This window comes from Papaver somniferum, chromosome 7 (genome assembly GCF_003573695.1).
Source record: "Papaver somniferum cultivar HN1 chromosome 7, ASM357369v1, whole genome shotgun sequence".
Taxonomy (NCBI): Eukaryota; Viridiplantae; Streptophyta; class Magnoliopsida; order Ranunculales; family Papaveraceae; genus Papaver; species Papaver somniferum.
In genome coordinates, this window is record NC_039364.1 from 224,626,234 (window position 1) to 224,751,528 (window position 125,295).

The window sequence follows — 125,295 nt, forward strand, 5'->3', positions numbered from 1 at the left end:
GCCCAGTTGGGCTTGGTTCAATCTTCACTCTAACTTGTGCAGCCCAGTTGGGCTTTGGTTCACAGCAGCAAAGCAGCAACAGCAGCAGCCAAGCAGCAGCAACACAACAACAGCAGCAGCACAGCCAAGAGAAGCAGCAGCAACACCAGCTCCACAGCACCACAGCAGCAGCAAAATTTGCAAGTTCAGTGAAATGCAATGAGATGCACAGCAAGAAGGCAGAGATTATGTGAATGCAGGAGGCAGTAAGATTAATTGAAAGATGCAAGTTATGATGCAGAACAGTATGCACAGATAAATTCAAGAACAATATGCAGTGAAGATGCAAAATGCAAATGCCACTAGAGCAGAGAAGATGCAGATGTAGTGATGATGCAAATGAACAGCAAGAGAAAAAGCTAAAAGATAAATGCAAGTACAGCTAAGAAAGTGCAAGAATAGCTAAGATACAAGCCAAGAAACTTCAACACACAACGCCAAGTCCCCGGCAGCGGCGCCAAAAACTTGATAGGTCGAGAAAGATTGCCTACAATTTAACCGCAAGTGCACGGTGTCGAGATGTAGGATAGTGAAAATACGGGTCGATCCACAGGGACAAGGTGAGTGTGTAATTGAAGTTTTTTATCTTACTAAAACTAATTTCAGAACAATGAGTAACCAAAGGGGGATTTTGCGTCGATACGACAAAGATGTTGGCAGAGATTCAATAGTAAAATGAAGATGCAATAACAAAGATGCTAAAACTAAGAATGAAGGCACTAGGATTGTCAAATCCACTACTAACTCCTACTATGTATTCATTAATTATACTACTCTTGTCCTTATAACAAATAAGGGAGATGTGTGAATTCTACCACTTACCTAAGGTGTTTCACCAATGGATATATCAATCGCAACTAAATTATCAACCCGGAGCACTAATTTTCCAATTAGGCACAACTAGTCAAGGGATTAACAACAGTCTCTAAGGCATGAGCTGCAGCACAATCAACACAGTTTTATCCTAACTACAATGGATGCCTGACATACACTGTGAGAGCAGAGCATTGAAGCACTGAGATTGAATTTATCCTAGAACAATATAAACATTCAAGAGTAACATAAATATCATGAATAACATAGCTGAGAATCAGGGTTTCATCTAAACCCTAGCAAAACAGGTTAGAACATAATTGACAGTGCAAAACAATTGAAAATAACACAAAACAGTTGAACTAAAAACAGGACAGTTGAGGAACTGGCTAGTCCAGTCCTCTTGGGTGAAGCTCTGGCTAGCCCAGGCATATCTTTAACACAACACACAAGCCTTCTATTTATACCCAAAATTAGGGTTTACAATTTTCCCCCAAATTCCCAAATCAACAGTTAGGGTTAGGGTTACAACAAAATTCGAGAAATTGATGGGACAATTGCTTACCCATACTGTTGTTGTTTCTCCTCTTCCTCTCCATGCTCTAGCTTCATAGCATTCATCCTATTTCACCACTTTCACACGCCAACAATGAGAAGAGGGGTGTGAAATCGATGAAATCGATTGATAGTTAGTAGGGAAGGTTGGTGGTGATGATGGGTTTCTGTAGTTGGTGAAGTAGAGTGGGTATGGCAGAGGAGAAGGAGGCTAGGGATGGTGGCGATGGAAGAGTTTTCTCTGCAGACGGTGAGGGAGAAGATGAGATCGATGGAATTTGGGGTAGGGGCTGTTTGGTTCTGTTTTGGGTATAGGGTTAGGTACTATAGTGTTGGGCGGAGCAGCATGGTTTGATGAACAACGGGGATGACCGTTGGATTGTCACTTCTGAAATGAATCTAACGGCAAGATGGAAGCAGGCGTGGAGCGACCGTTGGATGTGTGATACATCAAAACTGACGGCTTAGATTGGAGTTAGGTACTATGATGTTTGACAGGAGCTTCAGAGTTTGATGCACGATGATGAGGCGACCGTTGGATGATGTGATGAATCAAATCTGACGGCTCTCATGGAAATGGGTATGGATATTGGAAATGGATTTGGGTAAGGGTTTTGGGCCTTGGGTATGCCAAGCCCATATCTTCTTTAAGAACAATTCTTCCTCTTCAAGCCCACTTCTAGTTGATCCGGCTCTTGCAAACATCATTCTTCGCTTCCTTTCTGCGGGAGTCTTTACCGTCCCTTTGCTCTTTTCGCTCAACAATTCTTTCAGGCTTTATTTAGTACCTAAAAATACAAAATTAATTAAGAAAAATATTTATTCTTGAAAACAACGAAAATACAGAATATGGGATAAAATGGAGCGTTAGTGCACAAATGATGAGTTAAATGCCAATAAAAAGGTGCAAATATATACAATATTTGGCACTCATCAAATACCCCCAAACCTGAATTTTACTTGTCCTTAAGTAAAACAAAACTAAGGAAATCCTACCTATACCACTGTCGATGGTCTCTCGATTGCATTTAGCGAATGCAATAAGCCTTTTGAACCACTAAGTGTCCCTAGTGGACGAGTGAAGTCTCGTGAAGGTTTGATTAGAACGTACCTACAAAGTTCTAGGACAAAATATAAGCTCAGATTCCATGAAATGTGACATGTGCAAGACAGTAGAAGCTCACAGCAAAATGGAGATGTCAATCTAGCTATCAAAGGCACAATCCTAGCACTAATAACAAATAAAGACATGTGATAAGAGTGTAAAATGTATCTACACATGTGTAAAGAAAGATCGGACGTTATGACTACTAATCACCAAGAGATATTTTCTCAGGCTAAGAACCGAGGTCGAAATCTAGCTAGCTATCCGGATTTTACGAGAATTGTGAATGAGTTGGAGGTATTTCACAATTACTCGCGTTGTACATCAATGGCATACACCCTTCCTTGCTTATAACAATAAAAACACAAAAGATGACTCTTTACATGACTCTTATTTACATTGACTACTCTCTTTTATTTTTGGAACAAGAGATGATGGAATTGATAAATACTTGATTTTTTATTTTTATTTTTATTTTTGATATTTTTCTGAATATATACATCATTTTTTTTTCTTTTTTCTTTTTTTTTTTTAACATGGTAACACTTTTGATACATATACAAAAGGAAACAAAAAATTACATGACACTTTGCAAGAGGTAGCCCTTTTTGATGCACCCAGTTAAATTCGATGGTTGTCTTTCTTAATGTAACCTCCACCTTCTATCCCAACCAACCAAAGAACAAGCTAGTCAAGTTTCGTTCAGTATTCTAAAGTGATTGGCAATCGTGACTTCCGATAGAACACCTCAAGGATGAGGCTATACATGTATTGGTAGATCATGCGCGTGCAAGTTTCTTATCACTATGTGAATTGTGCTAGAATCAGGGTGCCTAAATATCTAGACTAAGAATCCTTATGTTTACATACATGCACAAGAGTCAACATTTCAAGGTAAATGAGCTCCATTTTTATGTTTTTTTCAATTTTTCAATTTTTTATTTTGATTTTTTGATTTTTTATTTTTTCCCAAAAAGAAAGAGTTCTGTTTTCAATTATAGCATGTTATCAAAGTATCTAATTTTCACCTCCAAACCTAAACTAAACATTGTCCTCAATGTTTGAAAAGATGGATAAAATTATACGACAACATACGAATAGGACCATGCTGAGTAGAGAAAAAGGAAAGAGAATACCCGATTTGACGAAAGAAAGAACCGAACTCCATTATTCATGGCTAGAATCCAACATTTTTCAGCTGATATCACATTGGATTAGCACAATATATACAAAAGAAACAAAAGATTCAACTAACACATTATCTACTGGATTATATACAAGAAAATTCCCCATACACCAACAATCTAAAGAGTTGAGGGTCAACCCAAAAGACGAAGTGTAGAGGTTTCAACAGCTTCACACAATAATAATATGACAAAAATGCAAGTGAGGCTGTGAAACAAAATGAGCTACCCTCAAACCTGAATTTTTTAACAGATATAATTTTGGGTACAAAATCTCGCAGTTTTAGGGGTTCATCATGCACAAGGTCTAACTCGTAATGAACTTTGCTAGGGACGGGCAAACATGCTAATTCCAACTGTGGCTCCTCAAAGATATTATACTTAGATGCAAAATAGTCCAAAAGGACTTGGGAAGCACACAGTTCAAAACTTAGGTTGGGAATTCTCCGAAAAATTGGTTTTACAATATTGTTACAAACCAAATCTAGGTTGGGTGGAAGGCCATCAGACTGTGACTTATGCAGGGAGATAGGCACATCATTATTAATCAAATCAATATCTCCTAAATCATCTACACGTGGCACAACATGCTCACAATCATCAAACAATTTAGCGAGTTCACAATTAGAATCATCAACATCATCAACAGATTTGTTCTCATGCATCGGCAAATCAGGGGAAACATCATATGGAATACTAGAAGAAACATCATTCATGAAGGTCGAGGCAGAGAAGCCTAATGTATTTGAACCCAAAGGTTCCATAACATTTTCAGTATATACATGTTCTTCTAACATAACATACTCATCATCATCATCATCAAAACAAGAATGCCATTCCCTATTCGAAACTACAGTGTCTTTAGTCCACTCATTTACCTCTAGATTAGGTTCATGTTCAATATTACTAGCATGAGTAGGATTATAAATACTATTTTCAAAATTAATTTCATTAGGGATAACAGACATCTCATGGTGAAATTCCTCCTCTCCGACATTTTGTAAATGAATCAGGTTACTCCTTAATGTCATATTAAGTTGCTCAATGGAAGGAGAGGCTTCACTAGTGGGTACCCTAACTTCATATGGATAGTCAAAACATGATTGTTCATGAGGTTCACTATAGAAGGGGATTTCAGATATGTTGCTAGATGGATGATCATTCAATGCTTGCATTTCTAATCTAGCAGTATTTTGTTTAATGAGATTGATAGTTTCCGTCAGATATTGCAAACAAGGGCTCATGTTAGTTTTTAATTGTTCATCTTCCCATTGTGTTGATTGGTGCATGGTTGCATGGTCGTTAGGGTTTATAAAAGACTGATCGCAACCTTCGAAAGGTTGATTATGGTCCCAATAACTACCAGCATCATAATCTGTGGGCATTTCATACCTAGGGTTTTCTCTAGACTTCCTAAAATCATGCAAAATATAGCAATTCTCAACAGGGTGGTCTAAACTACCACATGCGGGACAAGCGTAGATTTCAGGTTGCCTATGAAAATTAGATGTGGCGGATTCCTCATGTGATTGCATTTCTAAAGCTGTGATTCTAGCTTCTAATTGATCCAAAAGTGATGATTGTGTGAGTGAGGCATTAGCAAAATGTTCATTTTCACGTCGTGGTGGATGATACATGTGTGAATAGTCATTAGGGTTCATGCATTGAGGCTCAGGACTTTGAAAATGTCCATAATAATTCCTATAACTATTGACGTCATGGTCTATGGGACGCTCGTAACGTGCAGTATGCCCATAAGCAAGTTCCCTAAGGGATTTGTTTGAATCCCCAGTTGCAGACCAAAATCCTGACATGATTAAGCCCAAAAGCTAAGTAACTATGTTACAAAGCCCAAAATTTGGTTTTTAAAAGGATTTGGATTTTTGGGAGAAATTTGGTTTTGGTGGGAGACATTTGGTTTTTAATGGGAGAAAGAAAATTTTGGTTTTTAGGGGAAAAAGGAAAATTTTGGTTTATTGGGAAAAAGAAATTTGGTTTTTGATGGGCTTGAGGAACTTTGGTTTTTAAAATTGGGAGCAAGCCCACATTGGTGGAGAATTGTGCAGCCCAAAAGGAAGGTTTGAACAGGCCCAACTATTGGGTTGAAAGTTGGTTTGAAAAAATTTTAACTTTTGAAGCTTGAGCCAAGCCCAGCAGTTTGATTTTGTTATGAAGCCCAGCTGTTGGGTTTTGAAAATTTGAAATTTTTTAAAGATTGTCAAAGTTATAAGCCCAAACAGAAATGTTTAAAAACAAACAAGCCCACAAGTAATTGAGATTACAAGCCCTCAAGAAATTAAATTACAAACCCAACAGAAAATGGAAGCCCACAAGTTGGGTTCTCTTAATGGTTTTAGGCTTACCTATTTTTTTGGAGGGAAGCCCAGTTGGGTTTGGTCCCTTTGTGTTTGTTGCAAAAGCCCAGTTGGGCTTTGGATCTTCCAAAGCTTTTGTTGAAGCCCAGTTGGGCTTGGTTCAATCTTCACTCCAACTTGTGCATCCCAGTTGGGCTTTGGTTCACAGCAGCAAAGCAGCAGCAGCAGCAGCTAAGCAGCAGCAACACAGCAACAGCAGCAGCACAGCCAAGAGCAACAGCAGCAACACCAGCTCCACAGCACCACAACAGCATCAAAATTTGCAAGTTCAGTGAAATGCAATGAGATGCACAGCAAGAAGGCAGAGATTATGTGAATGCAGGAGGCAGTAAGATTAATTGAAAGATGCAAGTTATGATGCAGAACAGTATGCACAGATAAATGCAAGAACAATATGCAGTGAAGATGCAAAATGCAAATGCTACTAGAGCAGAGAAGATGCAGATGTAGTGATGATGCAAATGAACAGCAAGAGAAAAAGCTAAAAGATAAATGCAAGTACAGCTAAGAAAGTGCAAGAATAGCTAAGATACAAGCCAAGAAACTTCAACACACAACGCCACGTCCCCGGCAGCGGCGCCAAAAACTTGGTAGGTCGAGAAAGATTGCCTACAATTTAACCGCAAGTGCACGGTGTCGAGATGTAGGATAGTGCAAATACAGGTCGATCCACAGGGACAAGGTGAGTATGTAATTGAAGTTGTTGATCTTACTAAAACTAATTTCAGAACAATGAGTAACCAAAGGGGGATTTTGCGTCGATACGACAAAGATGTTGGCAGAGATTCAATAGTAAAATGAAGATGCAATAACAAAGATGCTAACACTAAGAATGTCAAATCCACCACTAACTCCTACTATGTATTCATTAATTATACTACTCTTGTCCTTATAACAAATAAGGGAGATGTGTCAGTTCTACCACTTACCTAAGGTGTTTCACCAATGGATATATCAATCGCAACTAAACTATCAACCCGGAGCACTAATTGTCCAATTAGGCACAACTAGTCAAGGGATTAACAACAGTCTCTAAGGCATGAGCTGCAGCACAATCAACACAGTTTTATTCTAACTACAATGGATGCCTGACATACACTGTGAGAGCAAAGCATTGAAGCACTGAGATTGAATTTATCCTAGAACAATATAAACATTCAAGAGTAACATAAATATCATGAATAACATAGCTGAGAATCAGGGTTTCATCTAAACCCTAGCAAAACAGGTTAGAACATAATTGACAGTGCAAAACAATTGAAAATAACACAAAACAGTTGAACTAAAAACAGGACAGTTGAGGAACTGGCTAGTCCAGTCCTCTTGGGTGAAGCTCTGGCTAGCCCAGGCATATCTTTAACACAACACACAAGCCTTCTATTTATACCCAACATTAGGGTTTACAATTTTCCCCCAAATTCCCAAATCAACAGTTAGGGTTAGGGTTACAACAAAATTCGAGAAATTGATGGGACAATTGCTTACCCATACTGCTGTTGCTGCTCCTCTTCCTCTCCATGCTCTAGCTTCATAGCCATCATCCTATTTCACCACTTTCACACGCCAACAATGAGAAGAGGGGTGTGAAATCGATGAAATCGATTGATAGTTAGTAGGGAAGGTTGGTGGTGATGATGGGTTTCTGTAGTTGGTGAAGTAGAGTGGGTATGGCAGAGGAGAAGGCGGCTAGGGATGGTGGCGATGGTAGAGTTTTCTCTGCAGACGGTGAGGGAGAAGATGGGATCGATGGAATTTGGGGTAGGGGCTGTTTGGTTCTGTTTTGGGTATAGGGTTAGGTACTATAGTGTTGGGCGGAGCAGCAGGGTTTGATGGACAGCGAGGATGACCGTTGGATTGTCACTTCTGAAATGAATCTAACGGCAAGATGGAAGCAGGCGTGGAGAGACCGTTGGATGTGTGATACATCAAAACTGACGGCTTAGATTGGAGTTAGGTACTATGATGTTTGACAGGAGCTTCAGAGTTTGATGCACGATGATGAGGCGACCGTTGGATGATGTGATGAATCAAATCTGACGGCTCTCATTGAAATGGGTATGGATATTGGAAATGAATTTGGGTAAGGGTTTTGGGCCTTGGGTATGCCAAGCCCATATCTTCTTTAAGAACAATTCTTCCTCTTCAAGCCCACTTCTAGTTGATCCGGCTCTTGCAAACATCATTCTTCGCTTCCTTTCTGCGGGAGTCTTTACCGTCCATTTGCTCTTTTCGCTCAACAATTCTTTCAGGCTTTATTTAGTACCTAAAAATACAAAATTAATTAAGAAAAATATTTATTCTTGAAATCAACGAAAATACAGAATATGGGATAAAATGGAGCGTTAGTGCACAAATGATGAGTTAAATGCCAATAGAAAGGTGCAAATATTTACAATATTTGGCACTCATCACTGTTCAAGTTGTTTCTCATACTAATAATCAGGCTTACGGATTTTATCTGTCTGATTTGATGATTACATTGAGAAACTGAGATACACCTCTTGGATATATTCCATTGTTTGAGTCTGACTATCTAGTTGATTCTCTTGGAATTATATTGGAGTTTGTCCATAAGATTGCCTAAACGAAATATTGAGTGAGGTTGCTAGACCCCCCGCTTTTTCAGAATAGTTCGTGACCTTATACTAAACTAAAACCGAAAAAGTTTGTAAACTGGGTTTGTAAACCTCTGTAAGTTCGCGAAGTCAGTCCATAGGGGTTTGCAGACCTTAGCAGTCCGCAAAGTCAAGTAATTGGGGTTTGCAAACCTACCATTATTCCCTTACCTCAGATGTAAAGTTGCAATCACAATTTGTGGAATTCAAACTGACTAAGTAATCAAAGTTCGACTTTAAAATGCTTTCACCTGGATTTCATGACGCACATGTTCATCTATCTTTAAAGAAATATATTTTTGTAACCTGCATGTTTCTTTAATCTTCTAATATTTCTTGTCTGTTCTAAGGCCATTTTCTTCTGATGCCGAGAAATTGAGCAATTGTAAATCAGATCTAGATTTGATAGAAAATTACAAACAAAATTAAATATGACTTTTATCTATTGAAAAATATTGTTTGCGAGTTTATCACAATACTACATCTTAGATTAAGTTTTAGTTGTGATTCTTGTGGAGATAGAAAACTATGTATATCTCCATAAGTTATTAACAATATAAACCCTAATCTTTGATTTAGATTCATCTAAATTCAGGGCACTAATTCATATTATTGAGAGTCAAAAGGAAATCACTAGGCTTTTTGTTGGAGACAGGGTAACGCTGATAGACACATTTTGTGTCTAATTTGTTCTCAATACTATATATTGTTGGCACTCGATTTTGTATTAATTTTGGTGTTTTATGTGTTTGTAGCCATTTTTGGGAAATAAACATTTTTGGAAAATTCGGCTCGAAAAGGTGGTTAAGGCGCCCGCAAGACACTTGTTATTCGGACTCTCAGTGTTGGTTAAGGGGCACCTCAATTACTAAGGGGTAATCCATTTCCAGGGAAACTACTATTGGCAGACCCGTATAGGATAAGGGGAGGTCATCTTCTTAATTTGAATTTCAGATTTTGGCGGGAATAGTTGCAGCGAAGAACATATTTTAGGGTTCGATCTCTGGGCAATTTCTGAGGAGATTTAATCGGAGAAATTTGTTGGTCTGGACTTGAATGGACTAAAAAAGCCTGGTATGGTCGTCGGGATCAACGAATTTGGGCTGGATAATCACATTGAAGAAAATAGGGAAGAAGTTAGAAAACACGATATTTCTGTTAGAAATTTCCGGGAGAATTGGCGAGATTTAATCGCCCCATGGAGTTGTAATCACCCATCTACGGTTGAACAGGGGTGGTAAGGTGTTTTGTTTCAACAAACATGGGCTGGATCGTTGGGGGGAAGCAAACAGAAAACACGAGTTCTTCACGGGTTCTGCTTGAGTTACAGTGTGTTCGTAATGTGTTCTGTGTGTGTTTGGAGTATGTTGAGTCGCAACAGAGGCATTGTGGAGATATTATACGCATAATTGACAGCTGCATATGCATGGCGTAGGCAAGAAAGAAAATAAAACAACCCGAGAATATATTTTCTTAACTGCGAGTTATTTGGAAGATTTATGGAGTTAATGTGGTCCTGTCAAGTCCTGTCGAGTATATATAGAGTTCTGAGGAGTTGTATCGGGGGATGGTGAGTTAGGGGTGAGAACAGAGTATAGAAATTAAAGTTGCAGAGAGTTGTTGCTGCTGCTATTAGAGAAGAACACGAAGAACAATAGACTACAACTAGCAGTCGTTTTCTAGTGTCTTAAAACCGTTTCGTTTTCTTCCAGAAAAATACTGTTGCTTCTGCGACTGTTTTGTGCTATAATTTTGTAACAACTTCTTTGCAACGTTTGTAACACCCGTAGACCATTGCAAATCTCTGTTTTATCTTATTTCTCCAATAAAAAACCATTTGAGCTATGAGTTATCTTTTTGAGTGTGTTTTTACCATGTGGAGCTAGAACCCATCACTGGGACGACGGAGGAAGTTGTATTTCATCCTTGGGGTAATTTGATAAATTCCTTATTTACTTTTTGCACAAATTTTAAATGATTTATGATTTCTATTAATCAATTGTTATCTTGTTAGATAGTGTATGCTTAGTCTTAGATGCTTTAGATACACTATGCTTGTAGTTTACAATTGATGTTTTACGAAATCTACTTTGGAAAATAATATAGTTATTGTTTCTTTTGTTTTGAGCTATAAATGTCTAGGATTAATTTATGAACTCCATGAACATGAAAACCAGTGGAATCCCGAGTCCCGGTCTCTCTTCATCATGTGACAAAATTTGTATATATATTTTCTTATTTGTAGTATTTTTATTTTATTAAAACTTAAAATCAATCCAACAAAGTCCGGGTGAATGACAACCTATTTACCACTATTCAAAATTCGATCAATTTTTGGCGCCGCCGGCGCGGACTTGTTTATAGATTTGTTTTTAGGTTTTCTTTTTCTTTTTATTATTTTTGTTCTTTTTTACGCGTTTTGGTATTTTTGTTTGCTTTCAGATTTGGAGCTAAGTTTAAGAAAAAGAGAAAGTGCTGAAAAGAAAGGCAAAGTCCAAAAAGGAAAGAAAAGAGAAATCTAAAAGGAGTGAAGAAGAAGATTTTGTAAATAATTTTATTTTATTTTTTTAGAAACTATAATTAGGGTTATATTTTTGTAATATTTTTATTTTTGGACTTTATCTTTGGACATTAATTTTTTTAAACCCTACGGAAGGGTAGTTTCAAATATAAACTGCACAGGGAAGGACGGCGATTACGATATCGCCTCGGCCCCTCGGGTTCGTACATGACATAGGAGTCGTGGCCCGAGTCGACTTCAACGGTTCATCCCCCGTATGGAACGGGAGGTAAGAATTCTAAACACCCGCGAATCTCCTGATAGCGGGTTTACTGGATGATTTTGTATGCATATATGTTGAGGACCTGAAATCGGATTTAATTTTCTAGTAAAGGGCAAGGCCTGGCCAAATCAAGATAAGGACTCGGATTTCATCACAATTTCCTTCTTGCCTGCCTTAGGAACACGTAACCTACGCGAACCTAAGCTTAAAATACTGACTAGAACGAGACCGATAGGGTAACGAGCTTAATAGGAAAGTCATTCGAGCATACTTCGAAGTTCATGATGGTTTCTGTGAGTTGAATGCGTGACTGCGCCGCCTTGTAATGCGGTGAGGCATTGGGTATCAAAGCTCCACGCAGCTTCCCTCGCCTCTATTCAACTTACTTTGACTCGGATTGATTCCAGAGGGGTTTTCTTAAATTGTAACGAATTCCCTTTCGAAGGATTAAAATTTGGTCTAGAAACAATCTAAGTGGAGACTTCATGCTTTTTGTTTGCTAGATAAAATAAGCTTGTTGTGGTCGAGTCAACCTTCTTTGTGCTTGTTTAGAATTCCCTTGCAGTTAGGATGTCAAACTGGTATAGCCAATACAATGATTATCCGACTGAGCAGCTTGGACATTATCCTTTTTATGACCATAGTGTGAATAGTGATTGGGAACGCGAAACTTTTAAAGGTTACGGGTCATACCATGGTGATCCCAATTACTATCCACATGCGCACATGTCATACGAGCAAAATAATCCTCCTATTTCTTTAGAAGAGTCTCTCAAGAGTTTTAATGAGTCAACACAGAAGTTATTTATTAAAGGGACTTATAATATTCCGCTTCCAGAAGAGTTCGTAGAGCAAACAACTAAGATGTCTCTAGAGGATTCCCTCAAGCAATTTACTAAAAGTACAAATAGGATTATGGAAATATTTTCTCAAGATAGTCTTAAATTCCAATATAGTGTTCCCAATACCACCCTTGAAAATAATGAAAGTTTTTATTCACATAATCAAGATGACGAGGTTAGAATTGGTAACACTACTTGTTTTGATGAGGTTCGACCTTTTTCATGTTATTATAATGAGGACCGTGATGAGGATAGTATTGATGAAGAATCTGAAATATATAGGCATAGTGATGAGGAATCTGTTACTCCCAATGAGCTCTTTAATGATAATATTATTTCTAGTTCAAATCCAAATAATTTTAATAATTATTCACCTATTCAGAAGGACGAGGATTTGACTAGAGATACCCCCATTTTAGACGATGTAGTATTTTCTTTTGATTATGATGCTAATAATGGTTTAGAGGAACAAGTTTCTTTTGAGAATATTATTTTAGAGTCTGGCAATTTAGAAACATTAGTCTTAGACAAAGAAAATGAACTCGTAGAGATGAGTGAGCATGAACCAGACTTAGAAAAATCAATTGACCATTTTCAGGAATCTAATGACCTTGAAATTAGGGAAGTTGTGACTAGTCTTTCTAGAGACACTGAAAACTCTAAGTTTGGGGATAATTATCATTCTCCGTATGCTTTAACTATTAGAAAGTTCCCTCGTGTAGGACTTGACATTTGTGCCTCAACCATCTTATCTTCATACACATTTTACCGAACCTAATAATGTCCATAGAGAAGATCAGTTGTTAGAAACCAATCCACTGGTTGATGTGGTTAACCCAGGATATGATACCAAAATTGACTTTGTTTTCCCACCAAAAACTTTTCTTCCAATTGTGGGAACTTATGATTTTCAGATGTGTCGGTTATTAAGTTTTGAGACTAAACCTAATTACTTTAGGATATTAGGGTCGACACATTTTTTCTTAAGAATGACCATTATTGTGGTCAACTATGTGAGTCAAATCTAATTGACTTAGAGGATCCCCAATTATTCAGGTTGTTGTTATGTGCTTCTAAGTTCTTAGTTGAGTTTTTCCAGAATCTAATACCTGAACCGGATCTTAGCTTTGAGGAAATCCAACCGATGAAAACCTTTTATTTAGACCCTTTTATAGAGCCTGAACCTGAACCACAACTAGATGTAGTTGTCTTAAGCAAGGGTATGTTCGGTATCTTCTTGGTCTGTTGCAGTTTCCTCTTCTTGTGGGTAACACTTTTTGATCCAGATGACCTACAATTATTTCGGCTACTGCTATACGATTCTACGAGTTGACTAATTCTTCTAATGCCTGGCTGAATACTTTAAACTTAGCACTTCTTGGGAGGTAACCCATTTTCATGCGACACGACAATATTCTTCCTTATTTCTTTTCCCTCAAGTGGTAATAGTTTCTCCTTGTTCATGTTTTTAATTTTATCTTTAGAACATTGAGGAAAATGTTAGATTTAAGTTTGGGGGTAAGGGAGAAACTTCTAGCGTCACATAGTATCCGGTTAGCTAAGTTTACATACTGTTTCTCACCGAAAAGATATAAATTGGAATGCTATAGATAACAATCTTTTGAGACATTAGAGAAAAAGACATTGAGATCTTTGAAATTCAGGAGAGAACTTGTTCCTTTTAGAGGGTAACCGTGATGGACCTAACCATCCATGATGGAGAGGCAAGTAGGTCAGAAGGAAATGCCAGAAAGACAAAGCAACCTCACAATGTAGTCTTAGTTACTGGATTACAACTCTCTCTCAGTAGAAACTTATCATCATCAACAAGCAGGGCGACATCAAAATCTATGAAGAAAGTTGAAGACGTTTAAGGTTTAGAAGCAACAATAGAAGAGAATAATTCAAAAATCAAAGTTGAAGACTTAGTTACAAAAAGCTATAAGAGCAAACGATTTAAGTTGTTGAAGTTCATGATACCAAGACATCACAAGTTGCGAAGATCCAAGTTCTAAGTCCTTCTCTCATGGCCATGTAAATTTTTGTCTTGTAATTCTTTTGTTACCGAAAAAAATGAAAAAAAAAATGAAAAAAAAGAAAAAAAAAAGAAAAAAAAAAAAAAAAAAAAAAAAAAAAAAAAAAATCATCATTACGTTCTTTTTGTTATATAATTAGTTTTTTTGTTTTTTGTTCAATAAGGCCATAGGGAAGTAGAAATTTTTAAGTCAAGCAAGAAATCGAAGAGAAGAGTTAATTGTCAAGGTTCTATGAGGTTCGATAGTTTATCATCAACAGTTGAAGACCGAAGAAGACGTTGTTTCTACTGAGCACTATGAGAGAGTTGAAGAAAGATACATTTGGTTGCTTTGTTAGTCTGCTTTCAATCTGGCACAAGATCTTTCTAGCACTGGTTTAACTCATCACACGTAATTAGTCTAGCTGTGTAGCAGATGTCCCTCTCATCTTTATCTCTCTCCTAATCTTATCCAGCTGTAAAGCAGCAGACGCATCTTACAATGTTTATCTAGCTGTGTAGCGGATATCTCTTTATCTAGCAGTGTTGCGGATGTATCTCCCCTTTTCTTCAGTCAGCTTTAGAGCTGACACCTTTAATTTCTTTGGCCTTCTAGTTACTTGGAGATAGGTTGAGAATTTGTATGTCCTCATAGCTCTTTGGATACTTGTGACCAATTAGAAGTCATGGTTTTGTGGGTACACCTCTGGTAAACCCTCCCGAGATTAACTCGATTTTATTTTTTTATTAGTTTTGCTCGAGGACTAGCAAATTAATAAGTTTGGGGGTATTTGATAGAAACATTTTGTGTCTAATTTGTTCTCAATACTATATATTGTTGGCACTCGATTTTGTACTAATTTTGGTGTTTTATGTGTTTGTAGGCATTTTTGGGAAATAAACATTTTGGAAAATTCAGCTCGAAAAGGTGGTTAAGGCGCCCGCAAGACACTTGTTATTCGGACTCTCAGTGTTGGTTAAGGGGCACCTCAGTTACTAAGGGGCAACCCATTTCCAGGGAAACTACTATTTGGGGACGTCATCTTCTTAATTTGAATTTCAGATTTTGGCGGGAATAGTTGCAGCGAAGAACATATTTTAGGGTTCGATCTCTGGGCAATTTATGAGGAGATTTAATCAGAGAAATTCGTTGGTCTGGACTTGAATGGACTAAACAAGCTTGGTATGGTCGTCGGAATCAACGAATTTGGGCTGGATAATCACATTGAAGAAAACAAGGAATAAGTTAGAAAACACGATATTTCTGTTAGAAATTTCCGGGAGAATTGGCGAGATTTAATCGCCCCATGGAGTTGTAATCACCCTTCTACGGTTGAACATGGGTGGTAAGGTGTTTTGTTTCAACAAACTTGGGATGGATCGTTGGGGGGAAGCAAACAGAAAACACGAGTTCTTCAGGGTTCTGCTTGAGTTACAGTGTGTTCGTAATGTGTTCTGTGTGTGTTTGGAGTATGTTGAGTCGCAACAGAGACATTGTGGAGATATTATACGCATAATTGACAGCTGCAGATGCATGGCGTAGGCAAGAAAGGCAAGAAAACAACCCGAGAATATATTTTCTTAACTGCGAGTTATTGTGAAGATTTATGGAGTTAATGTGGTCCTGTCAAGTCCTGTCGAGTATATATAGAGTTCTGAGGAGTTGTATCGGGGGATGGAGAGTTGGGGGTGAGAACAGAGTATAGAAATTAGAGTTGCAGAGAGTTGTTGATACTTCCATTAGAGAAGAACACGAAGAACAATAGACTGCAACTAGCAGTCATTTTCTAGTGTCTTAAAACCGTTTCGTTTTCTTCCAGAAAAAGACTGTTGCTTCTGCGACTGTTTTGTGCTATAATTTTGTAACGGCTTCTTTGCAACATTTGTAACACCCGTAGACCATTGCAAATCTCTGTTTTATCTTATTTCTCCAATAAAAAAACCATTCGAGCTATGAGTTATCTTTTTGAGTGTGTTTTCACCATGTGGAGCTAGAACTCATCACTGGGACGACGGAGGAAGCTGTATTTCATCCTTGGGGTAATTTGATAAATTCCTTATTTACTTTTTGCACAAATTTTAAATGATTTATGATTTCTATTAATCAATTGTTATCTTGTTAGATAGTGTATGCTTAGTCTTAGATGCTTTAGATACACTATGCTTGTAATTTACAATTGATGTTTTACGAAATATTCTTTGGCAAAGAATAGAGTTATTGTTTCTTTTGTTTTGAGCTATAAATGTCTAGGATTAATTTATGAACCCCATGAACATGAAAACCAGTAGAATCCCGAGTCCCAGTCTCTCTTCATCCTGTGACAAAATTTGTATATATATTTTCTTATTTGTAGTATTTTTATTTTATTAAAACTTAAAATAAATCCAACAAAGTCCGAGGGAACGACAACCTATTTACCACTATTCAAAATTCGATCAAACGCTAGTCTTCACGACGGATTGTGGAACAACTCCTATGGCTGTAAATGACATAATCTTGGGAATCAAGTGCGCAGGTTCGTGCGCGAATTAATATATTTAAGGGTACAACTGTAACATAATAGCTTGGAGGGTTTATTCTGTCTCAATTATATTCCATAACAGAGTCCTATAGTATGCTAGTGTTTGTAGTGGCTTAACACAGTGCGTGTTCAACTGGACGAGATCCCGAGGTTTTACTGCTAGCTTGCCAATCTCCTCGTTAACCCAATTTATGGTATCTTGATTTACTTCTATTTTTTCGCATTATATTGATTTTATCTTTATGATTAAAAGTACAAGCAAGTTGTATGCTAATCAATCCATATGATTCAAGAATTTCTTTTAAGAGATTGTCGGAAGTATATTTTGTTGTCTGCTTTAATCTTGGATTCAAGTTCACGCAAGAAAAAGTTGGTGATGAACTTGACACTCTCCCCCTTTCAATGTTAAGAGCTATATTTAGTGATTAACTCTATATTTAGCTTTAGCACAAAGGTGGTCATAATGATAAAAAATAATGATATATAGCGTTTCAAAGCAGACTCATTCCCAGATTCAACTTGATCTTAAAATTTTGTCTGGAATTTAGTCTCGCCACTCCTATTTGAAGACAATCCTTCTTAGATTGGGTATAAAGTGAAACACAACTTGAGATTGAGTCCCCAGACCAAAACAATGTTCAAAAGTTATTCGAGTGACATGCATCCTTAAACCAGGCTCTCTTACATATATATCTCATCACATTTTAAAATGCCAAGATTAGCGTTTGAATATAGCATAATTTATTGCGTGAATTATTTTAGCGTAAATTTGGTTGGTCTTAGGCCTGTTTCCGTGCACAAGGTATTTGTGCAAGCTTTCCATATTTGTACCCACTATTGGCACGGCAAAGTGGCAAACATAACTGCTTAAGTGGTATATTTACCACTTAGCCAGGTGCAATAGATATTTTATCACTCAGTGGTTACTATATCGCTCGATGGCCAATTGGTTTCCGGCGATAGAAAGAGTATTGCTCGACACCATGTCATCGCTCAGAGGTTCATCATCCAACAGTCAAAAACTCACTCCCCTATAAATACTCAACTCCAAACTCATTTAAGCTAATATCTTTTCCATACTTCTCATAATTTCACACCTCTCAAAGTTATTTTAATTTTTCGTAATGTGAATCCTAACATGGATGAGTTCATAGAAGACCAACATGCCGCCGAAATCCAAAGATATGTTAACCGAGCCAATATGGGAATTCATCCAAAAATAAATAAAGGTGCCGAATTTGCTTTCGCCGAAGATGAATGTAGGAATCATGTTTATTTTGGCCAAGATCGTATCGTTGATGCACAATAACAAGCAAGGCCATTGCGAAAAAACATATTTCAGAAACTTTAAGAAGAAACAATAAACCTCTATAATCGTGATGCGAATGGGTTGAGTGCCCGGTTCGTTGTAACCAATAAGAAAATAACTATGTATGTTGCTCTGGTAATGCGAGCCGTTCAAACCCAAAAAATGGTGAAAGCCTGACGAACATTAACGAAAGGTGTCGGGCGGAGTGACTCCAGATAAATGGAAAAGATTTTGAATATGTAAGTTGTTATGATATGTTAAAAGTGTTGTCCAGATATAGTCCAGTCTTGTTATTTTAAGTAAAGTTTTAATTTTTTTAATTCTCAACTCTAGTTAAAATGTAAGTTTTAATTTTTCGTAATTTCTTGATCAAACGTATGTTTCAATTAAATGTGAGTCTAATTAAATTTAGGTTTTAAGTAAGTATCGACAAAATATAAGGCTAGTTTGAAACAATACTTCTTATTTTAAGTCAAATTTTCGAATTCATTAACAACTGCACTCTCTTACAAGATTTAAACTTCAAATTAATTAATAATACTGCGTCATTTTACAAGATATATACTTGGAGATAAAAACTTAGCTAAAGACTTCAATAAAAATCTATGACAATCGTTTACCTCCTAGTCTTCTTCACTTGGAAAACTTCCGTTCGACGCGGTTAGAGAAGATTTTCCTTTGTTCTTATGACTAGTATGCTTAACTTTCAAATTTTCTTTGCCTTTACTTTGATTTTCCTTGCGTTGAACTCTTCTTTTCTTTTAGCTGCACGTTTGACTTGGTTAATATTCGAAACTTGAAGAGTTCTTTGCTTTTCACCAATTTATTTATAACCATCACATATTTTGTCAACGACAACTTCAAGTACTACCAAAAAGAAAAAATCAAGTTGGGTTGTCAAATATGCCATTTAAATCTTTTTGAAATTGAGAAAGAGCAAAATTGTGTAAAGATTTTGGTGTAAAAAATCAAGTTCGAAATCACTTATTTATAGGCAACAGAGAAGATAGCATCTCTAGCACTCGATAACATTTCTACAACTGAACACTTTTCTCATAATAGCACGGCTAGTTTGCCAGGCCACCCAGAATAGCAAATGATTTTTTTTAGTAAATTGACGTTTAGTCCCAAAGTTTGTGGGCTTTGGACACTCTAGTCCAGCGTCCTTAGGCCTAGTACTCGCTAGTCCAAATTTACAAAACCGAGAACAATTTAGTCCTTTTTTAGACGAGTTAGTCCAAATGGGAACCGATTCAAATTTCTCTACTACCTAAAATACCCTCTCATTGTTTAATCTCAAACACGACTCTGTTTTTTATTTTCTTTTAGATTAGATCTGAGAACTTGGATGAAATTTACATAGAGAAAAAGAGGCGATTTATGTTGAGATTTGCAGGGAGAAAGAGAGGCAAGTTCTTCATTCCCATTTTCAGATTTAATCTAAAAATCTTTAACCATCAAGAGAAAGTGTGTTTGTACATAGAGTAGCAGAAGATTATCTCAGTTGATGCAGGAGTTTATGTATGTTTTACTAATCTTATGATTTTCTTCTGAATTTAAACTAGATGTCTAAAAGTTAACATAATTTCTACATATGATTTTCTTCTGAAACTGTGAGTAACTTACCGATCTTCATCAGTTAATTCGTGTTTTTCATATCTCATCAACTGCACGAAAGAAAAATACCATTAGAACAGATCTGGTAAGTTCTCTTATTATTTTGACTTCTTTGGATTTCTTTTGTTAAATTTTGCACTTATTTGTTCACCTTAAGATGATTAATCAAAAGATATGAATAGTTGAATTTTGTTTGTTGTAACTATTAAAGGATGGGCGCTAATTTTATATTCGAAAATCAACAGGAGAGAACATGATAAACCTAATTTAGTGAAAATCTAGTGTAATTTATATGAATCTTCTATTTTTGTTGCTCAATTTTTATAAACATTAATGTTTACTTCATTGATTTGGTTTTCCTTAATTTACCGTATGGATTTTGAATTTACAACACATGGACTTCATAGATTTTTGTTGGTAGACCAGTGTACAAGATGGTACACTGCAACATAACCAGTGCACAAGAAGGTACACTACAGCATCAAAAATGTGTTGCACCTATATACAATTCTCATTTCCTTCATTATGGGAAGAAAACTAAATTGATAGAAAACTAAATTGTTAGTTCATAATATGCTCATTTTAGATGTATTTAAAAATTTGAATCACCGGAGTGAGTTGTATTTCTTCAATTATTATTTTACCAGTTTGAGATCATATTTATATACTACAAAATTGATTTGGCGTATTACTATATGTGGGTCTGCTGGTGTGTGATTAACTTTTTGTTCGTTTTAATTTAGGTTGTCAGATGTCCACAGTTATTGCTACAACTTTGTTTTGGAGGAGAATTAGTTGTTATTATTATGACTAAATTAACAAATATTTTATTGTTATTTGTAGTGCAAACTTGAAGGAAACCGTAATTTATTGTTGTTCTCAGCATCCTGTCTTCTTATAACTTGATTTCTTAGACTTGAATAAGCACATTATCTGTTAGTATATCTCAAGTTATCAACCTTTTTCTTTATCCCAATTGCAGGTGTAGTGAAGGTCAAAGATGAAAAATATCAGTTCCCAACTTATGTTGCTATGCTTGCAGCCCAAGATGCTACAACACGATGCAAGGTATTTGTTCTAGTTGTATACTTTGGTTCCCTTGATGATTCCTACCTGAATATTGGTCCTAACTGATAACATGATTGTGTGCTTTAGGCTTTCTTAGTTGAATTTGATAAGTACAACATTCGTTTAATGAAACAACATGTTGATTCTTAATGTGTACATAATTATACACATCTAGATAGTTAATCTGTATATAGTTGTACTCTTATTGATTGTTAATATGAATGATTGGTTTTGTGCATGTTTTACAGGGTGTACATATTGGTGCACCTGTGTAAATCTTATGAAAAATCAGGTTTCTCTTGTTTTACAACGGTGTACATATTGGTGCACCTGTGGGTTTTGTGCATGTTTTACCGGGCGTACATATTGGTGCACCCGTGGGAAGTAACTCCCACGAAAAAATTGGTTTGTGTGTGGTTTTGAATGATCGTTTTTCTGCATGTTTTGCAGGGTTGTACACATTGGTGCACCTGTATAATTTCCATGAAAAAGTGTGCCCGAGTGTAAATATGAATGATCGATTTTATGCATGTTTTGCAGGGGTGTACACATTGGTTCACCAATGTATTTTCAATGAAAAAGTAGGTTTGTTTGTGGCTATGAAGGATAGGTTTTAGGAATGTTTCAAAGGGATGCATATACTGATGCACCAATATACTTCTCATGAAAAAGTAGGTCTGGGTGTGAGTATGATTGATATGTTGTGCATGTTAGTAATCTACTTTTCAGTAAAGTGCAATGAATCACTGTACTGGGATGTTTCGAAGCAATATTAAGTTTGTGTAGTAATGTCCACATGGATTGTCTCTGGCCATAACTGACTAACTTTTTATTTTGATCGTTTTTTTGGTTTATTTTCTTATGTGGATGTTGGTGAAAGGATAATCACTTTCTTTTTAAGTTGCGATTTCTTATGTTCATTGTTTTGTCCTCGATGCAGGTTATCTGCTAAAACTTACCTCTGCAAATCTGGATGTTATCCAACTGTAGCTTGGCATGGTTGATATTTTTATCAATATGTGCAGACTAGAGTGACAGTCTGGCTATCATGGATTTTGGATTTTCTGTATCTTTGCAGCGGTGTACATAATTGTACACACCAATGTAAATTAGAAAAAATTTAAAATGAAAATTATATAGTCATATGGGTACTCTTTTTGTAGCTTTCGAAAAATGCTTTCCAAATATATAAAGTTTATCGATTTTGGACGAGCGGTTCAAAAGATAAATTGTTTTTATTATTTTTTATTTTATTCAAAATTGCTGACGCCGTCATGAGTCAATGTGGACTAAATTGCAAATATTTGGACTAAATAGTAAATAATGAGGATTATTAGTGTATTTTCCATATTTTTGGACTGCTCTGTACCTAGTTGACTCGGACTGGACTAAATTATACCTTTGGATTAATTTTTGGACTAAACCGTATTTTTTCCATTATTTTACCATTGTGCCAAGGAACAACAGGCCTCATGAGACCTGACTTCAAATTGCTAGGAAAAGCCATGTCCCAATGAGCCAATATGCAATAGGGTTGGCGTATTTATCCGGTTGCAGAGCCAATCGTCCTACTTCATACACTCGCTCGAGAAACAGAGGAAAGAGAGAGAAACAAAAATAGAGAAAACTTTTATTTATTTCGCTGCTTCTTCTGTTTTTTGTGTTCTCTCCTCCTCCTTCGATTCTTTTCAAATCTCAAATTTCTCACTTATTCACTTACACACTCTCTCTCTTTCTTGATTGTTGAACTCATCTCCTTTTTCCTTAGCCGCCATGGATCTAGATCTATGGATTACAAAGGTTAAAGAAGGTCAACATTTAATGGAAAACGAACTTCAACTTCTTTGTGAATATGTAAGCTTCTCTTTCTTTAGGCCAATTTCTCAGTACAGTATTGATTATTCTATGTTTACTTTTAGGTTTTGTTTAGTTTTCAATTTCGTTTATATGAACTGAGAGATTAAATTAGGGTTAGGTCTTGGTTCTTTTCTGATTGGTGTAATTTTTATCTGCTATTTGCTCTTAATTTAGTTTCTGATTGGTGTAATTTTTAATTCTTGATGTAGATATTTATAAAAATGATAAATTGTTGATGTTGTATGGCTAAATCCCAGACCCAGAATGGATTTTTTTTCTCATTTGATTCATGGGGATTGGTAATATTTCTTCTGAATGGCTCGTTGATGGTACCCATTTCAAGAAACCCTAGCAGAGGCATTGATGCCCCACTTTATGTTTTTGGCATTTTAAAAGCTCTATTAGATAACTAGTTCTTGGGGTTGTTGGAAGTTGGGGAATCTATTGTTAGACTTGTTTTAGCTGCATATTCTACTCTGGGCGAATATAGCATAGAAATGGTAAGTATTGATCGAGTTTTTGGGTTACATGAGCCATACTATGAATGATCTTGAATTTCTAGTGTTACTACTAAGCATAAGTTCATACTGCTACTGGTAGAAAAACAAGCTTCTTGTTGCTTTTGTTGACATTTTTTTAACCTTACAGGTGAAGGATATCCTTATCGAGGAATCTAATGTTCAACCTGTAAATAGCCCAGTCACTGTTTGCGGTGACATCCATGGCCAATTTCATGATCTCATGAAACTCTTCCAGACTGGCGGTCATGTACCAGAAACTAATTATATATTTATGGTAAGCACATAAGCTTCCCTTTTCTGTTTGTAATTTCAATCTTTCCATGTCTTTCACATTGCCGCCTCATGAGACAACATATAAAACCAGGCATCTCACCCAGTGAATCTCCTTGAATTTGTTAAAACCGTTAAAGTCTTAGTTTGAACCCCATGCAATTTAAATCAGGGAATCTACTCTTTTTCATGATTACTTAGAAGAATCATGGTTTTAGCTATTTTAGGATCTTCGGAAGTGTAAACGACATAATATGGACATATACTAACATCTGAACATATAAGGTTGTGAGCTTATATTCTGTTTTTCAACCATCGTATGCAAATACAAAGACATTCCTCCGCAGCAGATTTACATAGTAGTTGGTTTTCTAGGTTGTACATTTTTTGTACTAAAAGGACAGATGTAGTGTTATGAAATAAGAACCAGCGGATATACCAGTGTGTATTTTGTTTTCTGGTTCTTTCTTTTTTCAGTATTTTGTCGGTGACATTTTTTTCATCTTCTTTTGATGCAGGGCGATTTTGTGGACCGTGGATATAACAGTCTCGAAGTCTTCACTATTCTTTTGCTTCTAAAGGCAAGGTATTGGATATGTGTCTATACAGAAATTATGCTTAGAAGTATGAGATTCTAGCTTAGTTCATCCAGATCGTTGTATATATGGTGGTTGGCTTGTTAGTTAGGTCTTTTGTTTTACTAGTGGTAAATATTAGAAATGAATATTGAAATTATGTCAAGGGCATAAGTTGACTACTACTAAACCTCATTCGAAAGTGAAATCACAATTGACCATTTTGCTCCATCCCAATCATACCTGTTGTACAAGTTGATGATTGGTGGTTGCCAGCTCCTAAACATGATAACCTACAAATATTTTGTGTTGGTTGCTATCTTTTATTGTTCTTATAAATTTTATTCAGAATGTGAGTTGCTCTATTTATATTCAGGCTGATTTCCTTTGGGCTTTCCGAGTATTTGATTGGCTAGCTACATTATATTTACACTTACATTCGGTTATATTCGAGAAAATTAACTTTTATGTTATATTGGTGGTTGATAGATATCCTGCACATATTACTCTTTTGCGTGGAAATCATGAAAGCAGGCAATTAACTCAGGTATTCTAATTTTGTTAGTGTTGGTAATATTTTTGTTTGGATAGACATGTTGACCATATTTGAGGTGAAATCTGTTGAGAGGAAGTCGAGGATCTAGCCTTGTTTCAGGAATTGGGAGTGGTCACTGGTTATTCATTTATTGGAAACTAAGAACGGCAAGCTCCTCTTGAATGTGAAATGACATAGTTCTTTAGTTTATGATGTTATATTGTGGTTCCTGGATAGAAATAATATGTCAATGAGTATTTGAGGTTGTTACTTGCTGGATCCGGCCACCAAAATATTTTGTGTAATTGCTTAGTAGGTCACTTCCTGATGCGCTATCAATTGTTGCACCAGGTTTACGGTTTTTATGACGAGTGCCAAAGGAAATATGGTAATGCTAATGCCTGGAGATATTGCACTGATGTATTTGACTATCTCACACTCTCAGCCATTATAGATGGAACTGTAAGTAGCACTTAGTTTATGTATTTTGTATCTATTTCACTATCTTCCTATTTTTCAAAGATGGCCATTATGACACTACTCAAATATTTTTGGTGTGTTAGGTTCTCTGTGTCCATGGTGGTCTTTCTCCTGATGTTCGAACAATTGACCAGGTTTGTACTTTGCCCAACTTGTACTATAGCAGTTCCAGACTTTGAGTTTCTGATGTAAGACTTTTGAGTTTCTGATATAAGCTTCATTGAGCTATTGCCAAAAATCCCATCTGATTTAGACGAAACATTAATTGGTTGGAACATCTTTGCCATGGTCGGTGTGTTGAGTGGATGTCTAAAGGAAGCAACTGACATGTTAGTTCAGGTTATTAGACTTGTGGACCATCTGTTTATGACATGTTTCATAAGAAAAAGGCGGGCATCAGGACTGATAGGGTGTCTGTTGTTGTAAAGATGTAAAAAAAGACCTTCATATTTGCTGCTGTCATTTTTGTTCATCTTCCCTTGCACTTATATCTAGCTTGTTCTTGTTACATTGTCAGATGAGGGTCATTGAACGAAATTGTGAAATTCCCCATGAAGGTCCTTTTTGTGATCTCATGTGGAGTGATCCCGAGGAAATTGAAACTTGGGCAGTCAGTCCAAGGGGAGCGGGTTGGCTTTTCGGATCTAGGGTAACAACAGAGGTATGCAAAAGTGTATTAATATCCATTCAGATTCTCAGCTAGCCCAATTCGAGATATCCCTGATGCACTATTTTCATGAATGTTTCCTTTGTACTTTTCTGCAGTTTAATCACATAAACAACCTGGATCTTGTTTGTCGGGCTCATCAGCTTGTGCAAGAAGGTCTCAAGTACATGTTTCCGGATAAAGGCCTAGTAACTGTGAGTAATAAACCTTTTAATAATAGGCGTATTGTGGTCCTAAGCTGCTTCTGAACGGTGTTTCTTTCTTTGACACTTCAGGTGTGGTCGGCACCGAATTATTGCTATAGGTGTGGAAATGTAGCTTCGATACTGAGCTTCAATGAGAACATGGTAAATTCTAGAGCCTTTTTCCCCCTTTCAACTTGGGTCACTTTTGGATGCCTTTGCGTTGGATCGTACTTGTTACCAGTCCTTTCTTAGCATATTCTGTTACCACCAATCTTCAAGGAGTATAGGAGGCAAATTGATTTTTTTTTTGTTTTTGAGGTAACTTTTGAAAATATGGATAGGCCAAATGTCCCACCACTGATTTTGATTTCAAATGCTTATGATAGGAGAGGGAGGTGAAATTCTTTACAGAAACTGAGGAGAACAATCAGATGAGAGGACCCAGATCAGGAGTCCCTTATTTCTTATGATCTGGGATCCTGTGTCATCACAGAATTATTTATGTGATTTTGAGAAGCTTGGCAATCCCACGTCTCCATCTTCGCCCGATGAAGAAAGGAAAGCAAAGTTAACACTTGTTACGAGCATGAGGCCTAAAGCACATTGAACATCATTCTTATTTCAAGATGCTGAGCTTCACTGATCATGCGATGTCACTATTTATAGTGTTGTATATTAGTGAGTTGACCTTTTTAAGTTTTTGATATTTTGGGTTATGTTAGTTTCATTAATATAATGTAATCTAAAACAAAGTTGTGGGTCTGCTTTCGGGTTTTTGGATTGTTGATTTGCAATAGCATCTGAAATCTGAATACATGCATTTTCTGTTTAGATAACAAATTGTAAAAGCACATTGGATGATGTTAATGAAAAATTCAATTTTAGTTCTTTATTAATACATGAAGCCACACTTTTCATGTACGCTTTCTCTGTAAAATTATTTTGGTACTGTATAATTACACTTCAGGTCAAGCTGGACAACCGGAGTATATAACTGAGGAGTTTCCATCTCTAATCAGCTGTTGCATGAACAGAACCATGGAAGATTTTGTAGTGCGCCCATTATCAGTTTGTAAAGCCAAACTTAATGTACCAGCCTGAGCCATGTTAATAATAATAACAATGAAGTACCAACCATGGTTGCTGCCGAGCTTAATGCGTTATGGCAGGCTTTTCTAAGACCATGGGGGCAGTTGCCCCTGCAAGGGGATTTGGAAAGCTGCACAACCCATCAACAAACCACTAAAATGCTGGCAATTGCCCTTGCATGGGGAATCTTTAGGGTCACATCCAGCAGTTAGTTACCAACACATGGCGTGTCCGTGTTGTTTGCATATGGAGTTCAGTTACTTCCGACTGGCAAAGCATGAAAGAGCCTGGCTGAATATACTCCGTGAGGTTAGTCATGATCTTCTGAAAAGATGGAAAAGTATATTACTTCTACTATTGTTATTCTGCTTCTTCACTATTCTATGTTTTTTTTTCTTCCGTCTTCTTAAAATCAAGGAATTGTAGAAGGAATTTATTCCCATTTTGACAAACCCATGTCCCATAATTTCATTTGGGGTGAAACAAAAAGAACCTGGCAAATTAATTAGGTTTGCAAACTTGTGATTTCAAGTTTGGATTGACACATTACACATTAAGTTGATCAATAATGAGCTATGAAGTTCTTAAAGTTCTGAAATGTGGAGGAGTTCGTATTTCTTGATGTTACTGTTATTTAGTTTTCATGTGATCTTGTTAAGTTCTTGATTTGTTCTTATTTGCCATATAGATTATTGAAGGTTCAAGCTTAATGGCGACTCACTTATATGAAGAGTTAAGGAGACTGCAGAACCTGGTTTGTACCCTAGCCACAGATATAGATATAAAGAATGAAACAATGGAAAACATGGAAGAAAGGGCGACCGAACTTTCGACTTCCCTTAGTATAATGGCAGAAGAGAGAATTAACCTGAATGAGGCCTATGCTGAGGTCTCTATGTCCCTTCGTCGCATGACGGAGGAAAGAGATCACCTAAATCAAGCCTATGATGAGCTCTCTACATCCCTTTGTAGAGTGAAGGAAGAAAGAGATCACCTAAATCAAGCCTATGATGAGCTCTATATGTCCCTTGCTAGAATGAGGGGGGAAAGAGATCACCTAAATCAAGCCAACATTGAGCTCTCTACGTCCCTTAGACGAATTATGGAAGAAAGAAATGACATAAATGAAGGTAACAATGTTGCAGAATATAATGTCAGATACTATTTCATGTTTTTAACGCATTTTTTTCGAATACATTTTTCAGTTAGCCTTCTTATTTAGGTATCACTTAACTCTAACACCTACAGTGAATCTTAATGTTATTTCAGAAATGAGAAGAATGCAGAGAATTATGTACGAGAATCAGATATTGAAGAGGGAGCTAGATACTCTAAGGAAAGAAATCGAGAAGCCTGAGGCCCAATCGGATCTCAATAGTAAGCAACTTATGGTTTTAAGCGAAGAGGTAAGAATGATTTTGTCAACTCCAACTGTATTTGATAAAAAAAAAAAAACCTCAATCAGTGTATCAGTTAAGACTTTTTTGTGCAATCTTGTGAACTATGAAAAGCAAGCTAGTGGCAGTGAAAAACATTGCATTTACAATTCACAAGATAGTTAGAAACTATATCTTTATTTGGATTGATATTGCAATGCAGGTTACAAGCCTAAACATAGTGCAAGGGCAGTCTGAAGGAGTACTGGAAAATATGAATACTGGAGACAATGTCCAACTCCAAATCGAGGAAAATCAATTGCGCAAAGAATTGGAAGAGAAAGATTATGAATTGGATAGTGTGTGTTCCTTGAATCGAGGTATGAGTACTGGAGACAATGCCCAACTCCAAACTGAGGCGGATCAATTGCGCAAAGAACTGGAAGAGAAAGATTATGAATTGGATAGTGTGCGTACCTTGAATCAAACCCTTATTGACAAAGAGCACAAGAGTAACCGTGATCTACAGGAGGCACGCAAAGTTTTGATCGAGGTAAGAAGTTTATGGATGACTTATTCCTCATGCCCCGTAAGTACTTTTGCTATTTGTTGGAAAGCTAAGTAATTATTCTTGCGTTAAAGGCTTTGGATGACTCTGGAAATAAGCGCCATAACCGTGCTAATATTGGGATTAAACGGATGGGGGAGCTGAATGCGAAACCGTTTCGAGATGCTTGCAGCCAGAAGTTCTCACCTTCAGAACAAGAAACAAAATTTGCTGAGTTATGTTCACTGTGGCAGAAGCATATACAAAATTCAGAGTGGTATCCTTTTGAGAATGTTGCTATCAACAACAACCTTCATGTGAGTCTCTCAATCTGTAAAACTCTCCAGATATTAATTGTTCTCATGTCAATTTCTGTCATATTTACTTTCTTCTATCCATGTGAATGCGTATGAGCATTCACAACCCTGTATGGTGCAGGAAGTTATAAATGAAAATGATGAAAAATTAAAAGAGCTGAAAGATGAATGGGGCCAGGAAGTGTATGACGCCGTGACTTCTGCTTTACTGGAGATAAATAAGTATAATGGCAGTGGAAGATATCCAGTCCCGGAGCTTTGGAATTTTAGGGAAGAAAGGCAAGCCAGCTTAAAGGAAGTAATGCAGTACGTAGTTCAAAAATGGAATGCACTTAAAAATAAGCGCCGGAGATAAAAGCTCAAGGTGAGTATTCATTTGTGCAACAATTTTATTCAGTTTTTTTTATAGTTCCCAACTAAAATTTGATCCTATTAGTTGCTCTAGATTACTTTCTTTATTTTGTGCATAACTTATTTGAACTATGCAGATTTTCTGAAATGCCAATGCTAGTTTATTGATTCAGTCCTCTAAAGTTGTTAACAAAAGTTGCAAGACTCAGGTAATCAACAGAGGAAAGGTGCAAGAACTATAGGGAGTTAGAGGATAGGAGAGACAAACTTACTTGGAATACTCAACGCTAGGTGGATTACAAGTGACTGAAATTTTGGCGCTCATGCTGAAATGGTACCTTGCCGGCCGCTGGAAAGGAAATGCCAGCCGTATTTTGATGACTTGAACTTCACGGTGCCAGTTTTGACTTCTTCAAATATGTGCAGATTAGGCAGTTCAAGGCTGGTTATCAGTGTTAAACTATGAATACTCAACAGAGTATAATTCAAAGTTTTATTCTATAAAATCCGCGTTGTTTACATATACAGTAAAAAAACTTCGATAAACTAATACACTTGGGACTGCAAAATTCTATCAATTTAGCGAAGTATTAATTTATCAATAAATTAATAAGTTATTAGTATACCGAAGCATACCAAATTTAGATTTCAAAAATAAGTTTTTAAAACATTTTCCATAATAAGATTTCGAAAATAAGTGTGTAGAACAATTTTCCTATAATAGCAAGTGTAAAATTTTTATTTTCAAATCAAATTATTTACTACTTATTGCATATTATGTGTGTAAATAAAAAAACTTTGATGTTAAAATTAAAAAAATAAGAAAAACAACACAAGAAAATCATTGTCGAACTTCTCAACATATTACAAAAAATTAGAAATGAAGTCCAATATTATACAAATGTACAAATGTGAACAAGAAACAAATAATTTTGGATTCATATTTTAATAAAACACCATATGTGGTGATACTACACTAATCATTAATTTATATATTAGTTGGGTCCTATTGGAGGCTTAAAGTTTTTATTATCTTATAAATTTAGTACACTGGCCCAAGTCGGGACTGGCAAAAAATATTATTCTAGCGAAGTTATTAATTTATTTGTAATTATTCGATAATCATGCCTTTCATTTGTCATATTTTTATATAACCCAGATAATTGTAATTCGAATTATATAGATCTTTAAATCTTTCACACCTTTGGAGTAACTGGAAAAGCTTTTGTAATAACACTTGACATATTAATTTCAGGTTTTTTTTTCGCGACGCGACGATCGACTTGGAGAAATTTCTTTCTTACACTAATTTGGAGTAACTGGAAAAGCTTTTGTAATAACACTTGACATACTGATTTTTTCTTACGTGAATTAGTTTCACAAAATCATCATCTCAGGTGAAAATTAAATTCAATTCTTACACTAATTTGTTCATGAGATTCTTGTTTTTAGTGATGATGATTCTTATCATTTGAATTTTGAAGAAAAATGTCTAATAACTCAGATCCTAAATCTGATTATGAGGTTGCTCGAAACCTAAGATCGGATGATTCTTCAGCTCTAATTACTTTTAGCACTTCGGTTTTTACTCCTGATGAAATTATTGATGCAAATTTAAATGAATGGAGATTTAACTTAATTGGTCGTTTGGATCTTGTAAATCCCAAGTTATCAGTTGCTGAATCCAATCTGAGAAAACAATGGACTCTCAAAGGTAAATGCCAATTCATAGGAAAATTGCTATTATAGGAAAATTGTTCTACACACTTATTTTCGAAATCTTATTATGGAAAATGTTTTAAAAACTTATTTTTGAAATCTAAATTTGGTATGCTTCGGTATATTAATAACTTCTTAATTTATCGATAAATTAATACTTCGCTAAATTGATAAACTTTGGCAGTCCCAAGTATATTAATTTATCGATGTTTTATTGTATATGTAACACCCCAACTAATGAAGGAACATCAAAATCTCATGAAGTGGAAGAAGGAGAATTGTAGATGATCCTCTGCAGCAATCTGCAAAAAATGATGCACAAAATGAGGAAGTTGGCTTTACAGGTATTTTAAATTCTCCTAAAGATTTTCCTGCCTTATCAGTAGAGAAACTTATTGAAGTAGGAACAAGTATTCCATCTTTAAACAATGTAGCTGAAAAAGTTATTACAGTTGAAGAATCAGTGGAAGTCTTAAAAACAAAAGTGCTATCTAATATAAATTCTGGTGATGAAGAAAATTTAAGCCGGAAGGGAGTAGGTGGTAAAGCAGTCAAAAATAGAAGACTTAATTCAGTAAGTGACAGTGCAAATTGAAGTAAAATTATCTCTCCAAGCAAATTCAATGCTCTAGATGAACTTGTGGAAAAACAAGATCAAGCATTTTCTAAAATCATCACCAAACCAGTTAAAGGGGAAAGCACTAAAGGTATTCCTAATGTCACTACAAGAAAGCATGCTAGTAATTTAGTAAAAACTGGAGTGGGAAGTAGCAACACTTCTCAACCCTCTCAATCTCAATGAGAGTATTATACCGGAATATCAGGGGTTTGAGGAGATCTCAACCTCAGGATAAATTTAGAAATTTAGTTCTTAATTTTAGTAATTCTTTGCTATGGATTTCTGAACCTAAAGTAAAGGCTTCTAGTAGTATTATAAAAAATTTGAAACTTCCTGGAATGTGTCAAAAGTTAATACATAATTCCAGTCAAACTGATAAGGGAAATATTTGGTTAATATGGCATGCATCTTTATCTAATCCTTCTGTAATTTCATCAACAAGACAAGCAATCACTGTGCAAGTGGGTGATGTATTGGTCACTGGTATTCATGCAGCTTGTTTAACAATTGATAGAAGATCACTAGGGGAAGAGTTAGTTCAGATAAATGATTGGAATGCACCATGGCTAGTAATTGGTGATTTCAATGTGGTATTAGAAAATGAGGAAAAGAAAGGTGGCAGAAACACATTAAGAATATCAATGCAAGCTCCAAGATCTGGAATCAAATTTTCTTGGTGTAATAACAGAGTGGGCAGAAGAAGAATATTATGTGATCTTGACAAAACTTTCTTCAATATTCAGTAGCTGGAAAAATATGACAGATGGTATTATAAAGTGGGAGTTAGGGGAACATCTGATCATGGTGCATTGTTGGGTGGTGTTAATTATGTCCCTAAACCACCTAATGCTCCATTTAGATATCAAGTTGTCTAGACATCTCATCAGGGTTTCGTTAAGGTGATAAAAGACTCATGGGAAGAACAATGTGATGGTAATCCTGCATTTCAATTCATTAGTAAACTCAAAAGATTGAAGATTATTTTAAAAAAATGGAATTGGAAAGTGTTTGGTGATCTCAGAAATAAGATGAAAACTACTGAAAGATGAAGTTTTAGCTGCTTCACTGGAATCAGATATTGATCCTGAAAATATTAAGCTGCTTAATAGTTTAATAACTTCAAGAGGAAAACATGAGTTGGCATCCCAATAATACAATGAAATGATGATAAATAAATATAGAATTAAATGGGTAAAAGAGGGGGGAGCTAATACTACTTTTTTCCATACAAGTATGAGAATCAGAAGAGCACAGAACAACATAAATGAAATGGAAAATGAAGAAGGAAATTTAGTAACTGATCAACAACAAATTGCAGATGCGTTAGTCAAACATTTTCAGAAGAAATTTGAAGAAACAACGGTAAAATTTGATGAAGATCTGTTTGCAGCAATACCAAAAATTTTAAATGAGGAAGACAATTTAATTCTTGATGCTATTCCCTCTTCAATTGAGACCAAAAAAGCAATCTTAGAGATGAATGATAGTGCTCCAGGGCCTGATAGTTTTCCAGGGAGTTTCTACAAATTTGCTTGGGAAACAATTGGGACAGAATTGGTGGAAGCTATCCTATACTGCTGGAGGAATAATTTCATCCCCAAAGGTTTCAACTCTAAATTTTTGTTTCTACTTCCAAAAATACAAGGAGCAAAAAAAGCAGAGCATTTCAGACCTATTGGACTTGCCAATTTCAATTTCAAAGTCATAAAAAGAATTATTACAACAAGAGTTAGTACTATGATTGATGAAATGGTCTCAGTTCAACAAAGTGCTTTCATCAAAGGGAGGAACATACAAGAGAAGATTGTTTTAGCTTCTGAACTTGTTGATGAGTTGGATATCAAAAGGAGAGGAGGCAATGTAGGTCTTAAAATTGACATCGCTCAAACTTTTGACTCCATAAGTTGGAATTTCTTGTTTGAAGTACTAAAAAGATTTGGATTTTCATTGAAGAGCATAAATTGGTTAAGAAAAGTTTTTGAATCGGCTAGAATCTCAGTACTAGTTAATGGAGGACCTTGTGGATTTTTTTAAGTTGGAAGAGGGCTCAGGTGACCCACTTTCACCTATACTGTTTGTACTTGCTGAGGAAGTTTTAAGTAGAAACATCTCAAAGTTGGTTCAAACAGGCAAGCTTCAAGCAATGGTAAATAGAGGTGGTTTCCAGCCAACCCATCTAATGTTTGCAGATGACATATTCATATTTTGTAATGGGCACAAGAAGAATTTACAAAATTTGATGGACTGGGTAAATATCAAAAAGCATCAGGGCAAGAAGTGAATAAATCCAAGAGAAAATGTTTTGTGGGTGGAGTTTCAGATTCTAGAAGAAATGAAATTGCAAGCTTTCTGCAAATGGAGTTATCTGTTTTTCCAGATAAATATTTAGGAGTCATCCTTAATCCTGGTAGAGTTAAAACATATCAAGTATGGGGTATGGTGAAAATGATGCAAAAAATGCTAGCGGGATGGATGGGGAAATTGTTAGCCTTCTCTGTCAGATTGACATTGGTTAAATTTGTGCAAAGTAGCATGCCCATATACAGTATGTCAGTTTACAAATGGCCCAAATCTGTGATACTAATTGTTGAAAGAATCATCAGAAATTTTTTGTGGTCTGGTGATCCTGATGTAGAGAAGTTAGTAACTGTTAAATGGGGTCAATTAAATGCACCTATAGAAGAGGGGGAGATTGGGTTTAAGAAGACTAGAAATGATGAACAAAGCAATGCTAATGAACCTTCTATGGAAAATTGAAACAGAGGAAGTGGAATGAGCTCTATAAATGAAAGCTAAATATCAAAACAAGAATGGAGAATGGATAAACTATCACAAACAATCATCCATATGGCCATGCCTGAAATGGGTTATGACAGAAGTACAAGAATGTAGCAGGTGGTTAGTTGGTGATGGAAAAAGCATCTCAATTTGGAAGGATAAATGGGTTAAAGATTTTGCTCTTATTGACAGACATATGGATGATGAATACATTCAACAACATTCAGAGATGAAAGTGCAGGAATTGATCCAAAATGGTAAATGACATATTCCAAATTTTATGTTGAAGTATTTTGATCTTAATAAATTACCAGTAATATGAGGAGGCAAAGACAAAAGAATATGGGTTCATGACAACACTGGCAATTTTTCAGTAGCAAATGTTGCTCATGTGATAAGACAAAAACATTCAGTGGTTTCTTGAGCACATCAGGTATGGCAACCATGCATTTATCCTAACACATCTGCCAATTCATGGAAAATCTCAAAAGGAGAATGTGCAACTGAAGAATCCGTCAGGAAAAAGGGTTTCTCTACTGTTTCCAAATTTTATATTTTTGGTAACCATCAAGATACAATGGAACACCTACTTTGGTCATGTGAATTTAGTGAATCAATATGGCACTGGATAAGCAACATCTTTCACTGCTCAAAACCTGCAAATTTTGAGATGTGCTAAATATAGCAAAAAGGAAGAGCACTGCAATCAAGGAGGTTTGGTATAATTGTGCTTTTAATATTATGTTACAATTATGGCATGCAAGAAACAGAATCATATATGAAGGGGAAAGTTCAAACTCAGAAAAATTCAAGCAACAGATCTCAAGATTCACTAAGGAATGCAGAGTAAGAATGAGAGGAAGAATGAATGGCAGTATGTATGATTTACAGATACTTCTCACTTTTGATATCTCTGGATCAAAAAATAAATAAATGTAGTAGCTAAACAATGCTACTTCAAACTGCCCCAACGGAATCAAATCCTAATATGTTCCGACGGTGCTTCTAAAGGGAATCCTGGTATGGCAGATTTGGGATTTATAGCAAGAAATAGTGTGGGAGATTGTCTTGGTGCTGGATCAGGAGGACTAGGTGTTGTAACCACCTAGCTGAAGTTATGGCTCTCATTGTAGCAAGGGAACGGGCTCTCTTAAAAGGATATCAAGAGGTATGTTTTAGCTTAGACTCAAAAGCTGTTCTAATTGCTCTCAGTAACAATAAGCTACCATGGATAGTAACTCACATGTGGATGAAGATCAAGCAAAGTAGTCCTTTTATAACTTTTAGCCACTCATGTATAGAGAAATAAATTTCTCCGCTGACAAGATGGCCAAAAAAGGAGATACATTAGCAAGAGTAGTGCAGTTCTATGAAGAAAAGCCACAATTTCTTAGCAAAATGGAAAATGAAACAGATGTATATTTCAGGTTTTGATTTCCCTGATTCTGTTGCTTGTAATGCTCGGAGGAGTTTACTTTTAGTTTTCCTTTATTATTGAGCCTAGTGTTATGGGCTCAAGCTTTCTTTTTGTTCCAAGCCTTGAAAATGTCTTGGCTTTTCTGTATTCTGTAAACTTCTTTTAGTAATAAAATTTAATGATTTAGCAAAAAAAAAAACAACAGGTTTTTCCAAATCCTACTCAACAATGACAGTTCCCATAAAAAAGACAAATTAATCAAGAAAACCTTGGGTACATAGTCCTCTCAATAACGTTGCTATGAAGTTTTTATTCAAAGAACCGCCTCTTGCGTAATTAATAGTCATCGCCTCTAGATATCACCTCTTTGCAGGTTGGCCGTAGCAGGATGGTATGCTCAAACTGAGATACGTAGCTGCCCTTAATGTCGCACAAAGGGGGGTAGGGCTAAGGGGGAAAAAAGAGAGGAAAAAACCATGTCATGTTCAATTCATTTCTTGCTAAAAACACGATAGTGAAAGGATGCACTAATAGAACCTTCCAAAAACATGAAGTTGTCAAAGTTAACAAGGAGTACCTGAACAACGCCATTGTCACAAAGGTTCTTTAATGCCATTAAGTATTTAGATTCCCCAAGTCGGTCCAAGTAACGTCTGCAGAATGCCAATGTCGAGAAATTCTTGTTGATAGTTGCCAGCAGTTGCTTCGCTCTAGGTAGCCTTAGTGGTATGTGCCCAGCATCGAAATTTTTCATGTAGTGACTGCATTCCAAATCTTCTCTAACATACCCTTTCCCTGCGGTTTTAAGAGATAGATGTGTTTGCTTTAGTCAATAACAGCGATAAATTCCTGAACTTTTTAATACCATGGCTCAGGAGAATAGAGGTTACCCGTCGATCCAAAAGTTTCTATTGCAAAGAATTCGCCCTCCTCCATTTTTGTCTGTTCTCCTCCTTTTACAATTGGGACTGATTTACCAGCATGAATCTGATAACTCCCAATACTATGTCCATTCAAGTTTCGGATACTTTTCACTATGCAAATAAATATATACAGAAGATAAACAAAAAGGCATGACATAATACTCCCACAAAAACAAAGCAACACAAAATGAAAAAGCTTAACATTGTTAAGCAGAAGACGGGTATCAAAAATCTTACCTGGGAATATCTTTCCATTTATCTCCACTTCATATGATTCCATGACCTCTTGGATTGCAGCACCAACATCACAAAGGCGTACATCTATTCCAGCTTCCTAAGCAAGCGATAATTAAAGAGTAAGAATAGAGAAACGCTTGCTAATTCATGAATCTCGAAATAATAACTCTTTTACAAGTGGTAGCTATGCACTATGTAAAAGGCACTCCCGTTCCTGCAAAGGCTAACATACCCACACGGGCCACACCCAAACACAAACTTCAATTGCAACAAGCATTCCACTGTTCCACATTGGTATCTCTAGAAATATACCAACATTTTTTGCAGCGTGATAATGATAAAATAAGAAGCATTATATGTTAAACTGCTAAATAGACAAATTTTTGATGAAATTGATGAAAACCCTATCGATTAAGGCCAACATTATGACAGCAAGTCTATACGCAGGGAATACAAACTACCTTCACTCCAGTATTTGTTGCATCTTGTGTGGCCTTCAAAAGTGGATCAAACATGGGATTAAATGCTACTGTGAATGCGCAGTCGATTATATGTCCTGGACAAAGGAAAACAATAAAGTTCAAATAAGTTATTACTTATTAAAATCGACAGGAAAACAACACTCATGCTGCTAAGCCTACTACTTGAAAGACGCATAATAAAAACTTGGACAAATATTAGGCGCAACATGACCAGTAAAGAAATTTGTGTCATACCATCCACATGAGTACCAAAATCCAACTTCATAACATCATCATACTGAAGTACAGTCGTATCACCAGAATTGGGAGTCCAATGAGCTGCAACCCTGTAATATAATCGATGCAGCTTAAAACAAAAGGCATGCATTGAAATGTATATCAAAAGGTGGAAGGAAAAGGCTTTACCAATTTAGTGAGCAACCTGTAGGGAAGGCAATGCCTGCTTGCAGACCATTCTCAGAAATTAACTTACGAACTGTATTCTCCAAAGTTTCACACATATCAATCATTGGCATTCCAGGCTTTATAATGCTCCTCATGTATTTGCGAACCTAATAAAATTAAATGGAAGATCAGAATTGTAGAAAAACATCGTCTTCAGATTCATAGAGCATAGATAAACGTGATAACATTGTTCGAGAACATCTACATAGCAGTAGATGAATGTTCTACATATCATCAAAAAGAGAAGAAAATATGATGTTTTAACTATTCTACAAATCCTTAAATGGATAAAAGTGCAACCTGTCGGTGAACTTCAGCTGCCTGGCGAACAGCATTGTAGATAGGTTTTTCAAGGCGTTCCATTTCCCTCTTTTCTTCAGAAGTAGTTCTCCACAGGTTACTAATAACAAAAAGGAAATCAAGAAAGATAAATCCCACGAAAGAGAAATGCCAATTCAGTAATAAGATCCAATTCCATAATTATTTTGACAGGGCTTCTAATTTTTGGTGGGACACCAAATTTACAGTACCATAATTAATTTGTTTTGAAAGATAGCTCACGTGTAGATACAAAATGCGTGAATAAGTGCACGTAATCTTAAGATACAATAACCACTTACTCGTCTTTATAATCTTGAATTTCGCCTTCAGGAAAATCCCCAGATGGGAAAAGTTCAGCTACAGGGACGGATGGTGGATCAGTCTGCTGAAGGGGCCCTTTCTTTTTTCTGTAAATGAAAGAAGGTTAAGGAGAAAGTTTCACATTAAGATAGAGAAACTTCAATGCATCGTTATAATTATTGATCATAATCAAATAAGTGCTTACTTGCTTTTGTTTTTCTTTTTTTTCTTCTTGGTAATTTCTGCAAAAATATTGAAGGGTGTGAGTACACCAAATAACTACAGAAACTGGTAACAGAATACAATTACTGGCGATACGTAATCTCAGATGATCCACAAGAGAGCTCTATACTGTAGAAAGCATTTTTGCGTGCACAGAACCAAAATATTTTTAGATGTCCAGGGCAATGTCTGCAAAACTGGTTCTTAAAAGAAAAAAAGCTGTGTTACAAGGACACGGACACGTGTCGGTGTGTCGTGTCCAATACGTTACCTTGACACGACAACTTAAAAAACTAGAAAACAGGGACACGCATAGCGAGCATAGAAAAATACTTACATATATGTATATGAGTAATAAAAAAGGCATTAAAAAAAATCTATAGCTGAAGTGTTTTTTAATTTTATTAAATATCTTATTCTTGTCTTCGTAATTGAGCTGTGTCCTGGGTGTCGGACATGAGTGTCGACACGGCGTATTTTTTTTTATGGAGTGTCCTTGTAACACAGAAAAAAAGACAGAGAAGAAAGAGTAATTACTTACTAACTACTACATGATTTAGAGTCGGATTGTCAAAGTAACAAATTTAGGACTATTCAAATAATATTTTATTAAGAAACAACTGAGTGAGATAAAGCAGCAGCATAATCTAGGCCCATCAGGTAGCCACATAATCCTTTAATTAGACAACATTATATAGCCATATATTTTGGTTTGATTAGCATACAAAAGTCATTACACCCTTCCCAGGTTCCGTCCAAATGATTTTTGCTGAAGGCATTAGTGACATAAATAGCTTGACAAACAAGCAGACGATCTAAAAGTACGTGCTTCATTCCATTAAACTTCCTGATATTTCAAATGCAGAGAAAGTACAGAAGCATGCAAAAAAGAGTAACTACGTTTAGAATGTGGGAAAGCAAAAATCAAAACACATAATAATGATCTGACTTATTCTTTGAAACTAACCTTGTGATTCATTTACTGCTTGCTCATCCCCTTGCTCACCGTCATCCTCTTTCCTTTCAGGAGGCGAGATTCCCTTACCATTGCTATCTTGAGACTGCAAATTTTACTTTCTTCAGAAACACAGTTCCAGAAATTTTCACTTACAGAATTAAGGTTCGCTTTATAAGACAGTGTTTTAGATGAATCATATTTATGCATAAACTTGAAGGCAACTTGGAGTTTTAATTGAGACCAAAGAATACAATAAATGCGCAATTAGCATAGAGTGCAAACTTGTGGATCTGCTCACATCCTAGTCTAAAGAAACAGGAGCAATGTTTATTTAGAGAAACAATTCTGTGACAATAAGCCAATAACAGCCTCAGCCACAAGATAACGACAAAAACAGAAGAACATAATATGCATGAAACGAATTCCTATAGAATTGTTTCTCCCTTGTTTCTCGTTAGTTACAATCTACAGTCACGTAAGTTGGTAAGTGTACGAGATACTCAACTAAGTAAGTTAATAACTTAGACAGTCTTCATCACTCTGTTGGATACCGTGTTAACTATATAACTTATATGACTGCTGCACGGTCTTGGTTGCAATATAAATTACAAGCTAGAGATACAAAGAGGGAAAGGTCATGTAAGAATCACTTCCTAGTTCTCAACCCCAGTATACACCATAGGTTCTTCTTTACAAAGAAAATAAAAGCAACCACATACATACCGAGACATGATTATCATCGCCTTGCTGATCATTGTTAATTTGAAGGCTTTTCAATTGATCAGAAACCCCAGCATTTCCCTCTACCTCAACAGCTTGAGAGTCCGTCCCAGTCCCTACCATATTGAAAATTTCTTCCTTCCTCGTTACTTTCTGCTTACTGAAAATTATTTTGGTCAGAACTACAATATAGGCAAGAAGTTACATTTAAATTGAATAAACGAAACTATTATGACCAAGTATCCCAACACAGAACCTGTTTTATATATTGTAATCCAGATATCAACCAGATACTAATACATTAACAGGACAGTCTCACAAAGGTCCGAATAATATTAAACCCTATCTAAACAATAAAACCTATAATCAATATTTTCATTTTTTTTTTTTTGGCCATTAGTGGAAAAAAAAAACCCAACAGATTATTGAATCGCAATACAATCAATAGCGTATATCAGATTAATGCTTAATCTTACATAAAGATTGTTTTAGTTCATCGAGTAAAATAGAGTTGAAAATCCAAGCGATGAAAATATTTAAAACCCTAGGAGGGATTGTACATATAAAAAGTCAAGCAAACAGCTGACTTTAATTAGGGTTTAATGGAGACGGAAGGTACACAGAGAAATAGATAAGAGGAGGTATTACCTTGTTCTGCTAGCTGAGTGGTGGTTGTTGTGATGGTGATGGTGATGGTGATGGTGGTGGGTTTTAGGGGAGTTGCAGGCGCTATGTGATGTAAGATAGAAAAGAAAAGAAGAAGAGAGAAGTAAAGAAAGAAGTGTCGATATGGAAAACACTTTATTCGGAGAGAATTACTAGAATATCCATTTCAGAAACCTGGTAAAAAAAAATGGAAAAAAGAACAGCGCCCTTGCCCTGAATCGAAGAAAACAACAGGTCATCCAGGTGACAGGCACGAACACTTGCCATACTTCTTGACACGACCACTACACCACGACGATGAACCATGATTTTGAGTATACTGAAATCTTATTAGGCATATCTAATAAAGACAAAAAAAAAGGATGTGAAATAACAAAATCAGAAGTCCCCTTAACCAATTTTTTTAATGACAAAACTACCCTTTGAGTATTAGTGTTAGTAAACTGGATTATTGATTAAAATTTTTGTTTAGTGATTAAGATAATTTTCAGAATTATAATAAAGGTTTGGTAATGAAAAAATTTGGGGGGAAAAATCTAAATTTTTATTGTGAAAGAGAGAAGGAAAGGGAGAAAGTGAGAAAACTTCTATAGGTTGCAAAGTGAGAAAAAAATTTAAGTTTTTATGCTCAATATCACTTCTATAGCTCGAAATTATGAAAAAATTAGGTTTTTTCTCCATGGTTCGGCGAACCAGGTTGAGGTTCAGCTTAAATTTATGAGCCGAACCAACCAATTGATGAACGGTTCGGCTCACTAAAACTGTTTACAACATGCGCCGAACATATATATTCCAATTCCAACCTATTTGCTAGACACTAGTTCGGCTTATATGAAATTTTAATTTCAAGCCGAACCTACTCCTGAAAGTTCTGGAATAAACAATGTTAATGGTTCAGCTTATATAATGAAAATCGTATGAGTCGAGCTTACAATTAAAAATTGTTGGGTAAATATTAAAGAGACTAATCCTAGACCAAACTGAAAAACCTAGAAACTTATAGACCTGAGAAGAGAAATAAAAACCAGAAAAAGGAAACTAATCCTACGCTACTACTAGAGATTAAAGAGAGAAAAAAGCAGATCGGCGAAAGTTTTACCTGCTCAGATCTGCCCCAAAGGAGCAAATCTGAGCAGTTGAGGCTCAAGCTGCGGTGGAGTTCAGAGCGTTGAGGAGAGAGAGAGAGAGGAAGTGAACACTGTTGAGTTTGAATCTTGAATGCGATGCTGATCTCATAAATAATGTTCGAAACTACATCGATCATCACTAAGTCGGGGAAGCTACAATCACACTTTTATTTTGGTATATGTCTTTTTAGGGAATCAATGTTTCAATTACTCCAGTTATGATTTGTTTTTTAACTTTCGTTTCACTTTTTAGATTTCTAGGGTACTTGTTTTTTCCTGGTTTGATTGGGGTAATACCCAAATTAATTGGGGTATATATACCTAATGAGACAAAACCCAAATAATTCAACAGGCCACCCCTTAACCATGTATTTTCTAAACGGCTAATATACTCTTGTTTAATTAACACTAAAAATTCTGATTGGGTTAATTAATTGTGTTTAGATGAGTTAATTAAGTAGATTAAAACTTATGAATTTAAGTTATGAAATTTTGTCTTTGATTGAACTCATGTGGGAAGATTTTTGATGAAAAAAAATTGTTTTGAGATTTTTTTTTTGCAATGGAATTGAAAACATACTACCCAAACACTTTTAAAAGGGGATTGCAAAGCTGATGTATGAATTCATACTCAAAATTAAAGAAGAAATTGACACTTTCAGTTCTGAAACTATGAAAAGTCGGCAAGGTCTACGGATGAAGAACATGCCGACTATACCTGACCGGCAAGGTCTGCGGATGAAGAACATGCCGACAACTTATGGCCGGCAAGGTCGGTGAATGAAGAAGATGCCGACTTTATTATTTTTGACACACATGAGACTGTTGTAAATGCTTCACTAGTCGACATCTTATTGATTTCTTACCTTGCCGACTACCTTATAGTCGGCAAGGTCGATAAAAAAATACCCTGCCGACTATAGGATTTTTGATATACAGAGAAAGGTGTTACAAATGCATGATTAGTCGGAAAGGTATTAATTTCAGAGATGAAAAGTCGGCACGGTATTCAACCTCATACCCTGCGACTATATTGTAGTCGGCAAGGTCGACAAAAGAAAACACTTGTCGACTTTCGATTCGTTTTGGTTCTTTGTTTTGATTCTTCGTTCTTTTTTTTTTGAAATACAAACTAGGGTTTCCTAATTTTGAAATACAAACGAGCAATCAAAGTTTTCAAGAAATTCAATAAGATAAATTGATGAATCGAACATCTTACCTAAATGATTCGAAGAATATAAGTGGTTTAGAAAATATATGCCAAGATAAAGAAGTAAACTTGAAAAAGATAATGGAGATACTTGAGTGGAGAAGAACTTCTTCTTTTTCAAGATAAAGAACTTCTAAAGAACACTAATTTAAGGTGGTGGTGATTTGTTTGAAGGAGACTGGGTAATTTGAGGAGAAAATCTAATCTATTTATCTAACTAGATGATAATTGAAACTCAATGCTCAGTTCTCTTTCACTCTGATCCCACAAAAATCTGATGTGTACAACTCCTGTGAGACTATTATAAAATAAAGCTTTCTCATTTGTAGGGAAAACTACCCTACACATGCACCTGTTCAGCTGTTCTCTTTAAATAACTTACACCACCTCCCCAGAACTTGCACAAGCCCTTCCACTTTCTACAACTGTCCAGAACTTCCCACTTTCGATTAATCCTAAATCGTGAATAAAAATCAAACAGACATCACCTTGCCAGAGATCATCATAAACTAATCAATTGGTCTTCTTCATCAACCCAACCCCTTCTTTCTCTGCATTTCTACGATTTTATTAGTATCATCGTGGATCCACATGTATCTGGTATTGATTTCGACTCTCTAATAATTCGAATTACACTTTTACTCACTTTAAGTTTTTTGGTTTTTGATCAATTACTCACTTTAGTTGGTTGCTGATTCATCTTGCATGTTTAAAAAAGGTAACTTTTTTTCTTTGTTTTTGGTGGTTTCTTATATCTCTTAATTAATCTACAGGATTAATCTGATGATACTTTGAGTTGCCACAGACAATCAATTTTTAAGTGGATTTATAGACCTAAATACCTAAATCTCCTCCATTTTTTTGGTGCTTTCTCATATTATTAGTAACCCATATTTGTTTTGCTGATTGAACTTCCATGGATGTTTTACTTTTCTCAGGAGTCACGAGCAAGATAAAAACACTGATTGTGATGCTGACAGGGGGAGCAAGATACATGTTTGTAGTGAATGATGACTATGCTCACACGAAATAATATGGACATTCATTATCATCAACAGCTAGAGAAATGAGACCTTCTTGCCTAATTCCTCAAAACAGTCAGGTAAAGGTCTAACTTACTAATGATTACGAGAAGGGTACTTAAGGATTCCCATTTTTAAGTTCATTTCACGATCTCATGCTATCAAGAATTCTAAACCTCTTTCTAAAATTTAGTCTGGAGAAAGCTCTAACCACAACCATTTCTAATTAGTTTTATATTTTTTAAATGACCCCAACCCCAAGATTGCTTTGGACTAATCTCTTTCAGTGATGTAGTTTGATTGGGAAAAATGCAACTGAATAGATGTACTTGCTGCGTTTCTGCTATGTGAAATTATAAAGAGTTGCATACAAAAAATAGGGTATGGAAGTGTAGTCTTTCTTTTGCTATTGGTTTAAGTGTGTATGGGACTGGAATTGTTATTTGTGGTTAACAACAGACTGAGGACCGACTATTTCTTGCATTATCACAGGAACCAATGTCAAACAATGATACTATGGGAATTGGTGGAAGCGCATTCCTCCAAGTTGTACACTCAACAGCCACTATCAGCCAACTTGCAGGAAATATGAAATCAATGGTGGTAACAACGGACTTCACATGTAGTATATAGTGATGGAAGGAGAAAATGAGTCAATGAGTGGTGGGTTTTCTACATTTGGTCGTACCAATTGCACCAACGAATTTTTGAAGGGGCCACAGTTGGAAGCAACTATGAAATTGATAATGCAGTATCTAACAAAGGGCAGGGAGCGTGTTAATTCAGGAGGAAGGATGTGGTATTTGAAGATGAACAATTAGCTTTGTTTTAGTAAACAGAATACCCCGCCTACTTGGGTCCAGTATTCCTTCATTAATGCTCCAGAGCTGATGGTGTTTTAAGTTAGTAATTTTATTATTGTTGACCTTGAATGAAATTCATCCTCATTTTGTAAATTGCAAAAAATATCATAGGCCAAAAATTTGTACTAGGAGATTAGCATTTCAGTGTAGAAATCTCCTTGCATCATACAAAATGGTACGCATTGTAAAGTCCAAAGCTATGTGGACTTTCAGATTAGCATTTCAGTTTATAAAGTTATGTGGAACGTTGGTGAATCAAATTTTCTTATTTGATGGATAAAAATGCACAAGCAAACTAAAGAATATGTCACCCGGGACGGAGCACGGGTTACTATCTAGTGTGTATAAGTAGTGAATAACAGTATAGAAGAAACTAGGTATAAGTAGTGAATAACAGTATAGAAGGAAATGTGAGGGACTATCAAAATACATAGAAGGAGACGTAAGAGACTATCAAAAAAAAGAAGAAAAAAAATAACAAGGGGTGTCTAAAAAAATATTCTAAAATGCTATGATCCTACGTATTGCCGATGTGGAGCCTATTGGACACGCCAACTAACCGATGTGGACACCGTGTAAGGGGTGTCTAAAAAATTATTCTAAAAAACAATAGGGATATCTATGAAAATATACTAAAATGATATGATCCTACGTAATACCGATGTGGAGCTTAGGTGGCAACCAAATTCCAAATGTCATGGGTTTGAATAACAAGTGTCAAAGGGAGTCATGAGTTTATAAAGTCTATGTCAATGACATCCACACAAAAAAAATGGTTGGTGTCATTGGATTCAACCGTCCACAAAGTGAATAGTAAAGGGTACAGAAGTAAAAAAAACTGTACGACAACCACAATTGGCAATTAGGAATGTAGGAATTACCAATAGGTACCATTATAGTGTTCTTAGTTAGTGGCAGGTCCACCCATTAAAGCCCACTAATCAGAGGTCCATAATTAAGAGAAAACATGAAAATGGACCAAATTTTTTAAGCCCAGGTCCTGTATACGTGCGGGACAAATTGTGCGAAATTTCTAAATACCTAAACTACCCTTCCAATCCTACATATATTAAAGCAGTCTATTTCAAAGTTTCAAAAAAAAAATTCAGCCGATTATTCTTGGGAAAATTCTGCTCTCTTTCTTCTTCTGGATTTGGGACTAGGGTTTCTGAAGATTTCTTCTGCGATTTTTAACAGGTATGTTGCTTAATCTTTTCGTTTTCTTCTTTCTGCTATAGTTTAATGGAGATAGGTTGTGTTATGTTTTTTTTTTTATGATTCTAGTTTGTTTTTATTCAGTTATTTGGTTAGATTGTTAAGTTTTTAGTTTATTTTAGCTTTCGATTTGATTATCTTTATGTTTTCTTTTCAAAATCAGTTTTGTTTTCACTTTCAGATCGTATTATCCAGCAGTACATATATGACATACTCATTGTTTCTGCTACAGTTTTTGAATCATTATAAGATTTGAATTTTGGATCATGGAGATCGGTTGTGTTCTGTTTGTTTTTTATGAATCTTGTTCGTATTTATTCAGTTATTTGGTTAGATTGTTAAGTTTTTAGCTTATTTTAGTTCGATTTGATTATATTTCTGTTTTCTTTTCAAAATCAGGTTTGTTTTCACTTTCAGATCGTATTATCCAGCAGTACATATATGACATACTCATTGTTTATGCTCTTGGATTCTGTTTCTTGCATAGATCTTTCACTTTTTTTAGTTTGACCCATCAGTACGTATGTGAAATACCGTATTACGTGCTTCGATTCTGCTGTTTCTCATAGATTCTTAATTATTCTTTGTCATGCAGTTGATTTTGTAGTTCATGAATCTGCAGTACATATATGACATACTCATAGAAACTGCTCTTAGAATCTGTTTCTTGCATAGATCTCTCACTTTTTTTAGTTTGACCCATCAGTACGTATGTGAAATACTGTATTTTAATACTGTTACATCTTTGTGACATTTGCAGGTTCAAAACATGTCTGATGCAGAGTGTTCCAATCCAAATACATACTGCTATGCATACATTTATTATAATCATCATCATTTTGCTCACCTGGTTACTTTTAAGTTTAGTATTGATGACCTGAAATTTCTTATTTGTGAAAACTGGAGAACCTTAAACCCTTCTGAGATTATCATCACTTATGTTGAGAATGGTGTCAAAGTGCCTGTGATTGCTGACTTTGCTGTGTTTTTGCTCCTTTTTTAGTCTTACCCTTCAGTACTTATGTGAAATACTGTAATATGTCTTTCGATTCTCTTATTTTTCATAGATCTGTCACCTGTTGTTGTCATACTGTTGATTTGTAGTTCATGAATCTTCAGTACATATATCGCATACTGATAGGAAGTGCTCCTTGTTATGTTTAAGGAGAAGTGAAGTAGGTGCAGGCATACAGTGGAGCTGCAATAATGGGTGCTGCTGTACAACAACCCAATCTTTTTACTAAAGGTTCTTCAACTTTTTTTCCCAAGTTGGGTACTACTACTGCGGATAGATTACCTTCTCAAGTTAGGCAGACCCTGAAGTACGTTCAATAATTGATAGTGAGAAGAATCGTCAGTTTAACAGCTTGGAGCTCATTGCTTTAGAGAATTTTACATCTCGCGCAGTGATGGAAGCTGTGGGTTCTTGTCTCACAAACAAGTATTCAGAAGGGCTTTCTGGTAAAAGGTAAATATGGTGCTTAATGTTGTATTTTTTCCCTGTATTTGTATTGAAATGCATTTTATCATTTCATTCTGCAATGTAGGTATTATGGTGGCAATGAGTACATTGATGATCTAAAGACACTTTGTCAACAAAGGGCTTTGTTCATGTAACTGGCACAGGGTCTGGATCTTCCTCATGGAGGTCACTTGTCACATGGATTTATGACTCCTAAAAGACGGGTATCTGGGACTTCGATTTATTTTGAATCGATGCCCTACCGTCTTGATGAATCAACAGGTGCTGCTCTGCATTCTTATATTGTGTAATGACTATGTGGTCTATTGTTGTTCATTTATAATTCGTTGATAATTTGCATTCATTACCAAATTCACTTGCAGGCCTTATTGATTATGATATGCTTGAGAAAACTGCCACCCTCTTTCGACCAAAACTCATCATTGTTGGTGCTAGTGCTTATCCTCGTGATTTCGATTATCCTCGAATGAGAAAGGTATACACATATATTTTGATTGTCAACAGTTGTTATTCTTAGTGATTAGAGAATCAGACTAGTTAACCCATTACGCACACCTAATTCCCTTTCCTGCTATGTTTCTTGAATATTGCAGATTCTGTTGGGGCTTTTCTCATGATGGATATGGCTCACATAAGTGGTCTCGTTACTGCATCTGTACTTGCCGACCCATTTGAATACTGTGATGTTGTAACAACCACCACTCACAAGGTACACCTAGTCACATTCATGAAGTCTGCAAGACTGCAAATACTGACACCAACAAAAGCAACATTTGTTTTTATTGGTTTAGGTTCAAGGGTCATGTTGTTTACTATGTCTTCTGTTTCAATTTGCAGTCATTACGAGGTCCCAGAGGTGGCATGATTTTCTTCAAGAAAGATCCTGTTCTTTGGGTTGATATGGAATCTGCGATTAACAATGCTGTTTTCCCAGGGTTACAGGTAACTAAAACTGTAGCAGTTATTTGTGATTTATCATTGGTTCAACATTATAACATTTTTTAGGTTTGTTACAGTTGTTTTTCGTGTATGAATTGACAGTACATATATGGCGTACTGATACAAAACTCTTCTAATTTTGTTTTATTTGAAGTTTTTCCAATTTTTTTGGTTCGATCCATGAGTATGTATGTATAATACTGATAGGAAGTGCTATTTGCTGTGTTTTTGCTCCTTTTTTAGTCTTACCCTTCAGTACTTATGTGAAATACTGTAATATGTCTTTCGATTCTCTTATTTTTCATAGATCTGTCACCTGTTGTTGTCATACCGTTGATTTGTAGTTCATGATCTTCAGTACATATATCGCATACTGATAGGAAGTGCTCCTTGTTATGTTTGATTCAGTACGTATATGAAATACTGAAATAGATGCTCTTTGTTACATTTGATTCAGTACTGGAATTGGATATGGAGATGATCTGGAGCTGCAATTCAGAACTTATTGCAATAAATGACAGATTTTGAATGATAGGAACAGGAGTTGTTGTTGGTTCAGATTTGCAAGCTTGTGAAATTGGTGGTGGCCTTGATGAAGTTACAAATTGGTTGTGACGTGTGTTTGAAAGAAGGTGTGCTGCAAATGGATTTGGAGGAACATAAAAGGTTGGGTTGCCAATGTATGTGATGTAATACGTTTTCTAATTTATTTATCATTGATTCTTACAGATTTGTACTCTACCTGGAAGCAGTGCAGCAAATATGTACTCGAATTTGTAAGCATTCAGATATATAATCGGATTTGTAAGTAGTACGACAGATATGTACTCAGACAGATATGTACTCAAATTTGTAAGCAGTGTAGCAAATATGTACTCGAATTTTTAAGCAGTGTACCAGATATGTACTCAAATTTGTAAGCAGTGTAGACACACACGTTTGGTAGTAATGGGCATTATGGACATTTCCATGTTTTAATTAATTTTGGACCTCCGGATAAAAAAAAATTCCGGTTGGACCCTACTATAAATAACTATATGGGCCTAGGACCAAACAAGAAATTTTCCATATAGAATCGAACATAAGAGAAAAGGGGAGGGAGGGCGGCTGCACAGCCGTTTTACAGAGAGCCGCAAAGAAAATAAGAACAGAAAAAGACGTGCGGCTACGGATTGGAGATCGAAGAAAGAAGGGTTTCATTTTCTATTCCATTTGATTAGCTAGGGATTATTCATATTGATTTATGGCTTTTGAGAAAATCATGTTTGGCTAAATTTTGTGATTAGGGTTCTTCAGTGGAAACCATTTCTACCAGTAGACCATGATTAAATTGATAATATTTGGTTTTCGGAAATTATGAATTGATTCAAATAATTGTATCTTTACGCACTATTGATTTTCTATAGAATAATTGTTGTTGCTTCACTGGCTTTGTAATACAATAGCCTAAGTGCATTAATTTATATGGTTTTGCAATTTTATTTGTTATAGTATTTGATAATCCATGCTTAGGTTAAATCATTTGATGGGTTATACTTAGACGACGCAAATAATAATCGTAAATGCATAAATATGTAGTCTCAATGATTTGCTTGCCATTATAATTTGATAAGCCTTGCTTTGGAGACTTTGATGGATTATGCTTAGGAGATGCAAGTTATATTAGAGAAAATATACCGATAATAGGTGTTGCAATAGAACAAAGATATAAACGCGTATTTAGAATTATGAATCATTTTCGTCATCGAATAGAAATAGTGGTGGATACCGTAAAACCCTGGTTACCAACTCTCTCATTGCATTTAATTAATTCTTTTTGTTTGTATTCTTTTATTTCTTTAATTCTGAAAATCTCAAAAACATTATTGTTGGTTAGTCGATTTGAGAATATTGATTATTTGTGTTTCCACCGCTCCCTGTGGGTTCGATCCATACTTGCCTCTGTCTACTAGCTAGACACCGTGCGATTGCGGTTATCACATATAGGGTTTTCTCCGAAATCCCATCGGACGACCCTTTGATGATGGTTTTGTGTTTTGTTTTTTAGTTGGTAGTACGACAAAGCTCCCAGCCATAACCCGTATCTACATTGGGTCCGGATACCTCCCAATACTATGTGACTGATTTGGTACGTTTACCTTAACCAAATTGATATATTTATACATTCAAATAATTTTATTAGTGATCTCATGGTTGTCTAATTTAATTGTTTGCTCAATGTAGACATGGGAAACCAAGAATGACATCAAGGAATGGCTTATTCCTAAGGAAAAAGAGAAGATGTGTGTGGTTTTTCAAAGTAGACACGTCGATTGTAACAATATGGAAATGGTATGCGAGAGAGCGGGAAAGAAGGGAGAAAGTCATAAAGGCAAGAATTACAAGTATGAGAAGAAGACGACTAGGGTCTATAGAACAAATTCGAAGAAGTGTGAATGCTCGTTCAGGATTGTTTTCAAAAGACGTCATGAAGACGATCTATTCCGATTGTATAGTATTCCGAACGGTCGTCACAACCATGATCCACCCACAAGTTTATATGGACACACTGCATATGCCCGGTTGAAACCACATCAGATGGATAAAGTTAGGCAGATGAAAGGATTTAGACCACTAAAGATCCTAAATGCAATAAGGGCGGAAGATAAGGATAACTTGTCCACCATTTCCACAATCAACGCCACCAAAGCAACGATTAAGAGAACCGAATGGAATGGTAGGTTGATTATGCAACAATCAGAGTGGTTAGCGGAAACACTTAACTATGCCATGCAAACTAAGGTGGGTCCGGATGAGAAAGTGACTCATATTTTTCTTGCACATCCAAGGATGGTGGATTTGGCTCAGTGTTTTTACCAGGTTATCTTCATAGATTGCACCTATAAGACAAACAAGTATAACATGCCGATGTTGAACGTGGTAAGCCATACTTCGAATAAAAATTCATTCACCGTTGCATGGTGCTTTATGGAAAAAGAAGAAATAGAGGACTATGTTTGGGAGTTGGAACAAGTGAGGTGGATTTACCGTGGAGAAGAGACGCCGCAGGATATATTTACGGATAGAGATTTTGCAATTATGAGTGTCATTCGTCAAGTCTTTCCACTTGCTCAACAATTTCTTTGTACGTGGCACATCCAAACCAATCTTTATTATAATTGCAAGAATCAAATCCAAAAGATCCATACTAAGAAGGGTAATCAACGTTTTAAGGAGGAAGATGAGCGTTTAAGTAAACTTTCCAAAAAAGAGCTAGCGGAAGAGAAAAAGAAAGAAAAGGAAAAATATGATGAAGAGGGGGATCTATGGAAAGTTTTTTGCGAAGATTTGAACTATTTGTCTCATTCTAAAACAGAGGTTAAGTATTATGCTAACTTGCAGAAGTTTATTGATGCTCGGAGCACGGATCATAAGAAGGTTTTTGAGTATTGCCTGAATACATGGTTGAATCCTTGGAAGGAGAAGTTTTTTTATGCATGGACCAATAAATACAAGCACTTCAAAAATGAGTCTTCAAGTCTTGCAGAGCAGTCTCACGGAAGTTTGAAAAAAAAATTGAATCAAAATAGGGGTGGGGTAGTTACGGTACAAGAAGCTATTCATGAGCATGCAGAGGATGACCTAAGGAAAATAGTGGAGTAGATGGAGAAAAGTAAAGACCGTTTTTTGATGCAACACATAAGAGACAAAGCTTTGTTACGGTTGGTAGCACACCAAATATCATGGTGGGAAATTAACTATATGATGGATGAGCTTATAGATTTTAGACTAAATCGGAGGCAGGAAAGGTGATGAAGACGAACTGTAATTGTACAACCGATATTTGGCTCAGACTCCCTTGTAGACATAAACTTGGTGGGTACAAAGATTACATTCCTCTTGAAGATATCGATCCATTCTGGCAGCAACTTTCATTCGTCCCAAAGCCCACGGGTTTAGCCGATGAAGAATTTGGAGACTTGTAGATTGGCAAGTACATCAACAAAAAATACGAAAAATGAATTGTGCAGGAAGACACATTTTGGTGCTAACTTGTGGCCGGCCGCCCGTAAGAGCTTGGGGTTTGAAGAAGAGCCAATCAAACAAAAACCACCCGGAAGACCAACAACTAAAATGTCATTTAGAGAAACTGTTAATAATAACAAGGGTTGCGATAGATACCTATCACGTCATGAGCATGTCCAGGCGGAATATGAGGAGTACGAAAAGTCTTTCATTCCTAAGAAACGAGGTCGGTCAAAAAAGCAAGAAAATGAGGATATGGATATTGTTCAGCATGCGGTCGATACCCAGCAAAGCCAAAGTAGTGGTATGGTGACGAGAAGAGGAATAAAGGGTAATCCTAAGACACCTAGGGATTCCCAAGGAAGACGACATCGTGTTGCTTACACTTTGTACAAAGAGTATACCGACCAACTTCCTTACGTCATCTTAGATCACCTTATATCCACCAACGACGTTGATGGGGATGGGAATTGTGGTTACCATGTTGCAACAGAACAATTAGGGAATTTCGACGAGGCCGACGAACTTAATCTCACCCAAATCGAATATGCAAGGAGAAAAATGGTAGAAAAACTAGTTGAGGACAAACAACTCTATTTGACCATGCTCATGGAAGGAGATCAAAAAGATAGGGAATTGGAGTTTAGGGAGTTGGTTTCAAACGTGAAATGGAGGAAGGTGTCGAAGAAGGCCGGTTATAAGTTTTGGATGCAAATGCCTTTTGGTGGTCAAATTTTAGCGGACACATTCACTTGTGTGGTAATTGTATTCAGCAAAGGCTTCCCCGGAGTGTCTTGTATGTACGTACCCTCAAGAACTAGGTGCGACGCGACGATAAAGAAAAGAAAATTTTTAATGGCACATGTCAATAATAACCATTACATAGGTATGAAAATTTCCGAAGAATTTCCTTTACCACGAGTGGTCTATGGTGATTGGGGAAACTATACCATGGAGTGGACAAACCAGTACGAGTATGGAATGAATATGTGGAATGCTTTGGAAGGAACACCAAGTACAATTCTTGAACACGTTGACATGTGTCTTGTTAAATCGTTTGCTAATACGTTCCGTGAACGTACGAATGAAATCTATTCAATGTTTTGGAAGAGAGTTAAAGAGTTCTTTTACGGGCGTACCGGGAATCCGAATAACCGCAAATGGAGAGACTTAACATTTCGATTCAACTACATAAAAAGTGCAACGCGAGATTATGTGAAAGTTAGAAATATGGTATACCAACATCATCCACAAGCTCCTCTTAGAGAAAAAGTGAGTAATCCGATAATATTTATACTTATGGCATCGTTAGAAGTTCGCATACTAATATTTAAGAGTTCACTGAATTTCAGCTGGAACGTTTCAATGGGCTATGGAGAATTCGTAATGGGGAAACAAAGTTCATTCACCACAAAGAATATACGACGTTGTACCGACGTGCAAGGAGGTTTATCGATGAACACTTGATGTGTCAGATTCTAGATCACTTATACTAACCCTCCGTTGTTGCTCAAATTCTTCGAAGAACACTTGATGTATCAAATTCTAACTCGTCTGCAATGCAACTTTGATGTAAAGTTATTTCCTTAATGAAATAAATGTCCATTTTCGTGCCAACTTATAAGTTTGTGAAAGGGCTCGGAAAAATAAAATTACTAAAATTGACCGACCCTTGAAAGAAAAATTGTTTCCTTGACGACCCCAAACTTTTTTAATTGTTTCCTTGATGAACCTTGAAACAAAATTGACGACTCTTAACATTTTTTTCCTTGACGAGCCTTAAAAAGTTTTAGACAGAGGAGCTACATAGTTATAGAAAGAAGTCGTTAATTTAACCAATGGGTCATCAGAAGTCGTTAACCGTTCATATAAATGTTAACGACCCTTTAATAAAATCAGACAGAGAGGTGGTTTGGTCTACGGGTGAGTCGTTGGTTTGCAAAATATTTCTTTCCGACTCTAACACTGACTTTATTTCCACAGGTTTTGAGTCGTTCCTCTGCAAAACATTTGCTGACGACTCAAACAACAAGTTGTCATATTTTCCAGATTTTCACATCATTTGAACATTCATATAAGCACAACAACTTCTAAACAACATGCTAAATTGTTAGGAATCCCAATCCACACAAGATACCGATAGTACGAACTACATAAAATAGTTGTATCTAAGAAAGACGTAAGTTAAAGTCGACAATACTAAAAGACATAAGTTCTATATGTTAAACCATACACTTTAAAGTTCTAGACATAAGTTCTTCTCACCCACTACTACCACCTCGACCTCGACCTCCGCCTCGACCTCTCTGACTTCCCCGACTTGATGATGTCCGATTTTTCTTTGAAGGACCCTGTCCAGGACTTCCTTGAGAACCACCTTCTTCTCCACTACCTTGATCATCACCATCTCCCTTTTGAGCACGTTCTTGTGTTAGTTGGCTAGTTGTTCTCCGTCTTTCTCAAGTGACCCCGCATACATCTTTCTAATGTTAATAAGTTTAAACTCTTTCTTTGGGTACTTCTTTCCCATCACAAAGAGGCCATACGTCTTCTTTTCATCCCATCCAAACAACTTCTCCGTCATTTCATAAAAAAATTTCCAATCTAGGTTTTTCTTGAACTTGTCATCCGTGGATTTTCCCTCAACCTGCAATCTTAGAATCTGTTCTGCGTCTTCGGGAATCAATGCCATCTCGCCAAAAGGGAATTGGAATTATCGACTTCGCCATAAAACCTCTCCGTAAAATATGATACTGCATCCTTGTCATATGCAATCACGGAGTTTTGAACGGCAGCATACAAACCTGAGTTTTCAACAATGGCTCTCACTCTTGGACATTCACCTTCTAAGGGCCATTTTTTCATTTTTGCATAAGAAGATTGGTGTCTAAAAAGTGGCATTCTTATGATCCTACGAAAGACAAACGAATAGAATTAAAACATAAGAAATTAAATATCAACAAATCATATGCAAAGCAAAGTTGAGATTGTTACAATTGTGTCATTGATGGTACGGTCCCACGAGCTATCATATCCGAATAAAACTTTGCCGCCATCTTTAGGTTCACCTCTGGCTTTCCCACCGGGTAGACGAGTAATCTGCAAACGCATGGGTGGAATGTGCCGCACGCTTGGTTTATTTGGGACTTTCTCCTTCGGTTTCGGTTGTGGCTGTGGCTGTGGTTGCACAGCATCCTCCTCATCCTCCTGAATCTCCTCCTCATAATCATCATCATCACCGCTACTGCCATCATTTCTTTCCTTACCATTTCCATCATTACCATCATCCTCATCCCCCTCTTCATCAATGCTACCACCACAATTCCCATCCTCATCCTCATCATCATCATTACCTTGATCCCCCTCTTCCTCAGTCTCTGCCACCTCATTACCACCATTCGATCCATCACCACCATTCCCTCCATCACCACCATTACCTTGATTACCATCCTCCTCATAATCATAAGCATCATATTCACCTACTAAAGGAATTTCTTCATGTTCCGCGACTTCTTCTTCTTCTTCATCGCTTGGGGTTGTAGATATAACATCAGATGATGAAGATGACGATGCAGAGGAATCAGCACATGGTTCTCTGGGTTGGCGGATAATTAAGGATACCTCACTCGGTGTTTTTCCTCGTAATAGACCCGCATTTAGGTATTTTTGGTTGCGGGGAGGTCTGGATGGAGGAGTTACCAAGACATTCTTATCCTTTTTATTCTTGTTACTGAAAGGCCAACAACAAAAATATGTAATAGTCGTCAGGAAAAATTCCTAAAATAAACGACTCTTACAAAAACTAACGACTCCATACAAATTATTAACGATTCAAGCAATTTTTCTTAACGATTCTTCCTATTTTCTAGACAGAAGACCAAATATGTATGGTGCAGAGTCGTTTACTTCTAAAATTGGTCGTCCACAAAAATCGTTAACTTGTTCCAATTATGTGGATGACTTTTTCATTATTTGGGACAGAGTGGTGGTTTGGAAAATCACGGAGTCGTTGATTAATAAAAATGGTCGTCAGAAAAAATCACACAGGGTCGTTTTCACCTAAAGAATTTGTTAACGATTTCTTGATGATTTCAACATGCATGTCAAAAATCATTAAGAAAAAACAAATGTCTAACGATTCTAACCTAAATAAAAATTTTACTACAACGAGAATCGTTTTCTCCGCCACCCTAATGGTTGAAGATTTCTCCAAAGTCCAACATGCATATCAAAAATCGTTAACCAAACATGGAAAATCGTTAAGCCAAGATGAAAAATCGTTAGAATTCAAGCTTAGTTATTAACGACTACCATTCTGAGAAATCAATTTCTCCGATTCAAACCCTAATTTTCAGCAGAACATCAAATTAAACTGAAACCCAAGCTATAGCTGGGGGTTTTAAAGGACATACCATCTAATTGGAGCCATTTTTTTGTCCGGAGGTTTTGATTTCTTGCTTGTTCTCGAACACTCCTTCGCGGCTTTAACGGTAGCGAAGAGATTGGGGATTTGACTGGCTAGTCTCTCAGTCCTCTTCGTACGTGCCATGTTTGTAGAAGAAGTTAATCGTCGATTAAAGTTTTCGCATCGACGATTTCGACGATGAATCAGATGAAATATTTTCTCTTAGTGGTCGTTAATGGAGAATGAGGGCTGATAGAGGGGGGGGGGGGGGGGGAGGAGAAGGGGATGATCGATTTTTGTGATGGAATGAAATGGGGGCCTAGCTTAAGTCTTAATAGGGTTTTAGGGTTAATTCTTTGGGAAGGATAAAATAATACTTTCACCATCATTTTAGAAACCCCTTAACTTTTCTGGTGCGGGTATAAATTGGTCAGGCCCCCAATTATTTTTCCAGGCCCCTAATTAACCCTTGTTTCAAAACTATCTTTGCAAGGGAGAATAGGACATTTTGTTTTTATCTCAGCAGTCATGTGAATTAAGTTCTCAGTTTTGGGTTTTTCTTCTCTTTATGACAAGTTTTGGGGTGGATGGTGCCATGGACCCACCCAAACTCTTAAAACATCTTCACTAGCGTTACTTGTTTAGAACGCGAGAGAGAGAAAATCAATTGGTAGATGAGAAATTAAGGGGTAATTTGCATTACCTCCCGTGTAAAGATTGGTAATTTACATTACCTCCCCTATAAAATTTAAATTAGCAAAACCTCCTCTCGTCAATAATTCCGTTTATTCCAAGTTAGCTGACTCAGCACTAACTTATACGTGGTTTTTTTTTTGGAGTAATTTGCGTTATCTCCCCTATAAAGATTGATAATTTTCATTACCTCCCCTGTAAAGATTAGTAATTTGCATTACCTCCCCTACAAAAAACCACGTGTAAGTTCGTGCTGAGTCAGCTAACTTGGAATAGACGGAATTATTGAGGATGAGAGGTTTTGCTAATTTTATTTTTGTAAGGGAGGTAATGCAAATTATCAATCTTTATAGGGGAGGTAACACAAATTTCCCAGAAACTAATAAATGATTAGATAGTGGAAAGTGGCCAAACAGCCTAAACTATTTGGGTTTTCTTCCAATTTTATTTCGTAACACCCAGACCTCTTCTAGTGAACCTATTTTAGTATCACAAAATTGGTTTAAAAGACAAAAATCAACAATTCCTGGGTGAAAAGGGCATCTAGGTTTTGATACTGTTTAAATGGACAAAAATGTAAAAATAGCCAGGATGTAAACAGTTTCATCCTACCCATTTTCAAATACTTTTTCTTATTTTTAATTTACATCAGGATGCATCCAGTTTCATCCTTGCCATTTTTTAAGTTTAAGTCAGGATGATTCCAGTTTCATCCTTGCTATTTTTTTGGTGTACATTTCACCCATAATAATTTTTACTCGTCCATTTGAACCATGTTTTAAAAATATTTGGACAAATAATCCATTTTCCGTTCTAGTATTGTTACTTATCTTTCTCCAAGTTATGATCACTCAATTGTTTCTAGTTAACGTTCTTTGTAATTAATCAATTTTGAATGATTAACGATTTCTTAATCACATATGTTGAGGAAGAGCTATTTTCAATTCCATATGTGATGAGGTAATTATGGAACGCTTCCAAAAATGAAACGTCGGGAAGGAAAACTATGAATTCCTCTTATACCTTTCAAATAGGTCCTACCAATAGCAAATAACAATATTATCTTTACTGCTGTATATAATTGATTTCTCATTTTCTTTCTTTATGGTGTTTGATGTAAATCGTTATAAATTATACTATCTTCGTCCCTAATTAGATGAGCTAGTTAAAATTTATTAGTAAATTTAAAAATGATTTATCTCTCAAACTATACAACGGATTTTCGTAAACTTTGAATCATCGGAAAACATTTTAAAACACCTATCTAATGAATATAAATATGACTATCAAATTTTACATATTTCTTATAATAATACTAATCTATCACTCCACTTATTTATGGTATAGGTCATCTAATTAGGGACGGAGGGAGTATATAATAAGACCAATATTAGTGAAGGTATATATATCTTTTCCACTTAGTAAAGGTATACATATTTTTTCCACAAAGCACCACCTGCCCAAAAATCAGGGCTCCGTCACTGATTGGATAGGGTTAAACTTTCAAACAAAGGAGCGAATTTGAACCTCCCAGTATATATCCATTGTGAGATTTTGAGTCGTCGTATCTCTTTTGTTTAGTCTCCAGCGGTAGATCAAACAAACTCTTCAATCCCTGAAACATTTTTTCGTATAATTCCACGGGAATCTTATCATAAATCACTTGGAAACCACCATAAACTTCACCAGCTTCTCTAACTAGTTTACATAAATTCTTCCAACCTTCACTTCCCTCTACTAAATCTTTGGGGTACTAGTGAAATCAATGCATGGCATTTGAATCTCAAAACCCATATCTACAAGTGTTTATTTTTGTTAAATGTATAACCTTTTTCTTTACTTCCAATGTTATTGCTTTGTATATGCACACAATTAATCATGCATATATATAGAGTTTTAAATAGCTACTGGCTACTTATATATATAATCAAAAATAATATGGTTGAAAGTCTTATATTGATGTGGTTAAACTGTAAGTTGTAATTAGCATGTTTTTCAAGGCATGATATTTTTCTACGTCAATCTTGTGTATGTACATGTTGGCTTGAAAGTCTTTAGTCTTTCCATGTGAAAGAAAATCAACTGCTAACAATAATTTTATATATAAAGCAGGGTAGATATGGTGTGAACTGTGAAGATAAGTAAACTGTTTGGATGTATTATAGGTTGTCACCTGCTATGATGAAAGGATCAGTTTTCTCATATACTATTTTTAGTGTTTGCTATATTTATTTGGCATTTATTTTGATATCCAATCCTTTTGCACACAATGGTGTCATTTCGAAACTTGTTTTGTGTTTGCATGCATTAGTCTTAATACACACTAGTACTAAACATAGGCACTCTTATCGATTAGTTGTTCAATGCTCAAACCTTTCCTTCATTGCCAAGTTTACGGTCTTCCAACTACAACTACCGGAACTATATTTAATATTCTTTAATCATGAGGCACTTAGAGATGATGGTCATAGATATATACACGGGTACATCTTTTACTCCCCGATGTTAGGGTTTCTAGAAAGTATTTACGTTTTAAACCACCTTTCTTTTTGTATAACTGGCAAAGGTGCACGCGCGATTCTTTTGGCTTTCTAATCTACCTTCATTAATAATATCACATTCTTTTTACTAACACTCTTAAAAAAACTCAAACACCTTTTAAAAGCAATATACTAAAACCATGCTGGATATTTCGGGAAAAAAAAACAAAAATTGCTACAGGTGTTCTGATTTATCCGCATGTATGTATGCCTTGTTGACCTTAAACGCCAAGAACATACGACTTTAATATTTTTTTCATATCGGCTTAAATAACATCTCAAGATTTTTGTGTGGGGTCATTTAAATCCTCCTCTCATTTGGAGATGCATGGTTGAGAACATGACACGAGTTCGATTCTCAATCCTTCACAACTGTAGGGCCTTACTTATCTACTCATATCTCTTAAATCTAGGACAAAAAGTTTAAAAGATAATTTTTGCTTAGAAGACGTCCATTTGTTGCTCTTAGAGATAATTGTTTTGCTATTGTCTTCTGAGTATCACAAAGTAGTTCCAATTTCAACATTTTATTGTTAATATGATGACGTCCACTCTGATAATGTTTAAAACCATTTAGAGTCTCCAACTATTTTAAAGCTTTTGAGATTTTCTTGTCAGAGGCTCCAAAAACATTTTTCGAAAAAGAAAGATTTCCCCTCTAGGAAATGAAGGTTTGAAATGATTACCTCAGTAGCATTTAGCAGAGATGTACCACATGTACTATGTATTAAATACATATATATATATATATATATATACTAGGTATCACGCCGGCCGCCTCTCGTCGATTTTTGAAAAGTTGTTCTAACCTCTTATCGATTTTCCATGTTCGGCCGAGGCTCAACCTTTTTATATTCCCATAGAGCATATTTAGTTAGTCGTATCATAATAAAACGGTCCTAATATTTAGTTGGTCGTGTAGAATTATAGTGTGTTAGTTAGTCGTGTCACAGTAGCGTGTTTAATTAGTTTGATCATAGTAGCCGGAAAGCCGGGACCTACGGTCCCGGCGATGGAGAAAATTTAAAAGCAGATATTGCCCACATATTTAGTTAGTCATATCATATTATAGTGTGTTAATTAGTCGGGCCACAATAACGTGTTTAATTAGTTTGATCATAATAGCCGGAAAGGCGGATGTAGTGTCCATATTAAAATTAGTATGTTAGTTTGTCATGTCTATAATAGTCTGGAAAATATTTAGTTAGTCGGGTCATAACAGAACATTTCCAATATTTAGTTGGTCGTATCATATTATAGTGTGTTAGTTAGTCGGGTCACAGTAGCGTGTTTAATGGACCATAGTAGCCGGATGGGGCCGGGGCTGACGGCCCCGGCGATGGAGAAAATTTAAAGGCAGACGTAGTGCCCATATTTATATTAGTTTGTTAGTTGGTCCTGTCTATAATAGTGAGAGCATATTCAGTTAATCAGTCCCAATATTTATATGGTCGTGTCATATTATAGTGTGTTAGTTAGTCGGGTCACATCAGCGTGTTTAATTAGTTGGTCCAGTCTATAATAGTCGGGAGCATATTTAGTTAGTCGGGTCATAGCAGAACGGTCTCAATATTTAGTTGGTCGTGTCATATTATAGTGTGTTAGTTAGTCGGGTAACAGTAGCGTGTTTAATTTGTTGGATCATAGTAGCCGGATAAGTTAGTTGGGGCCTTTTTCGATTTTTTTTTATTGTTTGGTCGGCCAGTCAGTATTCTCCCACAAAATTTTAGTAATTAACAAAATTGATTAAATTAGAACTGTCAAACATACCTATAAGTTAGTTGGGGCCTGCCATGCACCCTAGTGTTTTGTGGTCGTGTCTAATTAGCCTCTAATTAGTCGGGGCTTACACAGCCCCGACCGTGGCCCCTTAAATATGCCTAGTGATTTGTTGGTCGGGTCAAATTAGCCGGGGTTGCCTAGCATTTTGTTGGTCGTGTCAGATTAGTTGGGGCTTATAGTCCGGCCGTGACCCCTTAAATTCTTTTAATAAATGTAGGAAAATTAATTTACAATATGAAATCTAATTATATTAGGATACTTACTCGTGCGAATTTAAGGTTTTCCTTGGTCTTATCTCAAATCACAATCTCATGGTTCCACTGATCCTTACTCGAAGAACCGAACAATTCTTGGATTATTCGTCTGGCATATCATGTTATTATTGGATTTTTATTTTTATTGATTTGATTTCCAATTAAGACCATATTTGTTTGATGAGTAACCGTGGTGCCGCAAAAAGTCAACTTTCGAAGCATATAATAGGTGTCGCACCGACGCGATTTTATATCACGGATTAACTGCCACTGTTACGAAAGATTCTTTCACGAAAATAAGTTTGTATAGTATATACTCCTCTGCCTCCTATTCCGGTTAACCACAACATACTCATGTTTTCCCATACCATATCTAAGCCATTGTCGCTGCTAATCCACCTTTGTGTACTCATGTACCTCCCACACCCGTTTTTTAAGGCGCAATCATACACTCTTTTTCTCCCACTCTCGTTGCTAAGCAACCTACACATATTCCTACTCTACATTGAAGAAGAGGAGAAGTGCTATGTGATTGGGTTTTTGAAAAGGTTGCTCTCTGCTTGGTTTTGGTTTTATAATCTTAAAGTTGGGAAACTTCTCTTGGTTTCTTTCTTCTGCTCTTGGTTCTCTGAGAAATCAAACCCTAGAAATTTTACTTTTTTATTTTGTCATGATTCCTTTGTATCATTGTTTTTCAGTTGATGCTCGACTCTCTCGAAACTCTGGCTCTCGAGATTACTTTTTAATCAGGTGTGTATTCTAATTATGCATACTTAGATTGTTATTTTTTTAATGTATTTTACTGTAAATCGATTTCCTATTAGTTTTTTCTTAGTAAATTTTTAACGGCTCTATGAAGAACATTTTGTGCTCTCCTCTTCATTAACTTTGTGTTCATTTCATATACACTTCTCTAGCTTTACTATATATCTCATTGACAAATGTTAGGGATGGTTCCGCCGTATTCACTCTTTTTGCCGCATGAAAATATGACTGATTCTTCCCTTTGTTACAACTGAAGATCAATCAACTGCACTGCTTAAAGCTGGTAAAGTTTTTGAGTTTGTTGGATTGGGAAAACCAATGACTTTTTCTATCATCAATTCATCTGCTTTCCTGCAAGAAGTCCAACACCCATTCATTCATAACCATTTATTCAAGCTCTTAAACAATTATCTTATTTTAACAACGAATCATGGATACAACTTAAACCCTCTATGTCTTCGATTCTATCTCCAACGATATTTCGATCTCCGGCCAACATTCAAAAGCCCAAAACACATAACACTTCTCTTCTTCACGGAAGACAACTCCAAACCTCTCAATCTTTCCAAACCTACCAAATCTTCTGCTTCCCAATTCATCTCAATGTCTTCACGGAAGAATAATTTTTGTTCAACCCTAAAGCACCTCAGCAGCTCCAGTTAAAGCACAGGTGGTGGCAACAGGATCAATTTCAACAGCTAAACATCGTTGTTTTTCATGATCGGTAATAGTATCATCAGTAGTAATTGGTGTCATCGGCACCGCTCCTCCTTCCATCGTAGCTTTCTTCTTCCTACCGATCAATAAAAAAACAACAAAAATTTTTCTTCTTCTTCCTCTCCGTTTTTGTTTTTGTTTTTGTTTGCTTTGCGCCCAAGCTTTATATACCAAAACCGCCATCTGAGTGTACTTACCTAAACCGATCGTGAATACATAAGGCAATTTAATTATTTCTTTGTACATGACATGGATTTGGTATTGATTTAGGAAACCCAAGGGACGTTTGATTTTTTTTGTTCCCGATATATAACCGCGAATACCTTATGGAAACACGGTCAAATCCGGAAATCCTACGATCCGACGGACGCCTATATACGACATATAACGAACCGATCCGCGTCGTGGGATGACCATATCCATGGTCGGATTTGTAAGGCTACACACACACCACTTCTTTTTATAATATAGATGCTTGACTTATCTTTAATCTATGTATCCCAAAATATGAAAGTGTAATTCTGCTCAGAACAGAATTAGAACCTAGTTCCAGCCGAAGAAGACTATGGTTAGAACCAATATGAGTTCAGTGTCTGAGCTTTGTCTCTAGATGTTGTATTTTCCTATATGCATGAATAAAATTTTTATTTAATATTTACATTATGTTTTTGTTACCTTGTCTTCTGTTGTTTCACGTATAACTGTCACCATTAAAACCTTGATTAAACAAAGATAACCTTTCCAATAGACTTTTATTAGGTATACCTTGAAGACTATTGAAGGGAATCCCCCCTCCCTTTTTTCGTCAGATTGATCCAAGATTTGGTTAAAATCCCTATGACAATCCAAGCTGTCTCATTTTGTATAACTACTTATATCTTCTAAAAAATCATGAGTCCATATGATTAGGCTTTATGGATTAACATATACATTATGTATGAAAGAAAAAGAGGTTTGCCCATTATGTTTCATGGATAACCACAGTGTGATATAGTGCCCTTGGATGTATTCTAAGTGTTCACAAGGAGGTTATTTCAGGCATCATAATAGTCATTGAATTACAATAAACAAAGATTAGGTATTTCCAATGTCAATATCCTAACTGTCTTAAAGAACCTTGAATGCTAGATGATGTTGTGAAGGCTAAATAACATGAAAAAGGTAGATGTGCAAACACTTGAAACTGAAATCCAAATTAAAGAAGTGACAATGCTACCACTGTAAATAAGAAGCTCAGTGAAAGAAAAAAAAAATTTGTCCGCAGAGAATTATTGGATGCTCAAACCCAGTTTTCCAAGGTTATATGCACATCCAAATTTCTACGTAAGAAGACACATGCAGAAAACACTTCAGAAATGTCTTATGTGTTTTATATTGGAGTAGACTAATTAAATGTGTTAACCGATTCACAGTCATTTTTGTGGTTTAACTTGGTGTTATGTTGTGCTATGTTTAATCAATAAAAATGTCTTTGTATTTGCATCATCATTGTACTAATTATAACTAATTTAAATATTTCTTATTTTAAAAAAAAACTACAATAATTGGACTAAAATTAATATGCATTTAATAGAAACTAAATTATAAATCTCTTTCATTAACGTCCTCATGCAACTGCCGGTTGGTGGAGCATCCAAAAGGCTACTATTGAGAATCAGCTTGAGAATCATCAAGTGATCTCATGATTCCTCCTGTAGGCGATAAAGGGGGTTCGAACCCTATAATTACCTAAACAAATTCCTAAATGAAGGATATAGAAAGTAACCTAGGAACCAGTATTTTTTCTTATCAAAATTAAATTAAAAAAAATAACATAGAGAATCAACTTGAGCCTTTACGCACCTAGCTTGACCATTTCCCCTGTCATCTATGGAGTGGAAAACGAGCAAATTCGCCTATTCCTACCTCATATTGGGATAGACAAACCAAGAAAATGGATGGGCAAACGCTCAAATGTGGGAGTTTTCTCATCCCGTCTCGGATTGAGACGAGCATCTCAACAAGAGACGAATGGTTCAATATGAGACGATCGTCCTACATTAGGACGAGCCAAGACTCTTGTTAAGACGAGCCTCGTCTCATATTGACATGGACGGTCCTTTATAGTCGATAATGGCTATGTTCATCCAATGGTCTTCGAATCACTCTCTATAAATTCAATCAATTTCAACTCCAAAATCACACCCTCTTCACCCTAAAAATTTCTTATATTTTCATATTTTCAACGATCAAGTTCTTAACCTCTAAAACAATAGAAAAAAAAATATAAAAATTTTACATAAATGGGCAGTTTATCACAAAACTAAAATGCTACAACAGAAAATGCTTCACAGAAAACTCGCGGTCCGAAGTATATTATCGATGAAGATTATTTGCAGAGGTTATTAATATCTACTCTTGATTCTATCAATAGTGTTCAACAACATCATAATACTCTTTGGGAGGGAATTTTTAAACAGTTTTGTCAAGAAACTGAGAATATACAAATATACAAAAAAATGTGATACTTTAGGGTTGTCGACCGGTTTTAATGAAATCAGCCAAGACATGAACAGTTGGGTTGCTTTGATGATGCAAATGGCTCGTCAAATAGGGAGAGGAGATACCGAAGTCGATTTGGTAAGTCACATTTCAAATTTGGTTTAATCGATTTTTAAAACATGTAATGTTTGTTGTAATAACTAATTTAAAATTATTCAAATTGCAACATTGAAAAACTCGGGAGGAATGACAAAGAAAAAACTCTTCGGGTTTAAAGCACGAAGAATATTTACACATGATCAGAAAGCTGAACCGATATAGCCGATATCAAGTAGCAAAGGAATTACCTTACGAAAGTAAAAATATTTCTCAACAAACTGGGCATCTTTATTCTTCACCAGAAACAAATTCAAATGCTAATGCTAATACTGGAGGCTTCCAACAAGGTAATTCTAACTTTAATATCAATGGAAATGCAAATAGACCTGATGAGGCGGGTGTCAAAAGAGCAAAAAGAATCATAAAAGAAGCTCAAGATGCTGAACAATCCTCAAATTTAGAATACCACCTTCAAGAATTTTGAGAAAAAAAAAACTGATATTTTCAGAAATGAGTAAAGATCGTAAGGCGGTTGACCATAATTTGTTCAATGCGCACATGAAAAGAATCATGGGAATAAACACGTCAATAATGAATGTTGCACAATTACGATTTTAGCAGGATGTATTAGATGAAGTTCAAGCACAGAAGAAACACCAACATCCAACAACAGTTAACATTGTTTCTGATGACGATGACTTGGAAGTTAATGAAAGTGAAAAATGAAAGCACTTCCATCACACTTGTTTAGTTTGATTTTAAAATAATGGATGCGATAGTTAGTTTTAAATTCAACGTAAATTTTTGTTTCAAATTCAACGTTTGTTTTATCCAAATTACACAAATCAAACTACACAAACCATGAAATAAAAATAAACTAAATCCTGTGAGAATTTCTTTTTCCGAATTGTGCGCAGTCGGATCCTCCATCAGTCTTAAATGTAAACCTCTGTTTTGAATTATCTCTTCTACCATTCCATAATCTCTTGCAGTCACACCATGAAGTGGTTGAACTTCTTTCCTCAAATCTTTATCTGGATAACTCGTCCAACTGGTATCCCGTCGGGTCTCCTCGATTACCATATCATGCAAAATGATGCAACTGAGCATAACCATATTCATTTTTATTGGTTTAAATGAACAATATGATCCACAAATTATATGGAACTTCCTTTTCAAAATTACAAAAGCTCTTTTAACATCCTCCACACACCGCATCTTCTTCCGTTAAAATGTTTTCTAACACGGTGCTCCCCGGCTTCGGGTAACTCACAGTAAGCTTGAACTAAAGTTGATCACGCTGGATGAATTCCGTCCATCAGAAAATATCTGATCTTATAATTACTTTCGTTGACGGTGAAATTTGCAGTTGGAGCATTTCCATACTTCAGTTCTTCAAACAAATGCGATTTTTGCAAACTATTGATGTCGTTATTTGAATCCAGGAGTCCAAAGTTGGTTTGACTAGTGTCCCTTATACTGCCCTTGCTCAGCATAAGGACATCCATGCCACACCCAATGCATGCAATCAAGGTTAACTAGCATTCCGGGAAAGCCTTTTTTCGCATTTTCAACTAGTAATCGTTCTACATCATCTTGTGTTGGTTGTCGCAAAAAATGTGGACCAAAATGGTTGAGTACAGTTTCGCAAAACATACCCGAAATTTTCCTATGTTGTTGTTTTCGCCGTACAAATGTACTCATCACAGGCATTAGTCGATAGACCATAACCTAGATTCTTAGAGCTACTATAACATTTTTCTTAATATTATGTCCCCATACATTTCATTCGTCAAATTGATAGTTGAATTTAGGGTTTACCGAGAAAGCTCTCCGATAAGCCAATAACCAAGTGTTGCGGCATACGAAACAGCCGTTGCAAACTTTCATTGGAGTAAACACACTTGTTGATAAAATAATCACTGATCATATGTTGATGTCCTTACTCCCGAAATCTCCACTTATATCTTCTTGTCAATACTGCTCTCGATTTTGGATCTCCCGGTACCTGATCCGTGTATAATTGTATCATGACGTTTGTCAAATTTGCCTATTCATCTGAATCTTCATCCATATGATCCACCTGAAGCATCCACTATTGTTGTTGTTGTCCTTTTACCTCATATGGAATTTGCTTTCAACACCTCTGTGAATCAATCTACTGGTAAGACTCCTTTTGAGATTGTTTATTGTAAAGTTCCTAATCATGTTCTGGATCTAGTGGTGCTTGCTATGTTACAGAATTCCAATGTTAAAGCTGATAATATGGTGGAAAGAGCTTCTCAGCTTCATCAAGAAGTCAAAAACAAACTTGAAGAATCTAATGCAAAATATAAGGAGGATGCAGACAATTCAAAAGTTTTAAAGCTTTCAAAGAAGGAGAGTTGGTTATGATTCATTTACGAAAAGAAAGATTTCTAGTGGGTACTTACAACAAAACCAAGATGAAGAAATATGGTCCATTTAAAGTGTTGAAACGTATCAATGATAATGCATATGTTATAGACCTTCCTGCTGACGGGAACATATCCAATGTGTTCAATGTTCAAGAAATTTTCGCTTTTCATGGAGATAATGATATCTTATTACTTATAGACACCTCGAGGACGAGCTTCATTCAAGAAGGACTGATGCAGTATCGAATTCAACTCTTTCCTAGTTTATCTCTTTATTTCCTAAACTAGTTATTCGAGTTCTATTTTTAGTTAAACTCTTTTATTTCCTAAAGTTAGTTAAACTCTTCTTTAAGTTAGTCGTAACTGATGCCTATATAAAGGCAGGCCTTGTTTCAAGTTTACATAAAATTATTATTATCATTAAAACTTAATAAACTATATCTTGCTTTCAATCTCTTATTCTTCCTCCCCCAATCTTATAGATTTCACTCTGTTTTTCGCATCTCTTTCATTCTTTTCGTACCTCAACAATATCCTTAATCATTTTAATCGCAGTCCACATACCTACTAATGCACCGTAAACTAAAAAGAGCAGCACAAGAGATCAACCAGATAGTAAGAAATTATACGAACAATCTCACAAAACTCCAGATGATGTTAAACATTTCTACCCCAGAATAAGAACATACAAAAAAAAATCGAGCGATCCTCATATAACAGATCCTAATTCCAAAATGTGAAAATGTGAGTTTTGACAGAGATGGGGACACCATGAGAGTATGTTACATGTGTTGCTGTGGGAGACAAAAACAAATCTTCTTCGCCATTCCAAATTGACCAACAAGCATACATCTAAATGCCTTCTGTAGCTTTGTGTTAGCTAGTGTATAAAGATTGCTTGTACCCATTTGATTTCAGCTCAAATTTTATTTCCAAAACTTTTGTAGTTTCGCCTTGATTGTTTCAATGAACTCTTTCATTCGTTAATTTCTTTCCATTTGATTCCAGTTAAAGACCTCCTAATTTGATTTGCCGCATTTATAATTGCTTAGCTAGTTAAGTTTCAGAATTGTTGTACTTTATTTATTGAAGCTTTTAAAATAAAACTTGCACTTACAGGAGCATAAACAAAAGGAAAATATGTGGATTGTTTTACCATCCCAATTATAGCTACCACTTATTGATTTGATAATAAATACAGTATATAATTAATTCATTAGTTAGTCCTCCTGCAATTCCTTCTAATTTCTGTAACGGTGCTTGAAGCTGGACTAATATTTCCCATCTTAACCATTGCTACTACAAAATCAGCCAGAAACCTAGCATTATTTTGACTGTATGTTCGAACCAATGCATCTTGTGATCCATTATTGAACAAGACTTGGTCCGAATTTAGTAGCCCTCGCTGTGCCACCAAGTTTTGGAAGTATGCGTTTTCAAATCGGATTGGAGTTTGGACATCAAGTGGAGCCAAGTTTCGATCACCACTACCGCTGGTGGAAGGGCAGTTTGCCCTGCGAGTGGTGGCAAAAGCTGGATCAATGTTGGCTTGATTGTAAATATGGTTTCGGAAACTTGCGCAACCAGCTTGACCTATGGTGTGAGAACCGGATAGGACAGTCATTTCTGCAGCGCTAAACCCCTTGTTGGAAAAACTAGTGATTAATTGTGCTAGAGTACTTGAAGGGCCGGGTAACTGGCTGTTTGCAGCACTTTGGCTTGCAGTTCTTGCATCTCTTCTTCCTAATGGCACTATCCATTTGTCCACCTTGCTGCAATTTATCAATAAAGTTAATCACTTTTGCAGGAGTATATATGTTGGAAGCAGCAACTAAAATTTAAAATAATCTCTGGTAACTAAAACAATTAGTACTGACCAAGACAACACCATCTCTAGTGGCAAGAGCAAGTATATCAGCACAAGATACAACTCCACTGCAACTTGCTTCAACCTGTGATTTAATTGTGTCGACCACTTCATACCCGCGTGTTGTTCCTGCGTTGGGTCCTGCATTCTTCTCACCAGTGAACGTTGTTGTGTCGTCCAGCAAGATTGAAGCATCACAACCCTAATAACCAAACATTAACCAACCATTAGAACTAATACTATAATATGCATGTAACTAAAAAATTTAATTGAGTAATATTTGTTGCTTATACAACATTCTGCATGTTTATTATGTGAATGATAAACTTGACGAAAACTCATTATAATTTAGACATGCATTAACAAAGCAATCGTGGAAGAAGAGGCGAAGGAAAGAGGCAGCTATTCTGGAATCTGTGTTGAGGGCTTGGGTCATGGCTCCACGCACAATGGTTGATACATTCGGGCAAGTTGTAGCATAGAAGTTTGTGGATAACTGCCCATGGGACGAAGAAAAAAGCAAAGCCAGAAAAGAGAATAATGTGAGAAAGTTAACAGGAATGGCAGCCATGGGAACCAAAATGATAAGTTATCAGTGAAGAATGATTGAGAGATCGTAAGTTTGGATGTGAAGAATATCGAATGAAAGTATCTCCATTTATAGAAGTATTAAGAGTAGATTCCGTAGACATGCATGCATAAAACGTAGAGAGGAAGAGATTATGTTTGACTGGTAATGGTATGTGGTGTGGTGGGGGTTTACGAAACAAAATTTAAGGGATAAAATTTCAAAATGTGCTGCTTGGATTTTCATATAATCCAAGATTCTAAATAGCGTATATTTGACTTTCTTTACATACACTACTACTAGCTCCAGATTGCAGCTAAGAGTTGTACTCGGTTTTACTGTTTTTCCAATAATAGCTAGTAATTTCATATAAAGAAAACAAACAAGTCTGATTATTTTGAAAATATCTAACACTAATCAAATTTTGAACTAGGCCATGTTTGAAACTTCAAACCCGACCGCATACTAGTGGTTTCAGCTAAGCGGACAAAACTCACATTACACAATTAATGGTGTGCATCACCAAAAAACAAAATCACATAGTTGATTTTCTTACATTTCAGCTAACATTAATTCTGCGTGGTCGGCCATAAGAATACAGTAGCTCCGGATTTCAAGTTCTAACAGTACTATACCACGAGCAGGGACCTATAAACAGCTTAATTTGTTTGTTTGGTGATTCATTTGTTAGAGCGAGGGCATCAGTGTGAATGCTACGGGCGTATGGAATGGGAGTACCTAAGAAGTAACAGCATTATACCATGAAGGCAGAAAGGAATTTGACCATCTTTTTGGATAGTAGACTACTGCAAGAAGTTGATGGCGCTTAGCCAAGGCACACATTTTTCTTTGAACATGTAATTTTAGGCTTAGCCTCAATTTAGTTTCCAAATTTCTTACAAGTCTAGACACATCAAGCTCATTATATGAGCACAGTAACATTGTGAATAACAGAACACTTCATTAGGACCCAGATACAGAGGTACAAAAATTATACACACAAATTTCTATGATTGCACAAAATCAGACGAAAAGAAAAAACAGCTAAGTTTTATTCTGAAATATACATAGATTCTTCTTCCACTGAGGTTTCTCTACTGTATGAAGTTAAATGGGGAATTGGTTTACTACAGTTATTACAAGTCCTGAACAAAGATATGGACCTCAAACAAACACGTTCTAATAGTCATCGCCTCTAGATATCACTTCTTTGCAAGTTGGCCGTAGTAAGATGGTATGCTCAAACTGAGATATGTAGCTTCCCTTGATGTCACACAGTGGGGGACAGGGCTAAGAAAAAACAAACAATGAATTGATGCACTGGTAAGGTTAATGAAAGGATAGGAACTAATAGAACCTTCCCAAAACATGAAGTTGTCAGAATTAACGAGGAGAAAGCAAGTAGTACCTGAACAATGCCATTGTCACAAAGGTTCTTTAATGCCATTAAGTATTTAGATTCCCCAAGTCGGTCCAAGTAACGTCTGCAGAAGGCCAATGTTGAGAAATTCTTGTTGATAGTTGCTAGCAGTTGCTTCTCTCTAGGTAGCCTTAGGGGTATGTGCGCGGCATCGGAATTTTTCATATAGTGACTGCACTCCAAATCTCTTCTAACAAAACCTTTTCCTGCGATTTTAGGCGACAGATTTGCTTGCTTTTGTCATAACAACGATAAACAACTGAACATTTTAATGCCATGGTTCTAGAGAATAGAGGTTACCTGTGGATCCAAAAGTTTCAATTGCAAAGAATTCACCTTCCTCCATTTTTGTTTGTTCTCCTCCTTTTACAATTGGGACTGATTTACCACTAGGACCACCATGAATCAGATATCTTCCAATACTATGTCCATTCAAATTTCGGATGCTTTTCACTATGCAAAGAAAAATATACAGAAGGATAAACAAAAGGATGAAGCATAATACTCCCACAGAAACAAAGCAACACAAAGTGAAAAAAATTTAACGTTGCTACTGTACAAAGAACTGGTAATAACCTGAATTTTGATATTCATTCTTACCAGGGAATATCTTTCCATTAATCTCCACTTCATATGACTCCATGACCTCTTGGATTGCAGCACCAACATCACAAAGGCGTACATCTATTCCAGCTTCCTAAGCAAGAGATCGTTAAAGAGTAAGAGTAAAAGAAATTAATGCTTGCTAATCTATAGGTCTCAAAATAAAACATTTTTATAAGTGATAGACATGCATTCTGTAAAGGACATCCGCATTTGGCCAAAGCTAACCTACCCACACCCACATGTTCAAGTTGCAACAAGCATTCCTGATTGGTTTCTGTGGAACTTACCAACATCTTTTGCAGCGTGGCAATGATAAAATATGAGTGACATTATTTGTTAAACTGACAAAAATTGAATAAAAACTGTAGGTCCTGGTTAAATAAGGACACTACTGAGAAAGCAAGTCCAGTGCAGGGAATACAAACTACCTTCACTCCAGTATTTGTTGCATCTTGTGTGGCCTTCAGAAGTGGATCAAAATCGGATTGAATGCCACTGTGAACGCACAATCAATTATATGTCCTGAACAAAGTACACAATAAAGTTCAAATATATGTTTAAAATAGCATCTACAGACAAACATCACTCGCACTGCTGAGCCTACGACTTGAGAGACGCATAATGAACTTAGACAAATATTGGGTGGAACATGACTAGTATAGATATTTGAGTCATACCATCCACATGAGTACCAAAATCCAACTTCATAACATCATCATACTGAAGTACAGTCTTATCACCAGAGTTTGGTGTCCAATGAGCTGCAACCCTGTAATTCCATGGATGCGGCTTAAAACAAAAAACATGCATTTAATGGTTGCAGCTGAAAACAAAAAGTAGAAGGAAAAGGTTGTACCAATTTAGAGAGCAACCTGTAGGGAAGGCAATGCCTGCTTGCAAACCATTCTCTGAAATTAACTTACGAACTGTATTCTCCGAAGTTTCACACATATCGATCATTAGAATTCCAGGCTTTATAATACTCCTCATGTATTTGCGAACCTAATAAACATAAATGTAAGATCAGAATTGCTGAAGAACATCTACATAGCACCAGATGAATGTTGTATATATCATCAAAAACAGAAGGAAAACTAGTCTACAAATCCTGAAATGGATAAAGTGCAAGCTGTCGATGAACCTCGGCTGCCTGGCGAACAGCATTATAGACAGGTTTTTCAAGGCGTTCCAGTTCCCTCTTTTCTTCAGATGTAGTTCTCCATAGATTACTTATAACAAAAAGTAGATCAAGAAAGATAAATCCCACAAAAGGGAAATGTAAATTCAGTTATAAGACATGTCAAACTAGTTTACAAGGGAGAGTGCCTCTTAGATACTCAATTCAATACTTCTTTTTGACACGGCTTCTTATTTTTGGAAGGAACACCAAATTTACAGTACCATAATTAATCTGTTTAGAAAGATAGCTGAAGTGTAGATACTAAATTGCATACTCTTAGGGGAGAGAAACTACTTACTCATCTTTGTAATCTTGAATTTCGCCTTCAGGGAAATCCCCAGATGGGAAAAGTTCTAGTACAGGGATGGATGGCGGATCAGTCTGCTGAAGGGGTTCTTTCTTTTTTCTGTAAATGATCGGAAGTTTAGTAGCCAGTTGCGCATTTAGAGAGAAATTTGAATGCATATAATCAAATTAGAAAGTGCTTACTTGCTTTTGTTTTTCCTTTTTTTCTTCTTGGCAGTTTCTGCAAAAAAAAGTTGAAGGGTATAACTGATAAGTACACCAAAAGAATACAACCTGAGAAAATTAGTAACAGTATACAAACTACTATATGTGTAACCTCAGAGGATTTCCAGGAGAGCTATATATTATGGAGAGCATCTGTGTGTGTACAGATCCAAAATATTGCTCGAAGTTCTTAGGCAATGTCTACATAAACTACTTCTCCAAAACAAAAAGGACAAGAAAGATCCGACTTGACTTAACAAAATGAAGTCATTCTATGAAACTAACCTTGTGATTCATTTACTACTGACACACCCCCTTGGTCTCCATCATCATCTTTCTTTTCAGGAGGTGAAAGCGAGATTGCCGTGTCATAGCTATCTTGAGACTGCAATGTACTTTCTTCAGAAGAAAATAAACCCAAAAAACTTTTTCTAGAATTTAGGTCCGCTTTATAAGACAATTTATAACAAGGATCATACATATGCATAAAATAGTAGGCAAGTTGAAGTCATTATTGATCTGAGGCAACAAAATGCACCAGATGTGCAGAAGCAGCGGAACACACACCCTGATGAACCTTGTCACACCCTTATCTAATGAAAGAGGAGCAATGTTCACTCGCAGGCACAAGAAAACAACCAAAAGAAAAGAAAGCAAGTAAACACGAAAGAATTTTATCAGAATTTCTCTCTAGCTTCTCTTTAGTTACATTCTAAAGTCACATAAGTCGGTAAGTGTCCGAAATTCTTTCTCAACTAAGTGGTTTAATAACTTTGACACTCTTCATCACTTCACCGTGTTTACTAGTTACTACATAACTTAAAATAATTGCTGCATGGTATTGGTAGCAAGTATAAAATCAAAATTTCGCAATACAATAAGGAACAGTCATGAAGAAGAACCCCAGTTTACATAAAAATAAATAAATTAAAACATACATCCATACCGAGACATGATCATCATCTTGCTGTTTGCTGTTGATTTGTAGGCTTTTCAATTGGTCAGAAACCCCAGGGTTTCCATCTATCTCAACAGCATGAGGGTCAGTCTCATTCCCTTCCATAGTTACAATTTCTATCTTTTTGCTTACTGAAGCACAGGTACAGCAAGTAAATGAAAAATTATTTCCGTCAGTACTATAAACTTAAATTTTAAATTGAAATTAATTCGGAAAAAAATCTACTAGGATCAAGTATGCCGCCAACTCATGTAATGAATTTCATTCATTTCAATCACAGTCCACAGACCTGCTAATTTAGCTTAAGCTAAAAAGAGCAGCACAAGAGATCAACCAGATGAATAAATTAAGAGAACAATCTCACAAAAGGTTCAAACGAGATGGAAAGTAGATATCGGAACTGAGAGAAGTTTTACCTGGTTCTATTAGCAAAGCGTTGACCGGTGGTGGTGTGTTTTGGGGGAGTTGCCGAGTCCGACTGGTATATGTGTAAAGAATGAAAAAAAGAGTCGGTATTGAAAAATTAAGAAACAAATGCTTTAAAAAAGAAAAAACGCCGCTGCCGGGGATCGAACCCGGGTCACCCGCGTGACAGGCGGGAATACTTACCACTATACTACAACGACTTAGGTGGCAATTGGTTCCCTCTAGGGATAAATATATTATAAGGATGTCAAATCCAAAGCAGTTCGAATTTTTGTTTTTCTAACAAAAAGTGAGGATTCATTGATTAAAGCAGTTCGAACTGGGAACAATGTAACTCCTTATTTTGATTCTCTTTTTCTTTTTAACTTTTTTCTATTAGTCCTGACGCGGTACGCTCGTCAGCTTTTCATTCAATAAATTTTCACGAAGCTGCTGCACTTCCCCACTCTCTTTCCCATTTGGTGTCATTATTCTTAGTCCTTGATTTCTGGATTGAGATTAGCAGGGGAGTCCTATTATTATTGGATTTAATCAATACATGCTTGACACATGCGGGGAAAAAGAACAGGGGAAGGGAGTGGGGGATGTATATCATTTTGATATTTTTCAACCAAAAACATTGATCATTTACACAACAAATTTATTTTAATTAGAATATAATTCAGTAGTAAAAAACATTCACATTGCATTTACTATAATCGGACGGTGGTGGCGACTGGTGGTGGTGGTGGCGGAGATGGTGGTGGGGAATAGTTTATCGATTGGCAACAATAGTTATATTATATGAATACTATTAAACAAAAATGAGAACATAAATGAATATGGAAGAGTGGCTAGGGGCGGAGCCAAGGGTCGACAACCCTGGCTAAATTATTTAAGGTTCAAGCATTAGATTTGTGCATGTGTTATGCACATGACTTTTTTTTCCTATTAACTTGGTGTGCGAGGGGCTTTGTCCCGCCCCGTGGCGATGCATTTTTGATTTGGTGTGCGCGAGACTTCGCCCGCCTCGTGCCGATGCATTCTTGATTCGGTGTGGCTCGGCGAATACATTAAATAGGTGGAGAAAAGATAAGAAATATGTGTAGCTTTTATTTATTTTTTTCTCTTATTTTCACAGAAAATATGTGTGAATTATGTGTGGTTTTATTTTTCCCCTTTATGTATCAATTTGGAAAAAAAAGAGTACTCATATGATAGGTACTCGACTTCCGAATTGAATTTGGGCCTCCATAAAATTCCAAACACGGTAAATTAAGCTTTCCTTTTGAGTTTGTAAGTTTTAAACGAATCATATGTTGCCAAGTATCCTCACCAAAACGCTCGTTTAACAAAACTCAAACAAGGTCCATTTCGGTCAATAGGAAGTGAGGTCAACGTGGCAGCTTTATTTTTCTAGGCCTTCAAGTCTTTAGATATGTTATATGCTATATGATATTGGTTGTTAACCAAGACAGATTATGGTACATATGTTGGATTATAGTTGGAAGAGAACAAAACTGAAAATATACATTAATCGCATTTCTTTAGGATTTGGCAGTTCCTTATTGTCCAAACATGTCTTGATCATTATAAATGGTAGAGCTTGTAATTTTACAAACTCATCCTTTAAATATGCTACTTAATTGTTGGTGCGGGAAGCCAACTTTAATATTTTTGTAATACTAATTCTAGAGGAGAGTATCCTAATTAATTGAAATATCTTATTATTATATATGCTTCGTTTAAAGTCTTCTGTGGGGTCGAAGAAGCTCTAGTACTACTGTTGGTAGAAAATTAAGAATCATATTGTTAATCAATTTTCGATTATTGATTTGATCGACTAATGGTAAAGTTAAAACTTGATATATCTAGTTTGTTTATTCAGGGATCATTCTCTTCAGATATAAGGTCATTGTGACTTGATTCCAGATCTGAAGATAAGACTTTTGATCATCTATTAGTAACAGGATCTGTTCTGTCTGTGATCGATCATTGGTGGAATCAAGTTGTTTGTGCAGATACTTTGAAGACTGAAGATTGAAGACTAGAAGATTTTATTTCTGGTATTCCGATATTTGTGATAACTTCCTGCATACTTGATTAACTAGGATCTAACAAGATATTTATCTCGAATAGACTTTAAAACTTGTTGTATAGATCGTCAACATATTCTTATGTTTTCCTTTGAGATATACTTTGACAGTCTGTAAACTAAGGTTAATTATTTCAATAATCTTGATCTAAGTTGATCTAACCGAATAAAGGAGTTTATATTGATTAAACCAAGAACCTTTGTAGTTTATTTATCTCTGATTAACTTGGTTGGTCTTGGAAATTTATAGAGAGGTTACGGAAACCGATTAGTCCTTTACTATTTCAGATTACGATCCAAAGGAGATGAATTGCTGAAGACTTCACAACAAGTGAAGCGACTTCAGGTAGTAGACTCTATCTTAGGATTCATGTGCTTAGATCAAATTTGTTGTAGGCGCATGGATACTGAAGGAACTAAGTAACTTGGAGTTAGTTTACTTGGTATTAACTATTTGAAGTTGTAGTAGTCTTTGCATAGCGTATTAATTCTAAGAGTATCCAAAAGTGGACTAGGTCCCTGGGTTTTTCTTCCTTGTAGTTTTCCTCGTTAACAAAATCTTGTGTGTTGTATGATTTACTTTACTTCCGCGTTATATTGCTTTGCCTTTAAATACACTTGTACGTTAATCAACACTTGATTTTGAAAAACGGGGGTCTAACAACCACACCCAATATTTCGATTAGCAATCTGTATGGACTAACTCTAATATACTTTCAAGAGAATCAACTAGACAGTCAGAATCAATCTTAAGAAAGATATGTCAAGGAGTTAATTATCTCAATTTCTAATTCAATCTGCAATCAGCAAATAGAAATCTGCGAGACCGATTGAATATAAGAGATATAAACTTGGATGGTACCAAAGACCAATATCCAAGGATCAATCAATTTTCCAATCAACAACCAAAGGTTGGATTTCACAATTGATCGATTCAGACGCACAACTTGTGATATTTCAGTTATATAACAAAATATAATGCGGAAAAGAAATAACACAGACACCAGAAGTTTTGTTAACGAGGAAACCGCAAATGCAGAAAAACCCCGGGACCTAGTCCAGATTGAACACTACACTGTATTAAGCCGCTAAAGATACTAGCCTACTACAAACTAACTTCGGTCTGGACTGTAGTTGAACCCCAATCAATCTCACGCTGATTCAAGGTACAATTGCGCTCCTTACGTCTCTGATCCCAGCAGGATACTACGCACTTGATTCCCTTAACTGATCTCACTCACAACTAAGAGTTTCTACGAACCAAAGTCGAAGACTTTAATAAAAAAATCTGTATCACACAGAAAAGTCTACAGTAATAGATAAATCTGTCTCCCATAGAAATACCTACGATTTTTTGTTCCGTCATTTGATAAATCAAGGTGAACAGGAACCAATTGACAAACCGGACTTATATTCCCGAAGAATAACATATTATTATCAATCACCTCACAATAAACTTAATCGACTAACGAAACAAGTTATTGTGGAATCACAAACGATGAGACGAAGTTTATTTGTGATTGCTTTTATATCTTGCCTATCGGAGAAATCAATCTCAAGATCCAATCCTTACGATTGTACTTAGTACGATAGAAACAGCAAGATCAGATCACACAACTACAAGAAAAGTAGTATCGGTAAGGCTTCGCAGTCCCAAAGAAGTCTTCAAGTCGTTAACCTACAGGGTCTCGATAGAAACCTAAGGTTAAAGGATAATCGACTCTAGATAATACAACTAGTATCACACATGAGGTGTGGGGATTAGGTTTCCCAGTTGCTAGAGTTCTCCCTTATATAGTCTTTCAAATCAGGGTTTGCAATCAATGTTAGCTTAGTAACAAAGCATTCAATATTCACCGTTAGATGAAAACCTGATTGGATTCAAGCTAATATCTTTCAACTGTTAGATCGAAACTTAGATTGTTACACACAAATGAATGCACATTTATCTAGGTTAGTGTAACCGTACCCAAACTTGTACATCTAGTTGGTTCAACAGTAGTTAACCAAATGGTTAGACATATGAGCACTTTCATATCAACCATATTCTTCTTTACCATAACTAGTTCAAATGACTCAAATGAACTAGTTAGAGAGTTGTTCAATTGCTTAGATCTTTATAATAGACACAATTGAAACAGAATCGATTTGATTCACTCGAATCAATTCATGAACTTTATAGCCATGGTTTGCAAACTTGCATTCCTTACTTTATATAAGTTTAAGTTCACGAATAATCGTTTTTAGAAAATAACCAACTTAAGTACGCGGACTGGTACGTGGACTTAAGTACCCGGAATGAGTTTGTAAATAGTTCACAAACTCCGGCAGATTTTCTCGGGAAGAGAACCTCCGACAGTACGCGGACTCTGTTCCGCTTTTCCTGATCAACAAAGTACGCATACTTTGGTTCAAGGAATAAGGACTTATACATGTATGAGATACCTCACAATGTTTATATCCAACCATGGTTATATAATTTAAACTCTCATTTAAATCATTGAAACATTCTTAGAGGACGATATATGATTGTTATTCACAAACCATTTTTTGTCAAAGCCATTTTCAAATGATTGAAATATAACATGACTTTCGTCACTAGGTAAAGATGAACTTGGCCAAAGCGAAAGCTTACCAACACATATTTCGAGAAATAGATAAGTGAGATAAACTCGTCTCGAAATAGCGAATGTGTATAATCATAGTTTATATAGCAAAACGAATTTTGTCTCAAGATAGGAGATAGAGTAGATAGACTTTTGAGTGATAGATAAGTTCAAGTCTCCACATACCTTTTAGTCGATGAAGTTCCACCAGTTCCTTGAGTAGTTCTTCGTCTTATATGATGATCGCCATGGATTTCTTGAGCTCAACTACACTTTCTATCCTAGTGCGAGACTTAGCTAATAGTAGACTAGAAATCAAGACTTATAGTTTTGATCACTAACATTGACAAACATGCTTGAGATAGCAACGCATGCGAGTTCGACCGAGCAGTGCTCTAACAATCTCCTTCTTTGTCAATTTTAGTGACAAAAATATCAATATATTTGGAATGCAAAATAAATAAATAAAGTTTGTAGCTTCTCTTCCACATGCCTGATCTTCTTGGTTCTTCAACATTACTCGAAATCTTCGTCACTTCCAAGTACTCCAATGATTCCAAAGGTTGTAAGTTTAGTATCATCGTTGTTGAAAATCCGTAGCTATAACAATGAGAAAACATGAATTCTCACTCATTGTTATACGATGTCATAGTATTATTATGCAACATCAAAGTTCAATTGTATCACAACTTCAAAAACAATACTATGGTGATATGTATCACTCCCCCTTAGTCAATACTCCATCTCACATGGAAACCACTCCCCCTCCGTAAACCATATGTATTTGTAGTGTGAACTACGCATTAATTCTCCCCCTTTTTGTCAATAAAATTTGCAAAGGTACGAAAACTAATGGGATCCTAATGAAATTTCCATAGAGACATTTCATGACCAAAACAAAGCACATATCAACTTTTTAGATGCCATCATATATCCGAAGCTAAATGCATTCATCAAGGAGTTTATAAAGATACAAGATAACCCATATAATATTCCACATCCACACTCCCCCACAAAGATTTGGCAATAAAGCACAAGTTCAATTAAGAACTCCCCCCCATAAAATGTCATTCCCGAAAGAACAACAAGAGCGACCTTACTTTCACAAGAAAAAAAGGATTTCTTTGGACATAACAAATCACATACAAATATGAATTTGAATCCAAAAATACTCAATTAAATTAACAACAAGAAGACACATGATTAATTTAATCGGAATACACAACTAAATTACCACAAGAGTGTGATCAATTCAATTGGTCATGCTCAACATAAGAGAACTTACGGAGCCGCACAGTATACACATAAAATATGGATCATGGAAGATCAATACTGCGGAATAGACAAGGATTCATTCTATTTTCCATCACTATTTGCACAATGACATACAATATACATAATCCTCATAATCAAAAGTCCATCCTATCTTCCATCAATACTTGCATAATGACATAATAGGATAAAAACTTTTGTCATGTCAAAATCTCATTCATTCTTTTATCAATACATGCATATCGACATATGAAAGACTTAACTTTTGACAAGGTATGGGACAATTATAGTTCACGGACGCAAACACACATATCCCATAACATATTGCAATATACAAAACCATAAAGATTAATACTGCAAAAATCATCTTCCAAACAACTTTTTAGAATTTAATCAAATAAACCTAAAAAAATAAATATGAAAATGTTGGACATAGCTATGTGTAATCACAATAATGGCTATTCCAAACTCTAGTTATTCTTCCTAAAAACACAAGAATAAGATTCTCATAAGAATATTTACTAGACGTTGTAGAGCTTTCTCAGGGCATCTACCGAGAATTCCTTCTCATTATTGAAAAACCCATTGATAATGGGGTCATTCAATTCCTCTAAATCTTAAGAAATTTCAGTCAACTCACTAAGTTTTCTTTTTAGCTCACGCAAGGTGTTCTTTGTTAGAGACAACATTTGTTCATACTGAGTTATCTCCTCTAAAGGTGAAACAATTTGAGATTTTAAATCATTTCTTTTGTTGATGATATCATCCACCAAACCTTAAAGTTACTATCAACATGACAAACAGATAAGAGGTAGTTAGAGGAAGAACCTTCTCCATTATTTGTAGCTTTCACTTTCTTCACTCTTGAGGAAGAGATTCCTTTACACAGATACACATTAACTGCTTCAACTGCAACCTTACTTGTGGTGCTTCTAGTTATAGGATCCATGAAACTGTATCTTCTAGGAAGAAAAAGAAACTACAAACAACTATAAATAGACTTATGAACGCCCAAACCCTAGAAGAACAAGTCTTCCGTGATTTAATGATTCAATATCTATAAAAACTAGGAGAATATATATTTTTTAACAAAAATAATACACCACTTGAGACACATAGATGCAAACCTCATTTTCCCAAGTTAAAGATGAGGATGCGAAAAAAAAGAAAAAGAAACTACAAACAATTATAAATAGACTTATGAACGCCCAAACCCTAAAAGAACAAGTCTTCCGTGATTTAATGATTCAATATCTATAAAAACTAGGAGAATATATATTTTTTAACAAAAATAATACACCACTTGAGACACATAGATGCAAACCTCATTTTCCCAAGTTAAAGATGAGGATGCAAACGTCACTGAAATTAGACAGTGACGATGTGAGCCAAACGTTCCCTCTTTTATCAAGTTTTGTTGTATAAACAGATTCCATTCCTCTTCTGACTCTGGAAGCACTGGTTTTAGGAAAACCACGTTGATTATCCAAATTCATCTCTTGCATGTTCTTTTGAAGTTTGGAAATTCTTTTGTTGTTCCTTTTGAATCTCCAACACGTGCTTTGAAAATGATTTTCATTTCCACAAAACGAACAAACCAATAAAGATTCTTTGTCTTGTTGAATTGCCTTCTGTTTATCACAACCATCAACCTTCATTCTTCCATGATCAATAGGAACAATGGGGTTGATTATGCCTGCAGGTTTTCCTTTAAATCCTAAACCATTTGTGTTTCCAAAGGATTTCTGACCGAATAACATTGCTGAAATTTTGTCAGAACTTCCAGATAATCTTTGTAAATCATCCTTAAGAGTATTAATCTCTTTTTCCTTTAGGTAAATGATTCTGGTGAGCTTATCATTAAGACATTCTATCTCAATATTTTTCACCTGGATTGATGATTCAAGTTTCTTCAGTGAAGCTTTTAACTGAAGATTTTCTTGAAGAACCTCTCTATTCAAGAATTCAAAAATCTTTGTGCCAGACTCAGGTTCTGAATCAGAAATTGAGTAGGAGGGTGTTTCTGCTCCAAGAGCTGAGAGCTCATTACATCCATCAAAATATGAAAAAAGATGTTTATCACATCTATTGCTTCTTTTTACAAATTCTTTTATTCTTTCTGTTATCAGTGATTTATTGAAATCAACATCATTGGAACAACATTCATCAGCCCAAGACACGTTAGAGACTTCACTTGTCCTAGAAATAGCATTGAATGCAGATGTTCGAACAGAGTCTTGATCAAGAATTTTTAACTTTCCAACAAGAGTATTTCTGGGAAGAGTATCAAGGTTATTTCCCTCGACGATGGCATGCTTCTTAGAATCGTATCTAGATGGCAGCGATATGAGAATTTTCATCACTATGTCCTTTTCAGGAATAGTCTCACCCAATGCAAAAGATGCATTAACAATTTCAGACATTTTGTGATTAAACTCATCAAATGAACCTTCATCTTCCATAGGAAGGTTTTCACAATCGTAATTTAGGTTTTGAAGCATGGCTTCCTTTTCACTGGTATTCCCTTCAAATACGGTTTCTAAGATATCCCAAGCATCTTTAGACCGAGTGCAATTAGACACATGGTGCTGAAGATTAGGGGTAATGGCATGTATGATGACATTCAAACTGTCGGGGTTTTGCTTGGAAGCAAGTGTCTCTGCAACATCGTATTCGTCAATATTCTTTAGAACAGTAGCGTTACCTATTGCCACAACGGGAGCATCATAGACATTAACTACATATACCCATGATTGAAAATCACGCGATTGAAAGTAGTATCGGTCTGGCTTCACAATCCCATGAAGTCTTCAAGTCGTTAACCTACAGGGTCTCGATAGAAACCTAAGGTTAAAGGAGAATCGACTGTAGATAATACAACTAATATCACATATGAGGTGTGGGGATTAGGTTTCCCAGTTGCTAGAGTTCTCCCTTATATAGTCTTTCAAATCAGGGTTTGCAATCAATGTTAGCTTAGTAACAAAGCATTCAATATTCACCATTAGATGAAAACCTGATTAGATTCAAGCTAATATCTTTCAACTGTTAGATCGAAAATTAGCTTGCTACACACAAATGAATGCACGTTTATCTAGGTTCGTGTAACCGTACCCAAACTTGTACATCTAGTTGGTTCAACAGTAGTTAACCAACTGGTTAGCCATATGAGCACTTTCATATCAACCATATTCTTCTTTACCATAACTAGTTCAAATGACTCAAATGAACTAGTTAGAGAGTTATTCAATTGCTTAGATCTTTATAATAGACATAATTGAAACAAAAACAATTTGATTCACTCGAATCAATTCATGAACTTTATAGCCATGGTTTGCAAACTTGTATTCCTTACTTTATATAAGTTTAAGTTCACGAATAATCGTATTTAGAAAATAACCAACTTAAGTACGCCGAATGGTACGCCGACTTAAGTACCCGGAATGAGTTTGTAAATAGTTCACAAACTCCGGCAGACTTTGTCGGGAAGAGAATCTCCGACAGTACGCGGACTATGTTCCGGTTTTCCTGATCAACAAAGTACGCATACTTTGGTTCAAGGAATAAGGACTTATACATGTATGGGATACCTCACAATGTTTATATCCAACCATGGTTATATAATCTAAACTCTCATTTCAATCATTGAAACATACTTAGAAGACGTTATATGATTGTTATTCACAAAGCATTTTTCGTCAAAGCCATTTTCAAATGATTGAAACATAACATGACTTTCGTCACTAGGTAAAGATGAACTTGGAAAAGAGAAAGCTTACCAACACATATTTCGAGAAATAGATAAGTGAGATAAACTCGGCTCAAAATAGCAAATGTGTATAATCATAGTCTATATAGCAAAACGACTTTTGTTTCAAGATATGAGATAGAGTAGATAGACTTTTGAGTGATCGATAAGTTCAAGTCTCCACATACCCTTTAGTCGATGAAGTTCCACCAGTTCCTTGAGTAGTTCTTCGTCTTATATGATGATCTCCATGGAGTTCTTGAGCTCAACTTCACTTTCTATCCTAGTCGGAGACTTAGCTAATAGTAGACTAGAAATCAAGACTTAAAGTTTTGATCACTAACATTTACAAACATGCTTGAGATAGCAACGCATGCGAGTTCAACCGAGAATTTCTCTAACAGGTTTGATCCCATAGATTGGTGCAGTTTGAACTTACACTATATACCAAGTGTACATGTTATTTAAGTATTCTCCTTGACAGTTCATGTCCGTAATATATTACATAAGATATGTCTGTAATAGCGAAATGACGAGGGTACAAAGTACACCACAGTCTTTTCGATATCAGCCTATAAGTCTGACACCTTGCATGATCTAATATATACATAAACTGTCAAGAAGATAGCAACCACAAGGTATACACTTGGTATATAGTTTCTAGTTCGAAACCGAACCTTAAACTACAAGGATCAACCCAAGTGTTTGGGATCAACATACAAGTGAAATTACTTTAATTATAACTTAAACAAATTCTAATGCGGAAAGTGAAATAAAAGCACACAACAAGATTTTGTTACCGAGAAAGTCGCAAATGTAGAAAAACCACGGGGCCTAGTCAATTCTTGAATACTCTTAGAATTAAGCCGCTATACAAAGACACTACCAACTTCATATAGTTAAGACCAAGTAAATTACTCATGGTTACCTCGTGTCCTCAGTATCCCTGTGCCTACAAGTAATCTGGCCAACACACGTGAATCCTAAGATGGAGTCCACTATCTTAAGTTGTTTCAGCCCCTCTGAAGACTTTAAGCATTCAACCTTTTCGATCGTCTTCTAAAGAGTTAATGACTAATATTTTTGGTAACCACTCTCCTATCTCAGTAAATCAATCAGATATAATTATGTTGAGCGTGACAAAGGCTTTTCTGTATAAAATAAATTAAACTCCTTTGTCGGGTTTACATCTTCCAAGATTTAGATATACAAGTTAACCAAATCAAGTCAAACATAACTAACAGATTCAAATACTAAAGAGTACCACCAACTAATGGCTTCTCAATCTAAACATGACTTGTAATAAAAAATCTACCAAAAGATAAAATAGATCTAGTCGGATCGCAGCTGATCAAGTTTGTGTATGAAGCAAATCATAAACATAAGAAACCAATAAGAAAAATCTTTCTGTCTTTGAATCTTCTATGTAAATGCACAATAAGAAACTTGTTTCCGACTTATGATCGATCACGCACACAGCGGAGCCTGTTAACAATGGATGATCACAGGTCAACAGATCTCTTGATCTAGTTTGAGTGGCCTTATGTCAGAAGAGAAGGTTCTCAAGAATAACCAAACTAGGTGCAATCAAGAATTAACAAACCATTAATCAATAAAATCAACAACTGAAAACTAAAATAATAATGCAATTCTCGTTTCCCAACAATACTAGTAGATGCTTCTTGATCCCAAATAAGTCTTTAAACTAGCGGAGGTAAGAGATTTCTCCCAATTAGGTTACTCTCCTCTCCAAGATAGTATTACGAGAATACTCCTCTCAGGATGAGTTTGTAAGAAGAACAAACTTCACTATTTATAGATCAAGGTAGTTTTGACACCAAGAAATTTTCATAACCCAAAATATTTTTAAGATATGCAATAAATCACAAAAATTCGGTTTATATAATTCCAACCAATATCCAACTCTATAACCTAAATCTTCATGGAAAACTCAATATTAGCTAGCACTAAACTAATATATCTTTCCAGAGATATGTTTTGATTGCTGGTAAAACAAAACATATTAATTTCGAAAATCTCAAAAAAATTCTTTATTATTTCGGTCTGGGATCTCATCTTGAGTATCAAGGAAAATCTTTGAACAATTAAGAAATAAGATTCCAGCACATGTTCAAATTACTCATTTTGTCGATATCTGAAATTTCTATTTTGCAAACCCAATTTAAAAATCACACAAACCCTAAAGTGTACGTGACTAGTTTACCCAATGCAAAGGATGCATTAACAATTTCAGACACTTTATGATTAAACTCATCAAATGAATCTTCATCAGCCATACGACGGTTTTCCCAATCAGAATTTAGGTTTTGAAGCCTAGCTTCCTTTTCAGAGGTATTCCCTTTAAATACGGTTTCTAAGATATCCCAAGCATCTTTAGACCGAGTGCACGTAGTCATATGGTGCTAAAGATCTGGGGTAGTGGCATGTATGATAGCATTTAAGCCGTCAGAATTGTTCTTTGCACCGAGAGTCTCCTCAGGCTCATACCTACCAATATCCTTTGCAACAGTTACACCGTCTACTGTAACCATTGGAGGATTATATCCATTAACAACATAAACCCATGATTGGAAATTACGTGCTTGAAGAAAGGCACTCATAGCAATTTTCCACCATAAGTAATTCGAGTCATCGAAGACTGGTGGTACGTTTATAGAGATAATGCTTCTGTAACGACAGTAAAATCTCATTTTAGCTTTGGATTCGAACTTAACCCATTTGAGTGGTGGTAGGACTAGAAAGTTAGCCTACAATTGTAATAAACCGCAAGTGAACAACGTCTATAGTAGACAGGGCAAATACAGATCGTTCCCACGGGGACTTGGCCGGTGAAAAGTTAAATTCAATTCTTGCTATACTGATTTAGTTCAAACAGAGAGTAGTTGAAACGACAAGATGATTTCTAAACAAAACTCAACTAGAGAACAGAAATGTAACTTAAATATAAGATTAAACACTTGATAAGAGAGAACTATAGCTATCAATTCCACCACATAACATACCCTAGGAATTTCAGCTAATGAAACTATTCTTGTCCTTATAATAGACAGAGGTGGAGATTCAAGTCTGCCGCATATCCAAGGTTCTCTTCAGATGGATGATTTAACATCAACTATGGTGTTAATCCCTAGCATTAGTTGTCTTATTACAGCACAACTAATCATAGATTAACAATAGACAATTAAGCATGAGTTGATGCTACAACTTATAAGTATTCTAACTACCTAAGATGCTTGACATTATAGGTGAAAGCTAGATTGTAGCACAAGATTAAATTTATCCTTAGTTATTTAAGCACACAACAAGAACAACAACACCAACATGAATAACATAACAGTACATTAAGGGCTTCATCTAAGCCCTAGCTTATAAACTTAGAACATGACTTTGGTGAAAATAGATGAGATGAGAATTGAGATATTCATTAAACCAATTTTCTTCTCTTTCAACTGGTGACAACAGAATCACTTAGAACAAGGCAGAGAAACAAGAAATGGAAACTAATTTCTATTTATGACCCTTCTTCCTTACTCCCTGCTTACCCAGTATACAACATAATAACCCCTATTTATACATGAATTCTTCCCCAAAAATACCTTCCACACAACCAACAGATACACAATATAAAATTCAGGGTTTTTGTTCTCGAAACTCACCACTATGTAATACTCTCATTCATTACAACCACAACATTTATATTCACCAATTTGACTGATGTTATAGGTGTTGCAGAGAAGTCAGATTCAACTATAATTTTTGACCCTGCCAGTAGCTTGCGTCCATCACACCCTCCTTATTGTTGTCACTTTCTGCTGCAGTTGCTGGAGTTTGCAAGGAAAACCAAATTCAGACCTCTAGCTTTCCATTTTGTCACTTTTGAGAACCAAATAGCTCACCTACTCTTGTATTTCATAACCTGGGGTTTTGACTGAAGTGGATGAGGATAGAAAGGAAACACAACTAGTATGACAAAGGGAAAATATGGTAATAGAGGCATGGGTGATGAGTTAATGATCTGAGAGAGGATGAGACGACGGATTGATTTGATATGCTGGTAAAAATATGGGAGACAAAGAAGATAGGTCGACTAAAATGGGAGAAGAAGAAGTTTTCTTTTCTCATGTGTGAGATCGGGTTGAGAGAAGTGGTGATGACTCTGGTGTGAAGCATGAATACCTCATTTTGGTATGCAAGAATTAACCTTGGGCTTGAGTTTGTTCTATATGCAATCTGAGTTCTGAATTTCGACCCATTGATTTCTTCTTCTTGCATTTCTGGTCCATTAGTAGATCCATTAGCTTCACAACTCTGCTGGCACCATGGATGTGTTCTCCACTACACGCGTCTGCCTAACATCGACTTGGTAACTAGCTTGACAGGGTATTGTAGCTCCACTTCCTTCAAAGCACATGTTCATACCATTCTTTCCATTCCCCTAGAATTACAAAACAAAATTCAGGACAATTGCTACACATTTTACTTGCAACAAACAAGAACTACTAAATACATAATTTGGCATAATTACAAGCAATTAGTGCAACAAAATGGCATAAACACCTACAACATGATAAGAATGTATGCAATATTAGGTGCCCATCAAATACCCCAAACCTGCTTTTTGCTCGTCCTCGAGTAAAACACAAAACCAAAAGAAAAGTCCTTCCTACACCACTGTCTCTGGTCATAATATACCCAAAAAGTTCTTAGGACAAAATATAAGCTCAGATTCCATGAAATGTGACATCTGCAATTCAGTTTTAGCTCACAAAAATTGGATATGTCAATCTAGCTTTCAAAGGAACAATTCTAGCACTAAAACAACTAAGGACATGTGATAAGAGTGTAAAGTATATCTACACATGTTTAGAGAATGATCAGAAGTTATGACTGCCAATTGCTAAGAGATAGTTTTTAGGCTAAGAACTGAATTCAAAGCCAAGCTAGTTGTCCGGCTTTACGAGAATTGTGAATGTTCACCTAAGAGTTGGTGATTGATGGACACATTTTTGTGTCCAATTTGTCTCGATTCTATATATTGATAGTGCTCATTTTTGTACTTATTATGGTGTTTTATGTGTGTGTAGGTATTTTTGTCCAATAAACATTTTAGGAAAAATCGGCTCGAAAAGTTGTCGAAAAGCGCACCCGGAGGACACTTGCTATTCAGACTCTCACTATGGATAAGGGGTACCCGAATTACTAAGGGGCACCCTCAGGACACCCCAAAGGCACTTGCTATTCGGACCCTACTCTGGATAGGGGCAACCAACTTCTTCCCCAAAATTCAAATTCATTTTGGCGGGAATATTTGGCAGAAGTGAACAGATTTAGGGTTTGAGATTCAAGCGAGTTTTAGAGAGATTCAAGCGCTGATTTTCTTGGGGCTGGACTTCCTAGAGCGTAACAGGATTGGAATTTTCGTTTTGATCGATCGAATTTGGCTAGATAAGTCGGAAAAAGGAGACATAGGTGTGGAGTTTCACGGGTATCCTGATTCGGTAGTTGGAAGAGATTTGGTCGGATTTTTCTCGCGTTATGGATTAATATAACCCTGTTTCGTCTAAACAGGGAATGTATGGCGTCCAGATTCGAGAAAGAAGGAGTTTCCATCGTGTTAGACCAAAACAGAGTCATGGAGAAATATTATCGGGATTTTAGAGTCCATGAAGATTTAGGAAAGAATTTAACGCCCAGGATTGAGTTAACATGGTCCTGCTGGAATATTGTAGAGGTGGGATTGACCCAGTGACGCGTACAGAAGAGAAGAAATAGAAAAATACGTGACTTGCCGTGAAAGAAGAATGAAGATAAACTCGAGTTGTTTAGGGTTTACTTGGGGGATGTTGGCTTTATATAGGTTGGTTGCAAGTCAGAGAGGGGTACGGATACTTTGGGGAAGTTTAGAAACAAAACAGAGCTAAGAAAAATTCACAGAGAAGAATAGCCGAGTTGCAGTCGAGAGGAAGAAGAAGAACCGTCACCTTTTCTTTCAAACTATAACAATTTGCCAACAACTATTATTGTTAGTATTTCTTTGTAACACTGCTTTCTGTAACAGTGGGTTATGTAACAATTAAAACTGTTACAAACACGCTGCTTCATACCTTCTCTTCTATTTAATTAACTTTTGAGCAACAAACATGTATTTTGAGCAAGTGATTAATATGAGGAGCTAAACCCCATTGCTGAGGCGATAGAGGAAGCTATTTTTCCAACAAGAAGTGGTATATTCTATTTCATCTATTTATTGCAATTATGATTATGATTATTTGCCTTGAGCTATACTTGAATATGATTTTTACTTGAGTGATTGTGATCTATTTTGATGAAGTATGCTTAGTTTATAGACTTTCGATGCTTCATACTTGATATTTACAATTATTGCTTTTGAAAATCTACTCGTTGCAATGTTTTAGAATCAAATTGAATGAGAAAATTGCATTAATATAAAGATTGGATTAAATCACTTTGAACTTGAAAAAATAGTGGAATCTTAGCCTCAGTTGTCTTTTAATATTGATATCAACTTTGTCAGTGTTTGTTATAATTATTAGTGAGTTTTCTATTTTAATTTTAGAATTTAAGTCTATATTTTATCCTTTGCAAGTCTGAGAATCGAACCACTTTTACCACTATCTATAAAATACATAAATTTTTGGCGTGCCGACGCGGATTTGCTATTAGGGTTTTATACTTATTTTTCTTTTATTTTTTAGCTTTTTATTATTTTTGTTCTTTTTTACGTTTTTGGGTATTTATCTTTTGTCTACAAGTTTTGGATCATAAAGAGAATTGAGCCAAGGAGTTTGGTGATTTCGTAAAGTTTGGATCTTAAAGCATAAAGACTTGGAGCGAAAGATTAAAGCGAAAAGAACGGAAAAGAAGACAAATTCTTTTTAGTTATTTTTTTTAGGGTTTTGTTTATTTTTCTTTATTATTAAAAAAAAAAGAAGAGAGAACTGTATTAGGGTTTGTTATTTTTGTTATTTTTTCTTTTCTTTTTGGACACTTGGACATTAAACTTTGGACATTATTATTTTTAAACCCTAAGGAAGGGTTGGTTTAAATATAAACTGTGTGCAGAGAAGGACGGTGATTACGATATCGCCTCGGCCCCTCGGGTTCGTACATGACATAAGAGTCGTGGCCCGAGTCGACTTCAGCGGTTCTTCGCCCGTCTGGTACGGGAGGTAAGTTTTTCGAAACACCCGTGAATCCCCTGTCAGCGAGTTTACTGTATTCCTTCGTTTGCATATATGCTGAGGACTTGAAAACGACTGCTTTAATTTCCTAGTAAAGGGCAAGGACTGGCCATACAAGATAAGGGTTCGGATTTCATCACCGTTCTCTTCTTGCCCGCCTTAGGAAAACGAAACCAAACGCGAACCTAAGCCTAAAATTTTGACTAGAACGAGACCTATAGGGTAACGAGCTTAATAGGAAAGTCGTTCGAAAAATATTGGTTACTCTTTTGAGCATACTTCGAAGTTCATGAGTTTCTGTGAGTTGAATGCGTGACTGCGCCGCCTTGTAACCGGTGAGGCCTTGGGTATCAAAGCTCCACTGAGCTTCCCTCGCCTCGATTCAACTTACTTTGACTCGGATTGATTCCAGAGGGGTTTGCTCAGATTGTAACGAGTTCCTTTTCGAAAGAATAGAAGCTGGTCTAGAAACAATCTAAGTGGAGCCATCATGCTTTTTGTTTGCTAGAAATTTAGGTTTGATTTGGTTGAGTCAGCCTTGTTTTGTGATTGCATAGAATTCCCTACCTTATTCTGTTGCATGCCTGAACGTAAAAGAGACGCCCTAGGTAGATTTGTTAAAGAGAAACCTAGTAGTTCTAAGTCTCGATTACCTCAATTTAGAAAGTCCGATTCTTGAAATTCCGTTTTTGAACGTCCGTTTGAGGAGAAATCCCTGATAGTCCAATACGCCAGAAATGGCAACTTTGAAAGCTTTGTTGAACCCTACTAGGACTACTCGTCCCTCGTGTATCAGGTTACCTGAAACTGAAGCAAATTATGAACTTAAGCCTGGAACCTTACAGTTGCTCCCAATCTTTTTAGGGAAAGAAAATGAAAACCCCTATTTCCATGTTAGGGACTTTGAGGAAATTTGTAGTACCCTGAAAATTAGAAACCTTGATGATGATGCTTTGAAACTCAGGTTATTCCCCTTTTCCTTAAAAGATAAAGCCAAGTCGTGGCTGTATAGTTTGGCTTCCGAATCAATTGAAACATATGAACAACTTACATCTGCCTTTTTGAACAAGTTTTTCCCTAGGCACAAAACTCGTCTATTAGGACGCAAATCTGCACGTTTTCGCAACAGAGGAGAGATCTTTGTATAGGTATTTGGAAAGGTTCAATGATTTATTAGCCCAATGTCCTCATCATGGTTTAGAAAAGGTTAGGTTAGTTCAGATCCTTTATGAGGGTTTAGATTATCCCACTACAACACAGTAAGTCGATGTGTACAGGTGGGTTTGAAACCAAACAGTTGATGATGCGATGACATTTTGCATGAAATCGCCGAAAAGACCCAACAATGGGAAACAATAGGGTACCCCAGAAAACAATTCTTCTAGGCAGAGGAAACGTTAATAGGGTAGAAGGAAGCTTTGAATCAGATGCCAAAATTGCTGCTATAGCGAAAAGGTTAGAAGCTTTAGAAGTGGGTCACACTAGTGGTAGATTGGAGCCTTTTTGGGAAGGCCAGAATAATGAAGAGCAAGCCAATGCTCTCTATAATAACACTAGGTATGATAACCGTCAGAAGTTTGACCCATATTCAGAAACCTATAATCCTGGTTGGAGAAACCATCCGAACCTTTCATGGTCTAAGGGCCAGAGTCAAGGTCAGTTTAGTAATTCTAATGCTCCCCCAGGTTTTGGTTACACTAAGAATTCATCAGGCCCAGAAAACAAAACGACTAGCTTAGAGGAATCTATTAAGATGTTAGCAAAAACTCAGGATATGTTAGCACAGAGCCAAATTAGTTTTCAACAGGAAACCAAGCAGAACTTTCAAACTAATGCTCAGAGCCTTGCTAAGCTAGAACTTCAAGTCGGCCAAATAGCTAAGACCTTAAGTGAGAGAGATAACGGAAGGCTCCCTAGTCAGACCCCCAACCTAGAGGAGTTCATGAAGTAGGTGCAAAACCATCGAATCAATTGAATGCTATTAGAACCCTTAGGAGTGGTAGAGTAGTAGACAATCAGGTAACCATGCCCGATAGTGAACATACTGTAGTTCACCCCTCAGGATCTCATCCCTCAGGACCACTAACTGAGGGGACTAAAATTTCCGATGATGCCAATTCGGTTCCTGAGAGGTCTGATTCTGTGCCTAGAGCCCCATTTCCCCAGCTATTAGCACCAACAAAGAAGGAATCGAACTTTAATGACATATTGGAGGTTTTTAAGCAAGTTACCATAAACCTTCCTTTATTAGATGCAATTAGGCAAATTCCTGCTTATGCCAAGTTCCTTAAGGATATGTGTACGCGAAAGCGAAAACTTAGCGTCCATAAGAAAGCCTTTTTAGCTAGTCATGTAAGTTCAATCATTCAGAACACTACCACTCCAAAGTACAAAGACCCAGGTTCCCCAACCATTGCTTGTACAATAGGTAAACACCGGGTAGAAAAAGCTTTACTTGACTTAGGAGCCAGTGTGAACTTACTGCCGTACCATGTGTACTTACACTAGGACTTGGTGAAATGAAACCTACTCAGATAACACTGCAGTTAGCTGATAGGTCTGTCAAAATTCCTCGAGGTGTTATCGAGGATGTTCTTATTGAGGTCGACAAGTTTATTTATCCAGTGGATTTCGTGGTCCTAGATACCCAACCTGTCCCTGACCCAGAGAACCAGATACCTGTGATTTTAGGTCGCCCATTCTTAGCTACGTCTAATGCGATCATAAACTGTCGAAATGGTGTGATGAATTTATCCTTTGGTAATATGACTATCGAAATGAACATTTTTAATGTCAGTAAGCTACCTTATGAGCTAGATGACACATGTGTTGAAGAGGTGAATATGATAGCCTTAGTTCAGGAGTCATTACCAAACATCTTGTCTGAAGACCCATTAGAATTGTCTATCCCATTTTGGTTTAGATTTTGACGATGATAGTACCATTGAACAAGTGAATGCTCTATTAGATTCTACCCCTGTGTTAGACACTGATAGATGGAAAGCTAGGTTCGAACCATTACCAGCTTCTGAGACTACCTCAGTTCCTTCCTTAGAAGAGCCCCCTAAGTTGGACCTCAAACCACTACCAGATACCTGAAGTATGTGTTTTAGCCCATCTGAGACTTTACCTGTGATTAGTGCTGCCGATTTGGATAGTGATCAGGAAAGTAGGCTAGTAAAAGTCTTCAAGACAATAAGGAAGCTTTAGGGTGGTCTATAGCAGACATTAAGGGTATAGTCCTACCGTTTGTATGCATCAGATTCATTTAGAGAAGACTCCAAACCTTCTAGGGAGATGCAACGTCGACTGAACCCTAACATGAAAGAGTAGTTCGAAAAGAGGTGCTTAAGTTGTTAGATGCGGGTATTATCTACCCAATTTCAGACAGTAAGTGGGTCACCCGTTCAGGTTGTTCCCAAGAAATCAGGTATCACTGTAGTCCAGAATGAACAATGAGTTAATCCCAACCCGAGTGACCACGGGATGGCGTGTCTGTATGACTATAGGAAATTGAACAAGGTCACAAGGAAGGATCACTTTCCCCTTCCTTTTATCGACCAAATGCTAGAGAGATTAGCTGGATATAGTTTCTATTGCTTTTTAGATGGCTTTTCCGGATATAATCAGATCGTTATTGCCCCAGAAGACCAAGAGAAAACCACTTTTACCTGTCCCTTTGGTACCTTCGCGTATAGACGCATGCCTTTCGGGCTGTGTAATGCCCCTGCGACTTTTCAGCGTTGTATGATGAGCATATTTTCTGATATGGTAGAACGGTTTTTAGAGGTCTTTATGGATGATTTTTCAGTGTTTGGTTCATCTTTTGATGAGTGCTTGCATCATTTGACATTAGTGTTGACTAGGTGTAAGGAAAAGAATTTAGTGCTTAATTGGGAAAAATGTCATTTCATGGTTAAATCAGGAATTGTTTTAGGGCACATCATTTCTTCAAAGGGTATAGAGGTAGACAAAGCCAAAGTTGACCTTATTAAGACTTTACAGGTCCCAAAAACCGTAAAAGACATTAGGTCATTCCTAGGGCATGCAGGTTTTTACCGTCGATTCATTAAGGATTTTAGCTTGATTTCTAGACCTCTTTGCAATTTGCTTGCAAAAGATGCTAAGTTTGTCTTTGATGATGCTAGTTTAGAGGCTTTCGAGAAGCTTAAGACTTTAGTCACTACCGCTCCCATAGTTCAGGCACCTAACTGGAACCTACCCTTTGAGATTATGTGTGATGCTTCAGATTATGCTATAGGCGTCGTGTTAGGTCAGCGTGTTGACAAATTACTTCATGTGATTTACTATGCTAGCAAAACTCTGAATGATTCCCAGTTGAACTGTACAACTACCGAGAAGGAACTGTTAGCCATCGTGTTTGCCTTGGATAAGTTTAGATCCTACCTATTAGGTTCTAAGATCGTAATCTATACTGATCATGCTGCTTTGAAATACCTTTTGTCTAAGAAGGATACCAAACCTAGATTGATTAGGTGGATCCTATTGTTACAAGAATTTTCTCCAGACATTAGAGACAAAAAGGGTGCTGAAAATGTAGTAGCAGACCACTTATCTAGGCTAGTTGTTAGTTCCCCTAGTGATTCCCTTCTTATAAGGGATAGTTTTTCTGATGAACAATTGTTCTCTGTTTCCCAATCACCTTGGTATGCAAATATAGTGAATTATCTTGTTACTGGTCGAACCCCTCAACATTGGGGTAAACAAGATCGTTCTAGGTTTTTATCCGAGGTTAAGCATTTCTTTTGGGACGATCCTTATTTGTTTAAGTATTGTCCAGACCAGATTATTAGGAGATGTGTACCTGAGAGTGACCAGTCCAGTATTCTTTCATTTTTTCATGAACATGCTTGTGGGGGTCATTTTAGTGCTAAGAAGACTTCTGCTAAGATATTGCAGTGTGGCTTTTACTGGCCTTCCTTGTTTAAGGACTCCCATAGTCACTGTGTGTCTTATGATTATTTCCAGAGGTTAGGGACCATTTCCCATAGAAATATGATGCCTTTGAACCCTATTTTAGTGATTGAGGTCTTTGATGTGTGGGGCATTGATTTTATGGGTCCATTTCCTAATTCTTTGGGTTATCTTTACATACTTGTCGCTGTAGACTATGTGTCTAAATGGGTTGAGGCGGTTCCGTGTAAAACAAATGACCATAGGGTCGTAATTAAGTTTTTGAAAGAGAATATAATTACACTTTTTGGTACACCGCGAGCTATAATTAGTGATGGGGGTTCACACTTTTGTAATAGACTGTTTTCTCTGTTAATGAAACAATATGGTATTACCCACAAAGTAGCTACCCCGTATCACCCACAGACTAGTGGTCAGGTAGAGGTTTCCAATAGGGAAATTAAGCGTATTTTAGAGAAAACAGTTAATCCCAATAGGAAAGACTGGTCGTCGAGGCTTACTGATGCCTTATGGGATTACCGTACTGCGTTTAAGACACCCATTGGAATGTCACCCTACCGTTTAGTATTTGGCAAGGCATATCACTTGCCTGTTAAGTTAGAGCATAGAGCCTATTGGGCTATTAAGCAGTTAAACTTTTCACTTGACAAGGAAGGAGCTCACAGAAAGCTCCAGATCAATGAGTTGGACGAGATTCGTAGAGATGCATACGATAGTGCTAAGGAGTATAAGAACAAAATGAAACTTGTGCATGATAAGAATATTTTACGGAAGTTATTTTCTCCAGGTCAAAAAGTTCTTCTGTATGACACTCGTTTGCATCTATTCCCCGGTAAACTGCGCTCTCGGTGGACCGGTCCTTTTGTGGTCCGTACTATTTTTCCTCATAGCGCTGTTGAGATTGAGACATCAGATGGTACTAGTTCTTCAAAGGTTAACGATCAGAGATTGAAGCCTTTTTTAGAGCCTTTTCCTACAGGTGATGTTGAGGAGGTCCCTCGGGAGGACCCTGTTTACCCTTGATTGACTATCGAGGCGATTTGTATGTTGTATACTATTTTTGTCAGTTTTTGGTTTCACTTCACCTAGGTACTATCTTTCCGAAATATCTCTATACTATTTCCTCATGTTACTTATATTTTTGGTACTGTTATTTCATTCGAAACATTGAGGACAATGTTAGATTTAAGTTTGGGGGTGGGGTAGAAACTTTTTGTTTTAATAAATAAACTCCAGAGCCTAGAAATTTATGCATATTAAGGATAGCACTAACCAACCTAAGTGGATGGAAGCATTTTGGTTGTAGGAGTTGAGGAACCAATATGATTAGATGTAAACATCTAGAAGAGTCTATTCATAAAAGCACAGAGCTCAGGTGTTAGAAATAACATGATAGTTTCACCATATCTCGTTGAGTCCTTTTCACTTCTATTTTTATTTTATTTTGTTTTTAAACTATGTTACTCTAGTGATTAGGTGGGGCTCACGATTCAAGTTGTTACCAATGCTAGGGTGAATTAGAGTGATTGGGATACCAAAAAAAAAAGTTGAAAAAAAAAAGAAAAAAACTATGTTTATTTTTATTTTGTTTTTCACTTCTATTTTTATTGGGATACCAAAAAGTTGAAAAAAAAAGAAAAAAACTATGTTTATTTTTATCTCGTTGAGTCCTTTTCACTTCTATTTTGTTTTTAAACTATGTTACTCTAGTGATTAGGTGGGGCTCACGATTCAAGTTGTTACCAATGCTAGGGTGAATTAGAGTGATTGGGATACCAAAAAAAAAAGTTGAAAAAAAAAGAAAAAAACTATGTTCACAGCTTGTTGCCAGGCTTCCATCCAATAATTGTAAACTCCTTGTTGTTGATGATGATTAAAAAAAAAAATTTTGAGACCAGACCATTTGACCAAAAGGAATAAATTCGATAAATTCGACCACTGGTACCCTTGTATATGCCAGTTGTGTTGACCTAGAGTTAGGTTATCGACCACTGGTTCCCTTGTATATGCCAGTGTGTTGATATTAGGCAGACTAGTACCTCAATCCATTAGGATAGGTTCATTTTGGCGGAGGCCTTCAGACAGATATGGGAAACACCGTTCACTTAGTAAACATCAAAACCATCTACGTTTTTCTATATCCATCTCTTAATCTATCCATGTGATTGGTTTGACTCCGAATATTGATGTCCATAGTGCGACTATCTGAGTAGAACTCTGTCACTTATATATGAATTTTAGTATGCTTGAGTGCAAACTCGTGTACAACAATTGGAATTTCGCATCAGGGTACTTTCTCCTGTAGTCAATAAGTATGCCAACCAAGGAGATTCTTTAGTGCTTTCCAAGGTTCTGCGTAGCTAGATAGGGTCTGGAGTATAAAGGTTTTGTGGGTATACCTCTGGTAAGCCCTACCGAGACTATAACTCGGCCACTAGGGCCACCTAGGTGTTTAAAGTCTTATTGCATACACTAAATGCAATCGACGATGCTTGCGTCAGTGAGTTAGGATTTTATTTTTTTTATTTTATCTTTGCTCGAGGACTAGCAAATAATAAGTTTGGGGGTATTTGATGGACACATTTTTGTGTCCAATTTGTCTCGATTCTATATATTGATAGTGCTCATTTTTGTACTTATTATGGTGTTTTATGTGTGTGTAGGTATTTTTGTCCAATAAACATTTTTGGAAAAATCGGCTCGAAAAGTTGTCGAAAAGCGCACCGGAGGACACTCTCACTATGGATAAGGGGTACCCGAATTACTTAGGGGAACCCTCAGGACACCCCAAAGGCACTTGTTATTCGGACCCTACTCTGGATAGGGGGCAACCAGCTTCTTCCCCAAAATTCAAATTCATTTTGGCGGGAATATTTGGCAGAAGTGAACAGATTTAGGGTTTGAGATTCAAGCGAGTTTTAGAGAGATTCAGGAGCTGATTTTATTGGGGCTGGACTTCCTAGAACGTAACAGGATTGGAATGTTCGTTTTGATCGATCGAATTTGGCTAGATAAGTCGGAAAAAGGAGACATAGGTGTAGAGTTTCACGGGTATCCTGATTCGGTAGTTGGAAGAGATTTGGTCGGATTTTTCTCGCGTTATGGATTAATATATCCCTGTTTCGTCTAAGCAGGGAATGTATGGCGTCCAGATTCGAGAAAGAAGGAGTTTCCATCGTGTTAGACCAAAACAGAGTCATGGAGAAATATTATCGGGATTTTAGAGTCCATGAAGATTTAGGAAAGAATTTAACGCCCATGATTGAGTTAACATGGTCCTGCTGGAATATTGTAGAGGTGGGATTGACCCAGTTGACGCGTACAAAAGAGAAGAAATAGAAAAATACGTGACTTGCCGTGAAAGAAGAATAAAGATAAACTCGAGTTGTTTAGGTTTTACTTGGGGGATGTTGGCTATATATAGGTTGGTTGCAAGTCAGGGAGGGGTACAGATACTTTGGGGAAGTTTAGAAACAAAACAGATCTAAGAAAAATTCATAGAGAAGAATAGCCGAGTTGCAGTCGAGAGGAAGAAGAAGAACCGTCACCTTTTCTTTCAAACTGTAAAAATTTGCCAACAACTATTATTGTTAATATTTCTTTGTAACACTGCTTTCTGTAACAGTGGGTTCTGTAACAATTAAAACTGTTACAAACACGCTGCTTCATACCTTCTCTTCTATTTAATCAACTTTTGAGCAACAAACATGTATTTTGAGCAAGTGATTAATATGAGGAGCTAAACCCCCATTGCTGAGGCGATAGAGGAAGCTATTTTTCCAACAAGAAGTGGTATATTCTATTTCATCTATTTATTGCAATTATGATTATGATTATTTGCCTTGATCTAGACTTGAATATGATTTTTACTTGAGTGATTGTGATCTATTTTGATGAAGTATGCTTAGTTTATAGACTTTTGATGCTTCATACTTGATATTTACAATTATTGCTTTTGAAAATCTACTCGTTGCAATGTTTTAGAATCAAATTGAACGAGAAAATTGCATAAATATAAAGATTGGATTAAATCACTTTGAACTTGAAAAAAATAGTGGAATCTTAGCCTCAGTTGTCTTTTAATATTGATATCAACTTTGTCAGTGTTTGCTATAATTATTAGTGAGTTTTCTATTTTAATTTTAGAATTTAAGTCTATATTTTATCCTTCGCAAGTCTGAGAATCGAACCAATTTTACCACTATCTATAAAATACATCAGTGATATTTCAGCTTACACGTGTTGTAAATCGATGGCTACACCCTCCTTGCATATTACAAGACCATTTACAACACATAACAACAAAGAACTTTGACTGCAATCTCTACATTGACTACTCTCATTTTGAGGCAAGAGAGACACTTTAACATTTTTAGTACTTTTTTTTTTTGAAATGAATTTTCTTTTCTTTCTGAATTTTTCTGATTTTCTTTCTCAACTGATTTTTCACTGATTATGGAATAACAAGATATACAAACACAAGATGACGCAACAACTTTACACAAAAAAAGAACAATACATTACATGACACTTTTGGCAAGAGGAAGCCCTTTTCGATGCACCCGGTCAAATTCAATGGTTTCTTTTATTAATGTATCCTCCAACTTCTATTCCATCCAACCAAAGAACAAGCTAGTCAAGTCTCATTTAGTATTCTAGATGATTGGCAGTCTACTTAACCGATAAAACACCTGAGACCCGAGGCTATACATGTATTGGTAGATCGTGCATGTGAAAATTTCTTATCAACATGTGAATTGTGCTAGAATCAGGGGTGCCTCATCATCTAGACTAATAATCCTAAGATATTATATCATGCACATGTATCACAGATCAAGGTAAATGAGCTCCATTTTTCATTTTTCATTTTTCATTTTTTTTTCTAAGGTGTTATCCGTTCACAAGATTCAAACATACCAAATCGCTACAAAGTTCATGTGATATCTACTTGTACCCCCAAACCTATGTTAAACAGTGTCCTCAATGTTTCTAAGGATTCACAAAGTTATAACATGCCATGAAGTTCATGAAGATAGAGAAGAGGTTAGAGAGTACCAAATCCAAAAAGTGTTTCCCACCCAGATAGTTGAGCAGCAAAGTGGATATCACAAAAACAAAGATTATATACAGCAAAAGCTAATCTAGCAAACTGAAACCAAAAGAAAGCAAGGAGGGATAATGGAATTCTAAACCTGTGGTATGTACAAGGGGTGATCAGTTCAATCCAGATAGACGGGGTCTTCCATATCGGTTGTTTTAATTTCAGGTGGAATTGGTTCAAGGAACGGCTTCAATCTCTGTCCATTGACCTTGAAGACATTCTTAGTTGCTACATCTTCGAGTTCTACAGCTCCATGAGGGAATACTGTTCGTACCATGAACGGGCATGTCCATCTAGAACGCAATTTACCTGGAAAAAGATGCAAATGTGAGTTGTACAATAAAACTTTCTGGCCAGGCATGAATGACTTGCGCAAAATGCGCTTGTCATGGAAAACTTTAATTCTATCTTTGTACATCTTTGCACTGTCATAAGCATCATTCCTCAGTTCTTCCAACTCATTGAGTTGGAGTTTCCGTTGATTACCTGCCTTATCAAGAGAAAAGTTAAGTTTCTTAACTGCCCAATATGCTCGATGTTCTAGTTCAACAGGTAAATGACAAGGTTTTCCATACACAAGTCTGTACGGAGACATGCCAATAGGGGTTTTATATGCTGTTTTATATGCCCATAAAGCATCATTCAATTTCAAAGACCAATCTTTTCTAGACGGGTTAACCGTCTTTTCAATAATATGCTTAATCTCCCTAATGGAAACCTCTACTTGGACACTGGTCTATGGATGGTACGGGGTTGCAACCTTATGAGTTATGCCATGCTTGCGTACTAATGACTCAAAAGATCTATTGCGAAAATGTGAACCACCGTCACTGATTATAGCTCTAGGTGTGCCAAAACGAGAAAATATGCTTTCTTTTAAGAAAGAAAGTACCACCTTGTGGTCCTTTGTTTTGGTTGCAATTGCTTATACCCATTTAGAAACATAATCAACAAAAACAAGGATGTATAGCTTACCTTCAGAATTGGGAAACGGACCCATGAAATCAATTCCCCAAACATCAAACAGTTAAACAATCAGAATAGGGTGCAATGGCATCATGTTTCTCTTGGAAATACTTCCAAGTGAAAAGGAGAGGGTACCCAAATATACCTCAAGCTAAAACTTTTCCAACCTATAAGTCCTTTCACCGAAAGTGATTGTCTATGGACTGAGTCGAGACAATACAACTAATCGGTTCACACTTCGTGTGATCGTCTATGGATATGCGATCGAGACAATACAACAACGAAGTATGTTTACTTGATACAAAGGTTCGGACTTAACTAAACAAAATAGGATTGCTTATCAAGTAAATAGGAATTGACGTTTGTGTAATTTACTTTAATTATAATAAAATAATTATAATAAATAAAAGTAAATGACACAGCAAGATTTTTTTAAATAGGAAACCGTAAATTCAGAAAAACACCGGGACCTAGTCCAGAATTGAATACTCTCAGGATTAAGCCGCTACACAAAATTACACCTAACTTCGTATAGTTGAGACCAAGTAACTAACCCTATTGTTCACTTAGTTCCGTCTGTATTCCCACGCCTCCGACCTATGAATAAGTCACATACTTGGAACAATCACTTTGGTTCGTATTCCAAATAGTAAAGGAACATGATGTTTGGTATCAACTCTATTCAACCAAGTGATATGAGTCGGGCAAAGGCTCTTCCGATTATCTTAACATAAAATCCTTCGTCGGGTCTAGATCTATCTTATGTTAAATCACCTTAAGGTAATCGTTTAAGATTAAGCCAACAACACCTTTAATCCGAAGAACGGTGTTGATGCCAATCTACTCAATTAATCGATCCAATCTACCACAAGGATAAACCGATTATTAATTGGATCCTCTTTTACCGAAACAAGTATTGTGCACACCAAAGATTATAGAACCCAAGTCAGATCTTCAATATCTTCTTTGTCTTCAAATCTTCTTAAATCTTCAATAAAAACCTGCACACAATCACTTGAATCTCTTGTGATCAATCACGCACAGAACGAAGTCTGTTAACAATGGATTATCACAAGATCGTCTTTAGAACTAACAACAGTTTAAAGATCCCTGTCGAAACTCTGAACTAGTTTGAGTGAATCTTATACCAGAAGAAAAGATTCTCAAGAATAAACAAACTAGGTGCAATCAGATTTCAACTACCGTTAGTCAATCAAATCAATCGAAAACAAAGATAAACCGCAATTATCTAGTTTCCCACCAACGGGTCGCGCTAGAACTTCTCAATCCCAAAGAAGACTTTAAAACGAGCGGCCGTAAGAGATTTCACCTAATTAGATTACTCTCCTCTCCGATAGGAGGCTACACCAGTAACAAATACAAAAGAGGAAGGTTTGTTGTTACGAAGGATTATTTTGCTAGAAAGGCAAACTTCGTGTATTTATAGACAAGGAATTTCCAAAACCGAAAATATTCTCAAGATATTCATAAATGCACAGATTCGGTTTTCATAATTCCTGGAAATGCTCTGTCCAAAAATAACAATCGAAATCTCTTGGAAAATATAATTAGTAAATGCACATTACTAATTCTGTAATTTCCATACAAATGAAATTAATAACCTTAATTAAAAGATTCTTAACTTATTTGTGTTTCGATCCTGGGATTCTCTTCCCTTAGCCGTTAAGGATTATCTTTGAACAATTATCGAAATAAACATTCTCAACACGTGTTCAAAGTTTGTCGACATCTTAACTTTGTAAGTTCTCTTTCACACTTACAACCTTGAAACCGATTTTCCACACTTCCAAACAAGTTTAGAATTGGTTCATCTGACTTTCAAGAACTATGTGATTGACCAAACCAACATTCAATCACAGTCATGGGTTTACGATTCTACCAAAACAAGTTTCGGTTCTACCTCAATGTGAGTACTACGCATAGTCACACTAGCTTCCCAAAAGATTCGGTTGACTAGGTACTAGGATCGGTTCCCCACATATATATGGTATCTAACTTATATGTGTTGCACATGTTCACAGGATCGGTTCCCCTTTCTGCTGTAAACCTTGCTGCACCACATACAAGGATCGGTTCCCCTTGATGTACTGCACCCCTTACAAGGATCGGTTCCCCCTTTCCCATACTAGGATCGGTTCCCTTTCCCAAAGGAAGACATAATCCGATCATACCGAGATGATTACTTAAGATTGGTTTTACTAATAAAAGTTATACCAATACAAAAGTCAGGCCTTTGTGAATAGTTCTACCAAAAACATAACAAATTGTGAGCGGTTCTACTTTACCACACATATTGGTTGTTCATAAGATATGCAATGAATAACAAAACCAATAACACCTGGCAATTTCCTTTTCGGTTCACAAAACAAGTTTATGAACTTACTTCCTTAGAACACATGTAAACATTGTTCCCTATGATGAAATCCTCACCTCATATCCATACGTAATCACAATAGCATTCAAATGATTATGGCGATGTCTTATCTACAAAGTTTAATGGTTAAGTAATAAACCTCGTATTGTATTCTTTAATACTATGTCTATCTAGAGTTAAAATATGCTTCGCAGTTATGTTTTCAATATGCACGACTTGAAAGATACGTTAGGGAATGAAACAGTTCAAGTCAAATATCACTAACCTCAAGTGGAAGGATGATTGTTATCGTTGTAGATCCTTGCTTCTTCACATCTTCAAGTCTTCGCAATAATTGTAATGTCTCATATCCTAATTCTTTCAAGCTAACTTATACGAAGTTTAACTCTATTACATAATCAAGCGACTCTTAACATGAGTTTTGATTCACTAAAATACGACAAGCAAACTTGACATACCAACGTTTGGTGGGTTCAACCGAGCCATGCTCTAACAATCTCCCCCTTTGTCAATTTTAGTGACAAAACTCTTACATCATATGGATAAAAAAATTACAATAATTCATTACAATCCGCTTGATTCCCGATTCAACAACACAGTGAAACTGCTTACATTCAATCCTTGAAAACGTCGTTGTTGACATTATAATAACAAAGCAAATACTCCCCCTAAGTAAGATAGGTAGATATTCAATCCGCACGTCTTTTTTTATACCAATCTATATGACATGTTACTCCCCCTTAGTCTGTGCTTTCACTCTTTCGTTAGATAAAACATTCAAGTACCAATGTTCTTTTCCTTAGTGATACCAATTAATATCAAATCAATGCCACTATCACTTGTTTACTCCATATATTTTTCCCCCTTTTTGTCACAAAAATGACAAAGAAACGAAAAAATAAAGGACAACACAAAAATAATCTTACAAATCTCAGAATAGACTTGCAAACCTATAGAGTTAGGCACGAGGGTTCCACACATCATGTTCTGATAACCAATATCAAAACTGAAACTACAAGTAGTCTTATTTTGATATGTTACCAAGGAAACAATTTCCCGAAATAATTTTTCCCATTTAGTTTAGCAAACCAAAAACGACTAATCACATTAGTTCTTTTGCTAAACCGATTGTTCAAAAACAACCGCTTAATTCGATAAGACCAAAATAAAGAATAAACTCCATTTTTCTCATCAGGTTCTAATTATCCTCCAATATGATTGCATCTTCGTCCAGGAAGAAATGATATCGAAATATCACCACGTTGTCATCCTTATGCGTGAACAAAATAACAACAACATACCTCAACCTTTACCAGAGAAAGGTTGAAAACCGGTTTTAACTATTGCAAGCAAAAGTTGAAAACCATCGAAACACATATGCTTTTATGCTAAACCAAAACCGATTCAACATATTGTGACTTTAACACATACTGTTTCTATTAGAACCCCTCATAATCCTTTGATAAAGCCTACCTACTAGGGCTAGAACTTAATCCCGTTAAATCAAAAAGTCACCCAAACCATGAGGGTTCACAATATATGAGATATAATATTAAGGTATAAAACCGAAATCAAACATCCCATAAACATACATAGCAATAAGGTAAAAGCAATTAAGCACAGGCTATGTAAACCGAAAACAATCACAAGAAAAATTACTAATCAAATAATTTTATTCATAACAGTTTTATTCATAATAGACCAGTACAATCAATGAAAGAAATCAAAAATTGATGTCTATATTTCCTTGCAACCTAGTCCTTCATGTCAGAACTGAATGAAGGTGCATTACTACTTTTCAGCTTTTGAATTTCTACAAGTAGAAAACCTTGTTGCTTGACCAGAATCTTTTGCAGAAGAGGAATTTTCGTGAAGGATTCTGCAAGAGCATGTAATTCTGTCTTCGATTGAACACAAAAGTGTGGAAATGCCTCAATACACTGATCTTTCTTCAGAGTATTCTCTCTTTCCTTCTTGCTAAGCCAGTCTCCCTTTCTGATTTTACCCTTAATGTCAAGAGATAATTCAGGCTTAGTTTTGAGATGATCTTTCTGATCTTGCATCTTCTCCAGAGAAACCATTTGATCCAGACCCATAGTTCGGACAAGGAATGATCAACGAAGGAAAAGAATCTTTTTATATTTTTCATACTTCCGAAAATATAATATTCCTAAAAATACGAATATATCAAAATATCTTCAAATACTAGATATTATTTCCATAATCTACACAAAACTGCCTTGATTTATCTTCTTCATCACTCAAAATTTGGCACACAAGATGAGGAAAGAATTCTAATACCGATCAAGTGGTATTAGTATGAGATTTTCTCTCGTTATGGAATTTTGAACAACCAGAATGTTCTTGATCTAGTATAGTATGAAAAGATCTCTTTCTATTACTTCGAACCAGCGAAGTATCTTGGGATAGATTAAAATTGCATGCACAACTTTTAGTAATTCTATTAAGACAGTTTTTGCATCTTGTCTTATTTCTCCCTTTACCATTAGGTGATTTAATAACATTGGAAGACATGTCCATTTTTAAAATGGGTAAATCACTAATGATGGAGGAAGGAATAACATTGACAACTAATGCAACATCAGTTGTTTCCTATTCTTCAGAATTCTATGACTCAGAGGACTCATCTAGAGTTACATCCAATGCCTTGCTTCCAGTGTATTTCTTAAGATTGGGACAGTCTTTAGCAATATGACCAAACCATTTACACTTGAAGCACTGCGGCTGATATTCATCATCTTCTTCCCGATACTTTTTGACAGGAACTCGATCATGCGGTCGAGAAGATCGATAAGTATCCTTAACGAATCTCTTGTTTCTTTTCTTTAGGAGATATCGAAACTGTCTAGTAATTAATGACAAATATTGTTCAATCTCATCATCAGAATTTTCTGCAATCTATTCATTTGAATCATCCAACTGTCTATTCCTTTCCATTGGAGCTTTTGGAACTTTTGCTTTAAAAGCAATTCCTTTACTTTGAATAGATTGTGATTCATGATCAAAGATCTTTAACTTACCAACGAGTGTGCTTCGTGTGAGAGTTGAAAGATCATTTGCTTCTATGATTGCATGCTTCTTAGAATCGTATCTAGATGGCAACGATCTGAGAATCTTGCATACTATATCTTTTTCAGAAATAGTCTTTCATAACGAGAAAGAGGCATTAATTATCTCAGAGAGTTTAGTGTGAAACTCCTCAAAAGTGTCGTTGTCATCCATTCGAAAGTTTTCCCACTCGGAAGTGAGGGTTTGAAGTCTAGCTTCTTTCTCTGAAGAATTTCCTTCGAATACGATCTGAAGACTATCCCAAGCTTCTTTCGAAGTTTGACATGTTGATACATGATGTTGTAGGTCGCGACTTACAACATGAATAATAGCATTCAAACCATCTGAATTCTGCTTTGCCAATGTCTTTTCTTCGCTCGAAAATTCCGCTAAGCGTTCACTAGTCCAGAAGGGGTTATAAATAACGTTTTTAAATGACGGGTTAGTTATGTGAATAGGATATTACAAACAAATTCTGTCATATACCATTTAAATAGTTGGATCCATCAATTAACATAAAAAACCGTCATTCTCAAATGTGGTAATTTACTATGTGTGTGATTTAATAATAAACCATTAAATTACGAAATAAATCCGACACATATTTATAGGTTTTATACACCCATCACTAGTTTTCTACTGTGTGCCCAAAAGTGGCTTGCCACACGTATCTAGAATAATGAAAATGGTTAGCTATAGGTCTTCCCCACAGTGCGATATTGGTTCCACTAGTAATTGGGCCGGTATAATTAGGCCTAGGCTTGAATTGCCCCCCACAATCCAATCAGAGGTAGCAAGGCTAAGGTTATAGACGAGTATGTTTCCATCTCGATCTAAACTGACAAACCTGCCTGCACTCTTTTTCCCTGTTTCCCATCTCGTTCTTCTTTTCTCTTCGAAGAAAAAAAGTTTTTCTCCCATCATTATTTTTCTGAAATTGAACCTCACTCTTACGAATGGATCTTAATCATCACCCTCATATGAAAATCAAACCTTGTATCAGCAGTAATCAAAAGCAAACCCTTTTTTGTAACCCTAAATCTAGTTGTTTTTCTCCTGAAATCCTAGGGTTTGAGTAATGGAAAGAAGAAGATATGTAACTGAAGTCAACTCATTTTCAACTATGATTTAGTTTTTACTTGAGATTATTGTTATTTGATTAGATTAGATTAGATTTGATTGGTATTGTTTAAATCGACCTCAAGATATGGATTCATCACTAACGACATCAAATTTCGTCAACATCAGTAGCATTCCTTACAGATCTTTGGTATAATTTCTTTTCACCTTAAGCTGATTTGATTTTTGTTATGTAGGAATATTATTGGTATCGGTTAGGAATTGGTTTTTTATTTTGTGAGTTAATGTTGATTTGGGTTATGTAAATGATTCTGCTGTTGATGCTGGGTTGTTGATATCATGATCAAATTTAGTAAGAGATCTTTCTGCATAGGAAGGGTATGCTAAATATTGAATTAAATTCATCTCTTGTGTCCAGGACATCTATGAGAATTTCATTTTTATTTCAGGTGGTGTATACTGTGTGCAGAGTGGACAAAAGGGCGTCGATTTTCGACTCGAGTTTGGATGTTCTCAGGTTCATTCAATCTTTTAGCTTGTATGTATAAACTTCCATACTGTAATATGACATACAATTAATATTACCGGGTTTAGTTAATTATTTGTGTTTAGACCTATGAGAGGTCACCCTAACAAACTGCTCTGCACGTCCCTATATCTTTTGTGGCAGTTGTAGGTTGAACTTCGAACTGTAGATAGGTTGGTGAAGGGTTGTCCAATGTGCTCTGAATGGTTATGATTCGTTTCAATCTAAGTCAAGGTAAGCTCTCATTTTCATTCTCATTTGCTAGAACTTTTTTTTTATCATACATTTTTTTGTTGACGTTTTTGATCAGGAAGTTTTTACATGTGCCATTGGTTTGTTTTTGGGTAGGCACATCTTTCCTAGAAAAGTTAATGGAGCCGTTGGCGGTGACAGGGTTAATGTAAAAGATGACGGACCTTCGAGAATAAAAGTATAACATTCATCACATACAGATGATCTTGTATCTTCAACTTACACAAGTGCAGCAAGTAGCTGCCTTCTCACAAATATTTTTCCAGGTCCTGCAACCTCATTTTCTTATCACTTTAGATTGGTTCCTACTTGTTTGTACATTTCTACATCCAGATGGTGATGCTGTAATTTGTTTTCTTACAGGATCAAAAGATTCAGTCTTTAACAACAGATATTAGAGTAGTATAAAGGTTTGTTTCTTCATTAATTTTTGATGCATCTTAGTATTTAGTACAATACTTCTCTTATTTGTTTGTCTTTATCCATTTTATAGTTGGCTAATTAAAGTTATTCTGCGCCCCATTTGTTGCCACGAGTAATACTATTTGTTGCAGCAGGGAATGAATTTACAAGTAATACCATTACCCTGCAACACAGAGACCTAAACTCCTTTCCTCTAGCTCTATTATCTTAAATCCCATACCCTTGTATTATTGTTTGATATTTGCTTGCTTAATGCACAATCTAGAGAGCTATTCTTTTTAATTTTCACCACTTCTTGTAGAGGCTTAGATATGTTTGTTGTTCATGCTGCACCACATCTCCATTATTGCAATTGTCCTCCCTGATAATTATAGTGAATGAATGTATAAATTTATTAATTTGAGTTCGCTAGGCTCCTTGAACTCTTCACTAGTTTTAGGGGTTTGGAATATCTCTGGACATTTAAATATATCACCTAATGATTGCAGAACTTGTATTTTGTCTCTTGAAGTTGAATTTTTATCTGAAATTATGTTCTTCTTTAGATATTAAATCACCTTCTTGTTGTGGTTCCTGTTACCACCCCTGCTTCAATATTACTTATGGGGGATCACAATTAGTCTTGTCCCCTTACAAATGATGATTCTTTCAAAGTGGGATTAGTTGGTTCCTTCGAATTGGTTCACATCAGGAAGTATTTTTATACTAACTTGGTATCTTGTTATACAGGAGAGTGGGTTACCCGCACATTCCTATTACTATTTGCATTTTGAGGAACTTCAGGAAAAGGAAAGTTGCAGAGGCAGTGTTGATAGCGCAAAGCCTCCAAATGATGACGATTTTGAGTGCCAGGTTGATGAAATTGTGGACGCAAGTGCAATGTTACGCAATAGAGATGGCGTACTTGGATATGTTTCAGTAGGTTAGGGGCCCAAACACTTGCATAAATCTTATATAAGAGCTACCAAATTAGACTGGTGAAGCTAGGTAACAGTTTAGTAAATCGAATTCAGTGAAAAAAGATCAGTTTTAATATTTGGATGTAATTTCAAGTTGCTTATGTTGTATGATGAATATACATTTTATCTGTACTCAGATATTTGATGTAATTTTCAGTAATAATTAATATAAGTTAATCTTGAAAATTCATTTGTATATTCAATGTCAGAACGTAGTAAGTTTTCAGATTTAGCTGAATCAAAATATGCTTCTGATTCACCAAATATGAATACCAAAATCTGAGTCAGTTTCTAGGAAATCACAGATCCCAACTGTTATTATAATTAACAAATAGAAAACGTGATTCTGTATCACAAAGTTTATTCGTCACAAAATATGACGAATTATGGTCGTCATACTTAATGACGTTTTCTGTTTGTCATTTAGAAAAAATCACACCAAATAAATAACAGTTCAAATGACAAATGAAATATGTGATAAATCACGTTTTATAATGGGTTCCTTCCGTCATTTATAAGCCTTTCTGGACTAGTGGTTTAAACTCAGTTTCTGAATTTTCTCTCTTTGGAAGAGTATAACTATCGACGACTAATAACCAAGTATTAAAGTCCCAGTGATTGAAGAAAATATCTCATAGCATATTTCCACCATAGATAGTTTGTTCCGTCAAATCTTGGCGGCACGTTAATTGAAGTCGATTCATGAGAACTCGAGTTCATTCTTATAGGTTGGATCGCACCAAACACAGATTGTTAGATCTTTTCGTGTTTGAATACTCTGATACCAATTGAAAATGCAAGGGTACCCAAATATACCTCAAGCTAAAACTTTTCCTACCTATAAGTCCTTTCACCGAAAGTGATTTTCGATGGACTGAGTCGAGACAATACAACTAATCGGTTCACACTTCGTGTGATCGTCTATGGATACGACATCGAGACAATACAACAACGAAGTATGTTTACTTGATACAAAGGTTCGGACTTAACCAAACACAATAGGATTGCTTATCAAGTAAATAGGAATTAACGTTTGTGTAATTTACTTTAATTATAATAAAAAAATTATAATGCGGAAAATAAAAGTAAATGACCATCAAGATTTCGTTAACGAGGAAACCGCAAATGCAGAAAAACCCCGGGACCTAGTCCAGAATTGAATACTCTCAGGATTAAGCCGCTACACAAAATTACACCTAACTTCGTATAGTTGAGACCAAGTAACTAAGCATATAGTTCACTTAGTTCTGTCTATATTCCCACGCCTCCGACCTATGAATAAGTCACGTACTTGGAACAATCCCTTTGGTTCGTATTCCAAACAGTAAAGGAACAAGAAATCTGTTTGGTATCAACTCTATTCAACCAAGTGATATGAGTTGGACAAAGACTCTTCCGTTTATCTTAACATAAACTCCTTCGTCGGGTCTAGATCTATCTTATGTTCAATCACTCTAAGGTAATCGTCTAAGATTAATCCGATAACACCTTTAATCCGAAGAACCGTGTTGATGCCGATCTACTCAATTAATCAATCCAATCTACCACAAGGATAAACCGATTATTAATTGGATCCTCTTTTACCGAAACAAGTATTGTGCACACCAAAGATTATAAAAACCAAGTCATATCTTCAATATCTTCTTTGTCTTCAAATCTTCTTAAATCTTCAATAAAAACTTGCACACAATCACTTGAATCTCTTGTGATCAATCACACACAGAACGGAGTCTGTTAACAATGGATTATCACAAGATCGTCTTTAGAACTAACAACAGTCTAAAGATCCCTGTCGAAACTCTGAACTAGTTTGAGTGAATCTTATATCAGAAGAGAAGATTCTCTAGAATAAACAAACTAGGTGCAATCAGATTTCAACCACCGTAAGTCAATCAAATCAATCGAAAACAAAGATAAACCACAATTATCTAGTTTCCCACCAACGGGTTGGCTAGAGCTTCTCAATCCCAAAAAAGACTTTAAGAAGCGCGGTCGTAAGAGATTTCACCTAATTAGATTACTCTCCTCTCCGATAGGAGGCTACACCAGTAACAAAGACAAAGAGGAAGTCTGTTGTTACGAAGGATTATTTTGCTAGAAAGGCAAACTTCGTGTATTTATAGACAAGGAAGTTTAGACACCAAGGAATTTCCAAAATCGAAAATATTCTCAAGATATTCATAAATGCACAGATTCGGTTTTCATAATTCCTGAAATGCTCTGTCCAAAAATAAAAATCGAAATCTCTTGGAAAATATAATTAGTAAATGCACATTACTAATTCTGTAATTTCCATACAAATGTATTTAATAACCTTAATTAAAATATTCTTAACTTATTTGTGTTTCGATCCTGGGATTCTCTTCCCTTAGCCGTTAAGGAATATCTTTTAACAATTATAGAAATAAACATTCTCAGCACGTGTTCAAAGTTTGTCGACATCTTAACTTTGTAAGTTCTTTCACACTTACAACCTTGAAACCGATTTTCCACACTTCCAAACAAGTTTAGAATTGGTTCATCTGACTTTCAAGAACTATGTGATTGATCAAACCAACATTCAATCACAATCATGGGTTTACGGTTCTACCAAAACAAGTTTCGGTTCTATCTCCATGTGACAACTACGCATAGTCACACTAGCTTCCCAAAAGATTCGGTTGACTAGGTACTAGGATCGGTTCCCCACATATATATGTGTTGATGGTGGTTTTTAGCTTAGGGTTAAAATCATAAAACCATACATCTGACATGACGTCACTATGACCACCAGCGCATTTATTGAATCAATCAGCATGCCTACGTAAGAATTACCAGGGTACCTTTTTTTATACATGTGTCATGTTCCACGGAAGAACCCTTAGTATTGACCGACATCATCTTCGTACATACCAAACCCTAATTCTCAGGTCACCGTGCCAATGGATAACCATGCCAGCCACGTCTCCGTGCCAAGGCATGCCAACCATGCCAGCCGCACCACCGTGCCAATGGAAAACCATGCCATCCACGTCTCCGCGCCAAGGCATGCCAACCATGCCAGCCGCACCACTGTGCCAATAGCATGCCAGCCGCACCACTGTGCCAATGGAAAACCATGCCAGCCACGTTTACCGCGCCAAGGCATGCCAGCCAAGCTGGTCGCACCATGCGCCAATGGCATGCCAGCCAAGCTGGTCGCACCATGCGCCAATGGCATGCCAAACCCTTGTCCCTAGCAATGCTGGCCGCACCATGCACCAATGGCATGCAAAACCCTTGGCCCTAGCCATGCTGGTCGCACCATGCACCAATGGCATGCCAAACCCTTGGCCATAGCCATGCTGGCCGTACCATGCGCCAATGGCATGCCAAACCCTTGTCCCTACCATTCCAAGCCGTACAAACCCTTGGCCCCACTATGCCAAGCCATCCGCACCATTCTACCTTGGCCCTACTATGCCAAGCCATCCGCACCATTCTACCTTGGCCCCACTATGCCAAGCCCTCCGCATCATTCTGCCTTGGCCCCACTATGCCAAGCCCTCCGCACCATTCTGCCTTGGCCCCACTATGCCAAGCCGTCCAAACCCTTGGCCCCACTATGCCAAGCCGTCCGCGCCATTTGCTTTGGCCCTAGCATGCCGACCTTCCCTATGCGGCTACCAAAACGAAGGCGTGCGACGATCAACGACCACCCTTCAATCCTAGATGCAAATCCTAGCCGTCCAAGGTCGCCAGACAACGGATGGTAACCTTTGGACCCAAAACCCTAGTTTTGGCCACGACAAACCGCGCCAAGACATGCCATGCCACATGTGCCAATGGCATGCCAACCACCTTGCCGCGCCATACCATGCCAACCTTCCCTATGCGGCTACCAAAATGAAGGAGTGCGACGATCAACGGCCACCCTTCAATCCTAGATGCAAATCCTAGCCGTCCAAGGTTGCCAAACAACGCACGGTATCCTTTGGCCCCAAACCCTAGTTTTGGCCACGCCAAACTGTGCCAAGGCATGCCATGCCACATGTGCCAATGGCATGCCAACCACCTTGCCGCTCCGCGTCATGCCATACCGTCCTTCCCTATGCGGATGCCAAAACGAAGTCATGCAACGATCAAACGACCACCTTTTCATCTAAGATGCAGATCTTAGCCGTCCAAGGTTACCAGCTAAACGCATGGAAACTTTTGGCCCTAGTTTGGTCGCGCCTAAACAAAGCCAAAACGCTAACTTTTGGCCGCGCCTAAACCAAGACATATTAAAGCCATACCGAGCATAATTTCATGCCACTGGCTACCAAACGAAGGGTTTCAATAATCAACGACTACCTTTCCTCTTAAGATGAAAAATCTCGACCATCGGAGGTCACCGAGCTGGCAAGTCTCCCAAGCTCGACTTGCCAGACGACAACAACATGCAACATGTTTTCCACGAAAACACTCGAGACATCAACGTATATCACAAACTGGGGGATGCTCATTGGTATTGGTTTGGCAGTTTACACCGTGCGGCGTACACTACGCCCGTTATAAGAAAGTGTCATAAGGATGAGGCGGTTAGTAAATACAGGGAGTAATGGTGAAACGCTTTCTTTTATGGAACATCAATTCCACGCGTTACCGATTACCACCTCCTCCCATTTACTCACCCGTTTTCCATTTCTTAATGATACCAGAGTACGTTTCACTTCGACTTGTATAAATAGGTATTACCTATTTCCACCGAACGACAAGTTCAGGTCAGGAGCATACATCACTCAGAAAATATTTGCTAGCTTTCCATCTATTAGCTTCCCACTTTATGATACAAGTCGTGAAACAACTACTCTTCCATAATCAACTATTCTGGTCTCAACACTCTCTTCTCTTCGCTTCCCTCCCCAAAACCAACCCTTCTCCTTCACTTTGTGACCGAAGCAAGTCTGGAACGGCCCGTGGCTTTAATATAGTCAGACTGCTTCAAACACAGACTTGTAATATCTTAACGTGTTTGCCTGCTCTGATGCCAATTGAAAACGCGGGGGGACCAAAATACACCACCAAATTTTTCTTAGGAAATCTGTATGGACAAATTCAATGCAACTCCGAGAGTTCAACTCAATCAAGGGATAATATATTGAATTATCTCTCTCTTTCTCTCTTGCGATTAGAATGTTTACAGAATCAAATCCGTAAACCTAATCACAAAGAGATTACTTGGACGGTATCAAAGACCAATGTACAAGAACCAATCAAGTCGTATCCAACAAACTAGGTCTGATGTATCTACTATGATTGATTAACGCACAACTTTTGATATTTCAATTATAAAGATAAACAATATAATGCGGCATATAAATGACACAGACAGCAGAAGTTTTGTTAACTAGGAAACCGCAAATGCAGAAAAACCCCAGGACCTAGTCAAATTGAACACCAAACTGTATTAATCCGCTACAGACACTAGCCTACTACCAATTAACTGGAATGTAGTTGAACCCTAATCGAGTCTCCCACTGATTAAGGTATAGTCGTGCTCCTTACCCCTCTTGAATCCCAGCAGGACTTCGCATAATTGATTCCCTTAGATGACGTCACACCAACTAAGAGTTGCTTCAACTCAATCGAAGACTTTGAACCAATCTTCCTCCCACAAATTAATCTTATATATGATTTCCTTTACGATCAAAATTATTCCTATTAAGGTGATTTGGAAATCGATAGTAATAGACAAAGTCTAGCCAACCGCAAAATCTAGACTTATGCTACCCGAAGTGCAACCTAGATTATTATTCACCTCACAAGTATAAAACTTGTGGAATCAACAAAGTTTGAGACGAATAGAACTTTAATGATTTCTAACTATCTTGAACGAGTGAGAAGTTGAACAATCGATCAAGATCAGGATACTCGAGTTATCAAGGAAAGATAACTGGACCTGGCTTCATGAATCCCTATGAAGTCTTTTAGTCGCTAAACCCTAAAAGGGTTAGGAAAAGGACGACTCTAGTAACAACTAGGACACACAAAAAATTAGCGTTGGGATTCAAAGATCCCAGTTGCTTGAAGTTTCCCTTTTATATAAATTCAAATCATATGTTGCTTTAGGTTTAAGCTAAGATAGCTTTGGAACCAAGCAATCAATATCCACCTGATAAACACATTTTTGTGTCTAAATTGTACTCAATGTCTCTATTGTTAGTGCTCGATTTTTGTACTAATTTTGATGCTTTGTGTGTTTGTAGGTGTTTTTGGAGAAATACACTTGTGTGGAAAAAGCTGCTCAAAAAGTGCTATTTGGACTCCCGGAGAAAAGTACTAAAGGCACCCTCAATTTGGATAAGGGGCACCTCAGTTGGGCACCTGCTATTTGCACCCCCAGTTTGGTTAGGGGGACACCATCTTCAACATTTCAAAAATTTGATTTGGCGGGAAAATTTTATTCTCAACTGTCAGATTTCAATCAAGGATTTGGAGGTGTTATAGGGAGACTAAATGGCTGAAAATTTATGGGATTGTTCCTGGGACATATACAAAGCTATTACAAATGTTTTGGTCTATCAAATTTGGCTGAAAAATCTGTGAGAAGAAATCAAGACAGCACGTGCATGAGAGGGACAATTCACGGGATTACATGAGTTTTGGAGAATTTAAACGTGTTCTGCTCATGTATGATGACTCTAGCAACACTTTGGACCTTGAAAAAGATAAATGAGGAAATTTTGCATCTGTAGAAACGCGTGAGAAGCTAAAATCAGGGAGGAAAATATTCCCAAAATATTTTCTTTACTGCCCGAGTTCAATGAAGAATATTGAGAATCATGGCGTGATTAAATGAGTCTAAGGAGTATAAATAGGTGGATGGGATCATAGAGAAGGGGTGTCGAGAGTCTGAGGGGCTGAGGAGAGCCAGAGAAGAAGAAATTCGAGTTTTCCCAAACTCGGTTTCTGCTGCTGCTGATGATGATGAACATGAAGAACACGAAGAACGGACCTGCAGAGACAGTCATTTTTTAACAGTGTCAACGACTCACAGCCGTGGGTCGTACATCAGAGGCAGACTTATTTTCCAGCGTTTGCGACACAGAGCCGTGGGTCTTAGAGCAACAGTATCAGTGACACATACTGTGGGTCGTAGTTCTCTGGTTTGTAACAAATATAATATTTACAAACCCGGTTTTGAATTATTTCTCCATTTTCATCATTTGTAAACACCTTGAGCAATAATAATGATTTTTGAGCGTGTTTCCAACATGATGAGCGGCTAATTCTCCCACAACCAAGGCAATGAGGAAGCTATTTACGCATGAATAATTGGTAACTATTTTATTTTCTCTAATATTTAATTATAATTCACTCAATCACTTCTTTTGCAGAGTTTTAAATTGTTTGCGTAATTTTCCTAATCAGTTGTGATTCATATTAGATAGGTTATGCTTCGTTTAGATAATCTATGCTTAAGGGATACAATTGATGTTTGAGAATTTGCTTGATTATTAGTGAGTTAAGATATAAAGGACTTAAAAGATAATTAGAGTTTTGGATTATTTACCATCATTAATTCATGTGTAATAGTGGAATCAATGTCTTGGTTATTTTCTCATACCTCTCGCCCACTTTGTTAATATTTTTGTATATAATTTTATTAAATCTATAAATTTAATCTTCACAAGTCCGAGAGTTTGAACCTCATTACTACAACATCATTCAAAAATATTATCATTTTGGCGCCGCCGACGCGGATTTGTGCTTAGGTAGAATTTTTAGGTTTTTTTTTATTTAATTTGTTCTTTTTTACGTTTCTTTGGGTGTGTCTTTGTATTACAGGTTTGAAGTTGGATACTAAAGAATTGGAATCAAAGCTTAAAGCCAAAAGAGAAGGAAAAAGACAAAGCAAAAAAAAAAGAGCGAAAGAAAAATTTTAAAAAAAAGAGAATTTTTTTTTAGAGACCTTCCATTTTTTGTAATTAATTTTTTTTTATTTCTTTTCTTTTGCACTTTATTTGGACTTTGGAATTGGACAATTATTATTTTTAAACCCTAAGGAAGGGTACATTAAATATAAAACTGTTTGCAGGGAAGGAAGACGATTACAATATCGTCTCGGCCACTCGGGTTCGCACATGACATATGAGTCGTGGCCCGAGTCGACTTCAGCGGTTCTGCGCCCGTATGGTACGGGAGGTAAGATTTCGAAACACCCGCGAATCCCATGTCAGCGGGTTTAGTGTATGCCTTAAGGTGAATATATGCTGAGGATTTGAATACGGTTGTTTTAATTTCCTAGTAAAGGGCAAGGCCTGGCCAAATTAAGATAAGGACTCGAATTTTATCACCGTTTCCTTCTTGCTCGCCTTAGGAAAACGAAACCAAACGCGAACCTAAGCTTAAAATTTTGATTAGAACGAGACCTATAGGGTAATGAGCTTAATAGGAAAGTCGTTCGAAAAATATTGGTTACTCTTTTGAGCATACGTTGAAGTTCATGATGGTTTCTGCGAGTTGAATGCGTGACTGCGCCGCCTTATAATTGATGAGTGCCAAATATTGTATATATTTATCCCTTTTTGTTGGCATTTAACTCATCTTTTGATAATTAATTCTTCATTTTATCCCATATTCTGTATTTTCATTGTTTTCAAGAATAAATATTTTTCTTACTTAATTTTACATTTTTAGGTAATAAATAAAGTCTGGATGACTTGCGGAGCAAAAAGAGCAGAAAAGTAGTGAAAAGCCGGGAGAAATCAGGCAAGGAAGCCGCGAAGAATGGTGCGCACAACCTCATTTTCTACACACAAAAATGCCTCCGTTCTCAGCCATCAGATCAGTTCTCAGAAGCATCCGATGGTCGCTCCTTCATAGAGCATCAAAATCTGAAGTCTCTGCCAAGCACCACAGCGCTGAAATTCCAAGCCTTCAGATTAGATGGTAGTTGAATCCAACGGTCGCACCCTTGCTGTTCATCAAATCCCGATACTTCCGCTTAACACTACAACACCTAACCCCATCTAGAGCCGTTAACTTCGTTGTATCAAAAAATCTGACGGTCGCTACCAGCCTCTTCAGGAGGAACCATCCGATCCACCTACCAGCTTCACATCCCACGGCCCATCTCACGAAACATCACCTCTTGATGGACCCGCCTCACACCAGAACATCCCATACCCTAAAACTATCGAACCAACCTCATTCTTCCTCTTCCCTTCTCTTTCTTTTCCTTCTCCTTCACCCGACAGTTGCAGAGCTCTGCAACTCGAGCTCCTGCCTCTCTTCCTTGTCGCAACAGACACCACACCACACCGTACATCACCACCCCATTCCAAGTTTCTCCCTTGTCTCGTTTTTAGCATCAAACTAGGTGCTACAAGCTAGAACAGTGAGAAGCTAGGGTTACACAATCGGAAGAGGGGACAAAACTTGAAGAGACAGGAGCAGAAGAAGAATATAAAGCATGGGTATGAGCTTAATCGCAGAGGGGACAACGAAATCAGAAGAGTATGGTAATTTTCTCCCAAGTCTGAAAACCCTAATTTTCTTTATAATTTAGAGTTTTTCTAGAAAACCCCAATTGATGTAATAGAACTGCTTAGGAGAGGATGAGAGTAGGGTTATGGAAAAAATTAGACCCAGAACACTAGAAAAAGGGGAAACCCTAATTGTACTGTCGATTGGAGAAATTTGGGGATTTTGATTGTAAACCCTAATTGGGTATTGGGTATAAATATGGGTGTGGGATTAGTGTTAAAGACATGCTGGACTAGCCAGTGTCCAGGACTTTCAAGTTCTGTTAATTTTCAAGTTCAGTTCAATTCTCATTTATTTTCATATCCTGTTAATGTTCCTGTTGAATGTGCAATATCCTGTTAGTATCCTGTTTAGGTTTAATTCCATGTTAGTTCACTGTTAATGTTAGTTTAAATGCTCACTGTTAGGATTAATTCACTGTCATGTAATGTTAGTTTGATGGAATGCTAGGCTAGAAGCCTTTGAAGCTTTGATTTGATTGTGCAATGGAAGAAATCAGTGCTCATAGCAAGCTGATTATCTTGCCATTCCTTTTGTATGCTTAGGTGCATTGTGTTGATTGAGTAGTTGGGAGAAACTAGTGCTCATAGCAAGCTAGTTCTCTTCCCATTCTATATGAATGCCTTAGCCTTGCTCTGTTAGCTTCACTATCATCCTTGCCCTTGGCCTTAGGCCTTGGTTCACTTTCATTGTTCTTTGCTGTTGCCCTGTGTTGCTTCCATGTTTATTTTGTTTGCTATTTTCTTTATTTCATTGCCTTGTGCTGCTGCCACTTCTTCTCTTGTTGCCTCCCTTTGCACTGCATCTGAGTTTCTGCAGCTGTTGCTGCCACTCCACTTCCCTTGCAGCTGTCTGCTACACTGCTGCTGCAGCTGCTGTTGCTGTTGCTTTTGCCCTGCAGCTGTCTCCTTGCACTTGCCTTGCTGCATTGCACTGCTGCATTGCATTGTTTTCTTCCCCTGCTGCTACTACTTGCACTGCTTGTGCAGCTGCTGTGCAGCTCTTGCTCCTGCTGCTGCTACTACCTGCTGTGCATTGCTTCTGCTACTGCTGAAGCCCAGATTAATTACAAAAGCCCGCTGTGGACTTAATCAAAGCCCAGGTGAAAAGCTAGAGCCCAATTCTCAATTCACAGTCACTGTTAGCCCAAGGCCCAAAAGACCAAAAGCCCAGGTTTAATCCCAAGCTCAGTTCACTACACTGAGCCCAAGCCTAAGTTCAAGGCAAAGCCTAGTTCACTGCTAGGACAAAAGGTCATGCCCAGTCCATTATAACTGTTAGTTCAAAAACTCTGAGCCCAAAGCATCAGTTCACATTACAGAGCCCAATTCATTCAAAGGGCATTCAAACCCATTAGTACTCAAAGCCCAATCTAAGCCAAAAGGCTTCATAGCCCAATAGCAACTAGAACCCAAAATAGCTAGAAAACTCCAAAACACACCCAGTCTCTGTGGATCGACCCATACTTGCATGAGCTACAACCGACGACCGTGCACTTGCGGTATTACTGTAGGCCCGCGTTTTTCTGCGCTTTAATTTTATACATATCTCCGGGCCCACCAAGTTTTTGGTCGGGGATAATTTTTAGGACCTTTTAGAAGCCTACCAAGTTATTGGCGCCGCTGCCGGGGATTGGTGCTTGTGTTTTTCTTTAGCTATTTTGTATTTCATTTCATAGCATTTGCATCTGCATCTGCTTCACTTCATTTGCTGTTGGACTTGCTGTTCTGAACCTGTTTTTCCTCCGCTGGGACGCCACCAAGGAAAAGAACCAAAACCCAACTGGGTTTTTGCAACAATATCAGAGCAGCTGGGCTGTGCTAAAAAGGTAAGCCTAAACCCATTCCATTGAGAGAACCCAACCTGTGGGCTTCCAAATTTCTTTAATTGTGGGCTTGTAATAATTAACCCAATTTTTTGGGCTTTTTATTTTTCTATTTTGGGTTTGTAATTAATTATTTTTGGGCTTGTTGTTTAATTTGTGGGCTTGTATTTAATTTTTGTGAGCTTGTTTAATTTGGACTTGTATTCTGTATTCTGGGTTCTTAAACCCAGCTGAGCTTGTAACCGATCACGCTAGTTGAACTCGTTAGTGGGCCGAGTACCCAAATTCTAGGCCGAGATTTTGGACTCAGTTCCACCAAAAGTTTTCAACCAAGCGGAGCCAAAGCAAACGCAAAACAAACAGTGGGCTTGCTCCCATTCAAAAACCAAATTTTATTTTCT

At 36.5% G+C, this 125,295-nt stretch overlaps 5 protein-coding genes, 2 long non-coding RNA genes, 1 other non-coding gene and 1 pseudogene across 10 annotated transcripts; 4 read left to right on the top strand and 5 right to left on the bottom strand.

Moving 5' to 3' along the window:
* The first annotated feature begins 22,408 nt into the window (after positions 1 to 22,408).
* On the top strand, positions 22,409 to 26,829 carry LOC113299684 (phytochrome-associated serine/threonine-protein phosphatase-like). The gene is made up of 10 exons (XM_026548757.1): positions 22,409 to 22,695; positions 23,347 to 23,493; positions 24,008 to 24,075; positions 24,554 to 24,611; positions 24,951 to 25,061; positions 25,163 to 25,213; positions 25,597 to 25,740; positions 25,845 to 25,940; positions 26,022 to 26,093; positions 26,318 to 26,829. The coding sequence occupies exons 1-10, from the start codon at positions 22,615 to 22,617 to the stop codon at positions 26,399 to 26,401; spliced, it is 912 nt and encodes a 303-aa protein (XP_026404542.1). The 5' UTR covers positions 22,409 to 22,614; the 3' UTR covers positions 26,402 to 26,829.
* Positions 26,830 to 33,182: 6,353 nt separating this feature from the next.
* Positions 33,183 to 34,706, top strand: LOC113296035. Its single transcript, XM_026544375.1, has 3 exons — positions 33,183 to 33,872; positions 33,985 to 34,219; positions 34,327 to 34,706. Exons 1-3 carry the CDS (start codon positions 33,183 to 33,185, stop codon positions 34,704 to 34,706), a joined length of 1,305 nt encoding a protein of 434 aa, XP_026400160.1.
* Positions 34,707 to 36,264: 1,558 nt separating this feature from the next.
* LOC113299685 (methionine aminopeptidase 2B-like) lies at positions 36,265 to 41,544 on the bottom strand. 3 transcript variants are annotated; one of them, XM_026548759.1, is made up of 13 exons: positions 41,400 to 41,544; positions 40,755 to 40,904; positions 40,041 to 40,134; positions 39,057 to 39,093; positions 38,851 to 38,958; positions 38,531 to 38,630; positions 38,192 to 38,337; positions 38,021 to 38,112; positions 37,766 to 37,860; positions 37,305 to 37,401; positions 37,035 to 37,178; positions 36,722 to 36,939; positions 36,265 to 36,591 (listed from the first exon to the last, which is right to left on the bottom strand). In XM_026548759.1, the coding sequence occupies exons 2-13, from the start codon at positions 40,872 to 40,874 to the stop codon at positions 36,481 to 36,483; spliced, it is 1,362 nt and encodes a 453-aa protein (XP_026404544.1). In that variant the 5' UTR covers positions 40,875 to 40,904; positions 41,400 to 41,544; the 3' UTR covers positions 36,265 to 36,480. The 3 variants fall into 3 exon arrangements, with proteins under 3 accessions (XP_026404544.1, XP_026404543.1, XP_026404545.1); XM_026548758.1 differs by having other exon boundaries at positions 40,755 to 40,911; positions 41,400 to 41,538; XM_026548760.1 differs by lacking the exon at positions 41,400 to 41,544 and adding an exon at positions 41,228 to 41,354 and having other exon boundaries at positions 40,755 to 40,911.
* Positions 41,545 to 44,109: 2,565 nt separating this feature from the next.
* On the top strand, positions 44,110 to 45,879 carry LOC113293415. Its single transcript, XR_003332298.1, has 4 exons — positions 44,110 to 44,354; positions 44,693 to 44,856; positions 45,072 to 45,157; positions 45,269 to 45,879. It is a non-coding gene; the product is annotated as an uncharacterized LOC113293415 (long non-coding RNA).
* A 2,360-nt stretch (positions 45,880 to 48,239) lies between these two features.
* LOC113293416 lies at positions 48,240 to 48,812 on the top strand. The gene is made up of 3 exons (XR_003332299.1): positions 48,240 to 48,322; positions 48,402 to 48,598; positions 48,700 to 48,812. It is a non-coding gene; the product is annotated as an uncharacterized LOC113293416 (long non-coding RNA).
* Positions 48,813 to 55,542: 6,730 nt separating this feature from the next.
* LOC113296036 (nuclear polyadenylated RNA-binding protein 3-like) lies at positions 55,543 to 57,710 on the bottom strand. The gene is made up of 4 exons (XM_026544376.1): positions 57,694 to 57,710; positions 56,304 to 57,011; positions 56,016 to 56,192; positions 55,543 to 55,735 (listed from the first exon to the last, which is right to left on the bottom strand). Exons 1-4 carry the CDS (start codon positions 57,708 to 57,710, stop codon positions 55,543 to 55,545), a joined length of 1,095 nt encoding a protein of 364 aa, XP_026400161.1.
* Positions 57,711 to 70,629: 12,919 nt separating this feature from the next.
* LOC113293417 (peroxidase P7-like) lies at positions 70,630 to 71,851 on the bottom strand. The gene is made up of 3 exons (XM_026542059.1): positions 71,639 to 71,851; positions 71,291 to 71,482; positions 70,630 to 71,181 (listed from the first exon to the last, which is right to left on the bottom strand). Exons 1-3 carry the CDS (start codon positions 71,849 to 71,851, stop codon positions 70,630 to 70,632), a joined length of 957 nt encoding a protein of 318 aa, XP_026397844.1.
* Positions 71,852 to 72,792: 941 nt separating this feature from the next.
* LOC113299686 lies at positions 72,793 to 77,039 on the bottom strand (annotated as a pseudogene).
* A 37-nt stretch (positions 77,040 to 77,076) lies between these two features.
* Positions 77,077 to 77,148, bottom strand: TRNAD-GUC. The gene has a single exon. It is a non-coding gene; the product is annotated as a tRNA-Asp (tRNA).
* Between the last annotated feature and the right edge of the window lie 48,147 nt (positions 77,149 to 125,295).

Coding starts and splice junctions, on each gene's coding strand:
- LOC113293417 (XM_026542059.1), bottom strand. CDS start 71,851: ATGGCTGCCATTCCTGTTAACTTTCTCACATTATTCTCTTTTCTGGCT. Junction 71,483..71,638: donor TCCACGATTGCTTTGTTAAT/GCATGTCTAAAT, acceptor TTTGGTTATTAG/GGTTGTGATGCTTCAATCTT. Junction 71,182..71,290: donor CTAGAGATGGTGTTGTCTTG/GTCAGTACTAAT, acceptor AATTGCAGCAAG/GTGGACAAATGGATAGTGCC.
- LOC113296035 (XM_026544375.1), top strand. CDS start 33,183: ATGAGAATCAGAAGAGCACAGAACAACATAAATGAAATGGAAAATGAA. Junction 33,873..33,984: donor GTTGGAATTTCTTGTTTGAA/GTACTAAAAAGA, acceptor GATTTTTTTAAG/TTGGAAGAGGGCTCAGGTGA. Junction 34,220..34,326: donor AAATATCAAAAAGCATCAGG/GCAAGAAGTGAA, acceptor CTGTTTTTCCAG/ATAAATATTTAGGAGTCATC.
- LOC113296036 (XM_026544376.1), bottom strand. Junction 56,193..56,303: donor TTATTCGGATATGATAGCTC/GTGGGACCGTAC, acceptor TGTCTTTCGTAG/GATCATAAGAATGCCACTTT. Junction 55,736..56,015: donor GTATCATATTTTACGGAGAG/GTTTTATGGCGA, acceptor CACTTGAGAAAG/ACGGAGAACAACTAGCCAAC.
- LOC113299685 (XM_026548759.1), bottom strand. CDS start 40,874: ATGGTAGGGACTGGGACGGACTCTCAAGCTGTTGAGGTAGAGGGAAAT. Junction 38,338..38,530: donor CAGCTGAAGTTCACCGACAG/GTTGCACTTTTA, acceptor TAATTTTATTAG/GTTCGCAAATACATGAGGAG. Junction 38,113..38,191: donor ACAGGTTGCTCACTAAATTG/GTAAAGCCTTTT, acceptor ATTATATTACAG/GGTTGCAGCTCATTGGACTC.
- LOC113299684 (XM_026548757.1), top strand. CDS start 22,615: ATGGATCTAGATCTATGGATTACAAAGGTTAAAGAAGGTCAACATTTA. Junction 25,062..25,162: donor CAGCCATTATAGATGGAACT/GTAAGTAGCACT, acceptor TTGGTGTGTTAG/GTTCTCTGTGTCCATGGTGG. Junction 25,741..25,844: donor GATCTAGGGTAACAACAGAG/GTATGCAAAAGT, acceptor ACTTTTCTGCAG/TTTAATCACATAAACAACCT.